The sequence below is a fragment of the Dermochelys coriacea genome, chromosome 5 (genome assembly GCF_009764565.3).
Source record: "Dermochelys coriacea isolate rDerCor1 chromosome 5, rDerCor1.pri.v4, whole genome shotgun sequence".
Taxonomy (NCBI): domain Eukaryota; kingdom Metazoa; phylum Chordata; order Testudines; family Dermochelyidae; genus Dermochelys; species Dermochelys coriacea.
The window spans coordinates 1,554,574-1,658,253 of NC_050072.1; the positions used below are offsets into that span (position 1 = coordinate 1,554,574).

Here is a 103,680-nt window from a genome sequence, read left to right on the forward strand (position 1 = left end):
GGGAGGGAGGGGAGGGGCAGAGTGGGAGGAGCAGAGCGGGTGGGGAGGGGGGCAGGAGTGGGAGGAGCAGAGCGGTGGGGGGGAGGGGATGGGCAGGAGTGGGAGGAGCAGAGCGGGTGGGGAGGGGGAGGGGCAGGAGTGGGAGGAGCAGAGCGGGTGGGGAGGGGGAGGGGCAGGAGTGGGAGGAGCAGAGCGGTTGGGGAGGGGAGGGGGGCAGGAGTGGGAGGAGCAGAGCGGGTGGGGGGAGGGGAGGGGCAGGAGTGGGAGGAGCAGAGCGGGTGGGGAGGGGAGGGGCAGGAGTGGGAGGAGCAGAGCGGGTGGGGCGGGGAGGGCAGGAGTGGGAGGAGCAGAGCGGGTGGGGAGGGGAGGGGCAGGAGTGGGAGGAGCAGAGCGGGTGGGGAGGGGAGGGGCAGGAGTGGGAGGAGCAGAGCGGGTGGGGAGGGGAGGGGCAGGAGTGGGAGGAGCAGAGCGGGTGGGGAGGGGGAGGGGCAGGAGTGGGAGGAGCAGAGCGGGTGGGGAGGGGGAGGGGCAGGAGTGGGAGGAGCAGAGCGGGTGGGGAGGGGGAGGGCAGGAGTGGGAGGAGCAGCGCGGGTGGGGAGGGGAGGGGCGGAGTGGGAGGAGCAGAGCGGGGGGGGAGGGGGAGGGGCAGGAGTGGGAGGAGCAGAGCGGGTGGGGAGGGGAGGGGAGGGGCAGGAGGGGAGGAGCAGAGCGGGTGGGGAGGGGAGGGGAGGAGTGGGAGGAGCAGAGCGGGTGGGGAGGGGAGGGGCAGGAGTGGGAGGAGCAGAGCGGTGGGGAGGGGGAGGGGCAGGAGTGGGAGGAGCAGAGCGGGTGGGGAGGGGGAGGCGCAGGAGTGGGAGGAGCAGAGCGGGTGGGGAGGGGAGGGGAGGGGCAGAAGGGGAGGGCAGGGGGAGCAGAGTGGGTGGGGTGGGGGAGTGGAGCAGAGTGGGGGTGCAGGGGGGGTTGCAGCTTTCCCCCCACGGCTCCTGCCTCCCTCCCAGGAAAGGATCGCTGTCCCAGGCAATCTCTCCCCACGCAGCTGGGCCCCTGGCACACAGACCCCCTGGCACGGAGGCACTGGGCAGGCTGCGCCCAGCCGTACCCAAACTGCCAGGGTCGCTGGCACCTTGAGATGGGGGAGATCCCAACACCCTGTCTGCCCTCAGGGCCGGGCCCAGCCCCATGGCAGAGGGCAGGAGAGAGCCCCCCCATGCCAGCTGTGCCCAGCACTTAGATCCAGCTCCTTTTGCTCTGTCTCCTGGGCATCCCCATCCCCGGGCGCTCGGCCCTGACCTGTCGCAGCGGCCTCCTGCAGAGCCGTAGGTGCCCCAAGCCCGCCGTGGGCCGGGGTGACGGCTGCTGGGACCCGTCTTAGGGAGGGCGGCGCTTGCAGGCCCCGCTCCCGGTGCTGCCCCTAGTGACAGGGCAGCCGCCCCAGGGCGAGTCCGGGCTCGGCTGCCCTGGGGATTTGTTCAGCGGCTCCGGGATGTTGGGGTCGGCGGTTCGCTCTGCGCCCTGCCTCAGCCCTGCTGGCTGTGCCGTTTGCAGCGACGCCGGTTACTGCCCTCAGAACAAGTTCAGCCTGGGGAAGAGCTACGGGCAGCTGAACTCGCAGCTCCTGACCGGCCCCGAGGTGGCTGGCTCCAGCCAGCTGGTGCTGCAGCCCACCCCTGGGCCCTGCGATGGTGCCCAGCCCGTGGAGCAGGCAGAGGAGCTGCTGGGGACGAGGCCGGCCTGCTGGGGGGCAGGAGCTCAGCCGCTGGGATGCTGCGTGATCCCAGGCTACACAGGTGGGAGACGGGGCAGCTGCTCCCCACGGCTCGCTGGCCTCCGTGGCCATCTGTACGGGGGTGGGGGCTCAGGAGCTATGCTGGCCACTCCTCCTGCCTCTCCTAGGGACTCCATCCATGCCACGAGCTGCCCCCCGCCCCAGGAGACCATGCAGGGCACCGGGGATCCTCCCTCAATTGCAACCGGGCCTCCTCTCGGGGACTCAATGTGGCGCATGACCCAGCGGGCTCTGGCCAAGGGCCTCTGCTCACACCTGGTGCCGCTGCACCTCCCATCCAGGGCCAAGGGAGGGATCGTGCGGGATTAGCCCAGGTCGGCCTGCTAGCCCGAGTGGGGGTCAGGGGCACGCCGTTGGCATGGGGGAGCCGCAAGCAGCCCCCTCTGGTGCGTCTCTCCCTGTGCACCGGGCTGGGCTCAGCCAACAGGAGGCGCCGCTCAGCAAAGAGGGGCCAGTCCTCTGTACCACGTTGCCTGCAGGATGCTCCCACATGCCACGCTGCCATAATGGCGCCACTAGCGAGGCAAAGAAAATGCCCAGTGCCAGACGATGCCACCTCTCCAGAGCCACCCCCTGGCAGTGCCCCACTGGCAGCGTTAGCCAGGCACACAGGCGTTTCCCTGGTTATTGTGAAAAGAAAGGGGGGACCTGCCATTTCCCCCGAAGGCCCAGATTGCACTCAGAGAATTGCATCGTAGCCACCGACACCCCAAAAAATCCGGTACCCTGGGGATCCCCCTCCAAAGCGCCCGCTTAGTGGCTTCCAGCTCTCTTTGTACCTTTCCCTCGGGTTGTTCTCAGTGCCCAGCATGGCACACCTGGGCTCTGCGAGGCTGGGCCAGGGAACGCCCCTCCAGCTGGCTCACCCCTTCCCCCCTGCCTCAGCCCTCAGGACTCCCCCACCCCCAAGCCCAGCTCTCCCCTGCCCTATTTCCCCTGCCCTCCCGAACGCAGCAGGGCTCTGAGGCTACTAACCTGCCTCTCATCTCGCCTGCTTCTCCGGGCACGGGGGCCGCATCGCTCCCAGGATTCATTCCCAGGACCCAGAACCTCTTCGCCAAGACCTACCCCGAGATCTGCAAGGAGGCCAGGAGTGACTTTGCCAGGCAGCAGCTGAGAGCCACAGGCAAGGAGCAGGAGCTGCAGAGGGCAGGGCGGCTGCCCCAGGGCACCAAGGGCAAAGTGAGTCATCAGAGCGACTTGGCATCTTGCTGCTGCCCCCCCGGAGCCTGCCCCTGCTGCCTGCCCCCAGGGGCCACAGCCCGTCACCCGCCACACCAGGAACTGCCCCCCCCCCCCGGGCACCCACAGCCCGTCACCCGCCACACCGGGAACTGCCCCCGCCCCCAGGGCACCCACAGCCGTCACCCGCCACATCGGGAACTGCCCCTGCCCCCAGGGCACCCACAGCCCGTCACCCGCCACACCAGGAACTGCCCCCTGACCCCAGGGCACCCACAGCCCGTCACCCGCCACACCAGGAACTGCCCCCTGACCCCAGGGCACCCACAGCCCGTCACCCGCCACACCAGGAACTGCCCCCGCCCCCAGGGCACCCACAGCCTGTCACCCGGCACACCAGGAATTGCCCCCAGGGCACCCACACCCCATCACCTGCCACACCAGGAACTGCCCCTGCCCCCAGGGCACCCACAGCCCATCATCTGCCACACCGGGAACTGCCCCCGCCCCCAGGGCACCCACAGCCCATCATCTGCCACACCGGGAACTGCCCCCGCCCCCAGGGCACCCACAGCCCGTCACCCGCCACATCGGGAACTGCCCCTGCCCCCAGGGCACCCACAGCCCGTCACCCGCCACACCAGGAACTGCCCCTGACCCCAGGGCACCCACAGCCCATTACCGCCACACCAGGAACTGCCCCTGACCCCAGGGCACCCACAGCCCGTCACCCGCCACACCAGGAACTGCCCCGCCCCAGGGCACCCACAGCCTGTCACCCGGCACACCAGGAATTGCCCCCAGGGCACCACACCCATCACCTGCCACACCAGGAACTGCCCTGCCCCCAGGGCACCCACACCCCATCACCCGCCACACCAGGAACTGCCCCTGACCCCGGGCACCCACAGCCCATCACCTGCCACACCAGGAACTGACCCCTGGGCACCCACAGCCCGTCACCCACCACACCAGGAACTGCCCCCGCCCCCAGGGCACCCACAGCCCGTCACCCGCCACACCAGGAACTGCCCCCTGCCCCAGGGCACCCACAGCCCGTCACCCGCCACACCAGGAACTTCCCCCCCCAGGGGCCACAGCGCTTCTCCCCCCATGCCGGCAGCATGCTGGGGGATGTGTGCCCTGCTGCTCCAGTGTCCCCAGGGTCTGAGAATGCTGGTGTGTGGGGCACTGAGCAAGGAGCAGCTGGCCGCCGGGGCGTGGGATGGGCAGGGAGCTTGGCCAGCATCAATCCTGCGGCCCAGCTGGGTGCCTCGCAAGGCCGCACGGGCTAGTGGAGATGGCTCACGGGGCAGCTTGGGGGATGTTTCTGATCGGCTCTGTCCCCTTCCCCCCAGCAACAGAGACACCCTTCCCCACTGACAGTCACTTGGGCTGCTCTGCTGGGAGCGAGTGCCGTCACGCACAGCCCCGGACAGGTCCACCCGCTGCACCCCCTGCACCTACCCCATGGACCCTCTGCACCTACCCCACGCACAGCCCAGGACAGGCCCCCCCCTGACCTACCCCATGGACCTCTGCACCTACTCCATGCACAGCCCCGGTCAGGCCCACGCCCCTGCACCCCTCTGCACCTACCCCATGGACCCTCTGCAGCTACCCCACACACAGCCCTGACAGGCCCACCCCATGGCAACACCCCTTTGCACAGACCCCACACATCCTCTGCATCCCCCATGCACAGTCGGACGGGCAATAGGGCCAGCCCTGACTGCCAGGGGAGAGCGCCCGCTACTGACCCCCCATGCTGCTCCTGCAGCACCTGGGGTTTCTCTGGACGTCTGCTGCCAAGAATGGCCCTGCTTAGCTCGTGGGCTCTGCTGCGCCCAGCCGATGGGTTCGGCTTATTTAGCTGCTCCTGTTCTTACACCAGTGTCGACTCCAGCCTGGGGTGGCACAAGGAGCGCTCTGGCCGGTTCCTCTAACAGCGAGAGCATTGCCACGTGGCGCGTGCCTGGCCCACCCTGCTTGGGCAGCGCCCTGACCCGTCCCCCACGGGGACCCTGTGTGATGACCCCATTCTGCATCCCCAGCTCCTCACTGCCAAGTACAGGACTCTGGGCCCGGCAGCAGCCCCCTACATATCGCCCTTTGCCTTCCAACCGCAGGGCTCCCCCTACTCCATGGAGAACAACAACCCCCACAAATGCTTCATCTCGGGTGAGCCTGCAGGGCTGGGGCCGGGCATGTGGGCTGGGATTCGGGGAGCAGAAGGGAGGGAGTGTGTTGGGGGGGGGTCCTGGGAGTCCTGAGGAGCCCTCCTCTTCATCCTTAATTCAGAGTCCTGCAAGGACCAACCATCTACCAGCCAAGGACCTGCCTCTGCAGCGTCAGTCACACCAGGGTCTGGCAGAGAGCTCTGGGGCCCCACAGTGCTGGGGGGTGACATGGTGCCCAAGTTGGGGATGCTGGTTTGGTGGGAACATACTGTCCTTGCAGGGGCCCTGGCACGACCACACGGTCTGTCCCCCAGCTGCTTCGTTGTCTGCTGGGTCTGGAAGAGCCAGTCTGCTGGGGGAGGCTGTGGTGGGGCTGGGTTCGTTTCCAGGCATCAGGCTCAGATTATCCTCCTGTGATCTGGGCAGGCTTCACCGGCTTTGTGCCCCGCGCCCGCTTCCTGATCGGGGCAGGCTACCCGCTGACCACCCACCGCGCCCTGGTGGAGTTTGGCCAGAACAGTGGGAGCGGGCCTGAGGCCGGGAAAGGCAGCACGGTCCTTCCTCCACTGCTGAAGTCGTACCCCACGGACATGGGGCTGCTGCCCCACTACGCAGGCTACGTCCCAGGTGAGCGGTGAGGCCCCAGGGAAAGACCCGGGGCAGCCGGCTAGGAAGGGACAAAGTAGCCAGCACCGCGGGCTTCCCTGCAGAAAAGTGGGCACCCACCCATGGCTGGCTTCTGCAATGCCAATGGAAGGAAAGACCAAGAAGGACTCACAGCAGATCCCCCAAACCCCCTTAATTTGGACCCCCCAAACCCTCCACGGCTCCAGCCTGGTCCAAGCCCCATCCCATCTCACTGTACTGCCAGACAAGCCCAGCATCAGCCCCTGAACCACAGTGTGCGGGAAAGACCATCACTGGTGGAGGGTTGCCTCAGACCAACCCCCCACGCACCCCACTCAGCACCAGCTCATGGGGTCTATGGGGTAGGTGATTGATACAGCACTTGGTCATAGCCTTCAGCTAGGATGCAGCGAGCCCTAGACACCACCAGGTGGGGACAGCGGGCCGGGATACTGGTCAGAGTTAAGGGGCTTTGGGGACCTGATTGAATTTCCAGACGTTGACATTTGTGGTTAATGCCCATGGCTCTGCCTCTGCAGGGCTGACCGTTTGCCTTGCCAGGGCCATGGTGGGCTCCTAACACAGCATCCCGGCACTCGGGGAGAGCTGCCATCAGCCTGAGCTGGAGCTTACGGTGCTTTGCCTGGAACGAGCGAGCAGTTAAACCCAGGGGCAGCTCCCAGCTGGTGGTCCTGCACCCCTCCCGCAGGGCTTCTCGGCCCTGCTGAGTCCAAGAGAGCAGCGGGTGCAGGCAGTGGCTCATACAGCCCGTGGGGGATAGTGCCAGGCTGGGGCAGGGGCTTTATGCAGACTAAAGGCCCAAGTGACGGGGTGCCCAGTCCTGCCCATGGGCGGCAGCTCCCCCGCCGGGTAGGTGTTTTGTGCTGTCCAGCCCACGTGGGGCCTGCCATCGCTGCAGCCCCAGGGACCGGGCTGCCTCCGCCCCAGGTGGGTCCTCTCACTGGCTCCTTCTCATTGCCCGCAGGCTACAAGTTCCAGTTTGGCCACACCTACGGCCAACTTACCCACAACGCCTGGGGCTGAGCACCCTGGAGAAGCAGATGGCGACTAGCAGCCGCAGCTGGGCCGGTTCCATCCCGGCGCTGTTTGGAGCCTGCCCCGCCATGTACAGGAGCAATAAAGAGAAGGAGCCACAAACTCTGTTGCCCTCCCATGTTGCCCGGCTGTGCTGCAAACCGTCGGCGGGGACATGCCGGGGGGCGGGGGGGTGTTTAAATCAGTGCTCTGCCCCGCAGCCCTGGCTGAATCCCACCAACACAGGCAGCCTCCCCGCCAGGGAGTGCCACCAGCCCTGGGGTGTGATGCCGCACTGCACATGGGCTGGTGCCAAGGCGGGGGCACTGCCAGCACAGCGCGAGGGCTAGCATTGCCCTGAGCCGAGGCAGCTCTGCCCCTCCGCGCTGCAGGGCCAAGCCCTACTGGGCCAAAGCCAGCCCACTGGACCGGGGCCCAGGCTGGGCGGAGCAGTGCTCTGGGGCACGGGGCGACGTGAGGAGGGGGTGCTGCGGAGAGCTGGGTCAGCACCTTTTTATTAATATGCCTCATAAATAAAGAAATAAATAAAGACGGCCCCGCCCTCCGGGAATGGCCACGGTCACATAGGGCGCAGCGGGCCGTGAGCGATGTACAAGCAGGTGGGAACCTGGCGAGACGTGGGCCCTGGCCCTGGGGGAGCCAGCCCGGGCATCACGCTGCGCAGACACCAGCACCATCCTGGCAACAAATACTGGCACGGCCTCGCACTAATACTGCCTGCTGCCTGGCACTGCCACGTGCCCGCCCTGGGAATGGGGTGAGCATGGCAAGACAAGGGTTAACTGACAGTGGTGGTCCTACTGGGGGCCCAGCCCTGCTCTCCCTCCCCAAGGCACGGCTGAGAGGCAGGGCCCTGCCTGAATCATACAGCCTGCTGCTTCCGGAGGCTAGAGCCCTTAGCCAGGCCCTGGCCATGCTGGGAGTGCCCCCAACCGCCCTGCTGGGGGCACTGCTCCTCCCCCCACTGCCTGCTGGGAATGGCCCCCTCCCCATACTGCTGGGCACACTGCCCCCCCACCTCCTGCTGGGAATGGCCTTGTGCCACTGCCCCTCCCCAAGCAGTGCCCCACGGCTGGAGCAGCAGAGGGGGGGAGGGCGCATGCACCCCGCAGCGCGTGTGTGCACGGGGCTGGAACTAAGCCCTGGGGGCTCATCCCCCTAACACTGAATGGCGTTGGCCAAGACGCAGGAGGCCCCGTGGTCCGGCAGTGCCAGGCTGCTGGCTGGGATCCGGGCTGGCGCTGCCTGGTGACGGGCTGGGTACAACACATGCTGCGGTACTCGCACAGCGCGCGCCCGGGGCTGCCCTCGAGCCAGGCTCCGCAGCCGAGCTGCCGTGTGTGTCCCCTGGGCCCCGCCACACAGTACAGCCCCCCTGTATGGCCCTGAGGATGTCACATGGGCCGCAGCCGTGCGCTGATCGGGCCCGGGCCGAGAGCCCTGCTCCAGAGCAAAGGGGGCCGAGCTCGGTGACGCCACACGGGGCGGCTGCAGAGCAGGGGCCCTGCCAGCGTGCGGTGGGCCAGCTGGCTGTGACGGAGCCGGAGCAGTGCATGCTGGGGGCTGTAGTCTCCTGCAGCCAGCCCTTGCCCAGCCCAGGAGCCAGGAGCCCGAGCGCCCCAGCCATCAGGGTCCTTGCCTGGGCAGCCCCTGCTGCAGTGCGACGCCGCTGGCGTCCTGCTGCATAGGCGGCCAGGGCATGCAGTGCCGGAAAGGAGGAGGGGTGACGGGAGAGTCCCGGGGCGGGGGGGGGGGGCTGCATGCACGGTGGTGCCTGGCGCAGGGTCCCCGGGGCGCAGCAGCCGTGGCCGGTGCCTGGGGCGGGTGAGGCGCCCCAGGGTTACGGGATGTCTGGCAGGGCGGGCACGGAACGGACTAGGGAGAAGCTGCGTCTGTCCGCCCTGCGGTCTGTGCCTGGCGTCCCGGCCCGTCAATAGTCCTCGTCCGCCAGGTGGGTGACGTACATGATGGGCACCAGCCCGCTCTGCGAGCCCAGGCCGCACTGCAGCCAGTCGCTGTCCACCTTGGCCAGCACGCGCAGGACGGCCCCTTTGGTGAAGCTCAGCTGGCCCGCCTCAGTGGCAATGTGATGGCAAAGCGCTTCACCTCGCTGCGGGGAGAGCGGAGGGGAGGCGTGTCCGCATGGCAGGGCTGGCGCCGCTCGCAGGACAGGCGCCCTCTGCTCTGCCCTTGGGGAGCAGGCGCCGTGCCAGCCGGGGGGGGAGCAAAAGAGACACCCTCCCAGGCCGGGGCACCTGCACCCAGAACCCTTCCCGTGCCAGCCTCCCCATCACAGTCCCCCCCATCACCTCCACTGCAATGATTCCCAGCCGGCAGCCCGGAGCAGTGCTGGGGCAGGGTTTGGGCCGGGTGTGTGTCTCTCAGCTGCAGGGTAGGGAGCACTGGGGTGCGGTTTGGGGGGCGGGGCAGGGTGTGTCTCTCAGTTGCAGGGCAGGGGGATGCTTGGGGTGGGGATTTGGGGCCGGCTGTGTATCTCTCAGCTGTGGAGCAGGGGGCTGCCAGGGTGCTGGGGTGGGGATTTAGGGCAGGCTGTGTATCTCTCAGCTGTGGAGCAGGGGGCTGCCAGGGTGCTGGGGTGGGGATTTAGGGCTGGCTGTGTATCTCTCAGCTGTGGGGCAAAGGGTGCGGTTTGGGGGGCGGGGCAGGGTGTGTCTCTCAGTTGCAGGACAGGGGGCTGCCAGGGTGCGGATTTGGGGCCGGCTGTGTATCTCTCAGCTGTGGGCAGGGGGCACGGTTTGGGAGGTATGACGGGGTGTGTCTCTCAGCCAGGGGCAGGGGGTGCTGAGGTGGGGTTTGGGGATGTCTCTCACTGAGTGGAGAGCATACCAAGTGCAGCCCAGCCCCCCAGGGGAGTTTGGGGTGAAGCGAGGCCTGTGGCTCATCTCATGGGGCATGGACAGCTGCCAGCTCCATGGTCACGCAGTGGGGAGAGGGTCCTGCCCAGTGGGCACTGGACTAAGCTCCCATCCTCTGGAGTGGGGGTGAGGAAGGGGCACCCCCCTCCACAGGAAGGTGCTGCTCGGCCCCATTGCATGGAAGGGGCCCAACCAATCCCTTGTCAGCTTGAGCTCCGCCCTCGCCCCGGGGTTCTGCCACCCCACATGCCAGCACTGCTCACCAGGGGATTTGGGGCGGCAGCCCCCCAGCTAGCTGCTGTTCAGGGGGCTCGTTGGGCAGCTCCGCCTGCAGTCGCTCGGGCTCAGGGGTCGCCTCTCTCCACATTCCTGCCCCCACCGTCTGGGCCATGAGCTGGAACACGGACCTGTCCAGGGTCAGCCAGCCGGAGGGTAACCTGAAAGGAAGGGCGCGGAGTCAGGTGGGGACATGTCCCGGGGCTCCGGGGCTAGGAGAAGCTGGACCTGCCGGGCGGCTCGGCCCTGCTGGGGAGGGGACAGGTTCTATTCCTAGCCTGAAAGACCCCAACGGGCCCTGCTCCCACAGAGGGATCACGTCTCCCCAAAATGCAGCCACCTCTGGGGAAGGCAGATGCCCGGGGCACGTCCCAGCTCAGACAGCCCTCGCCTGAGCCATTCCGCCCCAGACTGCACTAGCTCAGCTCCTCTGCTACCTCAGAGGGTGAAGGGCTGGGGTGAACCGTCTCCTGTGGGGCGGCCCCTGGCCTGTGCCCGAGGCTCTGGGGGGAGCGCGGCCCAGCACTGCCCCTGCCTGTTCGCTGCAGCCCAGGGTCAGTCCCTACCTGTTGGGCTGCCTGGCCTCCTTCTGCACTTTCCTAGCCCGAACAGGTGTCCCCACTTGATGGGCTGGCTGCCGTCGGGGGGCCCAGGGCTGCTCCCGCCACGAGGGGCAGACCACCCTGTGTGGGGAGCCCCATTTTCCTTCTCCTTGCTGCACTTTAGCTCTGCTAGCACCGAGTCCGGGGGGCTCCCCATCCAGGAGGGCCAGCTCCGCTCGTTGGGCCTGCGCCTGGCTTCTCCCCAGGCTCTGCCGCAGCTTTGGGCTTCTCCTCCACCGCCCCTTCGGAGACAGGGCAGGCCTCCGCCCCCTCCACCACGCCCTCGCGGGGAGGGGGCGCTTCCTGCCTTCGGCCAGCCTGGGCGCAGCTCCTGGCGCCTTCTGCTTCTTCTTCTCGGGGCGGATGAACTTGGAGCCCTTGGCCGAGCCCTCGATGTAAACCTGGGAGCTCTGCATGAGCTGGTACCACCAGCCGGCCTGCTTGTCCTTTTTCCCTCCCAGGCGCTCTCCTTCGCCTTCCTCTGCTCCTCCTCCTGGCGCTGTCTCCGCAGGAGGTGCCCGCCCCCTTGACCCGTTCCCACGCGCTCCCTCCTGGCCCGGGCCTGCAGGCAGCCCCTCTTCCCCGGTGCTCCCGGGCCCTGCTCCGGGGTGGCGCTCCAGCCGTCCGGCTCCTCGGTGCTGCCCCGGGTGCGCATCAGCTGCAGGGTGGAGTGCGCGGAGAGCAGCAGGTCCTGCTTGACCCGCAGCAGCTGTTTCTGCTGCTGCTGCTCCTTGCCCATCTGCAGCAGGTGGTGCTCGAAGAGCAGGTCCAGGCTGAAGGGCAGCAGGGACAGCGGCTGGAGCAGGAGCAGCAGCTCCTCAAACAGGGCCTGGCACACGCCATGTGACAGCCACAGGAAGCCCACCGGCTGGTAGTGCACCAGGGTGATGTCTGCAGGGCAGAGGGAAAGCGATGAGAGCCGAGCGCACCCGCCACGACGCCCAGTTACCCCGTCCCCAGGGACGCCCTTCCCAGGGGACAGGGCCTGGAGGTGCCACGGGGCAGGGGGCCAGGTGCAGGGAGCTGTGTACAGCCCAGCAGCACTGGGCAAACCTCCTATTTGGTCCCAACCAGCAGCCAAGTACCATTGTACCGGCCGTGCTGTGCCTCCGGTTCTGCCCACGGAGAGCACAGATCAGCACCCCCAGGAGTCTCTTGCCAGACCCCCGGTGAGCGAGCACCAGCACCAGGAGGGGCCCATCACACTGGGCCCGGGCCTGTCTCCGGCGCAGCCCCGAGTCTGGCATGAAAATTGCCGTGGAAAGCGGCGCTGCTGTGGCGCTGACCTGTTAGCTGCGGGCTGGAGCGCTAGAGCGGTGGGCGACAGCCCTCCTCACCCAGCACTGCATGTGCCCCTCGCCGCCCACGCCAGGCCCCTCCCCAGTGAGGGGCTCAGTGCTCTGCAAACAGGAATGAATCAGCCCTACGGGGCCATCACCCTCCCAACTCACAAGGGGCACAGAGGCTTGGCACTTGGCCATGGGGATGCAACCTCTGCCTTGCTGCAGACCCAGCCCTTCCCGGGCACTGGCAGAGCTGGGACATGGCTCCCTTCTCCACTCAGCACCGACTGACATCCGAGGGACTGCACGGGCCATGCTTGCCGCAAGGGGCCCCACCCGCCCCTCCATGCTCAGGGTGCCATGGTTCCCCATTGCCGCGTGCCCTCCAGAGGTGAGCCCTGCCTACCTGCTGGGCGCTGGAAATGCAGGGCCTGCCCACGGGGCCCCTCCACCCAGCGCGGGGCGCGAGAATCTAGGGCTGCAGCACAGCTGAGGTAGGCCCGGCAAGGGGGCACCTGGGATGCTCTGCTCCAGGTGGCTAGGCGACACAGGGGCCAGCACAAAGAGGCCTCTCATTGTGGGATCTCCAATTCCCAGGGTGCTGCTGAAATCCCCCCAAGCGAGCGGCAGCCCACGGCCCAGAGGAACATTAACGGCCTCCCCCAGGCACTTACCTTCATGGTTATACAGGTGATTGAACCAGAACTCCAGAGACCGGACACTGCAGGAAAGGAACACAAAGCAATGAAGGTGAGAACTCGTGCCGCCCGTTTAGCCCAGTTCCTTCAGATGTTCTGTAGGAAGAAGCACAGCTGGAGGGGGGCATCTCTCACAGTTCAGCCTGGTGGGGAGCAGTTCAGGGGTGCAGAATGCAATGCAGGGCCAGGGGCTAATTCCCCCGCCAGCAAGCTCTGCCTGCAGAAACGTTCTGTGAGGGGGCCCCAGCATTAAAGAGGCCGCTTGGTTTAGGACAAGCACGTCTCTTACAAGCCCAGCAGGTGTTCCTGGCCCAGCTGCTTTGCTGAGAAGGGGCCAAGCCCCTACATTGCTGAGGGTCTTGTCTCAGGGGTCCTGGGCATTCTGGGTGCAGAGCAGCACCAGAGCCAGGATGTGCCAGGATGGAGAGCCCTATTTGCCTGTGATCTGCCAGCTCTTGAGGAGCTGCAGGAGCACAGCGGGCAACTGATTGAGCTGTCTGGGCCATGGCTTCCCCTGAGCCTGGCAGAGGGTCTGGGGAGACCATGCCAACACGTTTTTCTCCTAACTCCGGGCTTTCCCATCCCTGAAACCCCGCTCCAGGGCAAGGAGAGAGCTCCAGGACGTCTGCTCTCAGTGGACACCAGGGCATCTGGGGTAACTCTGCCAGAGCCATTTGACCTCAGGGTAATAACCCAGAGGTGAATTTGGCCCCGCTATGCTTTGAAGCCGGCTGTGGCAGTCCACTGGGAGAGCGTTCGAATCTCATTCACTGGCCCCCACAGCTGCTACCTGCGGCCCTGTGCTCAGCCAGCCTGGCTCACTTTCCCGTCTTGGTCTGTCTCTCTGAACAAGAACAGCGGCCGCTACCAACGACAGGTCACAGGCCCTGTGTCTGCACCCCCAGCCAGCACTGTCTGCACCCCCAACCCAGCCACCCCAGCCCAGCACTGCGGGGAGATCTGGGACTGCTCCTCCTCCCATTTCCGGCGCTTGCCCAATTCCCCTTTGGCGAGTCCCTGGCGTGTGGGGCAGCCGTTCCACAGGTGCTCCGGGTAGCCGGCGGCAGCGCACAGTGACAGGCGGGCAGGGAGGCTCTCTGTGGCAGCACAGAGGCGTGTCATTACTGGGGCCGCTTACTTGAGAAGGGCCGAAGATGAATGCGTTGAACCTCATGCTGTGGCTAGTCAGCTCGGCGAACTGGCTGATCCTGCTGTGGAGGCCGTGCAGCACCTTGGTGGAGGGGCCTGTGGACACGGAGACAGGCTGGGGGTTAGTCCCAGAGCAGGGTCAGGCTCAGACCAGGTGAGCAGGTCCCCTCGCACCCCTGGGCATGCACAGACCCAAAAGGCCTCACTCAATCCCCTTCACAAAGGGCCAGGGTGTGCCCCAAAGCGCCTGGGCCATGTGAAATTCACCATCTGACCAGCTGTGACATTATTGACGGGAACTGGGACCGTATAGATCATTGTTGCAACCAAGGTCCTGTAGTGGCACCAAATCTTTTATAGAGGGGGTCAAATAAGGTATCTAAGACACGGTTATGGTCTGCTGGTTATGATTATGCTGTCTGTACGCATGTATCCTTTTTGTATTTAAAGATATAAGAATTGGCTCTATACTGTCTGTATTTCAAACTCTTGCTGTGCTTCTGGGTGACACCCCAGACAAGTTGGTGTCAGCTCTGCCTAGCCTGCTGGATGGCAATTAAGGACCATCAGCTACACACCTGACCCACTGAGAGAAGGCAGACATGCCTTGGGGACTCAGCCAGGTCTACAGGGACCTGCCTATGGACAGAACTCTCAGGTTTTTCCAGGCCAGGTGATGGACAGCTGTCTTTGGGACATGGCAGGGAATATAAAAGCTGCTGCAGCTCCTCCATCTGGTCTTCAATCCTACTTCTTACCTCTGTTAGGGACTTTGCTACAAACAGAAGCTCTGAACCAAGGACGAATGACCCATCCGGCTGGGGATGTTCTCCAGAGACTTGATTGTGCCTAAAGCTTATTCCATCCCTGCTACAAGCCTGAACAAGAACTTTGCCATTACTGTCTGTCATTGATTCCATTGAACCAATTCTAGCTCTCATCTATATCTTTTTCCTTTTATGAATAAACCTTTAGATTTTAGATTCTAAAGGATTGGCAACAGCGTGATTTGTGGGTAAGATCTGATTTGTATATTGACCTGAGTCTGGGGCTTGGTCCTTGGGATTGAGAAACCTTTTTTCCTTTTAATAAGGCATTGGTTTCATAACCATTTGTCCCACTAGTGGCGCTGGTGGAGATACTGGGAAACTGGAGTGTCTAAGGGAATTGCTGTGTGACTTGTGGTTAGCTAGTGGGGTAAAACCAAAGTCCTCTCTGGCTGGTTTGGTTTGCCTTGGTGTGCACAGAAACCCCAATCTGGGGCTGTAACTGCCCTGCTCTAAGCAATTTGTCCTGAACTGATATTCTCAGAAGTGTCCCACCAAAGCCAGCATTGTTACGCCAGGCCAGCAGCCTGCCCCAGGGGGTGGCTGCCATCAGCCCAGGCCCCTGCCTGGCGGGGTGCCACAGCTGGGGGATTCTTGGCCCAAGAGTGAGTGACTGCCGCATCGGAGCAAACCTCAGCCCGGGCTGAGCCGAATGGTACCTAGCTGGGTGGACGCCTCCACCACGCTCCAAGGGGTGTTTCTTCCGCTGGCCGATGATCACATCCAGGACGTAGGCCTTGAGCCCATCGCTCAGGATGTCCTGGATGGCTGGGCCAGGTATTTCAGGATGAGGTGCCCCACGTTGGGCTCACGAGCTGTTCCGAGCTTGGCCTGGCAGCAAGCATGTGGGAGGGAGAGGTTAGTCACTGAGTGGCTGAGTGCTCTGCCTCCTGCTGCGGGGAGTTCCAGGGGTGAGGAATGGAGGCGTACAGGCCCGCTGGCCTGCCTGGGTCACTGCAGGGAGCTGAGTGAAGCAAACAGCTCTGAGATGTGCAGTGCTCAGCCCCAGCAGCTCCCCACAGCGAGTGGGCCAGGCCCAGTCAGGCTGCCTCCCTCGCAGCCCCTCGGGCCAAGGAAGGGCTGTTCCTCAGGCAAAGGCCAGTGCTATCTCTACTACACCCTGCTGGGTACGGATGACCCCTCTCTGGCATCAGGCCTCCAACTGCTCCAACTGTGTAGGCCTCACAGGTGTATTCCCAAGGCCCCAAACACCTCCCTGCCTCCTCCCTGCCTCGCTGTTCCTGGGGCACTGGAAAACCAGCCCAGCCCCTGGTCCTGGGAGAAACACCCGCTGCCAATGCTGCTGCACCCAGGGGCCCAACGGCCGGGGTGGGGCCCACGTCAGCCAGGGCTGGGGCGTTGGTGGAGCCACTTCCCCTTCCTAGAGCACGGCCGGCGCACGCTCCTCCCTGGGATTCTAGCGCTGGAAGTGGCCTACTTTTGCGGGCGTCTCTAAGGCACCTGTCCCCCACGGTGCCTAGGTGCCGGTCAGGCAAACCGTGGGTGTGTCTCAGGCCCAGAGCAGGAGCGCTCCCTGCTGCCTACTCGCTGAGGCGTTGCCCTTACTCACTCTCCCAGGCTCCAGAGCTGCCAGCCCTTTCAGGAGAGGCGACCGTCTGGCGGCTGGGAGAGGCTCCAAGTCCACACATCCCGCCTGAGCTCTCCGGGGACCTGTTTGCTGCTAGTTATGCCCCATGCTCCCATGCAGCTGGCACACCCCACGCCAGCCCTGAGCCGAGCTCTCGCCCTCCCGGGCCCTGAGCCCGTGTTTTCTGTCTCATTGCTCAGCCCACGGCCCCTGGGCTGGCGCGAGGGCAGAGGGCATGGGGGATGAACAGAGTCAGAGCAGCCCGTGTCACACCACCAAGCCCCGCTGGCAGCCGGAGCCTCGCACTGTGGTGGCACAGCTTCCCTGCGGGTGCAGCATGGCCATGGGACCTGGCAGACGGGGACCCAAGGGGCCTGGCCGCGAGGGAGTTTATTGTTCCTCTTCTGGGAGCAGGAAACGCCGTATAAATCGCAAACACCGAAACATCAGGTGACTCGGGCGCTCCCAGCTCGCAAGGGCTCAGGGAGGCTGAAGTCAGCCCCGCGGTCCAGCTCAGTCCTGGGGATGGCGCTAAATGAGCAGGACAGGCTGGGGCACTGCACAGAGCCCAGAGCTGGCGTGAGGGGGAGTCAGGGCCCTGCACCCCCACTTCCTGCGATTCACTGTGACTCTCAGCCAGCCAGTAGAACAGAAGGTTTATTGGAGATGACAGGAACACAGTTCAAACCAGAGCTTGCAGGCATAAACAGGATCCCTTAGTCAGGCCCTTCTGGGGGGCAGAGAGATTAGACCCCAGCCTTGGGGCTCCCTCCTCTTCTCCAGCCAACTCCCCAAAACTGGAAACCCTTCCAACCATCTCACCCAACCCCTCCTCCAGCCTTTGTCCAGCTTCCCGGGCAGAAGGTGTCACCTCGCCCCAACCCAGCTCCTGGCTCAGGTTACAGGCTCAGGTATCTTCCCTCAAGAGAAGTCTCCCATCCCCAATGAAACTCCCCTGCAACATCCCCAGGTCAAATCCACCCCACGCCCTGCTGCATCTCTCTCCACTTCAAGACTGAACTGAGCGGGGTCACTCTGACCAGTGATCTGGGGAAGTTCAGGGCTCCCTCTCCAGGGCAATGCATCCGCTATCATATTGGCACTTCCTTTCACATGGACCACGTCCACATCATAATCATGCAGGAGCAGGCTCCACCTCAAGAGCTTGGCGTTGGCTCCTTTCATTTGGTGTAGCCAGGTCGGGGGGAGTGGTTGGTGTACGCGGTGAAGTGTCGCCCGAAGAGATATGGCTCTAGTTTCTTGAGGGCCCACACCATGGCCAGGCACTCCTTCTCGATGGCCACGTAGTTCTGCTCCCAGGGTAGCAACTTCTTGCTCAGGTACATGATGGGGTGTCTCTCCCTTTTTTCATCCTCCTGCATTAACACCGCACCCAGCCCCATATCTGAGGCGTTGGTGAACACCATAAAGGGCTTGTCAAAGTCTGGGTTTGCCAGAACTGGGCCACTGACCAGAGCCTCCATCAGTGCACAGAGAGCCTTCTGGTACTCCTCGGTCCAGACCATCTTGCCTGGCTTCCCCTTCTTGCACAGCTCAGTGATGGGGGTGACTATAGTGCTAAAGTGGCTTCTCATGTGTCCAGTACTTCCAGGCCTTCAATTGATATGCTCACTAGTTCATTCACATGATCAGGCAGAAGGTGACTTCTTTCAAAACACAAAATTCTATTCAATGAGGCAAAAGAGCGCTCAACTGCAGCTGTTGTGACTGGGAGTAGCAAGAGATGAATTCCTACTTCTTTCAGCCCAGGAAACAGAGCACAAAGATCGGGTCGAGCCACTAATGACGATAAAAAAGAAGTTGAAGTCAAATCTTCATTCATTCGTCGTATGATATTCCACTCTGTGTTCAAATTCTCTATTCTCTCCTGAGCACACGGCAGCCCCGTTGCTGCTAGTGCCTCACTCCACTCAACTGTCGGTGTTTTATAGGACAGGGATCTATAAAAGCTACGTAGAGGTTGAGTAGAATCTAGAAGTCGCTGTTGTAGATTTTTAAGAATCAAGTCTGTGTACTTTTTCAGTTGGCTTAACAAACACTTCTTGTCCTTTTCACTTAAGGATTCAATATAAATGCCTTCATTAGTCAACTTCTGGACTGAAGTCTTTCCTTCTTCCAGTACTTTTTCAAAGGATAGCTCTCTGATTGATCCAAATGTAGCTTTTGTTGCTAGACAAAGATCTACTACTGCTGTAGCAGATGCCCGGATGGCATTGTTTAATGACCCAAGTGGTTTCAACAGTAGACTTACGAGAGAGAATTTGGCAATAGTCTTCTCTGAACGTAGTAGCAAAAGTAATCCACCAGCCTCACTACTTAGATCATCCCAACTTGGTAGATACTTTCCAAAGCCAGTAAGACAAGAGCCAAGGATCGCTCATGAGAAAGCCAGAGGGTTTTCCCAGGTTGGACTAATATGAACTTCAGTCCCAGTGTATCTTCTATATTTTCCAAGATATTCAGTCTTTTTGGACTCTTGCTGAAAAAAGAATATAATGAAGACATTAAATTTATAGCTTTTTTAATGTCTTTTAAAGATTCTGCAGCTTGTACTAGTGCTAGTTGGAGTAGATGGCCTCTGCAGTGTGTATAGGAGAGATTAGGGTTACACTTTTCTCTGAGCAAAGCTTGTGCTCCATCATGTCATCCAGAGAAGTTTGCAGCTCCATCAAATGCACAAGCAGCCATCTGTTTGGGGTCCAAGTGACACGCATTTAACTCTTCCAAGATGTGGGTTGTCACAGATGCAGCCAATCTGTCTTCTATAACTTGAACATAGATTCATAGATTCATAGATATTAATGTCAGAAGAGACCATTATGATCATCTAGTCATATCCCCCGCACAACGCAGGCCACAGAATCTCACCCACCCACTCCTGCGATAAACCTCTTACCTATGCCTGAGCTACTGAAGTCCTCAAATCATGGTTTAAAGACTTCAAGGTGCAGATAATCCTCCAGCAAGTGACCCATGTCGCATATTACAGAGGAAGGTGAAAACCCCCCAAGACCTCTTCCAATCTGCCTTGGAGGAAAATTCCTTCCCAACCCCAAATATGGTGATCAGCTGAACCCTGAGCATGTGGGAAAGATTCACCAGCCAGATACCCAGGAAAGAATTCTCTGTAGTAACTCAGATCCCATCCCATCTAACATCCCATCACAGGCCATTGGGCCTATTTACCATGAATAGTTAAAGATCAATTAATTGCCAAAATCATGTTATCCCATCATACCATCTCCTCCATAAACTTATCGAGTTTAATCTTGAAGCCAGATATGTCTTTTGCCCCCACTGCTTCCCTTGGAAGGCTATTCCAGAACTTCACTCCTCTGATGGTTAGAAACCTTCATCTAATTTCAAGTCTAAACTTCCTGATGGCCAGTTTATATCCATTGTTCTTGTGTCCACATTGGTACTAAGCTTAAATAATTCCTCTCCCTCTCCGGTATTTATCCCTCTGATATATTTATAGAGAGCAATCACATCTCCCCTCAACCTTCTTTTGGTTAGGCTAAACAAACCAAGCTGTTTGAGTCTCCCTTCATAAGACAGGTTTTCCATTCCTCGGATCATCCTAGTAGCTCTTCTCTGTACCTGTTCCAGTTTGAATTCATCCTTCTTAAACATGGGAGACCAGAACTGCACACAGTATTCTAGGTGAGGTCTCACCAGTGCCTTGTATAACGGTACTAAAACCTCCTTATCCCTACTGGAAATACCTCTCCTGATGCATCCTAAGACCGTATTAGCTTTTTTCACGGCCATATCACGTTGGCGGCTCATAATCATCCTGGGTCAACCAATACTCCAAGGTCCTTCTCCTCCTCTGTTACTTCTAATTGGTATGTCCCCAGCTTATAACTAAAATTCTTGTTATTAATCCCTAAATGCATGACCTTACACTTCTCACTATTAAATTTCATCCTATTACTATTACTCCAGTTTACAAGAGTTATACAGATCCTCCTGTATAATATTCCAGTCTCTCTCTAAATTGGCAATACCTCCCAGCTTTGTATCATCCGCAAACTTTATTAGCATACTCCCACTTTTTGTGCCGAGGTCAGTAATAAAAAGATTAAATAAGATTGGTCCCAAAACCCATCCCTGAGGAACTCCACTGGTAACCTCCCTCCAGCCTGACAGTTCACCTTTCAGTATAACCTGCTGTAGTCTCCCTTTTAACCAATTCCTTATCCACCTTTCAATTTTCATACTGATCCCCATCTTTTCCAAGTTAACTAATAATTCCCCATGTGGCATGGTATCAAACGCCTTACTGAAATCGAGGTAAATTAGATCCACTGCGTTTCCTTTGACTAAAAAATCTGTCACTTTCTCAAAGAAGGAGATCAGGTTGGTTTGGCACGATCTACCTTTTGTAAAGCCATGTTGTATTTTGTCCCATTTAACCATTGACCTCAATGTCTTTAACTACTTTCTCCTTCAAAATTTTTTCCAAGACCTTGCATACTACAGATGTCAAACTAACAGGCCTGTAGTTACCCGGATCACTTTTTTTCCTTTTCTTAAAAATAGGAACTATGTTAGCAATTCTCCAGTCATACGGTACAACCCCTGAGTTTACAGATTCATTAAAAATTCTTGCTAATGGACTTGCAATTTCATGTGTCAGTTCCTTTAATATTCTTGGATGAAGATTATCGGGACCCCCCCAATTTAGTCCCATTAAACTGTTCAAGTTTGGCTTCTACCTCAGATATGGTAACATCTACCTCCATATCCTCATTCCCATTTGTCATGCTAGCATTATCCCTAAGAGCCTCTTTAGCCTTATTAAAGACTGAGGCAGAGTATTTGTTTAGATATTGGGCCATGCCCAGATTATCCTTAACCTCCACTCCATCCTCAGTGTTTAGCGGCCCCACTTCTTCTTTCTTAGTTTTCTTACTATTCATATGGTTATAGAACCTTTTACTGTTGGTTTTAATTCCCTTTGCAAGGTCCAACCCTACTTGACTTTTGGCCTTTCTCACTTTATCCCTACATGTTCTGACCTCAATAAGGTAGCTTTCCTTGCTGATCCCTCCCATCTTCCACTCCCTGTAGGCTTTCTGCTTTTTCTTAATCACCTCTCTGAGATGCTTGCTCGTCCAGCTTGGTCTACAACTCCTACCTATGAATTTAGAAATGCATCTACTGGCCTACCACTGACATCAAGATAACGTACACAATAACTTAATACTTGATGCCCATTTGCATCGGTGCATTCATCAGCCATGTATGCAAATTTTTTGAATGTGGTGAGAGAGTTCTTCACTTTTTCAACTGTTGAGTCTTTCACTTTGCTGCACCACATGCTTCTAGCCAGTCAACTGGGTTTCCTGCAAAAAGACAGTGAGCATTTGCTGGTCTTCTTTGGAACCAGTGTTCAACTCCAGGATGAACAAGTGACAATGCACTTAACATTGGCATCCAGTTTGTAGTGTGTGGTATCTCTTGCTTAAATAGAAAGTATGATGCCACAGCCATGTTTGTTCGCATGAACTTTGTTGTGTCTCCAGCATTCTTAACAGCCTCATTAAGTACTTCTAAAATTGGCTTTGAAAGTGGGCTTATAAGGCTTTCTGCATGTTCGGATGCATTCCAGAGGCCTGGTGTTTTGCTGCCTTTTCACGTAGTTTGTCAGCATTGGCTTTGCTGATCGGTCTCAGTGATTTCACCTGAGCTCTTAAGGGGGAAACCTCACTGCTAGTGCAGGCTGGCCCGTCTCTTCCACAGAAACACTGCCCCATAGCAGGTCTAAGCACTTAAACCTGATTTCAGCTGTAGTGGTCACTTAACAGATCAAAAGACGATCTATGGAGCCTAATCAGCTCTGTCTTTAAACAGTGGATAGGGGCAGGTCAAATTTGTAACCCGCACCCTGCAGTGTGGGGCAGTCCACACACCAGCTGCACTTGTGACTCAGGCAGACCATCAAGCAAAACACCTGTCCCCACCCTCTCTCTTGATGCCCTCAATCAGCAGAGGCTACAGTTCTACTGCCCTTTACTCATACAATAAGAATAACAACATTTCATTTGCCCCCTTCCCCCCGCATTCAAGAGATTTGTAACCCACCCCCAGCCAAAATCTATCACTTGGACGAAACAGCTCTGTTTGCTGGATACCTAGGTAGATTAGGTGTGAATGTAAATACAATCTGGTCCTGAAGCCTTTCCCCCCAGCTCATCACTAGCTGTCCGGGAGAGCTCATTTAGACTTTGCTTACAAATCATCATTTGAAATGATTAGGTTGGCCAACATCACTGAAATGAATGCACTGACATGGTCATAAAAACAACAGCTGTACAAGGAAGCTAGTCTATGTTCATACTTTTCAAATCTATGATACTTTTTCAGATACATGTATTTTATCATACACCGTATATGCTTTTAAAGTGTGTATTAATGTTTCAATTTCAATTCAAATTTCCAAACAGTCACTAAATTGACAACACTGCATGTAACTAGTTCACAAAATTGGGGGGATTGGGGAAATTCAGGGGGGGTGTTGGGAAATCACTGGGGCAAACCCACGGCCGGACGGTGCCATTATCTCCCCAAAGGACACGACAAAGCCAGGACAGCCGCAGCCCAAGCAGGGAACGGTCTGGCAATGCAGCTAGGGCCCCAAACAGCCTTGACTCTGCCCCCCATTGACACCTGCACTCCCTGTGATTGATCGCCACCAGGCCCAAGAGCATCGGGGGACCTAGATTACAGTCAAACCATTTCTAAAGCCGTTGGCTTTTTCTCTTCCCACTGCTGGTGTCACCACAGGGCAGACAAGGCTGCCGGGGACATCATTCTGCATGCCCAGCCTCGGCTCTGCTTCTGACTGCAGCCTGGCCTCTGACCCCACTGGGCTTGCAGGGCCTGGGGAGGCACCTTGGCTTTGCACGGCTCCAGCTGGAAGGCACCGGGCACGCGCAGAACAGCTCTGTCCTGTCACGGAAGGGAACACAGGGAGCTGCGGCCTGCAAAGACTGGGCAAGACTCGGAAAGGCCAATAGCAGGGGCAGCCCGCGGGGTCATGGTGGGGACCAGGAAAGCAGCTGTGACCAGCACAGTCACTCCATTCCCTGCTCCACCGCCTCCGCCAGCACATTCGTACCCGGGGCAGGGCAGTGGCAGCGGGCGAGGTTACTGCAGGGCAGGAGGGGCCAGCAGCAGACCCGGGGCTGGCAGAGAACACAGCAGGTTACAGAGCCAGCACAGGTGCAGTTCCAAGCTCTGGCAGCCGGCACAGGGAGGCCACTCACGGCCTCGAAAGCTGCAATGTCACAAGACGGAGCCGAGGGCTCTGGTTTCACCGCTCATGCTGCAGCTCCCCAGGGGTGGGAAGGGGCTGGGGGAGGGGCGCCAAGGAAGGTTTAACAAATTGCTCATTTTGTACCACTGTGGAAATATTACAATCCGCAAGGGTGTGAGCCCCGGGACCAACAGCAGCACTGCCCCACCCCCACCTATACCTGGGACCCCGACCGCCCAGCCCGAGGGCATGGCCTGACAGCACTGCTGGGAGGAGGTGGGGAGGGCCAGGAAAGGCAGTCCCGTGCACGTCAGTGGGGCAGGGCGGGCACTGCTTTACCTTCACCCCTGGATCCCGGCTTGTTCCGAAGTGAGCCACAATCAGATCCACGGCCGTGTTGATGGCCTTCACCAGCCCTAAAGGACAGAGACAGCGTCAGAGAGGGGCTGGTGGGGGAGCCAGGCGCTGTTTCAGGTGAAAGCGCATCCCCAAGGACTCCAGCTGATGTCCCATGTCTAGCAAGGAGCAGAATCAGCGCCCCTCAGCCCCGTGCCCTGCGGCTGGCTGGCGAATGGGGCATTACACAGGTGGTGAAGGTTCACCCGGCGCAGTTGCAGGGCATCAGCGCTAGCTGTTGGCTCCTGGCGTGATGTGCTGTCCCTCGGGGCCATGCTGGGCACTGGGAGGACACCGTGCCGGGCTCTGTTCCTGCGGCAGGGCTCTATTTAGAACGCTGTGATGTTACTACGAGGCGCAGGAACTACCCCGTGGTTGTGGATCCGTTAGCGCTGGCGAGCAGGGAAAAAGTCATGGGCTGGCCCCATTGGGAACCTAGCTAGGGTGACCTTTGCATAGATAGTGGGGAAGAGGTAGGGGGCTGGGCTCAGGGCCTGGAGGCAGGTTCAAAGCACTGACTCTCTGCTCAGGGTTGGCTGTGCCATGAGGCTGCACTGCCCCTCCCTGCGCTGCGCTTTCCATCCCCTGCTGGGGCGGCAGGACCCTACCTTTCTTCTGCAGCAGGTCGATGGAGATGGACTCCGTGTTGCCGTCCGGGGAGAGGCAGAACTCAGCTGGCGGCTTCTCCGCCAGCGAGAAGTACTCCGGGAAGAAGTCAGCGTAGCCCAGCTGGAGCTGTTTCGCAGGCTGATCTGCAGGGCCCGGAGACAGGAAGCACAATCAGACAGACAGCTGCATGCGAAGGCAGCCCCAGGCCTGGCTGGGAATGTGCCGACTGGCTCCAAAGGTAACTGGCAGTTGCAGGAGCCTGCCAGCCAGCCAGGCCTGGCCCAGAGACAGTGCGGCATGCTATTGGCTTGGCACTCGCCCCGTCGGGCCCCCAGTCAAACAGTGACTTGATGGGCCTCCTGTCCTGTGTCCGTCACTCCCTCGGCTCACACAGCACACAAACACACTGCAGCAACCACAGCCCCGGGGGATGCTGAACCTGGCTCCTCTGCTCACAGACTGGGGGGTGTCAAGGGCCCCAGGCCAGACTTCCAGGGCCACCCTGCAACCTAGCCCCTGGCCTGGAGGACGTGTGAGCTCGCTGCCCGACAGAGCCACATGCAGAATGTGCCCCCACCAGGCCATGCAGCTGCTTCGTACCGTGGCTCGAGTCTCCAAGGGGAAAATGATGCCAGGGCTCGTTAGTGTATTTCCCCTCTGCCCTTTCCTGATGGTGGTGCGGGTATGTTTGTCAAGCAGGTCAGGGGATGGTCCCTAGAGCCTGGAGCCCCGAGGAAGCTCTGCCCCCAGCCCAGACACTCCTGGGCACAGGGCAGTCTGCCTCTCCCTTCCCCCTGGAAGGGTGTCTGTGGGGTGCTGTTGGCACGGAGCAGCGGTGACTGACGCACACCCTGCAGTGTGGGGCAGTCCACACACCAGCTGCACTTTCCCAGTGGTGCCCCGGGAAGCTAGAGCTCCCTGCAGACAGTGCACCCCCGGGATCTGAGCAGACGGACAGAGGGACGCAAGGCCATCGGCTTCAAGGGCTATGGGAAAATGGAGGTGGCTGCCACAGGCTCCTTTTTGGCCCAGGGGCTCCTGGCCGGTTCTGATGGGGTACAGAGGGCGCCTGCCCTAGGACCATCTCTGCCTGCCCAGAGCTGGGGGACGTGTGCTCAGAGCCGCTCCCTGCCGGCTGTGCAGAGTGGGGTGGCCGGCTGGGCCTGTCGGGGGGATAAGCTCACACCTCCCCTTCCCCGTACAATCACGGGTGTGTTCCTCATGCCCCTGGGACAGGCAGCATGTCCAGGGCCAGCAGCCCCGCGGGGGCGGGGGCCCATCTAACCTGGCCTGGCCCTGTGGGGCAGAAGCCGTGGGAGCGTCACCCATGTTGCCCCCCACCAGCGAGGTAGAGGGCGCACCATTCAGCCTGCCGTGAACGTGGCCGGTGTTGAGGGAACCAGGGAACTCAAAGATGTGGTTCCTCCGGGCGAGCTGGGGCTCCTGCTGCCTCCTGTCCAGGCTGCCTGCTAACCCAGCCACCCCCGAGCCGCGGTCCAGGCCCAGGGGGTTCCTCCGCCTGTACTCCCGCCACTTCAGCGCTTGAGGGGAGAGGTGGTTTGCTAGCGGTGGAGAGTGGCGGGGACCAGTGTGGGGTGGGGGGGGAGAGAGACAGGGACAGGGACAGAGACAGAGACACAGCACATTAGTTACAGTCCAGCAGCGCTTCAGAGACGTTAGCGGGTTTGCGTGCCGAGGGAACAGGAGCCAGAGCTGAGCAGCAAGGACAGGACAGGCCGTCACTGAGGGGGGCAGCGGGCGCACACAGACTGCAGAGAGTGGGGCAAGAGAGCAGCGCTGCTGGGCTGCCCCGGCGCTGGGGGGCTCAGAGCCGGAGGGGGCCTGGGGGTCGCTCAGGGCCGGGCCGTAGCAATGGGGTGGCTCTGGCACAGCCTGGGTGCTCAGCGAAAGGCACCTGGGGGGCGTGCTGTCCGGGGCTGACCCACACGCAGTGCCCACTAGCAGGGACGTACCATTGAGGGGCCGCGTGCCCACACTACTCAGCGATCCCGAACTTCCGGCCTCACTGGTGCCTGTCCAGTGGAGCTCCGCAAGGACTCCCGCTCGGCTCGCACTCGCCCCCTCGGATGCCAGAGGCGGGAGGGAGCCGCCATGGAGTCGGTACTCAGAGACCTGTGTGCTCTGCTCCAACAGTGCCTCCTTCCTGGCGGCTGGCCGGGGGCTCTCCTGGCGGTGCAGGGCATCAGCCTGGGTGGGCAGCGCGGAGCCTGCCAAGGGGGAGGCCCTGGTGGGAAGCAGGTTGGCAGAGAGCGGGCAGGACCTGCTACGGGGAGGGTGGCTCTCGCCGGCTCTCTCCGGGGTGGGCGAGCAGGAGGAGTCCAGGCTCTGGAAGAAAGGGGCCATGCTGCACACCGGAGAGTAGCTCCCCAGGGGGGACGGCCGGGTGCTCTCCGAGGCCGGCTTCTTGGCGTAGCCGTCGCTGAGGGAGGCGGCTCCGTCCGCCGAGCGCTGGGCCAGGAGCGCGCCATGCGCTGGGCCCCCCGCGGCCCCAGGCTGCTCCGCCGACGTGGCCGAGGTGGAGGACTGGGATTTGGAGGAGGGCTGCTGGCTGGCGGACCGGCTGCTGGAGGCGCTGTAGAGCTGCGCCAGGCTGGCAGCGAAGTGGCTGTGCAGGGCCCGGGCCTTGGGCTGCTTGCTGAAGTGGTGCTGGAAGACGAAGGGCTGGATGGGCAGGGTGGTGGGGCGCTGCTCCTTGCTGTAGCGCACCACGGCCTTGCCGTCCGCGCCGCCACCTGCGGGAGAGACAGGGCGCGTGAGGGGAGCCCAGCCCAGCCGGCACCGGCGAGGGAGCAGGGGAAGGGCGGGAGCTGCGGGCTGGAGCCGCAGGCGGGCGGGTGGGGCTCCTGGCACTAGGCTGGCCAGGGCAGCCGCCTCGCTGACATTTGTTGCTGTGTAGGGCCCCCGGGCTGCGGGGAGACAGCCGTCAATGGGGGGGGCGGGGAACCTATTCCCTCAGCAGCGGCTGCACCATTCTCAGCCCTGCTCTGCACCTCCACCACCCCACGGGCCTCCCGCTCGCTTGCCTCCTCCCCTGCAAGCCCCCAACCACCCGACTTCCACCCCGCCTGGGGACCAGAATAGCCTCACCACAAGCTCCTGCAACACCACCAGCGGGACACCACAACCCCCTTCTCTGCGCCACGCAGCGCTCAGGATCTAGCAGTCACCCCCACCCCCCCACGAGCCTGATCCTGTCCTGCCCATCCCCTCTGCCAACATCGGTGCCCTCAGCCTGGGAGCCCTCAGGGCAGGGCCCGCTGCCCAGCATGCCATAGTGGGGGGAGATGCTGGCGGGGGCCGGAGAGCTCCGGGGAGGCAGGGGAAGCCCCTGGCAGAGGCAGAGACAGGTGCAATTGCTAAGACACAAACCAGGCTCAAGGAAAACAGGAAAAATGCAGGGCAGGGGCCTGACTGTGGAAGGCCAGGACTTTGCCAGTGAAGGGTAGGGAGGTTCCAGAACACGGGTATCTCCCCGCCTCCCCGCATGGTGCCTGGCCCGCAGCTCCGGGGTGGAAGAAGTAAGGTTGCCTCCTCTTGGGGGCACCTTTAGGGATCCACCTAATGGAGAGAGGGAAGAGCATCTTCACAGGCAGGCTGGCTAACCTAGCACGGAGGGCTTAAAACTAGGTTCGCCAGGGGACGGTGATCTAAGCCCGGAGGTAAGTGGGGAAGTGGGATACCGGGAGGAAACACAAGGAGGAGGGTGCAACAGGGGAAGCCTCCTGATTCATACTGAGAAAGTAGGGCAATCGGCTAGTTATCAGGTCAAGAAGCCTGGGAAACAACAGGGAGAACTGGAAGTCCTGGCACAGTCAAGGAACTATGATGTGATTGCAATAACAGAGACTTGGTGGGATAACTTGCGTGACTGGAGCACCGTAATGGATGGGTATAAACTGTTTAGGAAGGACAGGCGGGGGAGAAAAGGTGGGGGAGTTGCACTGTATGTAAGGAAGCAGTATGACTGCTCAGAGCTCCAGTATGAAACTGGAGAAAAGCCTGTTGAGTCTTTGGGTTAAGTTTAGAAGCGAGAGAAACAAGGGTGATGTCGTGTTGGGCGTCTGCTATAGACCATCAGACCAGGGGGATGAGGTAGACGAGGCTTTCTTCAGACAACTAACAGAAGTTTCCAGATCACAGGTCCTGTTTCTCATGGGGGACTTCAATCACCCTGATATCTGCTGGGAGAGCAATACAGTAGTGCACAGACAATCCAGGAAGTTTTTGGAGCATGTTGGGGACAACTTCCTGGTACAAGTGCTGGAGGACTCATGCTCCTCTTGACCTGCTGCTTACAAAAAGGGAGGAATTGGTAGTGGAAATATAAGTGGGTGGCAACCTGGGAGGCTGTGACCATGACATGGTCGAGTTCAGGATCCTGACACAAGGAAGAAAGGAGAGCAGCAGAATATGGACCCTGGACTTCAGAAAAGCAGACTTTGACTCTCTTAGGTAACTGATAGGCAGGATCCCCTGGGCGGGTAATATGAGGGGGAAAGGAGTCCAGGAAAGTTGGCTGTATTTTTAAGAAGCCTTACTGAGAGTGCAGGAACAAACCATCCCGATGTGCACAAAGAATAGCAAATATGGCAGGTGACCAGCTTGGCTTAACAGTGACATCGTCGGTGATCTTAAACACAAAAAAGAAGCTTACAAGAAGTGGAAACATGGACAGATGACTAGAGGGGAGTATAAAAATATTGCTATAGCATGCAGGGGTGTAATCAGGAAGGCCAAGGCACAATTGGAGTTGCAGCTAGCAAGGGATCTGAAGGGGAACAAGAAGGGTTTCTACAGGTATGTTAGCAACAAGAAAAAGGTCAGGGAAAGTGTGGGCCCCTTTCTAAGTGGGGGAGGCAACCTAGTGACAGAGGATGTGGAAAAAGCTGAAGTACTCCATGCTTTTTTTGCCTCGGTCTTCACAGACAAGGTCAGCTCCCAGACTGCTGCACTGGGCAACACAGTATGGGGAGGCGGTGAGCAGCCCTCAGTGGTGAAAGAACAGGTTTAGGACTATTTAGAAAAGCTAAGCTGGACATGCACAAGTCCATGGGTCCAGATCTAATGTATCTGAGGGTGCTGAGAGAAATGGCTGATGTGATTGCAGGGCCATTGGCCATTATCTTTGAAAACATGGGAGGTCCCGAACAATTGGAAAAAGGCAAATATAATACCCATATTTTAAAAAGGGAAGAAGAAGAACCCGGGGAAGTACATTCTGGTCAGCCTCACCTCAGTCCCTGGAAAAATCATGGCACAGGTCCCCAAGGAATCCATTTTGAAGCACTTGGAGGAGAGGAAGGTGATCAGGATCAGTCAACATGGATTCACCAAGGGCAAGTCATGCCTGACTAACCTGATTGCCTTCTATGATGAGATAACTGGCTCTGTGGATATGGGGAAAGTGGTGGACATGATATTGCTTGACTTTAGCAAAGCTTTTGATACGGTCTCCCACAATATTCCTGCCAGCAAGTTAAAAAAGTATGGATTGGATGAATGGACTATAAGGTGGATAGAAAGCTGGCTAGATCATCGGACTCAATGGGTAATGGTCAACAGCTTGATGTCTAGTTGGCATCTGGTATCAAGCGGAGTGCCCCAGGTGTTAGTCCTGGGGCCGGGTTTTGTTCAACATCTTTATTAATGATCTGGACTATGGCATAGATTGTATCCTCAGTAAGTTTGTGGATGACACTAAACTGGGGGGAGAGGTAGATATGCTGGAGGGTGAGAATAGGGTCCAGAATGACCTAGGCAAACTGGAGGATTGAGCCAAAAGAAATCTGATGAGGTTCAACAAGGACAAGTGCAGAGTCCTGGACTTAGGACGGAAGAATCCCATGCCCCGCTACAGGCTGGGGACTGACTGGCTAAGCAGCAGTTCTGCAGAAAAGGACCTGGGGATTACAATGGACGAGAAGCTGGATATGAGTCAGCAGGGTGCCCTTGTTGCCAAGAAGACCAACGGCATATTGGGCTGTATTAGGAGGAGCATTGCCAGCAGATCATGGGAAGTGATTATTCCCCTCTATTCGGCACTGGTGAGGCTTCATCTGGAGTACTGTGTCCAATTTTGCCCCCCCCCCCCCACTACAGAAAGGATGTGGACAAATTGGAGAGAGTCCAGTGGAGAGCAACAAAAATTATTAGGGGACTGGGGCACATGACTTACGAGGAGAGGCTGAGGGAACTGGGGTTATTTAGTCTGCAGAAGAGAAGAGTGAGGGGGGATTTGATAGCTGCCTTCAACTACCTGAAGGGGTGGGGGGGGCTCCAAAGAGGATGGAGCTCGGCTGTTCGCAGCGGTGGCAGATGACAGAACAAGGAGCAATGGTTTCAACTTGCAGTGGGGGAGGTCTAGGCTGGATATTAGGAAACACTATTTCACTAGGAAGGTGGTGAAGCACGGGAATGGGTTACCTAGGGAGGTGGTGGAATCTCCTTCCTTGGAGGTTTTTAAGGTCAGGCTTGACAAAGCCCTGGTTGGGATGATTTAGTTGGGGTTGGTCCTGTCATGAGCAGGGGGTTGGACTCGATGACCTCCTAAGGTCTCTTCCAACCCTAATCTATGATTCTGAGTGCGAATGGGCCCACCAGGCCAGGGCTCTGTACAGCCTCCCCTGCCCTCTGGCTGCTGCTACTTGTAGGGTTGCCAACTCATACAAACAATTCTGGGAGATTTTCTTCCCCAACAGGACATAATGTCATTGTCTTAAAATATCCTATTAAAATCTCTGGATTACTTTCCATAGTCACCGGGAGACTGATGCCGATTCCGGGAGACTCCAGGCTAATCCTGAAGGGTTGACAACCCTAGGTACTGGACCAGGCCTTTAGGGCAGGGCCCTCCTGCCAGAGCTGCATATGACCTGGCACTTCACAAGCACTACATGGGTGCAATGGGATGGTGGGATTGCATGGCCCAGAGTGGCCCAGGTCCAAAGGCACAGGAAGAGCCCCCTCCATGCTGGGCCCCTGGTGCCTGTGGAAGGCCTCAGGCCTTCACCTCCAGGGTGATTTGAACAGGGCTTTCAGTCCCATTGTGAGGCCCGGGTGTGGCGTTCAGCCGGCAGGCGCCGCAGCTCTCCCCAGGCAGCAGCTTTCCACAGAATGAACAAACCCAGCTCCCACCGCGCGTCCCGCTGGGCCAGGCCCCAGTGCAGGGGAAGGGACCAGCCAGTGGCAACACTCACCCACGTCCCTTCCCTAGTAGGAACCTCCCTCCCCCCAGCTCAGCGGGGCCACTCGTTACCCCTCCGCTCCCACTGTCCAGGACCCTGTGTAAGCGGGGGCTGAATCAATGCTTCCCTGACAGCTAGCTGGGAAGGGGGAGACTTGGCTGTGTTTATGTAAATGTAAATGCATCCGATGAAGTGAGCTGTAGCTCACGAAAGCTTATGCTCTAATAAATTTGTTAGTCTCTAAGGTGCCACAAGTACTGCTTTTCTTTTTGCGAATACAGACTAACACGGCTGCTACTCTGAAACATGTAAATACAGTTTGCTTCTGCTCTGCTTACATATGCAGCAAAAAGTGATCAACTTTGGCTGATGTTGGGTACAAATCATCTTAGTACTGAATGCCAGGGTACTGAAATATGGTTACCAAAGTTGTAATTATTGTAGGAATACAGGAAAGCAGGAGTATGCTTAACCTGTCCCAAATGACTCTGCTTAACCTGTCACCCTCAGTTGAAACCTCCCCACCCCCAGGTTTTTTCTAGACTGGCTTAACTTGTTCTTTCCCACTGTTCAAAGACTTAGAGCTAAATAAGCTTCATTAGAAGCTTCCATTATTATTTTAATTGCTCAATCCAGAGCTGGAACCAGTTGTGGTAGGACAGTTGTGGTAGTTCCTTACCCAGGAAAGAATTTTCTGTAGTATCTGGCTGGTGAATCTTGCCCATATACTCAGGGTTTAGCTGATCGCCATATTTGGGGTCGGGAAGGAATTTTCCTCCAGGGCAGATTGGAGAGGCCCTGGAGGTTTTTTGCCTTCCTCTGTAGCATGGGGCATGGGTGACTTGAGGGAGGCTTCTCTGCTCCTTGAAGTCTTTAAACCATGATTTAAGGACTTCTATGAAAAACCTCACCCATGTCTGAGCTATTGGAGTGGGTGGGTGAGATTCTGTGGCCTGCGCTGTGCAGGAGGTCGGACTAGATGATCAGAATGGTCCCTTCTGACCTTAGTATCTATGAATCTATGACTGGGTTTTTGCCCTGCCTGCAAAAGAACCGAAAATCACTGAGAGACAGATGTGCAGAGGTCACAGCCGAGAGGCAGAAGGTGACTGAGTCAGCTGGCGAATGAGCAGCCAGCAGGGAGGCGCTGGAGAGGCGCAATGAGCAGGTGGCCGGTGAGCGGCCAGCGGCGTGAGTAAGGTGCCCCTTTACCCCACGCAGGGGAGAGGCGAACTCTGGGTCTGCACTGACCAAGGACAGCAACTGTGAGGGGGGTGCAGAGAAGGGTCGGGCCTGGCATGTGAAAGGGACTTTTGGGTTGCTGGAGTTAAGACCCTGAAGGGAAAAGGGCACTGCCCGACCTACTTGGGGTGGGTCTTTACTCATGGTTTAGGTTTCTGAACCCTGTGTGTGGTGTTTTCCCAAATTCACTCCGAGTTACTTCCCTCTTTTTATTAAAAGTTTCTTTTCAACCTTCAGACTCAGTGCTTGTGAGGGGGTAAGTATTGCCTCTCAGAGGTGCCCAGGGGTGGGGTGTAATTGTCCCAGGTCATGGGGGGGGTCGAGCCGGTTCTGTGTTGGATGGATGGAAAGGAACCCCCAGATATTGAACCCGGCCCTGGATGCTGCTGGCTCCACCCGTCAGAAGGGTTACACCTGAAAGGCCCCCATGTTCCCCACCCTCCAGGGCCTTTGCCTGCCTTTCAGGCTGTTCCACCCCATGCACACTTCCAGGACTCCACATGGCACACACCAGAGCAATAACTGATGCTCTCTCGGCCAAAATGCCCCCCAGACTTGCAGCGTTGCTGCCTTCACACAACATGGGCGGGAAACAGAGCTCAGGGCTGGACATGCAGGCAGAGCCTCCCTGAGAGGAGCTTTCCAAGAGGCCGTGGGTTCACGCCTGCAAATCACCGGCAGGCACAACCCACAGGCATTACACCAGAGATTTGCCACAAGGGAGTGTGCAAAAGCTCAGTGGAGATGTGCACACACACAGAGGCCATCTGTTCACTATCCCACCCTCGGGGGGTTGCACTTTCATGCACATTTAGGCCACAGTGCCTGCCAACAACACCATGGGGACGGGGTGCTAGTTCCAGGACCAGGCTCTGAACAGACAAGCTACAGGGCATTGCTCGCTGCCCACCAGCTAGGGCCAGGCATAAAGCGACCCCCTTCCCACCATGGGACAGCACTGGCTAGGTGCAGGGGTTTAACACTGCCCCTGAGGCACCTGTCACTGGCCCTTTGGAGACAGGCTACGGCCTATCAGGCCCATAGGCCTGTCACCAGCTGGTGAGTTTTATTTCTCTCTATACATAGAATCGTAGGACTGGCAGGGACCTCGAGGGGTCGTCCAGTCCAGTCCCCTGCACTCATGGCAGGGCTAAGTATTATCTAGACCAGGGGTCTCCAACTTTTTTATGCCTAAGATCATTTTTTGAATTTAAGGGCAACCCAGGGTCTACCCCACCCCTTCTCCAAGGCCCTGCCCCTTAATCATAGAATCACAGAATATCAGGGTTGGAAGGGACCTCAGGAGGTATCTAGTCCAACCTCCTGCTCAAAGCAGGACCAACCCCAACTAAATCATCCCAGCCAGGGCTTTGTCAAGCCTGACCTTAAAAACTTCTAAGGAAGGAGATTCCACCTCCTCCCTAGGGAACCCATTCCAGTGCTTCACCACCCTCCTAATGAAAAAGTTTTTCCTAATATCCAACCTAAACCTCCCCCACTGCAACTTGAGACCATTACTCCTAGTTCTGTCATCTGCCACCACTGAGAACAGTCTAGATCCATCCTCTTTGGAACCCCCTTTCAGGTAGTTGAAAGCAGCTGTCAAATCCCCCCTCATTCTTCTCTTCCGCAGACTAAACAATCCCAGTTCCCTCAGCCTCTCTTCATAAGTCATGTGCCCAGCCCCCTAATCATTTTTGTTGCCCTCCGCTGGACTCTCTCCAATTTTTTCACATGCTTCTTGTAGTGTGGGTCCCAAAACTAGACACAGTACTCCAGATAAGGCCTCACCAACGTCAAATAGAGGGGAACGATCATGTCCCTCGATCTGCTGGCAATGCCCCTACTTATACATCCCAAAATGCCATTGGCCTTCTTGGCAACAACTGAACACGGTTGACTCATATCCAGCTTCTCGTCCACTGTAACCCCTAGTTTCTGCAGAACTTTAGTGTCATCTGCAAACTTGTTGAGGGTGCAATCCACGCCATCCTCCAGATCATTTATGAAGACATTGAACAAAATCTCCGAAGCCCCCACCCCCTCACTCACTTTCACCAGGCTGGGGCAGCGGGTTGGGGTTCGGGAGGGGATGTGGGCTCTGGGCTGGGACCAAGGGGTTCGCAGTGAGAGAGGGGGCTGAGCTTGGGGCAGGGGGTTGGGGTGCAGGAGGTGGTGACAGGTGCAATCTCTGTGAGGGAGATGGGTGCAGGAGGAGGCTCAGGGCTCGGGCAGGGGGTTGGGGTGCAGGAGGGGGTACAGGGTGCAGGCTCTGGGAGGGGGTTCAGGGCTGGGGTGTGGCCTCCCGCCGTGGGCACTTACCTCAGGCGGCTCCCAGTTGGTGACGCAGTAGGGCGGAGGCTGGCTCCCTGCCTACCCATGCCCCACGCTGCTCCCAGAAGGGGCCAATGCACCCCTGGGCGGAGGGGCATGTGGCTCCACACGCTACCCCTCTCTGCAGGCACCACCCTCCACAGCTCCCATTGGCCACAGTTCCCCGTTCCCGGCCAATGGGAGCTGCGGGGGTGGTGCTTGTAGGCAGGAGCAGCGCGCTGAGACCCCTGTGCCCACCCCACCGCCCCCATGGGGCCATGCTGGCCACTTCCAGGAGCGGTCTGAGGCCGGGGCAGGCAGGGAGCCTGTCTTAGCGGCACCCCGCTGCACCACTGGAGATAGCGATCAACTGGGAGAGTCCCCAGGATCGACCAGTCAATTGCTATCGACTGGCTGGGGATCACTGATCCAGCCCATCCCTGACAGGTGTTTGTCCAACCTGCTCTTAAACATCTCCAGTGACGGTGATTCCACAAACTCCCTGGGCAATTTGTTCCAGTGCTTAACCACCCTGACAGTTAGGAAGCTTTTCCTGATGTCCAACCTATACCGCCCTTGCTGCAATTTAGGCCCATTGCTTCTTGACCTAGCCTCAGGAGTTAACGAGAACAATTTTTCTCCCTCTTCCTTGTAAACTTTTACATACTTGATGTAAACTCGACTTTACGTACATACTCAACAGGATGCGTGCCCCAGGTCCCCAGCCAGCTCAGCACCCTGGGGCAGTGCTCAGCAAGCCTTGGTTCCCTAACACTGAGTTCTGCAGGAAACCCATGTTAGCTTGCTAGCCCTCCCCAGCACAGCCACAGGCTGCAGAGACACGTCCCTGAGTGCGCATCCTCCCGGGCCCGACAGGGCTCTGCCGAACTCCCTTTGCTCTGACCCCACTACGCCGGGCGAGGTGGAGCCACGGCTCATTACACAAGAGCCAGCCATTTTTAATAATGAACTCCTGTGGCTCCCAGGGGCCCCCACCTGCTCCCCCCGCAGCATTAGTCCACCACAGTCCCCGAGCCGTGGGGTGTGCAGGTGCCATGTCCAATCTGTGCTATGCTACAACCACGCCCTGGGGAAACTCCAAACCCAGCCCCGTCCTGGGGCCTGGCTTCATTTACACACCACCCAGCAGTTCAGCGCCAGCCTCTTCCCCAGGCTGGGCAGCCCTGGATGGCTCAACCCACATGCAACAGAGCCGCCTCCCTCCTTCCGGACGGGGTAAGGAGCCGCCACCTGGCTCAGCGACTCCAGCCCTTCCAGCAGGCGTAGCATGCCTGGCCCGGTGCCGATCCGGACCAGCCCCAAGCTGAGCTCCAGAGAGCCCCAGCCACGGCAGTGCTCCAGCCCGACTGGCAGCTTGCACCATTGCCCGCACTTACTCCTGACCACTAACCTGGGGTTCGGCCACTGCTGCTCACGCCCATCGCTCCCCGGTCCCTGCCGGCCAGCCCCCGCTGGCTTTGCTGAGCAGCGGTGCAGATCGCAGGGCTCATGTAATGAGACCCCCCTTGCGTGTGCTTGGACAACACATTCCTTCTGAAGGGGCAGTGCACCTTCCCTGCTACAAACAAGTCTCCTGTGTCACTGACCTGGCGGGGATCCCTTAGCTCCCCTGCCATGCCAGGGGCTGGGCGAAGGCTGGCTGTGGGCACACCGTGCCCTGTCCGGCTCACTGCTGTTCCTGGCTCCAGCCAGATGAGGCTCTTGCCAGCCAAGGAGACTTCGGCCCAGGCGGCTTGAGCTCCGAGCTGGTCAGGCTGCACTGGAAGGGCTCTGGGTAGGAACCGAGAGGGGCTGGCACATTTGGTATTTTCCACTCTCCTTTCACCAGCCCCAAATGCCAACGAGGTTGGGCTAGAGGCCCTGCGGGGGGCTGGCTGTGTCCCACAGAGCCCTCTCCTCTGCCTCCCCAGGCCAGTTCCGACGCAGAGCGACGGGCTGCCCGAGCAGGCAGCCAGCACCATGGACAAAGGCCTGAGTCAGAGCATGGGTCATGGCGTGATGCTCAGCACCGCGCACTAGCAAGTGGGATCTTGTGCCCCAGGTTCCCCCACCCCCCATCTCCTTCTGGGGACCCTCCAGCAGCAGCACTGCCTGCAGGCAGATCATCCTTAGCACCGCCCAGCAAGCAGCTGCCGCATGCTGGCCAGAGCCCCATACACCAAGGGGCTGGCTCCTGCACCCCCCCTCTCTCCTCCCCCACAAACTGGCCAGGAGCCATCCCAGGACCTGGGCTTCTCTGCAGGGTGGAGGGCTCAGATGGAGGCCAGCCAGTTGGTGAGCCCAGCCTTGGGTGAGCCCCCTGACCTCCTTGAAGCCGCGGAGAGGGACAGATTTGCTCCCCTCTCTGAGCTGGGCGCAGGTACTGGCAGCAGAACTCTCGTCTCTGGAACACAAGGCAGCAAGTCACAGGGCCAACCCTGCCAGCACTGGCCTCAGCTGTTACAGCGGCCATGGGGCCACCCTCTAACAGGGGCCCAAACACAGAGAAGCAGCGGTCAGCGGGGAGCCACGGGGAAAAGGGGGAGCTAGAAAGGTCTTGCAAGGATCCTCCAGCACACGGAGCTGGGCAGTAGCTCTCAGAGGCATCGTTTGGGTATGTGCCTGGACGTGATCCACACTGTGACTGGCGCGCAGGGCCGGGCAGCGATCCCCGTACCCAGGCCGGGCCCACACCCGGACGTGATCTACACTGTGACTGGCGCGCAGGGCCAAGCAGCGATCCCTGTACCCAGGCTGGGCCCACACCCGGACGTGATCTACACTGTGACTGGCGCACAGAGCCAGGCAGTGATCCCCGTACCCAGGCTGGGCCCACACCCGGACGTGATCTACACTGTGACTGGCGCACAGAGCCAGGCAGTGATCCCCGTACCCAGGCTGGGCCCACACCCGGACGTGATCTACACTGTGACTGGCGCGCAGGGCCGGGCAGCGATCCCCGTACCCAGGCCGGGCCCACACCCGGACGTGATCTACACTGTGACTGGCGCGCAGGGCCAGGCAGCGATCCCCGTACCCAGGCCAGGCCCACACCCGGACGTGATCTACACTGTGACTGGCGCGCAGAGCCAGGCAGTGATCCCTGTACCCAGGCCAGGCCCACACCCGGACGTGATCTACACTGTGACTGGCGCGCAGGGCCAAGCAGCGATCCCTGTACCCAGGCCGGGCCCACACCCGGACGTGATCTACACTGTGACTGGCGCACAGAGCCAGGCAGTGATCCCCGTACCCAGGCTGGGCCCACACCCGGACGTGATCTACACTGTGACTGGCGCGCAGGGCCGGGCAGCGATCCCCGTACCCAGGCTGGGCCCACACCCGGACGTGATCTACACTGTGACTGGCGCGCAGGGCCGGGCAGTGATCCCCGTACCCAGGCTGGGCCCACACCCGGACGTGATCTACACTGTGACTGGCGCGCAGGGCCAGGCAGCGATCCCCGTACCCAGGCCGGGCCCACACCCGGACGTGATCTACACTGTGACTGGTGCGCAGAGCCAGGCAGCGATCCCCGTACCCAGGCCAGGCCCACACCCGGACGTGATCTACACTGTGACTGGCGCGCAGAGCCAGGCAGCGATCCCCGTACCCAGGCCAGGCCCACACCCGGACGTGATCTACGCTGTGACTGGCGCGCAGGGCCGGGCAGCGATCCCCGTACCCAGGCTGGGCCCACACCCGGACGTGATCTACACTGTGACTGGCGCGCAGGGCCGGGCAGCGATCCCCGTACCCAGGCCGGGCCCACACCCGGACGTGATCTACACTGTGACTGGCGCGCAGGGCCAGGCAGCGATCCCCGTACCCAGGCCAGGCCCACACCCGGACGTGATCTACACTGTGACTGGCGCGCAGAGCCAGGCAGTGATCCCTGTACCCAGGCCAGGCCCACACCCGGACGTGATCTACACTGTGACTGGCGCACAGAGCCAGGCAGTGATCCCCGTACCCAGGCTGGGCCCACACCCGGACGTGATCTACACTGTGACTGGCGCGCAGGGCCGGGCAGCGATCCCCGTACCCAGGCTGGGCCCACACCCGGACGTGATCTACACTGTGACTGGCGCGCAGGGCCGGGCAGTGATCCCCGTACCCAGGCTGGGCCCACACCCGGACGTGATCTACACTGTGACTGGCGCGCAGAGCCAGGCAGTGATCCCCGTACCCAGGCCAGGCCCACACCCGGACGTGATCTACGCTGTGACTGGCGCGCAGGGCCGGGCAGCGATCCCCGTACCCAGGCTGGGCCCACACCCGGACGTGATCTACACTGTGACTGGCGCACAGAGTCAGGCAGCGATCCCCGTACCCAGGCCGGGCCCACACCCGGACGTGATCTACACTGTGACTGGCGCGCAGGGCCAAGCAGCGATCCCCGTACCCAGGCTGGGCCCACACCCGGACGTGATCTACGCTGTGACTGGCGCGCAGGGCCGGGCAGCGATCCCCGTACCCAGGCTGGGCCCACACCCGGACGTGATCTACGCTGTGACTGGCGCGCAGGGCCGGGCAGTGATCCCCGTACCCAGGCTGGGCCCACACCCGGACGTGATCTACACTGTGACTGGCGCGCAGGGCCGGGCAGTGATCCCCGTACCCAGGCTGGGCCCACACCCGGACGTGATCTACACTGTGACTGGCGCGCAGGGCCAGGCAGCGATCCCCGTACCCAGGCCGGGCCCACACCCGGACGTGATCTACACTGTGACTGGCGCGCAGAGCCAGGCAGCGATCCCCGTACCCAGGCCAGGCCCACACCCGGACGTGATCTACACTGTGACTGGCGCGCAGAGCCAGGCAGCGATCCCCGTACCCAGGCCAGGCCCACACCCGGACGTGATCTACGCTGTGACTGGCGCGCAGGGCCGGGCAGCGATCCCCGTACCCAGGCCGGGCCCACACCCGGACGTGATCTACACTGTGACTGGCGCGCAGGGCCGGGCAGCGATCCCCGTACCCAGGCCGGGCCCACACCCGGACGTGATCTACACTGTGACTGGCGCGCAGGGCCAGGCAGCGATCCCCGTACCCAGGCCAGGCCCACACCCGGACGTGATCTACACTGTGACTGGCGCGCAGAGCCAGGCAGTGATCCCTGTACCCAGGCCAGGCCCACACCCGGACGTGATCTACACTGTGACTGGCGCACAGAGCCAGGCAGTGATCCCCGTACCCAGGCTGGGCCCACACCCGGACGTGATCTACACTGTGACTGGCGCGCAGGGCCGGGCAGCGATCCCCGTACCCAGGCTGGGCCCACACCCGGACGTGATCTACACTGTGACTGGCGCGCAGGGCCGGGCAGTGATCCCCGTACCCAGGCTGGGCCCACACCCGGACGTGATCTACACTGTGACTGGCGCGCAGAGCCAGGCAGTGATCCCCGTACCCAGGCCAGGCCCACACCCGGACGTGATCTACGCTGTGACTGGCGCGCAGGGCCGGGCAGCGATCCCCGTACCCAGGCTGGGCCCACACCCGGACGTGATCTACACTGTGACTGGCGCACAGAGTCAGGCAGCGATCCCCGTACCCAGGCCGGGCCCACACCCGGACGTGATCTACACTGTGACTGGCGCGCAGGGCCAAGCAGCGATCCCTGTACCCAGGCTGGGCCCACACCCGGACGTGATCTACACTGTGACTGGCGCACAGAGCCAGGCAGTGATCCCCGTACCCAGGCTGGGCCCACACCCGGACGTGATCTACACTGTGACTGGCGCACAGAGCCAGGCAGTGATCCCCGTACCCAGGCTGGGCCCACACCCGGACGTGATCTACACTGTGACTGGCGCGCAGGGCCGGGCAGCGATCCCCGTACCCAGGCCGGGCCCACACCCGGACGTGATCTACACTGTGACTGGCGCGCAGGGCCAGGCAGCGATCCCCGTACCCAGGCCAGGCCCACACCCGGACGTGATCTACACTGTGACTGGCGCGCAGAGCCAGGCAGTGATCCCTGTACCCAGGCCAGGCCCACACCCGGACGTGATCTACACTGTGACTGGCGCGCAGGGCCAAGCAGCGATCCCTGTACCCAGGCCGGGCCCACACCCGGACGTGATCTACACTGTGACTGGCGCACAGAGCCAGGCAGTGATCCCCGTACCCAGGCTGGGCCCACACCCCGGACGTGATCTACACTGTGACTGGCGCGCAGGGCCGGGCAGCGATCCCCGTACCCAGGCTGGGCCCACACCCGGACGTGATCTACACTGTGACTGGCGCGCAGGGCCGGGCAGTGATCCCCGTACCCAGGCTGGGCCCACACCCGGACGTGATCTACACTGTGACTGGCGCGCAGGGCCAGGCAGCGATCCCCGTACCCAGGCCGGGCCCACACCCGGACGTGATCTACACTGTGACTGGCGCGCAGAGCCAGGCAGCGATCCCCGTACCCAGGCCAGGCCCACACCCGGACGTGATCTACACTGTGACTGGCGCGCAGAGCCAGGCAGCGATCCCCGTACCCAGGCCAGGCCCACACCCGGACGTGATCTACGCTGTGACTGGCGCGCAGGGCCGGGCAGCGATCCCCGTACCCAGGCTGGGCCCACACCCGGACGTGATCTACACTGTGACTGGCGCGCAGGGCCGGGCAGCGATCCCCGTACCCAGGCCGGGCCCACACCCGGACGTGATCTACACTGTGACTGGCGCGCAGGGCCAGGCAGCGATCCCCGTACCCAGGCCAGGCCCACACCCGGACGTGATCTACACTGTGACTGGCGCGCAGAGCCAGGCAGTGATCCCTGTACCCAGGCCAGGCCCACACCCGGACGTGATCTACACTGTGACTGGCGCACAGAGCCAGGCAGTGATCCCCGTACCCAGGCTGGGCCCACACCCGGACGTGATCTACACTGTGACTGGCGCGCAGGGCCGGGCAGCGATCCCCGTACCCAGGCTGGGCCCACACCCGGACGTGATCTACACTGTGACTGGCGCGCAGAGCCAGGCAGTGATCCCTGTACCCAGGCCAGGCCCACACCCGGACGTGATCTACACTGTGACTGGCGCGCAGAGCCAGGCAGTGATCCCCGTACCCAGGCCAGGCCCACACCCGGACGTGATCTACGCTGTGACTGGCGCGCAGGGCCGGGCAGCGATCCCCGTACCCAGGCTGGGCCCACACCCGGACGTGATCTACACTGTGACTGGCGTGCAGAGCCAGGCAGTGATCCCTGTACCCAGGCCAGGCCCACACCCGGACGTGATCTACACTGTGACTGGCGTGCAGAGCCAGGCAGTGATCCCCGTACCCAGGCCAGGCCCACACCCGGACGTGATCTACGCTGTGACTGGCGCGCAGGGCCGGGCAGCGATCCCCGTACCCAGGCTGGGCCCACACCCGGACGTGATCTACACTGTGACTGGCGTGCAGAGCCAGGCAGTGATCCCTGTACCCAGGCCAGGCCCACACCCGGACGTGATCTACACTGTGACTGGCGTGCAGAGCCAGGCAGTGATCCCCGTACCCAGGCCAGGCCCACACCCGGACGTGATCTACGCTGTGACTGGCGTGCAGGGCCGGGCAGCGATCCCTGTACCCATGCCAATGGGCTGAAGTGCGCACCCCCAGAACCCTGCTCCTGGCCATCCCGGGGGTCCTATTGCCCCACAGGGCACAGGGCCATATTGGTAGCACTCCATTCCAGACAGCCTCGGCCTGGTTTTCAAAGCTGCCCGTGTGTAACAGGGCACCTACCTGCAGGGTATATGAGCAGTTACCTGACTAACCTGTGACAGAAACTTTGTACAACTGCAACAGCCGATGGATTTTACACAATGGGCCATAGCCAGGGCCACATCGCCCCGACCACAGACAAGCCCTCTGTCTACATCAGAAGTGCCAGAGATCCCACTGCCAGAGCAGCAGGAAGGGAGTGGGCACAGACGGGGACCCGGGGAACAGAGCTGCATTTTGGAGGGGGACACACAACAAGCCGTAGAACTTAGAGATGAGCGTGACCCATCAGGCCCCTCTAGCCAATGCCCGGTTGATCCTTCTCGTGCTGGCCCAAGCTCACAGTAGCCACCAAGCAGGCTGGCACGCGATGCCAACATAAAGGGGAAGTTAATAGGCATTAAAGGCTCAGGACCCACCCTCGCTTCCCTGCTGCCCCAAGAGCTATTTACTGTCAAAATGCTGGGGCTGGGGTTTGCTCACTCAACCCTCCCTCTCTCTATCATAACGAATTAAAGCTTATGAGAAGGGGGACATGGCGGCAGGAGCCAGGCAGGACCGTGCGAGTGCCCCAGGCCAATGCCCACGCCGGGCTGCCTCCCGAGGAGACATTGCCAGTCATGCCACGTAGGGAGATGGTTTTGTAGTGTGATCGCCCCACTCCTTCTCACTGCGATTGGGTAGGACTCGAATGTGGGGCCCTGGAGGCGAACGGCTAAGAAGCCACTGAATTGTTCTTGGTAACCAAGGCTCTGGCTCTGCACAGAGCTGAGCGTCCCCAGCTCGCAATCTGGGGAGCAGAAGGTCCTGGGACCCTCTTGGGATTAAGCCAATGGTGTGATGAGGGCACCCATCAGAGGGACAGGGGGCAAACCAACCCCTGGGCAACAAGAGACGTTAACATCAGTCTGCAAACACCATGGCAGGCTGCACAAATCCCATCACATAGGGGGTTTGAAACAAGACCCAGCAAGGGCCAGAAATACCCAGCAGGCAGGGAGCCGCTATGGCCTGGGGGTGGGGGCGTTACATGTCCTCACCCAGGAGCTCTTTTCCTCCACGGATTTGAATGATGGCACAGCCCTAAATCACCCCCCACAGAGCCTCTCTCTGCTGCTCCTTCTGGGGCCAAAGGGGGGCATTTGCTGGTCTATTTTAAGCTCATATTTGGTTCCTTACCATCCGCTCTGGGTCTAACATCGCGTTGTCCGTGCCCACTGGCAGGGCTGCCTGAGAAGCTGGCACCAGCCTCCATCAGCAGAGAGAGAGAGGCCTGCTCAGCTGCCTCATGCCCGTTGGCGCCCGAGTCTTTGCTGGAACACGCCCTCGGGCCGTCCCCGAGTCTCTGCTCCACACGGGAGCCCTCGCAGCTCCGGTTCAGGCAATGACCAAAGGGCATGGGCGGGAGACTCTGGCAGCGTCGAGCTCTGTCCTCGAGAAGCCCTGGGTAGTCCCGCTGGAACTCGGGGATGGGCGAGAACTCCAAGGAAGAGTCACCGCTGGTTCTGAGCGGTGGGGAGGAGCCGTTCTTTTTCCTGCCTTTCGCCAGCTCAGCAAAGGAAGTCACCCGCTTCGGGGGCAAGCTCTGGATCGCTAGCGCTGGGCTCTCGCTCAGCTTGACCGGACAACTCATCATGCGCTCCAGGGAGCCCAGCCTGCTCATGGGGCTCCGGTCCAGGTTCCGATCGTAGCTCCTGGAGCGTGGCCGGCCAGCGTTTAGGTTAGGCGGGGATATGTTGACATACACTTGCCCCTCAATCATGTTTTTCACAGCTTCGCCCTTGGTCTCCGCCATGAAGCATTCCCCATCGCTCTCCTCCGGCTTAGCATCAGGCCTTCTAAACAAGTAGTACTCTGAGGGCTGGACAGGACTTCCTTTGGTGTGATCTTCAGAGCAACTGGTTATGGAAGAGCCCGCAGGGCTAGGCGACGACTGGGAAGACAGGTCACATGTGACTAATTTATAGTAGTTCTGGGTGGCCACCACGAGCCGGGCTTGGCTCTGGAAGCAAGCAGTGAGGTCTGAGCTCTCCGAAGTGCACGGCTCGCAGTGCAGGTGGTAGGAGTTGCAGTTGGCATCTAAGACGGGCGAAGACGGGTGGTGGCACCCACACACTTTTCCCGAGCTCTCTGGGTTGCGTGATTCACAAGACATCTTGGATTCTGTGGGTGACGAATGCAGATCCAGGTAAAAGGCCCCAGTGTCCGAGTGGCTGCAGAAGGAAGAGTCACAGGACAAGTTGGCAGAGTTCAAGTTGGAGCGAGAATGGCCATTCATTTTGTTGTAGAGGGCACTGAAGTTCACCAGAACCCCGTCCGAGCTGTTGCAAGAAGAGTCGCTGATGTATCCCATCTGCTGGTCCCCGGTCTCAGACTGGCTGGACACGCTGTAGCACCGGCAGTGCAGCAGCTCCGTGCTGGAACAGCTGCAGGTCCGGCTGTGCGGGGCATCCGGGTTCCTCCCTGACTCGTCAGAGCTATTGTTCCAGTCCTGGTCGCCGCCCTCAAAGGAGAAGCTCCCACGCTGGCAGCTGCATTCGTCCAGCTCCATGCGCTCCGAGGCCAGCAGGCAGTAGTCAACGTTGTTCCTCTTCTGGACATCGGCACTTGTGCGTTTGTCCTCTTGCCCGTCCACCACGCCGGACCTGCTGGCCATGCTCCAGGGCTTCACCACGTGGCCGGCATTGTGGAGGTGGAAGGGCGGCAGCTCATGCAGCTGGAAGGCCGGCTTGCCGGTCACCATGGAGCTATGCAGGCGGAAGGACTTGTGGCCCGTGCTGTCGCTGAGGAGACCATGCCCCTCGCTGTCGCCCAGGAGGAAGGGATTGTGCCGTGTCGTGATGCCGGGGATTACCGAGTCTCGCGCTTTGCTCTCTTTGTCTTCCGCAGCCTCTGCCGGCGCGTCCGAGGCCTGCAGCAAGCTGCTGTACGTCAGGGAGTCTGTCTGCAAGAGGTCCCGCTCCGGCAGAGAGGCGGTCCGCGTGATGCCCAGGTCTGGCTGGCAGAAGGGATTAGTCCTCTTGCTTCCACTGCAGCACTGTCGGTCGGGGACCTGGCAATGAACCAGGGGAATGTGATGGACAATCAGCGTTTCTCCTGCCAGCTTGGGTGGACTATCCATTCTTGAGAGTGCTCTTCAGGAACTCAGCCAGGCTGGCGCTACCCATGGAAGGTTGGTGGGCTGCGGGCAGGGCTGGGAGAACACATCGCAGGAGGGGAGTCAGAGACCTGAAGGGAGGCAGAATACAGAGGGAGTCAGGAGCAATCGGTTAGTTATCTGTGCTGGTAGCTGCCCCCTCCCGATACACACGTGGCTCAGGTACCGTGCAGCCCTGGGGCCAAACACAGCCCACGCGGTCCCGTGAGGCTGCCCGTCTTCAATTCTGAGCGCACCCGTCCCACAATGCAATTCTCCATTTACTCGCCTTTCTGGGAGCCCTTCCCCCTGCTTCTCGGCACCGGGGATGTCACCCCAACCCTGACAAAGCTGCCAGGCCTCCGCGTGGAGCAGGCAGACGGCCAGCCAGGTAGCCCTCAGAACAAGACCTCCCCTCCCCTGGACCAAAGCTCGGGTGAAAGGAAGCAAGCCCTGATCCCAGCCAATTCCAGCTCTGGTGCTGGGCAGAGCTCAACAGCCGAGGGCTCCTCACGGATCCAGGGGGCTCCAGCTCAGGCCCCGTCAGGGAGTGCAGCTGGGGCAGTGTGGCATGCGGAGGGGAAGGTCTCAGCCCGCGTACCCTGAGCCGGTCCCACAGCTGAGGGCTTTACAGGGCAAAGCCAGCACCTTATACTCAGGTAATTTACTCTCCGTTTTCTGCACATCAGCAGCCCAAACTCCCGGATTTTGATCATGTCTCTGCATGTCCCATCAGCGCTGCCGTTCTATCCGCCACCCAGCAGGCAGCCTGCCCCTCGCCGGAACCCCATGGTGGCACACTGGCTTCTCCTTCCTGCCACCCCCACGTGCCGAGCAGCCACCGCAGTATCTATGCCTCCCTCTGGCTCCCAACTGCCCGGCTCCTCCTCCCCTGGCTCACTGCAGCCTCAGAAAGGGTACGTAGGACAGCAGGGGTGCAGGGGGGCAGATGAGACCCAGGGCCAAGCAAAACTCCCCTCTGGAGCAAGACTGAAAGCCTGGGGATTGCTACCGTAGATAAGGGTCAGGTAAGGGAGCACATGTAAACATCTATAATCTAATAAGTGGTCAGAGAAGGGAGACGGGGTTCTTCTGTTCTTCCTGTCTCACATAATGTATGATTAGCCTGTGGAACTCACTGCCACAAGATACTACTGAGGCCAAGAGTTTAGCAAGCTTGTGAAGCGATTGGATGTTTATGGGGACAGCAAGGATATCTGACGCTATAGCAGTAAATGATAAACATTCTGGGAGGGTTATTAAACCTTCTCCTTCAAGGCTTAAACTGCCCTCCATTCACAACCAGGATGAGACCTAATGAAGTGGGGGGCAGATTATATCACATCTGCTAGTGCAGGGTTTCTGCACCTTCCTCTGAGGCATCCGCCACTGGCCACCATCGCAGACAGGAGACTGGCCTAGACGGACCCCGGGGTTGATCCAGTCTTGCAATTCCTTTGTTACTAACCTCCTCTCATCTCTGGCCTCTCTGACACCCACATCCCCCACTGCAATGATCCTCTGGCTCACACACTGAGCATATCCCCCCCACTAGTGACTGCAATGCTCCCCCAGCTCACAGACTGAGCACATCCCCCCACTGCACCCACTGCAACGCTCCCCCAGCTCACAGACTGAGCACATCCCCCCATTGCAGTCACTGCAACGCCCCCCCAGCTCACAGACCGAGCACTTCCCCCCATTGCAGTCACTGCAACAATCCTCCGACTCACAGACTGAGCACACTGTGACGAAGTGGGTATTTTCCCTGGTTATGTTGTATGTGAGTCTTACTGTTGAGCCTATGTGAGTTTTACTATTTTGCATTAATAATGTGTGCCTCAGTTTCCCTGTGTGCTGCACCAATCGCTCAGTGGTGGGAATAGAGGTGTGAGATTTCTGTTTTACTGTCACGTCTGACTGCGAAGCTGGGGAGCAGGACCCTCTGGCTTCCCTAGGACCCCGCCTGGGCGGACTCACTGTGGGAAGCGCACGGAGGGGCAGAGGATGCTGGATGCTCCAAGGTCAGACCCAGGAAGGTGGAAGCCGTGTGAGCTTTTTGCCCTGAAGACAGGCTGCTCCCAGAGAGGAGGCTTCCCCAGAGTCCTGGCTGGCTTTGTAGGGAGCGATTCGAGAGCATCGCCCAGGGACTCTGTGACACCCCCATCCCCACTGCAATGCTCCCCCGGCTCCCACACCAAGCATATCCCCCCGCTGCAGTTACTGCAACGATCCCCCAGGTCAGACACCAAGCACATCCCCCCAGTATAGTCACTGCAATGAGCCCCCGGCTCACATACTGAGCCCATTCCCCCACTGCACCAATCCCCTGAGCAGTCACTGCAATGACCCCCCCAAGTACATCCCCCCACTGCAATGATCACCCCACTATAGTCACTGCAATGAGCCCCCCGGCTCACAGACTGAGCATATCCCACCACTGCAGTCACTACAACGATTCTCTGGCTCATAGGCACAGAAAAATTAGCAGGTCCTCCGCACCCACCGGCAACCAAGCTCCCACCCTCATCTCCTTCTCCCCACCACAGCATGCCAGGTCCCCGCCCCTCATCCAGGCCATAGGCAGGGTGAGGGGCTTCATCCCTGGGACCCTCACCCAGCTCACACAGCCCCTCAGCATCTGAGGCTGCACCACCCAGGGCCTGACAACAGCTCTCTCCGTCCCAGGATCTCGCCACCCCAGGACTATCTCCCCACTGACCATCACCTTCCGCTCCCACTGGAGGTCCGAGGGGCCTGACCCCAGGAAACTCCACACAGACATATAGGTTGGGACCAGGAGTGGGAGCCTGTCCACCTCCCCACCCATCTGGCTGACGGAGTCTATGGCCTTGGGACCCAGCAAGGGAGCTAGACACCAGGGCTTTTCTGCAGCGTCCCCCTGGTTCAAATCACCAGCCTGCTCAAAGGCAGTGAGGTGGCCTCCACATCCCCCCCATCCTTAACCAGGGGCAGCAATTTAGTATGGAGGTTCCCTGTGGAACTGGCACCCCGGGGTCTATCCCCGCTCACCCCTGGGAGGTCCCCTCTGCCTCTCCGCTCCACCATCGCCAGTTCATTTCACTACCTGAAAGGGGGTTTCAAAGAGGATGGCTCTAGACTGTTCTCAATGGTAGCAGATGACAGAACGAGGAGTAATGGTCTCAAGTTGCAATGGGGGAGGTTTAGATTGGATATTAGGAAAAACTTTTTCACTAAGAGGGTGGTGAAACACTGGAATGCGTTACCTAGGGAGGTGGTAGAATCTCCTTCCTTAGAGGTTTTTAAGGTTTAAACCTTTAAACTAGGTTCACCGGGGGAAGGAGACCAAAGCCCTGAGGTAAGTGGGAAAGCGGGATACCGGGAGGAAGCACAGGCAGGAATGTCTGTGAGGGGAGGGCTCCTGCCTCATACTGGGAATGAGGGGCGATCAACAGGTTATCTCAAGTGCTTATATACAAATGCACAAAGCCTTGGAAACAAGCAGGGAGAACTGGAGGTCCTGGTGATGTCAAGGAATTATGACGTGATTGGAATAACAGAGACTTGGTGGGATAACTCACATGACTGGAGTACAGTCATGGATGGTTATAAACTGTTCAGGAAGGACAGGCAGGGCAGAAAAGGTGGGGGAGTAGCACTGTATGTAAGGGAGCAGTATGACTGCTCAGAGCTCCGGTACGAAACTGTGGAAAAACCTGAGTGTCTCTGGATTAAGTTTAGAAGTGTGTGCAACAAGAGTGATGTCATGGTGGGAGTCTGCTATAGACCACCGGACCAGGGGGATGAGGTGGATGAGGCTTTCTTCCGGCAACTCACGGAAGCTACTAGATCGCATGCCCTGATTCTCATGGGTGACTTTAATTTTCCTGATATCTGCTGGGAGAGCAATACAGCGGTGCATAGACAATCCAGGAAATTTTTGGAAAGCGTAGGGGACAATTTCCTGGTGCAAGTGCTAGGGGAGCCAACTAGGGGGAGCGCTTTTCTTGACCTGCTGCTCACAAACCGGGTAGAATTAGTGGGGGAAGCAAAAGTGGATGGGAATCTGGGAGGCAGTGACCATGAGTTGGTTGAGTTCAGGATCCTGACGCAGGGAAGAAAGGTAAGCAGCAGGATACGGACCCTGGACTTCAGGAAAGCAGACTTTGACTCCCTCAGGGAACAGATGGCCAGGATCCCCTGGGGGACTAACATGAAAGGGAAGGGAGTCCAGGAGAGCTGGCTGTATTTCAAGGAATCCCTGTTGAGGTTACAGGGACAAACCATCCCGATGAGTCGAAAGAATAGTAAATATGGCAGGCGACCAGCTTGGCTTAATGGTGAAATCCTAGCGGATCTTAAACATAAAAAAGAAGCTTACAAGAAGTGGAAGGTTGGACATATGACCAGGGAAGAGTATAAAAATATTGCTCGGGCATGTAGGAAAGATATCAGGAGGGCCAAATCGCACCTGGAGCTGCAGCTAGCAAGAGATGTCAAGAGTAACAAGAAGGGTTTCTTCAGGTATGCTGGCAACAAGAAGAAAGCCAAGGAAAGTGTGGGCCCCTTACTGAATGAGGGAGGCAAGCTAGTGACAGAGGATGTGGAAAAAGCTGATGTACTCAATGCTTTTTTTGCCTCTGTTTTCACTAACAAGGTCAGCTCCCAGACTGCTGTGCTGGGCATCACAAAACGGGGAAGAGATGGCCAGCCCTCTGTAGAGATAGAGGTGGTTAGGGACTATTTAGAAAAGCTGGACGTGCACAAGTCCATGGGGCCGGACGAATTGCATCCGAGAGTGCTGAGGGAATTGGCGGCTGTGATTGCAGAGCCCTTGGCCATTATCTTTGAAAACTCGTGGCGAACGGGGGAAGTCCCGGATGACTGGAAAAAGGCTAATGTAGTGCCCATCTTTAAAAAAGGGAAGAAGGAGGATCCTGGGAACTACAGGCCGGTCAGCCTCACCTCAGTCCCTGGAAAAATCATGGAGCAGGTCCTCAAAGAATCAATCCTGAAGCACTTAGAGGAGAGGAAAGTGATCAGGAACAGTCAGCATGGATTCACCAAGGGAAGGTCATGCCTGACTAATCTAATCGCCTTTTATGATGAGATTACTGGTTCTGTGGATGAAGGGAAAGCAGTGGATGTATTGTTTCTTGACTTTAGCAAAGCTTTTGACACGGTCTCCCACAGCATTCTTGTCAGCAAGTTAAGGAAGTATGGGCTGGATGAATGCACTATAAGGTGGGTAGAAAGCTGGCTAGATTGTCGGGCTCAACGGGTAGTGATCAATGGCTCCATGTCTAGTTGGCAGCCGGTGTCAAGTGGAGTGCCCCAGGGGTCGGTCCTGGGGCCCGTTTTGTTCAATATCTTCATAAATGACCTGGAGGATGGTGTGGATTGCACTCTCAGCAAATTTGCGGATGATACTAAACTGGGAGGAGTGGTAGATACGCTGGAGGGGAGGGATAGGATACAGAAGGACCTAGACAAATTGGAGGATTGGGCCAAAAGAAATCTAATGAGGTTCAATAAGGATAAATGCAGGGTCCTGCACTTAGGATGGAAGAATCCAATGCACCGCTACAGACTAGGGACCGAATGGCTCGGCAGCAGTTCTGCGGAAAAGGACCTAGGGGTGACAGTGGACGAGAAGCTGGATATGAGTCAGCAGTGTGCCCTTGTTGCCAAGAAGGCCAATGGCATTTTGGGATGTATAAGTAGGGGCATAGCGAGCAGATCGAGGGACGTGATCGTTCCCCTCTATTCGACACTGGTGAGGCCTCATCTGGAGTACTGTGTCCAGTTTTGTGCCCCACACTACAAGAAGGATGTGGATAAATTGGAAAGAGTACAGCGAAGGGCAACAAAAATGATTAGGGGTCTAGAGCACATGACTTATGAGGAGAGGCTGAGGGAGCTGGGATTGTTTAGTCTGCAGAAGAGAAGAATGAGGGGGGATTTGATAGCTGCTTTCAACTACCTGAAAGGGGGTTTCAAAGAGGATGGCTCTAGACTGTTCTCAATGGTAGCAGATGACAGAACGAGGAGTAATGGTCTCAAGTTGCAATGGGGGAGGTTTAGATTGGATATTAGGAAAAACTTTTTCACTAAGAGGGTGGTGAAACACTGGAATGCGTTACCTAGGGAGGTGGTAGAATCTCCTTCCTTAGAGGTTTTTAAGGTCAGGCTTGACAAAGCCCTGGCTGGGATGATTTAACTGGGACTTGGTCCTGCTTTGAGCAGGGGGTTGGACTAGATGACCTTCTGGGGTCCCTTCCAACCCTGATATTCTATGATTCTATGATTCATGCTGCTGCTGCTTTTGCAGCTCTTTCTCGGGCTCTCGCTGTCTCTCACAGTCCTTCTTAAGGAGATGGTGACAGGCCCTCACTCTGCTGTTCCCAAGTTGTTGTGGACTCACAGGCCTGTGGGCTCTCAGCTCCCCAGTTTCCAGGGAGAACCCCGAGTGTGCCAGCCCTTCTCGAGGTCACCACCTCTTTGCCAGGGTCGAGCTGCAGACTCCTCCGCCCCTGGGACTGCTCACCGCAGTCCCCAGGGGGACCCCATTACTGCACAGTTCTTCTTGCTGGTCACACACTCCCAGGGGTTAACCGCCCCCCCGAAACTGCTCCTCTCTGAGCCTTCAGCACGCCTGGTCCTCATCAATCCCCCTTCGTTTTACTGCTCCCCAGTCACTTACTGCAGGAAGCGCCATCCATAGGGAGCAGTACATCCCACTGCTGCCACCAGTTGTTACGGAGTCCCCGGGCGATGCTCTGGAGCTGCTCCCTATGAAGCCAGGCAGGACTCTGGGGGAGTCTCCTCTCTGGGAGCAGCCTGTCTGCAGGACACGCAGCTCACCCGGCTTCCCCCTTCCTGGGTCTGACCTCGGAGCATTCAGCATCCTCTGCCCCTCCGTGCGCTTCCCACAGCGAGTCCGCCCAGGCGGGGTCCTGGGGAAGCCAGAGGATCCTGCCCCCCAACTCCGCAGTCAGACGGGACTCTCAGCCAGCCAGTAAAACAGAAGGTTTATTAGATGACAGGAACATGGTCCAACACAGAGCTTGTAGGTGCAGAGAACAGGACCCCTCAAGCTGGGTCCGTTTTGGGGGGGGCAGTGAGCCAGACAACCCTGTCTGCACTTCACTCCATGTCCTCCACCAGCCCCAAACTGAAACTCTCTCCAGCCCCCTCCTCCTCTGGGCTTTGTCCCTTTCCCAGGCCAGGAGGGCACCTGATTCCTTTGTTCTCCAACCCTTTAGCTCTCACCTTGCAGGGGGGAAGGGCCAGGCCATCAGTTGCCAGGAAACAGGGTGTCGGCCATTCTCTGTGTCCAGACCCCTGCACACACCTGCCCTCTAGGGCTCTGCAACGATCATACACCCTTATCCCACCACCTAGATACTTAAGAACTGCCTAGGGGAAACTGAGGAAACCCCCACACTATTCAGAGGAAACATTAAGAACAGTCCCCCTTCATCACATCCCTCCAGCCCATCCTGGTGAGTCTCCGTCTTCCCTCAGGCACGTCCCTATCGCTCGGCTGGTCCTCAAGGCCGCTAGCCTCGGCCCGTTTCAATCCCTCCTTCAGCCCCTTTTCTTCTGGGATGCCCAGCAGAACGGAATCCATTTAAGACGCATTTGTCAGGAGATACTTTATATTGAATCCCCCCCCACAACTCCCTTGGGCCCCCCAAGCCCTCTGCCACTCACCCCTGGGCTTGGTCCTGGGGGCTTGGCATATAGAGCCCTCTGCCCCCCCATTTGCCCAGTGTGGGGTTGATACACCCTGTCACAGGATCACCCCATTTGTGTGCCGTCACCTTCTCCTTTCCCTTCCCCTGCTTTGTCTTTCACTGTAAGGCAGAACCCCCCTCTCTCAGCCATCCTTCCCCCCCCCCCAGCCCCCAGGGCCCAGCACATGGCAGGTGCCACAGCAGCAGTGACCATATCAGTTTGGGAACAGGGAACATGACCAGGGCATCCCCACGGCCTCCTGGCGCCAAGCGTCCCCATAGTCTCCTTCGAAGAGGTTGCTCTGAAGATGCTCCCAGCCCCAGTAGAACGTTGCTAGCAAACCTGGCTGAGCTGCTGGGGCTTCTCCTTTGCACGGCTGCGAGGCGTAGTTTGCTCGTCTGCCAGAGAAACACAGGAGACAGACTACTTGCAGCCATCTCCTAGCGGTCTCCCTGCAGGACACGGCTCTGCCCTGGTCCCAAGTGTCAGCAATGGCTCCCTTGTGATTCGGGTTCACTGACCCGCCCAGACACTGACCGAGGGGCTCCTGGGGGCAGCTGCCCTCCGCTGCGTCCCTCCTGCCAGCGCAGGGATCTGCCAGCGAGTCACCCGCAGGCCTGGACAGCTGGACAGCTCCTGCTGGAAGCCAACCCGCCAGCTTCCCCAGAGACATGCAGGAGCGCCTGGGTGCCCCTGCCCAGCCCGCAGTGGCGACATAGGACACGGGTTCTTCCTGCTGCAGCTGGCGTGGCAGTCGGCCCGCAGCGTCGCCAGCCCTACAGCATTCCCCTCCCCATGAGAGGATGTCCCCAGACACTCAGTACTGTGCCACCCAGCCCTGTCCCCGCGCGGGGCGCTCCCCCTCACTCTCCTGCAGCTGGCGAGAAACATGGCCGCTGATTGTGGTGGGCTGTGTGTTTGGAAGGGCTGCTGGCCCCGTGGGGAGGAGGGAAGTATAGCTACCCAGGCAGGCATTGCCCTGTATGGCCACTCGGAGCAAGGCCGGGAAACAATAAGCCAAGCTGCAACTTGCAGGAATCTTGTCCATATGTCCAAGCTGGAGCTGGGAAAACAGAGTGGGCAGTAAGCAACGTGTGATCGCTTGCAGCTGCGGCTTGCTATGTACTGCAGCACGAGAACCGCTCATGCGCTAGACAGGGACAAAACCAAGTAGACGAATCAGACACACACAGCACATGATGTGCTGCAGGAACCAGCAGCGTCCCGTTCACTGGGCGAGCACTGACTCCGGAGTCTGTTCAGAGGATGGGCACTGTTCCCTGTATCCGGCTCAGCCCGCATTTGGTTCCACTGCATGCCAGTAAAGGAAGCTCAGTGATGCCTTTGGAGTCAAGCTGAGTTCTTAGGAACCGAGTGGAGAAGGCCTCACAGGCCACCCCGAGGGACACTGACACTTTCCACTGAGTCAATGGTTCGTTTCACCGGCATGAGTCAAACTCCCCTTTCCTCCCCCACAGAGGCTAGGGGACACTGCCGGGAACACGCAGCTCCCTTTATTGTGTGGCAAGCGAAGGGGTAATGAAGCCGGGCTGCAGGAGGTCACGTTACTAGCTGTGTATGCACCGCTCTGGCAGGGCAACTGGTGCCAGGGCTCCCCTTGCCCATGCCTCAGACACGTGGCAGCTCCCGGCTGCTCTGCCACCCCGCACTCAGCAAACCCTTCCCATGGACTCCAGCAGAGGAATGAATCGCTTTAATCCAGGTGGGAAGAGCCCCGTCTGGCATGGTGGAGGGGCCAGAACCTGTTCCCTGGGCATCTGCCTGCCAGGACCCTCCCCACACAGTGGCCACCTGTCCTGCCACGCAGGCAACAGAGACCGGGCATTACAGCAAAGAGCCACGTACCCTTCCACATGGCCCTGTGGATGTTCCGAGGGCCTGCGCCCCCCTGGGCTTCAATAGCAGAGGGCTGCCTGGCACCCAGGAGGCTGGTCCAAGGACTGGTCCATGCCCTTCCCCCCACCACCCCAAGCACTGGCCCATGCCCCTCCCCACCTCGAAAGCACTAGCTTGCACTGCCCCCCCCCCCAAGGGCTGGTCCATACCCCTCTCCACCACAAAGGCAGAAGACAGGGCACAAACTGAGGGGCAGCCACCTGCAGCCCCGCGAGCTCTGAAGTGCAGAGCCCTTGTGCCCTCCACCGGCCCACCCCGCCCCCCAGACACGGTCCCAAAGCTTCTGCAAACCTGCATGCAGGGGAATGAGACAGGCTGTCTAATGGCTAATGCCTCATTGAGCTGATAGCTGACATCGGAGGCTAGCACCGAGCCCCACTTTCTGTCACCAGTACACGCATAGCCCAGCGGGCAGAGCGACATTTCCGCAGGAGCTCAGAGCGCTCCCAAATGGGCATCACCTCCCGGAGCCCTGGATCCAGCTGTTTGATGACACACAATCACACTAATGAACTGATTAGGGGAGGGAGCCCTGAAGGATCCAACCTGCAAATGACAGTGCTCAGCAGCGTATATACCCAGATGCACGCCTCTGCCAGGGAAGCTTGAAAACCCTCAAAATGGGAAAGACCTCAGCAGAAAGCTGCCACCTCCATCAGGCCACTGCCCCAACGCCGCACTGTGCACTGACTCGGAGGGAAGCGTGTTGCCAGTATCTCGTCCACAGCACTTCTGCTAGCACCTGGAGTTCCCAGCACCTACCTGCCTTGACCCTGCTACGTGTGTGAGCTCTGCCTAGGATTGTACAGTTGCAGCCATGGCTCAGCAAATGCACTCAGCCAGCGAGTACTGGCAGGCCAGCTTGAGCCTGCTTTCCTTGTGAAGACTTGCCCATGACTGCCCCAACGGACCCAGGCCAAAGCCTGAGCCAGGCGAGGGGCTCTCTCCTGGGCCCTGAGACGTGAATTCCAGAACTGAGGGATTCTCACGGACCTTTCAATCCAGGAGCTGGTTCATAGAATCATAGAAGATCAGGGTTGGAAGGGACCTCAGGAGGTCATCGAGTCCAACCCCCTGCTCAAAGCAGGACCAACCCCAACTAAATCATCCCAGCCAGGGCTTTGTCAAGCCTGACCTTAAAAACCTCAAAGGAAGGAGATTCCACCACCTCCCTAGGGAACCCATTCCAGTGTTTCACCACCCTCCTAGTGAAAAAGTTTTTCCTAATATCCAACCTAGACATCCCCCACTGCAACTTGAGACCATTACTCCTCGCTCTGTCATCTGCAACCACTGAGAAGAGCAGAGTTCCATCCTCTTCGGAGCCCCCTTCAGGTAGTTGAAAGCAGCTCTCAAATCCCCCCTCATTCTTCTCTTCCGCAGACTAAACAATCCCAGGTCCCTCAGCCTCTCTTCCTAAGTCATGTGCCCCAGCCCCCTAATCATTTTTGTTGCCCTCCACTGGACTTTTTCCAATTTTTCCACATTCTTCTTGTAGTGTGGGGCCCAAAACTGGGACACAGTACTCCAGATGAGGCCTCACCAATGCCAAATAGAGGGGAACGATCACGTCCCTCGATCTGCTGGCAATGCCCCTACTTATACATCCCAAAATGCCATTGGCCTTCTTGGAAACAAGGACACACTGTTGACTCATATCCAGCTTCTTGTCCACTGTAACCCCTAGGTGCTTTTCTGCAGAACTGCTGCCAAGCCATTCGGTCACTAGTCTGCAGCAGTGCATGGGATTCTTCCGTCCTAAGTGCAGGACTCTGCACTTGTCCTTCTTGACCCTCATCAGATTTCTTTTGGCCCAATCCTCCAATTTATCTAGATCCCTCTGTATTCTATCCCTACCCTTCAGCATATCTACCTCTCCTCCCAGTTTAGTGTCATCTGCAAACTTGCTAAGGGTGCAATCCACGCCATCCTCCAGATCATTAATGAAGATATTGAACAAAACCAGTCCCAGGACTGACCCTTGGGGCACGCTGCTTGATACCGGCTGCCAACTAGACATGGAGCCATTGATCATTACCCGTTGAGCCCGATGATCTAGCCAGCTTTCTATCCACCAAATAATCCATTCATCCAGCTCATATTTCTTTAACTTGCTGACAAGAATACTTTGGGAGACCGTATCAAAAGCTTTGTTAAAGTCAAGGAATAACACGTCCACTGCTTTCCTCATGTCCACAGAGCCAGCTATCTCGTCATAGAAGGCAGTCAGGTTGGTCAAACATGACTTGCCCTTGGTGAATCCATGTTGACTGTTCCTGATCACTTTCCTCTCCTCTAAGTGCTTCAGAATTGATTCCTTGAGGACCTGCTCCATGATTTTTCCAGGGACTGAGGTGAGGCTGACTGGCCTGTAGTTCCCCAGATCCTTCTTCTTCCTTTTTTTAAAAGATAGGCACCATATTAGCCTTTTTCCAGTCATCCGGGACCTTGCCTGGTTGCTCTAAAGCTCCTTGGTATGATCACCATGGCATCTGAGTGCCTCCCATGCTCCAGTGTATTTCTCCTCCCACAGCCCCGTGTGGCAGGGCAGGGCAGGGCTGTCATCCCCCTGGTATGGATGGGAGCTGGTGCCCCAAAGGCATGGAGGTGCCGAACATGCAGTGAAATCAAGGGACATTAGGACCCTACATAGCTTTGAGGACCTGGGCCGGGGACACTAAGGGTGGGATCCACGAGGGGACGTAGGCATTGCAACGCTGAGTGTCACAGCATGTAACTTTTGTGCGCCTAGAAAATCACAAGAACACCCTGCAAAAGCAACTCGCTGGCTGCAACATAGCCCCCGCCCCATGCTCTTCACAGGGTGAAGCCCCCAGGGGCCAGCTGGGGGTGGTTGTGGGGAGAGCCCCAGGGGTCTAACATGGATGGAAAAGGCCAGTGATGCTGCCCAGACTCCAGAAGCAGCGAGGGTCCCCGCACCACAACGCTGCAAGCCTTAGACAAAGCGTGGGCAAACCCCTCAGCTCTGGGGTCAGGAATCAGCCCTGCGACACCCTCCCGTTTCTTCCCCCACCAGCTCAGTCTTCCCAGTTATGTTTCAGGCCACCTACCCTGGTCCCCACCTCGACTCCAGCCAGGTCGAAGGGAAGACACAGAGCGGTGTCATCTGCAGAAGGGAATAGAGGGCTCAGTCTCAGGTATCGCTTGGGTTCCTATCACCTTGATACCCACGAACTGGTGACAAAGCTGGGAAGGAGGGTCAAGCTAAACCTTGAGAGGGCCAAAGCCTTCCTCTAGGATGTAGTGCCAGGAGCCAAGGCAGCCAGCTGGATCAGGAACGCTGAGAAGAGGAGTGTTCAATCGTCATTCAAACATTCCTCTGGTATCGTTCACCCCACAGCCCTTTGCAAGCTACACACACACACAAGAATCACCCACCGAAAGGCAGCTGCATCTGGGGTGGGAGACAGTAGCCGCTTGACAGCACACAGCAACACTCTGCATGCCCGGGACAGGAAGCGAAGATAAATATTGTACCCATCTGAGAACAGAGAAGGACTTTACAGAGGCTGAAGACCTTGAAACAGGAGAAATACCCGCCCACTTCCACCCCATCCCAGCGGATTGCCCAGGCTGGAGAGTGGCTGGGACACTGGGATTGATGCCTACAGTAAGGCCAGGTTGATCTTTTAATGCCAGAGCGGTAATTTTCAGCCCTCCTGCTGTGCCTGCCTGGCTGTTTGCTGCCTGGGGCGAGGCGGCTGTGCCCCCTGGGAGGAGAGAGAAGAGCTGGCAGGAGCAATGCACCGCGGCAGCTCGGCCAGGGAGCCATTAAGTGCGAGTCTGCTGAGTTTTCTTTGTTAAGGATGATGCAATTCTGCATGAAGCTTACTGAACCAAGCTTACGCAACCAGAGCGAGAGCCCGGAGCCCCAGCCCCGATGGAAAACATCCCAGCAGCCAGCTCTCTTCATTAGATGTTCCCCTTTAAATTGCCTCACTAACGGGCCTTTCCAACAGCAGCCACATCCACAGGATTCCTGCCAAAGCTGCAAAACACGTTAACCATGTGAGGAGCAGGCAGCCTCTGAGAGGGCCCGTGGCCAGCTGCATACACGGGAGAGACTTTCTATGTCTACACAGCAGGTCTCTGCAGCAAACCCTGCAGCCATCTGTGCCCATGTCCAGGAGACCCCCAGCCAGGGAAGGAAAGGCCCGCAGAAAGCAGGAGCCCCAGCAACGGCCACTGACGACTGCCTCTGCGTCATGCCCTGTACAGGCAATACAGGGGCCTGACACAATTCTTCTCTGATGCCCTTTTGTTCTCGGTCCCGGAGGCTCTGGCCTGTGATGGCTGCTGGGGTTTTGTTCCCCTGGCTGTGATGAGGCCTGGACACTTCTTTTCAGGCCACTGGTACGCAGTCTGGATGGAGGGGTTCGCTGTCCTCTGAGCACACGGCGTGGGGCCAGGCCCTTTGCTGGGCGCACGCCCGAGAAGGCAAGGGCCGCACAGGGCGATTTCTGGACTGATGTAACAGGAAGCTCCGCCATGGGAAGGAAGTCCAGGACGGGCTGAGAACGGCTTTAGCCTCGCGGTTCCTTCCAGGAGATGGCCACTGTCTCTAAACCTTCTCCAAGCAAAGCCGTTTTAAAAGAGAGAGGAAATCTAGGGTGATAGTTGCCATTGGCTCAGAAGTGGGGGAAGGAGCAGGACACATTTAGCCTCCATGGAGCAACCACAGGGCAAAACTTTGGTTTCAGGCACAAGACCTGCCAGATTGGATCAGAACCATGGTCCAGCTAGTCCACTGTTCTGTACCCAGCATGGCCAGTGCCATGTGCTGTGCGGGAAGGTACAAGACTCCTCCCAGTAGGCAGATGGGGGATAATCTGCTCCCCCACTGGAGCCTCCTTTTAGCCCCAGGCTTTAGAAATTGCCTTAAGCTTCGAAGCAGATAGTTCAGATCTCTTCTAAAATTTGTGAGCATTCGCTATTATAACTGGCTAGTGTTGTTGTCCATATACATGCCCAATCCCTTGTTGAATCTTGCCAGGTTTTTGGCCTCAACATCATCTTGTGGCAGTGAGTTCCACTGGCTAATCACACATTGTGTGACGATATCTCCTTTTATGAGTTTTGACTGTGTCACTTGTTAATGTCACTGATTGTCCCTTTGTTCTGGCGTTATGGGACAGGGAGCACATAACCCTGGTGCTCTGGTTCCTCTCCTCCAATCTCATCAATCTCTCCTCTTAACCGAGTTCTTCCAAGCCCTTGATCGCTCCCACTGCCAGTCTCTGATCCCCCTTGAATGCTGCTCTCCCCTTTCGGGGGGGCGAGAGGGGGATGTGACCCAAACTGCAGGCTGCATCCAGATGAGGCCACAGCAATGATATCCATAATAGCATTAGAATGCATCACAGCCCAAATACAAGGACAGATAGAGCCTTCAGAAACTGCTTGTTATGGGGACGGGCCTGCACTAACAAACCCATCTGCTTTCCCTCCGATTGCCCCGAGAGCAGAAATTCTTCCCAAGACAGAGCTCGCTGACAGGCCAAAATCCTGCCCTGTGTGAGGGAACTCTCCTGCAGAAGGGCTCCGACTGAGCTTTTTCTGTCCGGATGCATCCCAGAAGATGGCTCCTCACACCCAACTATGGCTCGGAGCGACAGACGTCTACTGGCTAGTGGGGTCCTGATTACTCAGTTGCCAACCCCCCACCGACCAGGGGCTGCCGCTTAGGAAGGCTTTTCTGGTTGGGGAGGAAGGCTAGGCCCTGAGGGCGAGCGGCGTGGGAATCAGAAGGATGATCTGAGTAGCAGGTTAGAGCACCAAGACCTTGAGGTCACACTGAGCAGATGAGAATCATGCCAGCTCCAGTTTTAATCTTTCTACGGACTCTTGGGAGGAAGCATGGTCCATACCCAGGCTCTCAGCCCAGCCTATGGAGAGGGCATCCGTGCTGTGAGCTCCTGACTCCCTGAAGCTGCTGCATAGGAACTGCCAGGTGGGCTCAGCCCCACAGACCATCTAGGCCCTGTATCTTGTCTCCAACAGAGGCCAGCACCTGATGCTTCAGAGGAAGACGCAAGAACATAAAAATGGCCCTACTGGGTCTGACCAAGGGTCCATCTAGCCCAGTATCCTGTCTTCTGACAGTGGCCAGTGCCAGGTGCCCCGGAAAGAATAAGCAGAACAGGTGATCATCAAGTGATCCATCCCCTGTCATTCATTCCCAGCCCATCCTGGCTAATAGCCATTGATGGACCTGTCCTCCATGAAGACAGTGATCGGATAATGTGACCCCATGGGTGCCTCTGAGCCCCTAGCAGATGGAGCTTGGTGTAAACCCGGAGGCAGGAGGTTTTAGAATCCTTCTACAAGCACTAACAGCTCTTGTTTTCCACATAAATGTCAAATCCTCCTTTGAATCTTGCTACATTCTTGGCCTCACTGACGTCCTGTGGCAATGAGTTCCACATATTAAATACACGATGTGTAAAACAGTATTTCAGCACTTCTAAATTTGCCACCTTTAATTTAATTGAATGTCCTCTTGTTCTTATGCTATGAGATCTCCTTTCTATAGCCAAGTCTATGCATGGTACATTTGTCTCACGTCCTCTTGTCTCTGATCTAAAGTAAACAATCTTTTCAATCTTTCTTCCAATGAGAGTTTTCCACAGGCCCCTGATCACTCTCATAGCTCATGTCTGACCTTCCTATAATTCCACAATTCCCTTCCTATGATGTGCCCTGAGGGGTGACCAGTCCTGCACACAGAACCCAGGAGAATGCTTTAATTACCATAATGGCATTGGAAGAGTTTCAATATTATTCTCCATCCCAGGCCTTATGCAGCCTAACATCTGGTTTGCTTTTCTGACTGCAGCTGCGCATTGAACCAGGTCTCCATTGTGCTGTCTATGAATTGATACACTTAATTTAGAACCCCAAAATGTGCTGTTTTGAATTTCTTCTACCGTCACGTTGCCCACACTTAGCTTGGGTAGGTTCCTCCGACATTCTCACTGCCAAAATAACTGTGTCATCTGTCCCCTCCCTTTTCCAGGTCATTAATAAATGTATTAAACAGCACTGCTCCTCGCAGGGACCTATGCAGTGCCTGCTGTTAGTTCTCGCACACCAATCAGTGGGCCAAGAGAACGAGTGCTGGTGATTTAAAACGTGTAATCCAGGAGGCGTTGAGCTCCCAGGTTGCTGCAGAGGGCCTGGGGCACAGAAGAGAAGCCTGAGAAATGGAGGAAGCGCATAGCCCTTTAAAAGCAATTCATACTGGGTTTTTTAATAAATCCCAAGGCCAAAAGGGACCATAGTGATCATCAGGTTCGAGCTCCTGCATAGCACAGGCCAGAGAACTTCCCAAAATAACTCCTGGAGCAGAGCTTTTAGAAACAGCCAGTCTTGATTTAAACATTGCCAGCGATGGAGAATCCACCACAACCCTGGGTAAATTGTTCCAGTGGTTAATGACCCACACTGTTAACAATGTATATCTTATCTCCAGTCTGAGTGCGTCTTGCTTCAACTTCCAGCCACTGGGATCATATTCAACGTTCTTCAGCTAGAATGAAGAACCCAGTATTAAATATTTTTTCCCCATGTAGGCTCTTACAGATTGTGATCAAGTCACCCCTTAACCTTCTCCTTGTTAAGATAATAGACTCATGAAGCTCAATCTACCATTACAAGGCAAGGTTTCCAACTGTTTAATCGTTCTCATGGCTCTTCTCTGAACCCTCTGCAATTTATCAACACTCTCCTTGAATTGGACATAGGATTCCAGCAGCAATCACACCAGTGCCACATATAGAGGCAAAATCACCTCCCTACTGCTACTCAAGATTCCCGTTTATGCATCCCAGGATCACATCGTGTTGCACTGGGAGCTCATATTCAGCTGGTTATTCACCAAAACCCCCACATCTTTTTCAGAGTCACTGCTTCCCAGAATAAAGTCCTACATTCTTAGTTCCTATATGTATATATTTACATTTAGCCATATTAGAATGCATATTGTTTGCTTGCACCCAGTTTACCAAATTATCCATCTTGCTCTGTATTAGAAACCTGTCCTCTTCGTTATTTCCCACTCCTCCAATTACGGTGTCATCTGCAAACTTTATCAGTGACGATTTTATGTTTTCTTCCAGGACATTCATAAAAATGTTAGTTTAGGGCCAAGAACTGATTGTTGCAGGACCCCTACTAGAAACACAACCACAACAAATGCTCAAATAAATTTGTTAGTCTCTAAGGTGCCAAAAGTACTCCTTTTCTTTTTACAACCATTCAGTGATGATTCCCCATTTACAGTTACATTTTGAGACCTAACATTTAGTCAGTTTTTCATCCAATTAATGTGTGCCATGTTAATTTTGTATTGTTCTAGGTTTTTAATCAAAATGCCCTGCAGTACCAAGTCAAAGATCTTTACAGAAGTCTAAGTATCTTACACCAATATTATCATCTTTATCAACTAAACTTGTAATCTCATCCAAAAAGATATCAAGTTTGTTTGACAGGATCTATGTTCTATAAACCCATGTTGATTGGCATTAATTATAGTACCCTCCTTTAATTCTTTATCAATCAAGTCCCATATCAACCATTCCCTTATCTTATGAGGGATTGATGTCAGCCAAGCAGTCCTATAATTACCTAAATATCCCATTTCCCTTTTTAAAATACTGACACAATATTAGCTTTCTTCCAGTCTTCTGGATCTTCCCCAGTGTTCCAAGACATAATAAAAATCAACATTAATGGTCCAGTGAGTTCCTCAGTCAGCTCTTTTAAAACTCTTGGATGCAAGTTATTTGGACCGGCTGATTAATTTTAGTAGCTGCTGTTTAACATCCTCCAGAGATACCAGTGGAATGGAAAGTGCTATCATCATATGACATGACATCATCATTTGACGGCATAAAAATACTGAACAGACAGTAAGATCTTTTGAGTTCACTTTAGGACCTTTATAAGACAGGCAGACACCACCATTATGGGTATCGAACAGAAACCCAAGGAGATCAATGATTACTAGTGTAAGCTAACCACTGAGATGGAACATGCCTACTCTGAATACCCACACAGTCACAGCGCAGTGGCCTTTGTATTCCCCAATGAACACATAATGACATGCCACAGCTGGCTGCAGGACAGCTGGACTGTCAGGAAAAGCACAAGACATGAGGGAGATGATTTGGGTCAGGGTGATAAGCAGCAAGCCCCTTGTGGGTGCTGAAGAAATAAATTATAATTAGCAAGCATCTTATGAAAGGAAAATAGAAGGTTGTGAAACCAAGGAGACAGCTGGAAAGGGAAGAGGTCGACTCTCAGTGGTCATTGAAAATTCTCAAACAGCGGAAGATCTGGCACATGTGCAGTGTGTTCCAAACCTTCTAGCTCCGCGCCTGGCAGCAGACAAAGTTCCATGATGGCTTGGCTAAGAAGGCACTGAACAGAGTGAGAGGAAACGTTTTGCTGAAGAGACAAAGAGCCACATAAAGCTTTACCCCTGCTGAGCAGCACTTACTCAGGCAAGTAACCCTACAGGGGTCAGTGGGATGATCCCAGGAGCACATTCATTTCAACATGCATGAGAATTGCAAGCTGGCGATGGCAGAGCAGAAGCCAACCAGAACAATACTGCCAAAGGAAGAGGTGGATGTTCCTCCACTTGGGTCATTAAAATGGACTAGTCCAAGCCTGGTGAACATCCTGCAGAGAAGAACCCTGCCCTGGCCCTGTGAAGGCCAGAACTAACTACTGAACTCAGTAGGGCTTTTCCATCTCCAGGTCTGTGACTCCACCCCAGAGACAAGGGTTGAGAATCTGAGGCCACCCTCTTTGCCAATAGGGTCCAGGCAGCAGGCCACACCGATGTTTCCTTGGGTACAATTTAGGTCTGTCGATTAATCACAGTTAACTCACATGATTAATTCAAAAAATGAATCATGATTAATCACTGTTTTAATTGCACTGTTAAACAACAGAATACCAACTGAACTTTAGTAAATATTTTGGATGTTTTTCTACATTTTCATATATATATTGTATTCTGTGTTGTAATTGAAATCAAAGTGTATATTATTTTTGATGACAAATATTTGCACTGTACAAATGATAAACAAAGAAATAGTATTTTTCAATTCACCTCATGTAAGTACTGTAGGGCAGTCTCTTTGCTGTGAAAGTGCAACTTACAAATGTATTTTTTTTGTTACATAACTGCACTCAAAACCAAAACAATGTAAAACTTTAGAGCCTGCAAGTCCACTCAGTCCTACTTCTTGTTCAGCCAATCGCTCAGACAAACAAGTTTGTTTACATTTACAGGAAATAATGCTGCCCTCTTCTTATTTACAATGTCACCTGAAAGTGAGAACAGGTGTTCGCATGGCACTTTTGTAGCCAGCATTGCAAGGTATTTACGTGCCAGATCTGCTAAACATTCGTATGCCTTCCATGCTTCGGTCACTGTTCAAGAGGAGAGGTTTCCATGCTGATGACGCTCGTTAAAAAAATAATGCGTTAATTAAATTTGTGACCAAACTCCTTGTGAAAGACTTATGTCCACTGCTCTGTTTTACCCGCATTCTGCCACATATTTCATGTAATAGCAGTCTGGGATGATGACCCAGCACATTGTTCATTTTAAGAACACTTTCACTGCAGACTTGACAAAACGCAAAGATGGTACCGATGTGAGATTTCTAAATATAGCTACAGCACTCGCCCAAGGTTTAAGAATCTGAAGTGCCTTCCAAAATCTGAGAGGGATGAGGTGTGGAGCATGCTTTCAGAAGTCTTAAAGAGCAACACTCCGATGCAGAAACCACAGAACCTGAACCACCAAAAAAGAAAATCAACCTTCTGCTGGTGGCATCTGACTCAGATGATGAAAATGAACGCGTCAGTCCACATTGCTTTGGATCGTTATCAACATGGACATGTCCTCTGGAAGGGTGGTTGAAGTATGAAGGGACATATGAATCTTTAGCACATCTGTGATGTAAATATCTTGTAACGCCAGCTACAACAGTGCCATGAGAATGCCTGTTCTCGCTCTCAGGTGACACTGTAAACAAGAAACAGGCAGCATTATCTCCTGCAAATGTAAACAAACTTGTTTGTCTGAGCAATTGGTGGAACAAGAAGTAGGACTGAATGGACTTGCAGGCTCTAAAATTTTACATTGTTTTATTTTTGAATGCAGTTTTTTGTACATAATTCTACATTTGTAAGTTCAACTTTCATGATAAAGAGATTGCACTGCAGTACTTGTACGAGGTGAAGTGACATTTACTATTTCTTTAGGTGTTTTACAATGCAAATACTTGTATTAAAAAATAACTATAAAGTGAGCACTGTACACTTTGTATTCTATGTTGTAATTGAAATCAATATATTTGAAAAAGTAGAGAACATCCAACACATTTAAATAAATGGTATTCTGTTATTGTTTAACAGCCCGATTAATTGTGCGATTAGTCACGATTAATTTTTTTAATTGCTTGACAGCCCTAGTACAATTCAGACAGGACTAGGTATGTGAGATAGGCCAAGACTAGGAAAGGGGCAGTCACTTCTGGACCAAGGCAGGCTGAGCAGAGCTGAGAAAGGACTGTCTACCAAATGGGTTTAGGTGAGAAGTGATTGCAGCTGATGCCATTTGACAACAGCATTTGATGTGGCTCTAGTAAAGAGAGAGCACCCAGTTGAGCCACACGCACCGACTGAGCGGACAGCAGGGGTCACTGGGCCCCGCTCCAGCCTGACACCTGAAGTATCCAGCACCTTGGAGAGGAGCACTAGACAGGGGAGTGGAGCTGCTAGGGTGTGAATGGATTCGACATTCGCCAGTACTGAGGGTCAGAGCATTCCAACCAGACTGCACCTGCTCATTGATTCAGCCACTGCAGCGTGGTTGGAATCTCCATCCAAACAGTGTCACCCGGCACCGCTGGGCAGGAGAGCAAACAGGAGCTGTGTGCGCAGTATAGGCCCCCTGCACACTAGTAAAGGGGGCGGGGGGCGATCTCAGAATCCCGTGTCAGAGCACTCTAACCACGTGCAGGGCCCCCAGGGCTCAGGCTGGGACTTACGTAGCACCTATTCTAGTCTAATGCACAACTGACACCAAGTCCAACATCAGAATCAAGCCCAGGACATGTTCTATGGGGACTGTGGTCTTGCCAGGCCCCTGTGGCTGGCCCCTGTGATCTTTGCTGTCTCTAACACCTATGACCTAGGATCTCTCTTGTAAGCAGGAACCTCCGGTTGCTCCCCTCTGCCCGAGTGCCCTGTAACGCCAGCCTCCAGGTGCAGCACTGCAGCGGCAGTCGCCCAGGGAGCCCCGATAACTTCCTGCAATGGAGCAGGACAGGAGGGGATGGTCCAGCTGCAGTGCAGGCATTTCACTGCATGCCAACAGCAAGGACCAAGGAACACAGTTAACTCATGCACGTGGTTCTGGGTGTGGTTGGGAGGGTCAGGCCCAGCTCCTAAGTGAGTGTAAATCACCTACGCATCACCCACTTCAGTTCTAACGGGCTCTGCAGTACAGGACACACGCTGGACCAGGTCCTATCTGGTGCTGGACCAAGAGCCGCTGTGAAAGAGACAAGCTTTGGCCCTTACATAGAGCTTTTCTTTGGGCCTCTGTAGTACAGGAGCGTTCAGAGCCTGAGTCAGGATCGGTGGTCCCTGGGCACTGTCCAGACACAACCACCACCCAGGGGCTTATGGACTAAGATAAGTAATACACAGAGCTGTAAACTGTAAATGTCTCTCCCTATATATACATGGGGAGAGAGAGAGATTTACAGTTTATTGTTAATTTATTTACACCACATGTGGCCTGTCCCCACCTGCCATCAGGAATTGGCCGCCTGCATCAGTTACTGTTCTATCCACTATGTAGCTCTGGCCAAGCTCCATTCCCAGCTAGTCACTATCTGGCTGAAAGCTACAATTGACTACAGCTGGTTAGCACAGTCACTGTCCATCCCAATCATCCCTGTCCCCCCAGAGGTTCCCACCCTGGCCTGGCATCTGCTCCCATTGCTCTGGCTCTAAGAAAGGTGAGCTCTTTGGGGCAGGTCTCGGTCTCTGCTGTGCAAAGCAATCTGCACACTGATAGTGTATGTTAGCACACCCACGCTCCAGAGGAAGGCTGACCCTGTGGGGAAGGCCCAGCTCTGGGACGCCGGAGAGCGGCCGGCCCTGTGGGGAAGGCACGGCTCTGGGAGGCCAGAGAGCGGCTAGTTGCCAGTTCTCACCAGTTTGGGTGTTTCTTAAATCCCCAGCTCCTGGAGTCATGTGAGTATGTAGGAAGCTTGGCTTCCAATAACAAAAGTTTCTACCCTCCTTCTTGTGGAGAAAAGCTTGAAAACATGAGCCGAGTGTCCCTTAAAGACGCAGAATCCACGAGGCAAAGGAAAAAGGCCCAATCCTTATCTTGTAAAGTCTCATGGTTTTCTGGGGCCTGAGTCATGATGTTTTGAATGCCTGAGGCTGGCCATACTGGGTTAATGCTGGTTGGTGCGGGGGTGAGGCTAGAGGCTCCAGCCCAACCCATCACTTTGCAAGCTGTGTGTAGAGCAAAGACTGCATTAGCACCATCCAAAACCAGATGAGCCAGGGGAAGTTAGCTGGGAGATCAGGAGGGGACAAAGCCACCACCCAGCCCTGTGACACCTGCAGTTCCAGAGAGAGGAGCCAGACACATCCCTGCTGCACAGATTTGCCCTGGGGTATGTTTGGCAAGCACAGCTACCCCCACTTTTCCTCTCATTTTTGGCCTCTTAGCTGCCCAGAATTTGCCTTTTGTGGGAACTGATTAAACCCGTTTTTACGTCCCAAAGGTTTTATTTTAGTTGGAATGCACAGACCCCAGCAGCCCTCGGAAAGGTGGCTTAACATTTGCTCTCTAGAAAGTGGAGTGCATGCGAAGTGGGGGCTGGGGAGAAGAGCCCCCCCACGACAATCTGAACACTTCTTATCTGACTTTTCCCACCGCTCCAGCCTGAGCTAAGGGGCAGCAGGGGAAGAGTCGGGGTGGCCGGATTCTCTTGGGAGAAGTTGGGAAGAGGGTTAAAGAAAAACCCCAGAATGAGATTCTGGCTTTAGCCCTAACCCAGCAGCCAGCGCTGCCCCGTTCCAAGCTGATCATCCATGCGGCAGAAAAGCTGAATTCTCCCAAGGAGCAATATCCCCCTCCCACTAGTTACTGTTTCTACCCCCCATCCTGCGCCTGGCCCTATCCCCACCCAGACACGGTCCTTTCTGTTGAACCTGGCTCTAAGCAAGATTGTAAGAGCCATGGGCAGGGACCTGGCCACCGAAGTACACGCATGAAGGGCAGTGATACCGGCACAGGGAGACATGTTCTCATGGGCATCTGCATCTCCTGCCATGCAATCACTGACAGGCCTCGCCCAGAGACCTTGCTGCACAGACTCAAAGGCCAGAAGGGGCCATCACGATCCCCTAGTGTGACCTCCTGCACATCGCAGGCCACAGAACCTCGCCCACCCCCTCCGGTAACAGACCCCCAACCTCTGGCTGAGTTACTGACGTCCTCAAACCAAGGGTTACAGACTGCAAGTGACAGAGACTCCACCATGGACACCAGTTTAAACCTGCCAGTGACCCGCGCCCCATTCTCTCTAATGTCCTATCTCAAGGCACTAACGAGGCTGTCTGTATCCTACACCAGGGCCTATGCGGTATTTGCAGGATTTCTTTAAAGCTAATGATTCCTAAAGTCTCTCCAGTCCCCACCTGATCCTGCCTCTCCTTTAGACTTCAGGCATCTCAGGCAGGGACTGTGGCTTGGTGCCTTCAGTGCTTAACAACTAGTGCAGTCCAAGCAACACAAACAAGGCCCAGCCAGCCTGCTTGTCAGGGCGCAAGTGCTCCCCAGGGCTGTGATCACTGCAGGTATCTGCCTCAGTCTCCTCAGCATCTTCATGCAGAGAATTGCATACATCTGATGCAAACTGTCCTCAAAAAGAAAAGGAGTACTTGTGGCACATTAGAGACTAACAAATTTATTAGAGCATAAGCTTTCGTGAGCTACAGCTCACTTCATCGGATGCATTTGATGAAGTGAGCTGTAGCTCACGAAAGCTTATGCTCTAATAAATTTGTTAGTCTCTAAGGTGCCACAAGTACTCCTTTTCTTTTTGCGAATACAGACTAACACGGCTGCTACTCTGAAAACTGTCCTCAGCTTCCGGAGACGTGCTGGTGCTCTGAAGTAGGTATGCCATCTCCTCAAGGCAGACGCAACTGCTGTGTGTCCTGCTGCCTGTTTTCTCCTCTGGCTCCTTGATGCAGACACAGGCAGATGCATGTGCCCTACTGCATGTTCTCTCTAGCTCCCTCCTGCAGGTGCATATCCAGCAGCATCGTCCCTCAGGATTGTGAAGGAGGATGGGGGACACACAGAGTTTTGAGTTCCTGGCATGAGGTTCAGGTTTGCGATGGGAGGATGTTCACAGTCCGGGAGGTTAAATGCCCTGATGCCATTTTAATTTATGGGCCTAAAGCTTTGGTGAGAACTAATTCTCTCCCACATACTATTGCATGAATCCCTGTTCTTTCCCTCTGCTGTCCTGAACAGGTGCTCTGGCTTTGTCTTGATCCCCGGGTTTAAAAGACAGGACCACATGGGACGAGAGAGAGACAGACAGACAGACAGACCAAGGACTTGCAGAAATAAAATGGTCCTTCCAGAAAACTGCTACACAAAAGGGTGTGCCGAGGACAATTCCAGCCTCAACCAAACTGTGTTCCCGCTAGGGAGAGTCCTGACACGCTTGATGAACACGGTGAGACAAGCTGGAGAGAGTCACGCTAAGGATTTAATATTTAAATTCCCGTGTTCTTCCAGTCCCGAATTCCCTCCACCCCCCCCACCTCTGCCACTGCTCCTCAAGCCCCCACTCTGACACAGCAGCCCCCCTAATCTTCCAACCCTGAGCCCCACATGCACTTGGAAGGCACCTCGCTCCTGACCTGCAGCCCTTTCTGAAGCTGCTTTCACTCTCAGCTCCTCCACAGCACTGACAAACTGAGCCTGCCCCATCCCTGTTCTTCCAAGCCTGGGCTCTCCTGCAGATCTCATGGTGTTGTATCTAAACCACTCTTTGGCGATCCCTGAAACGAGCTGCCCTAGAGCTCGGCCGAGCTGGCTAACTGGGGAGTGGCTTTGTGAGTGTGGTATGGCTGCTCAACTCAGGTCACCTGTACTTTAGCACATCTCATACCTGGTGTCGAGGGGCAAAAAGCTACTGACTTGCGCATCCCCTATAACTTCATGCCCTATAGACACAGCACTACACTGGAGCCCCTGCCACTGCACCCCCCTATAGACACAACACTCCAGTGGAGTCCCCGCCACTGCACCCCCCTATAGAAACAACACTCCTGTGGAGTCCCCGCCACTGCACCCCCCTATAGACACAGCACTCCAGTGGAGTCCCCGCCACTGCACCCCCTATAGACACAGCACTCCAGTGGAGCCCATGCCACTGCACCCCCTATAGACACAGCACTCCAGTGGAGCCCCCGCCACTGCACCCCCCATAGACACAGCACTCCAGTGGAGCCCCCGCCACTGCACCCCCCATAGACACAGCACTCCAGTGGAGCCCCTGCCACTGCACCCCCCTATAGACACAGCACTCCAGTGGAGCCCCCGCCACTGCACCCCCCATAGACACAACACTCCACTGGGGCCCCCGCCACTGCACCCCCCATAGACACAGCACTCCAGTGGAGCCCCCGCCACTGCACCCCCTATAGACACAGCACTCCAGTGGAGCCCCCTCCACTGCACCCCCTATAGACACAGCACTCCAGTGGAGCCCCCGCCACTGCACCCCCCATAGACACAACACTCCAGTGGAGCCCCCGCCACTGCACCCCCCTATAGACACAGCACTCCAGTGGTGCCCCCGCCACTGCACCCCCTATAGACACAACACTCCACTGGAGCCCCCGCCACTGCACCCCCCATAGACACAGCACTCCAGTGGAGCCCCCGCCACTGCACCCCCCATAGACACAGCACTCCACTGGAGCCCCCGCCACTGCACCCCCCTATAGACACAGCACTCCAGTGGAGCCCCCTCCACTGCACCCCCTATAGACACAGCACTCCAGTGGAGCCCCCGCCACTGCACCCCCTATAGACACAGCACTCCAGTGGAGCCCCCGCCACTGCACCCCCCTATAGACACAGCACTCCAGTGGAGCCCCCGCCACTGCACCCCCCATAGACACAACACTCCACTGGAGCCCCCGCCACTGCACCCCCCTATAGACACAGCACTCCAGTGGTGCCCCCGCCACTGCACCCCCCTATAGACACAGCACTCCAGTGGTGCCCCCGCCACTGCACCCCCCATAGACACAGCACTCCAGTGGAGCCCCCGCCACTGCACCCCCCATAGACACAGCACTCCAGTGGAGCCCCCGCCACTGCACCCCCCATAGACACAGCACTCCAGTGGAGCCCCCGCCACTGCACCCCCCATAGACACAGCACTCCAGTGGAGCCCCCGCCACTGCACCCCCCATAGACACAGCACTCCAGTGGAGCCCCCGCCACTGCACCCCCTATAGACACAGCACTCCAGTGGAGCCCCCTCCACTGCACCCCCTATAGACACAGCACTCCAGTGGAGCCCCCGCCACTGCACCCCCCTATAGACACAGCACTCCAGTGGAGCCCCCGCCACTGCACCCCCCATAGACACAGCACTCCAGTGGAGCCCCCGCCACTGCACCCCCCATAAACACAGCACTCCAGTGGAGCCCCCGCCACTGCACCCCCCATAGACACAACACTCCAGTGGAGCCCCCGCCACTGCACCCCCCTATAGACACAGCACTCCAGTGGTGCCCCCGCCACTGCACCCCCCTATAGACACAACACTCCACTGGAGCCCCCGCCACTGCACCCCCCATAGACACAGCACTCCAGTGGAGCCCCCGCCACTGCACCCCCCATAGACACAACACTCCACTGGAGCCCCCGCCACTGCACCCCCCATAGACACAACACTCCAGTGGAGCCCCCGCCACTGCACCCCCCATAGACACAGCACTCCAGTGGTGCCCCCGCCACTGCACCCCCCTATAGACACAACACTCCACTGGAGCCCCCGCCACTGCACCCCCCATAGACACAGCACTCCAGTGGAGCCCCCGCCACTGCACCCCCCATAGACACAGCACTCCACTGGAGCCCCCGCCACTGCACCCCCCTATAGACACAGCACTCCACTGGAGCCCCCGCCACTGCACCCCCCTATAGACACAGCACTCCAGTGGTGCCCCCGCCACTGCACCCCCCATAGACACAGCACTCCAGTGGTGCCCCCGCCACTGCACCCCCCATAGACACAGCACTCCACTGGAGCCCCCGCCACTGCACCCCTATAGTTACGTCCTCCTCCCTTTCACACCCTACAGCACTGCCTCACCCCCTGCTCTTCTGGCTGACCTCAGATCTCAACCTCCCTCCGCCCGGTCCATCCCCTTTTACCACATACACATTAGGGGAGCCGCCCTCTTCTCTGGAGCACCCGCCTCCCCCGGCCGGCAGTGGCCGGGGGCCCCCGGCTCGGTGAAGCGGCTGTAGGGAGAGGAGGACCGGGCGCGACACCTGCTCGCAGGTCAGCTGCAGTCATGGGTCCCGGCCCTGCACGGCCCATCCCGGAGAGGAAAGCGATGCCCGGGTGGCCCCTTTCCCAGCCCAGAGGAGAGCGCAGCTCCCGACGGCCACCAAGGGGCCACCCAGGCGTCACACCCCCCCCGGGCAGCGCGAAGGGTCCCGGCCCGCGGAGCTGGGTGGATTCCTCCAGCCGGGAACAGGGCTTTCGCCTGCCCACCGCGCTCCAGCTCCGCGCTTGCGGGCCAGCCAGGCACCAGCCTGCAAAGCGAGCCCAGGCCGGCCGGCCGGCCAGCAGCCCCCTCCCGCCCCAGCCTGGCTCCTTTGTCTCGGGCGGCCGCAGCATCCCCAGCACGGCAACACGCCTGGGCAGGGCTGCCCTGGCAGACAATGGGGAGCCGGGGCCCTGCACCCAGGCCGGGGCGTCCAGACACGGCAGCCCGCGGCGTCGCGGCTCCCCGGCCCCCGCACCCGGGCAGGCCCCCGGGCGCCTCTGGGCAAAAGCCACAGCTCGGCAGGGAAAGGTCCGACCTAAACACCATCCGCGAGCAAGAGAAGCGGCCCCCGCCATCCCCCTCGCTCACCGGCCCGAGGCGCCGTCGCGCCCCTCCGCCCCCAGGGGCAGCTGCGGGTGCAGACGCCAGCCGGCTCCGGGCTCGCCTCTCTCCGCGCTCCCGGGGGACGCAGCGTCACGCCACCCTCCTGCCGCAGCTGCATCCCGGGCAATGCGGAGGGTCTGCGCAATCACATCTCCAGCCTGCCGGCGGCTGCCGTGACGCTGGGCGGCGCGAAGGACCGGGCATGCCCACAGCCCGCCACCCCGGCTGGCACTCAGCCCCTGCGGGACTTCAGCCGGGTGCGGGGGGCGCAGAGAGCACGGCCAGCTGGAGGCCGGAGGACTGGTTCTGCTCAGCCCTGGCAACTCGGGGAGGAGCAGCTCGGGGCCACCTGCAGCCTCCCACACCCCGCTGAAGCCTCTGCGGTGAAATATGCGGCAGCTCCCCTCCTGGGCTGGCTGCTCGGTCTCGCCCCTCCTGCTCTCTCCTCTTGGCACCAGCCGGGGGCAGCTGGAATTGCTGCCTGCCTGCAGCACGGCCCTTGGGCAGCCGCAGCCCCTGGAGAGAAGGCGCTGGCTGGCCCAGGGTGCGGAACAGAGGAAGTGCCCCGGGCCGCGGAGGGGCTGAAAGGAAAGATTTGTGGTTCTCCATGGTGCCCCTTATCCCACAGGCCTCCACAAGCGACATCCAAACAGCACCCTTGACATGCAGCCACCTCGGGGGTGGAGAGCAGCAGCCAGGCACTCAGCCAGGGCAGGCATCACCCGGCCAGGGGTTCAAGCTCAGATACGCTGCGAATTTTAATCCACAACTGAATCGGCAGCTATCTAAAGCGGGGGTTCCTGTGCTGCCCTATAGGCCCCGCCAACCCCCGTCTGGTCTGCGAAGCAGCCCAGGGCCACCCCCTCGCTAACAGAAACGGTGGCCCATGGAGCCCCCGGCCCGCAGAGGCAAGGTTCCCTCTCCATCCATGCGCTAGGACAGGCCGCCTCCCTGTCAGCACAGGCTGGCTGCACCTGCGTGGCCTGCAGGCTCCTGGCAAGCTGCCAAGGGGGTGCCCGTGCTCTGCGGGGCGAGTGGCTCTCCGGAAGGATTTCTAGCGCCCGTCGCTGTATTGTCTGAGTCCTCCCCCACCCCTCCAGTGGGACTCCTCTCCTGGGGAGACGCCCCGTGCAGCTGGCCCCCAGGTGAAGGCCCAAAGCGCAGCCGGAGGCTGGTCAGGGGCAGTTTCAGTGGGACCCTGGAGGTGGAGGGCAAAGTTGATAGCACTGGCAGCTCCCCGGGGGCAGTAGCGTAGAGCAGCCAGCCCTGGCAGTGCCAGCAGCTCGGCGTGCCCTGCTCAAAGGCCAGTCCGCAGTCACGTCCCCACTCCCCGGGCACCAGCTGAGCTGCACCAGCACTGGGGCAACGGGCCTGTTTCAGAAAACACTCTGTGCTGGCAAGGCCAAGGAGTCTGGTCTGGACCCCAGCCCAGCAGTGCTTCACGGAGGCAGTGACGAGACCTCAAGGAGACACTGCACTGCATGGCATTTAACACTGCACGACAGGGCCTGGGCACGGCTCCCAGGGTCGACGTACCAGTGCAGCTAGAACCACTGCGCTGGGCACATGACCCCCCCCAGCTGCTTTCCTAGCAGGACAGGGTCAGGGAGATGATTTCTAAAGGCCCGGGGCTGGGGGAGCTCCCCCGTATGAGGTGCATGGCCTGGGCTCTCACTGCTCACACTGTGTCTCCCCTCTGGAATGACAGGAGACAGCCACTCAGGCAGTGCCCATTCCGGGAGCAGGGCCCACCCTCCTCCTGCACTGAGAGTCGCACGTCACTCCGAGGCCGCCGTGGGGTCTGAGCTCTCCCGGCTGGTGCCCAGCCCCGTAGCGAGTGTCCCTGCTAGCAGAGCAGTGACTGGGCCTCTGTGCCTGGCAGTTGAGGGGAGCAGAGAGCTCGCCCTGAAGAACTCTGTTCCCCCGAGCAGCAGTAAGCGAGACTATTAACAGAATCTCAGCTACCCCTTCCCATTAGACCACCACCCGGCCTGCCCCATTGTGCTGTCCGCAGTGATTAAGGCAGACTTGGGTGGACGTGCTGAGGATCGTTCGGCCGGGACAGCAGGATCTCCTCTGTAGCAAAGCAAGGCGTTACCCCGGAGACTCGTTCCCGCAGCGAGGAGCAGAATGGAAAATATTCTACTGCCCTCCCTGCTCTCCTGGGAGCCCTGCCAGCCTGACGCTACAAGGTACCAGTGCAAACGGGCCAAGCCGCTGTCCCTGCCCACAGACACTGACATTAACCAGCTCCCTGTCAGGAACTGCAGCCTCACATGGGGGACGCCCCGCCAAGCCAAGCTAATAAACTAACCTAACCCGGCCAGGATCCCACCCGGCCTGGCCCCCAGAGGGCTGTAACTGACAGCTCCACTCCTCACGGGGGTGGGGGGGGGAAAGGAACACGACACCGCACTGACCTGATGAACTAGCCTAACCCGGCCAGGATCCCACCTGGCCTGGCCTGGCCAGGCTCGGCCCCGCAGGGGGCTGTGATTAACAGGCTGTAGATACCGTCTGCCTGGAGGGCCACTCCCTTCTGATAGCAACCAGGGTTCAGAGAAACAGCTGAGAAAAAGGACTTGCTACCACAGCAGTGAAGATCCTGCTCATCCAACTGCACCATCCACCTGAACCGGAGCACAGGTGGCGGGGGGTGCCCTGCAGTTCCCAGCCGCCATGGGCTGAAGTCACGGAGGTCTCTGGAAGGCACGGATTCCATGACTTCCGTGACCTCCATGACAAAATTGTAGCCTTAGTCATGATTGATAAAGTTTGCAGAGGACACAAAAATTGCAGGAGAGGAAAATAATGAAGAGAACAGGTCACCGATACAGAGTGATCTGGATCGCTGGATAAACTGGGTGCAAGCAAACAGCATGTATTTTAATATGGCTAAATGTAAATGTATATATCTAGGAATAAAAGAGCGTAGGCCATTCTTACAGGAGTGGGGGCTCTATCCTGGGAAGCAGGGACTCTGAAAAAGAGTTGGGAAAAATCAGCTGAGTGCAAGCCCCCAGTGTGGTGCTGTGGCCAAAAAGGCTGATGCGACCCTGGGATGCATAAACAGGAGAATTTTGCAAATGAGCAGGGAGGTTATTTTCCCTTTGTACCTCGCACTGGTGCAACTGCTACTGGAATCTGTGTCCAGTTCTGGCATCCACAATCCAAGGAGGATGTTGATAAATTGGAGGGGGTCAGAGAAGACCCATGAGAATGGTTAAAGGATGGGAAAACCTGCCTCACAGTGATGGCCTCAAAGAGCTCAATCTATTTACCTCACCAAAGAAAAGGTTACAGGGAGACTTGATCACAATCTACAGGTACCTACATGGGAAACAAAATATTTAATACTGGCTCTGCAATCTAGCAGCAAAAGGTCTAAACACGATCCAATGGCTGGACGTCGAAGCTAGACAAATTCAGACTGAAAATAAGGTGTAAATTTTTAGCAGTGGGCATAATTAACCATTGGAACAGTTTACCAAGGGACGTGGTGGATTCTCCAGCTCTGACAACTTTGAAATCAGGATTGGCTGTGTTTCTAACAGATCAGCTCTAGGGATTATTTCAGAGCAGGTCTCTGGCCTGTGATATGCAGGAGGTCAGACCAGATGATCACAATGGTCCCTTCTGGCTCTGGAACCTATGACTCTGTGCATCTATTCTAATACACAAATCCGCCAGCTGGCTTTGGATGAATCAGCAGGGAGGACATGTGACCAGAGGCCACTGGCGTAGACCCACCACCACCCTCCTTCCCAGCACTGTCTTGGGGAAGGAGAGCTGAGTGACTGGCCCCAGACTATGGAAGGAACATTTGTACACAGGCTCCAGAGCAGATCACTGCCTTCTCAGTCACCCCGCAGCTGCCCATGGCAGAAACAGGAACCCCCCAGGATACGTCAGTGCCCAACTGCCCCCCAGGCTAGTCTGCCCATCAGGGGTTGCCTGGGAGGTGCACTACAGCAAACAGCCCCATTTCTCAGCCGGTGGGTTGCAGGCATTGAACTTTCGATTCCAGTCTAAAGCACAGAAAGTCTTGTTCCCTCCATCCCCGGGCCCTTCAAGGCTAGATGTTCTCTGCTACCTCCCGATGTGCACACACAACTAACCAGCCAGGCTTAGCATTGCTAGGACTGGTCCCGTTTTATTCTGACTTTTATAAGAAGTTTGAGGGGGAGCAAAAATGTCTCTCTACAGATAAGGAGTCACCAACCTGCAAAACCTTGAGAAACTTGGCAACTGAATGAGCGATGCTGCTGGGATTTCCTGGGCCGTCTCCCAGCCAGGCACTCATCAGTTCCCATCCCTGGGGCTAGGAGTGCTAACAAGGGCACAGCTGCAGAGGGGCCAGGCAAAGTGCAGGTCGCTCACACACATGCAGTAACGTGACCTGCCCAGAGTTTACCAGGCTTCCCATGGTGACACCTAGCTCCAGGAGGCCGTGCTTCCGCTACAGAGTGGCAATTCGGTGTCAGCACAACCCCAGGAACTCAAAACCCAGGAGTCAGGCCCCCCAAAACATCATGAGATGGTCTTGAAAACCACGGTGGTGAAGGCTAGGAGGGTCCTAATCCAGTGGAAACTGGGCCAAATCACAAAGGATGGATATAAACAAATAGCACAAGTACATAGGGACAAAATTCGAGAGGCCACAGCACAAAATGAAATTAAACTAGCTAGAGACAAGAAAACATTCTACAAATACATTAGAAGAATGAGGAAGCCCAAGGACAGGGAGGCAGGCGGCGGGGGGGGGGGGGGGGGAGGAGAGGGGGGAAGGGGGGGAGGAGAGGGGGGAAGAAACAATAACGGAAAATGTGAAAATGGCAGATGAGCTAAATGACATTTTTGTTTCAGTTTTCACCAAAAAGGTTAGTAGCAGTTGGACATCTAACAGTGAATTCCAGTGAAAATGAGGTAGCATCAGAGGCTAAAATAGGGAAAGAACAAGTTAAAAGTTATGTAGGCAACTTAGATGTCTTCAAGTTACCAGGGCCTGATGAAATGCATCCTAGAATACTCAAGGAGCTGACTGAGGAGATATCTGAGCCATTGGCAATTAAAATCTTTGACAAGTCATGGAAGACGGGAGAGATTCCAGAGGACTGGAAAAGGGCAAATATAGTGCCCATCTATAAAAAGGGAAATAAGGACAAACTGAGGAATTACAGACCAGGCAACTTAACTTCAGTACCTAGAAAGATAATAGAGCAAATAATTAAGCAATCAATTTGCAAACATTTAGAAGATAATAAGGTGATAAGTCAGCATGGATTTGTCAAGAACAAATCGTGTCAAACCAACCTGAGAGCTTTCTTTGACAGGGTAACAAGCCTTGTGGATATGGGGGAAGCGGTAGATGTGGTATATCCTGACTTTAGTAAAGCTTTTGATACTGTCTCACAAGACCTTTTCATAAACAAACTAGGGAAATGCAACCTAGGTGGAGCTATTATAAGGTGGCTGCAGAACTGGTTGGAAAACCGTTCCCAGAGAGTAGTTACCAGTGGTTCACAGTCGTGCTGGAAGGGCGTATCGAATAGGGTCCCGCAGGGATCAGTTCTGTGTCCGGTTCTGTTCAATATCTTCAGCAATGATTTAGATAATGGCTTAGAGAGTATACTTATAAAGTTTGCAGACGACACCAAGCTGGGAGGGGTTGTAAGTGCTTTGGAGGAAAGGATTAAAATTCAAAATGATCTGGACAAACTAGAGCAATGGTCTGAAGTAAACAGGAGCCTAATAGAGCTCCTCTAGCTTTAACTACACCACACCACCTCCCTTTCAGGGGACCTCCAACCAGAGAGATTCCCAGGGTCCACAGGCTCAAGTCTGCTAACAGTGACAGTGCTCCTGACAGAGTGAGAACATTGCCTTACGTGATGCCCAGAGCTGAGAATGGCAGAGAAAGGAGAGCCCTTCTGAGGGACGGAGAGACCCTGTGCTGGAGGTCAGCAGCAGGTAGGCCAGCAGATGCAGGGCTTAAAGGCTGCGACAGGTTATCCTGCCTCCCAGCCACTCCCCAGCAGAATCAGACACAAAGATATTTTACATTTCCATGATGGACTTTCATCTCAGTTACTTTACAAACCTTAGCAAAGCTTCACAGCCGGCTGGAGAAGCAGGTGAGGGACATGTAAGGAACAGAAATCCCAACCCCAACCTGAAACGCAGCCACCTTTAGGGTGGAGCAGTGCAGATGTTTCACAACGCACAGCAACAAGTCCACTCAGTTCAGGTCAGGAAGTTACTGCTGTGGCCAGCTGAAACCACAGAGGAAATGTATGGAATTGCCCATGTTGGAATATATCCAGGACACTGGGGTTCACACCCCAACTGGGGCAAAACCTGCCCTGGGATCTTTAATCACAGTGGCAGGAAAGCAGAACGCCAACCAAATGCACAACAGGGGGGCTGACGGCGAAGGAGGGCCAAGCAGGGTGACTAAGGATGGGAGGGGAAGCCAGACACATGGGTGGGTCTGTTGCTCTATCTCAGAACAAGGCTGGGCAGAACGCTTTGCCAGGATATTTCATTTGGCCCTGGCTGAGGGACGTTTAGAGTTATAAACATTGATGCATTTAGGACTGCAGCTCCCTAGGGCGCGTCAATCGGTGCCCCTGTGGCACACATGGGGAAATGGCACCAGTGAGTCCAGAGGCTTTTAGACCAATTTCTAGCCCTGTTAGCGTCACTCTTCCATTTCACAGCGACTTCCAATAACAAGCGTCCTTCTGAATCTGCCATGTTCCGAGACCACAGCGAGGCCTGACCCCCTCTGCAGCAAAGCTGCCAGCTGACCCCAGCACGGCAGGAGTGTCCCACACACAAGCTGCACCGCGTGTGAACTGCTGTTGTCTGGGGGGGTCACAATGGAAGTGCTGACGTGCCTCTGGCTGCACAGTCACATGCAAACACAGGGGCCCAAACTCTGTCCTGCCTGTGCTGACAAGCAGGCCGGGCCTCACTCGTGCCGGACAATTAGGGAAGTGCGGCCAGCAGAGACTACACCTCCAGCATACAATGCTCCCCTTGAGCCCAGGAGCCTCTGCACCTCGGCAGGGGAAAGTCAGTCAGAGTGAGGGACCCTGACCCCTGGCAGGGTTTCAGGGTTAACCCTTTGCTCTCAGGACTGTGTCTGTCTATGGCTAGCAAGAATATCCAGAGCTATAAAGCTACTGCAAAGAAAGAGTCGTGGTAGGGACATTAATCTTCATACTTCAGGGTCTAAACCTGTCTCTAACTATTTGGGATCAGGAGAGACCTAACGTGGGGGACAGATTCTCTCAAGTCCACTGCTGCAGGGTTCTTGCACCCTTCTCAGAAAAATCGGGTGCTGCGCGGTAGAGACAGGACAGTGCTGGGTGGAGCCCGGGTCTGATCCTTCCTAGAAACTCCTGTCTCTCACATCAGAGCTCGGAAATAAAACCCAGCTTGTTCTGGGCGAGGTCCTTTGCTTTTTGGCAAATGCTCCCAGTCCTATGGGCCAGTGGTGGGCCTGGCGAGCCACTGCCATCGATAGCCCCCTTGGGGAAACTGAGCAGTCAGAGCAGAAAAGCCCGTGGGGGTCCTGCCTGGTCCTCCATGCCCAGGGACCAGGTCTGCTGTCTATAGAACGGTCGCCCGGCTTTGCTCAGTCTGAAGCAACTCCAGCATTCAGACAGGGCTTGGAGTGTTATTTTTAACACTTGTTCACATAACTCTTGGGAGGCATCCTGGGAAGGGCTAGAACTGAAATAGTATCCTGCGGGCACTATTTATACAGCTTCTGCCTGCAGAGAGGGGGCTGCTGGGGGGCCAGAGACCCTTCTCCCAACGCTGGGGGGTGGTGGGGATTGAGCAGCCACTGCACAATGGTTTGGGGTTTGGAGCTGGCCCTCCAAACAAGTCCCACGCTGCAGCAGCCTCAGGCTCCTTGGCCTGCCATCTAGAGCGGGGAGCCCGGCAGAGGCGCCTGGGGGCAGGATGGCCATCAGCACAAGAGCAGCCTGAGTGGGTGTGGTGGTGGGAAGGCAGGCAAGCATGACCCCATCCGCAGGGGAGCGGGACACCTGCCCCTTGCTTTGCACCCCCCTGGGTGCTGTGCCATCAGCATGACTGGAGCTGGGGGGGGCAGGTTGCTAAATATGAATACTCATTGTGTGAACACTGTTGTGTTTAAAACACGCCTTGAGCTGTGGGGGAAGATGCCAGCCCGCCAGCCCTAGAGCCTCTATCCAGGACCAGCAGCCACCTCAGAAACTCCCCGATGGGAACGGCCTAGAGGAGCAAGGAAAATGGGAACCTTTCAAATCCCCTGCTAACCGGAGATTGGCCCCAGTCCCATTCAGTAGGGTTTTGAGTCATTTCTCTAGGGTCAGTTTCAGTGATTACAGAACCCAGCTCTGTAACTTCTCCATAAAACCGCCCTCTCCCCACCTGAAATGGGCCATATCCCATTCTCGCCCACACTGCTGAATCGGACAGTTAGTGCTGCGGCTGGGGAGGGCTGCGAGGAGGACATCCCCTCCACCCACCAGGAGATGCGCCAACATCAACAACTTGGGGCACTGCTCAATAATGGGAAATGAGACCGACGCTGGATCCCTACAGACCTGAGCCGGGTTGGAACAGGGATCGCGAGAGGAAAGCTCTGTGCCCCATTGCAACACAGACACGTATGATCCTCCCATAGGACACCCTGTTCTGGTAGGAATACGTACACAGTGCTGTATAGAACACGTACACAAGCCACACATTAAAAGACACCTGTCACTCCCTGGGTGGGGAGACGGGGGTTACACTGCCAATACTGAGACCTCAAGCAGTGCAAACAGATGGTTGCAGCTCCTACCTGGCTGGGTGCAGTCCCTGTACTGGCTTCCCAGGCCCGGGTCACGGCTCGCTGCAGCTGAGTGCCCAGCACGTAAGCGATTAGATTCTCACAATGCCTGGCACATTAGAGTGGCTGGAGAATACACGATGCAGGGCCAGTGATAATCCAAAGGAAAACCAGCTTGTCCCAGCATCGGCTCAGTGATCAGCTGGCTCTGAGCTGTAATCGGGTGTCAGGAAGAGGCTACCAGCAGCTGCTGGAGAGCAAGCGGCATGACAGGGCACTTCTCAGGCAGGGATCTGGGCTTAGCCTGGCTCCCCTCTCCCCGTCCTATTGCTGGCTGTGCACAGCAGAGCGCATGTGTTCTCACAGAGCCTGCGAGCAGGGGAGATGCGGGCTGCTGGCTGGCAAAGCCAGGCCCAGCCTGCTAATGAAAAGCCCAGTGTACATCCAGAGGCCCTCTCAAAGGGCATGGCAGAAATGCAGCTCGGGTTACAGAGAGCCATTTCCAGAGCACAGAGCATGAAGCTGGCTGACTGCAAACACGCGCACCACTCCCCAGATATCGGGGGAGGAGACCCCATGGGGTACAGGGACTGGACTCCCATTATCACCTAGGAAGGGAGATTTCAGAGTAGCAGCTGTGTTAGTCTGTATTCACAAAAAGAAAAGGAGTACTTGTGGCACCTTAGAGACTAACAAATTTATTTGAGCATAAGCTTTCGTGAGCTACAGCTACATTTCCGGATGCATCCGATGAAGTGAGCTGTTGCTCACGAAAGCTTATGCTCAAATAAATTTGTTAGTCTCTAAGGTGCCACAAGTACTCCTTTTCTTTTAGGAAGGGAGAGAGGCCCCTGGATACCGCCTCTCCCAGGTGCTTCTACACCCCATCCTCAGCAACTGGGGAATATTAAATAACTCAAGAGACTCACAGAACTCTCCCGATGGGACCCACTAAAGATCAAGTTAGACACCCGCCCCCCAGCCTGCCTGGCCCAATCCACATCATCCCTGGAGCAGAGCTGCACCAAACAGTCCTACCTGGGAGACCAAACAGCCCCTCACTTGAACCCAATGGGCGAGGCTGCTCAGTTCCCTTTCTGCCCCCTCGCCTGCTGCCTGTTCCCTCTTCCTGAGCATAGGGCTTCACAGTCATGGTCATCGAATCCCCCAGGCCACCTGCAGCCCCCACGGCTCCCATCCGTCCAGTTCACTGCACCGGCTGGCCTGGCCTGCTGCATGTCTGAGCCCACTCACATCTCAGCACCACCCACACTTCTGACCCTGGCTGAATTTACCCCAGGCAAGCAACTGACAAAGGAAGACACGAAGGTGCCGCCCTGGGGGCGCAGCCTGGGGACAGGGATTTGGAGAGGTTGGGTTTTCGACTTCACTTTTAGCAGGTCAAAACAAAGTCTCCAGAACGCCCAGGGTAACAATCAGCTCTGGGCAACAAAGCTCACTCTGGGCAACAATCAGCAGGGACCAGCCTCACTCCCGAGGTCTGGCAGAGGCGTCACCAGTGCAGCCAGCTCTGGGGCCCAGGTGGGAGGACTTGCCCTGCAATACCTTCGAACAAGAGAAAGGGGCCACGAATCACGCTGGCCTTGCGCTGTTCGGGGGCACCCAGGAGCAGCCAGTTCCCCGAGGACCCAGTGTGGGGCCAGGGCAGGACTCCTACGCTGCCAAAGGGCCCATGCTGGGTGCTGCTGTTATACTGAGGCACCCAGAGCAAGGGCCAGCGACCCTGCTGATTACAGGGACATAGGGATGCCCAGGGAGACTACAGGGCCCAGCATGCAACATTCCTTCTCAGTGAGAGCAGCCCTGCCGCACAGCATGCTGGGGCTTGTAGTCTTCGCAGGCTGCATCTCCCATTAAACGCACCCCTCCAGTTCCCAGCAAACTGCTAGTCTGGCCCTGGCCTAAATCCCCAAGTTCCTGGGTTGGGCTGGTGGGAGGGACAACCGTTAGCTCCACCTGCTCGTTCTGGGGGGCGGGGGGCAGCTGAGGAAGGACTCCTCCACATTCCCACTTTCCCCCTTTTGCAACCCCACCGAGGTGCTCTGGCTTAGGAGCCCAACACCGCCCTCCTGGCCTCCTGGGAGGGACGCAGCTATCAGAGCAATAGGGGGGCTCCCTATGCCAGGGCCACCTCCCTAGGCTGCCAGTCCCTGAGCAAGGGAAGCCAGCAGCGCTTCTCCTCTGGCTCCTCCACTCCTCCTCCAGCCGCCCCCTAGGCTGGGACAGTCCGTTCCTTTTGCAGCAGTATCCGCATGGCAAAAGCGGAAAGCTTCCCACTGAGATGGGGCTGAATCCAGGGCCAGGCCTGGCTCCCCACTCTGCCAGGGCAGCTCGCTGCCAGCACCCCAGCAGTGGTGATGGGTTCTGTGCATGTACACTAAGCTCAGCCCTGCACATGGGAGAGTCCAGGCAGGCTCCCCTTAGTGTGAAGCTATTCAACGCCGACAGGTCCTGGCACAGCTGAGCAAGACAATGCTGAGCCTGCATCTACATCGGGGTTCCGTGTACAGTTCCAGCTACGCTGGGCTCAGACAGGAGCAACCGGCCATGCAGGCAGAAACCAAGGGCTTTAAACGTGTTCTCAAAACAGCCCAGGCTCCAGCCTCCTCTTCGGGCATTTGGCTCTGGAGTCATGCCTGTCTCTAGCAGAAAGCGAGGTCAAGCAAGGCTAGAAGCCCGGCGTAGGGAGGGGTCCTTGCTCAGTTCCCACGCGGGCCTGCGGCTGCAATGGAGACAGCTCAGATGCAACCAGTGCTGTGCAGGGTCCATAACGGCAGCTAATAACAGCTAACTTCTTATACAGTGTTTTTCATCCAGAGAGCTCAAAGCACTTTGCAAAGCAGGGCAGTGCCATTAAAGCAGGTGGGGACACTGAGACACACGGAGGGGAAGTGACTTGCAAGATCACCCAGCAGGCCAGTGGCAGAGCTGGAAACAGACCCCAGGTCTCCTGAATCCCTGTCCAGAGCTCTAGCCACTAGGCCACACCGCCTCCCTTCCCCTTAAGCCCTTCTCACAGACACTGGAGTGCACAAGAACCCGCAGACCCCCCCACCCCAAGTGTTACAGCCCATAATACAACGTGACAGGGAACGGACTTTCACAAGTGTGCTGGCGTGAGGCGCCCCAGCAGAGGAGCACACGGCACCAGCCCAAGCACTGCTAACATCGTCGTTCTCATACCAAACCGGGGCACTTTGTTTGGGTTCAAGCTGACCCAACACAGGTGATCCCAGCCCAGGGTGAGGCATAGCCTGCACAGACCAGGTATAAAGTGCCCCCTGCCAAGGCTCCTCACCCCAGGCTACAGCACACTGACCTTCCGGGGCAGATCGCTCCCCCCGACGGCTTGGGAACACAATGGTGCCAGCGCTCTGTCCATTCCTCCATCTCAGCCCATGTCCCACTCCCTGGGTCTTGCCCTAAGCTCTGCCTGCTTCTCTCCCTGCCCCTGTGCCCCTAAAATGCCTCCCCAAAACCCTTCCCCCACTAACCTCATCGCAGCACCATCCGCTCCCAGGTTTCGCTGGGGTGGCCCATGGAGTCAGCATGGCCTGGAACTGCCCTCATTAAGGATGCATGCAGTGCTCCATCTCCGTCCGAGCCACAAACTGGGGTGCATCGTCCACAGGTTGTACTTGCCCATTACAGGGAGGGACGGGTGCACTCTGAATCTTTTCAAGTTAGTTTCCATTGCAAGCTCTGCCAGGTGCCTGTGTGAGCCTAAACAAGTCCCAGCTGGTCCGTGCCTCAGTTTTCCCATCTGTGAAATGGGGATAATGACCCTGACCTACCTCCTGGGGGCATGAGGGTAAATGCTTTAATGGTTAATATCTGTGCACCTTGTGCTGAGTATCTCAGAAGCAGATTATCCATGAATACCTTCACTCCCTGCCCAGAGCCCACCTTGCGATCTACCCCACCGGGGAAGTGCTCACCCTGGGCTCTGTCACTGCAGCTGTGCTGTTGGTGAAGACAGCATTTCCCACAGCTCTCCGGCTCCCGAAGCAGCTCCCTCCAGGGCGCATGCTGGCAGGACTGCGGCATTCAGTAAGACAGGACCACGCAGGGCCGGGGCCGCGGTGCCCCGGCACGCCAGCAATGCACAACTCCCCACGCCGGAGCAGGCTGGGTCACCGGGAATAGCACCACCAAGGAGCTCACGTTCTCCCAGCCGAGGCGTGCCCGGCAGCCGGCTGGATTTAGCAGCACAGCAGAGCGTGCTAAAAAGGGCCGTCAGGCTCCAGCGCAGAGCAAACACTGGCCCTGTTTATAAAGAGCATGAAGCTTCCAGAGGATGGGGGATGGAGCACTCGGCAGCACCACAGGGGCGTTAAACTCGGTTTCTGGCCAGATGAGAGATTTGAATCACAGCGTTCGGGGGTGTCTGGATTCTGGTTCGGCCCATTACAGAGGCAGGAGCCTATGGCAAAATTCTGGTCGGGATCAGAGTTCACATGAACTGCCCCAACTTTGGGGATCACCTCAGCCAAGGGCTCCCGTTGCAGATTAATCTCCCTTCTCCCCTCTCCGCCACGCCAGCTGTTCCCCATCTCCCCTGCTGCACTAGGAAGGGCAGAGCCAAACCCTGTGAGAAACAGGCTCCACTTGCTTCAGCCATCCTCCGCCCAGATGCTATGTTTGCAACTTTCCCAGGGAACAGCCCCAAATGAGTCACAAGGGATCTAGCTGCTGCTCTTCAAAGAGCAGCCAGGGGAGCGCAGCATCCAGCAGTGGGCAGGCTGACTGAGCAGCTCAAGCCTAGTTAGTTCAGAGGGGAGAAAGGGGCACAGAGGAATCGCTGGTAGATGGGGCACTGCTCTGGGTGGGTAACAAGAACATCCAGTTACCTTAGTGAACAGTTATTAAGGTCTGAGCCCTGCTTTGTCAGCATAAGCCAGCAGCCACAAGGGATGGAGCCAAGTAATGGAACAAGACGGTCAGCTCTGCTGGGATGATTTCACCAGGCTGGGATACTCAGAGACCCTGGGCCGCGTCCAGCATGGCCAGCTAGTTCTGTCTGCTCCGTCTGTACTGGCCTCTTCCTTCTGCAAATGGGCCCAGGTTGGCTAATCAAGTAAGACTTTGGGTGTGAGGTCAAGGACATGACCCTGGGCCAGGAGGTGCCCCTCTCAAGGACCAAGAGCAAGCAAGGTCACCTGTGCCCCATTGCTGCCTCCCGGCATTCCAATTCTGGGTGTGCATCCTCAGTAACAAGGCTTTGGGGTGTCACCCAGACACGGCACGTGGAGTGAGCGCTGGCTGCTGATTTTCAAAGTGAGCTGGCTGCAGTGAGCATGACAATCCCACCTGATGACAGCTGCAATCCGACGGTGCTAACATGCTGGTGACTCAGGGCTTTAATGAACACCAACATGAGCCCTTGCATCTCTTAATTTTTATTTTAAACGCCCAGGAGTGGGGAGAGATCTAAGCAGAAGCAGGAAGCTTGGATCCTGGAGAGGGAAGGTGGTCGGGCAGGCAGCAGAAATGGAACGAGAACTGAGCACGGAGGAAGAGGAACTGCAGCTACCAGGGCTGACTGGCTAGTGGAGGAGGAGCAAGACAAGCAGGCAGATTTGGGGCAGGAGTTAGGCAGAGCCAGGGCCACCTGAGAGCAGCAGGCCAGCCAGGAAGAGCCAAAGCTGTAGCTTGCAGGAAGGGATGCTCACACCCTGGGCGGAGGGGAGCTGAAGCAGAGGGTCAAAGGGTTATGGTGCACAGTGACCGTGTCCCATTACTTCTACAGACCCTAACACGCATCGTCTGGGTTTAAGCATCCATTCGGGGGCACAGAAGTGCCTGTCCATAATTGGGACTGGCTGAGATTTGCAAGTGACCTCAGAGGACCCGCTCCAGGCACCTGAGCACAGGGCAGTTCAGCGGCCCACTGGGGGAGCTGGGTTGGGAGTGCCCTGTCTGCACTGGTGTCCATGTCTCAGGCTCCCCGGTGTCCCCTGCCATCACCCCCTTTCTCTCAAAGGGAAACAGATTTCCCTGGCTCCCCTTCAGGCAGGAAGTTCTGCTCCTGCATTCCCACCACCGGCCCCTCGCCAGCCTGGTGCGACAGCAGCGACAGGGAAGGGCGTGCACAGCCGCTCCCTTCCTCTGAAGAGCTGAGACTCCGCAGGGGAAGTCTGGGCGCGGGGCAGCCTGGCTCGCTCTGCTGTCCCGGGCCGAACAGAGGCTCTGTCTGGAGCACTGCACGCTGCTATCTGCTGCTCTCCCCCACAGGGCTGCCTGGATTTTACTGTATCTTCGTTCCCCGCCCTCCTGGCGAAACGGAGGCATAAACTGCCCTAGTTCTTTAGGCAATGCCCCCCGCCGGCCCCAGGAGATGGCTCTCTGCAGTCCAAGCAGGACAGCATGTGACTGCCCAATGCAAGAGACCCAGGGGGCCAGGGTGAAGCAGCACTAACAACCGGTGTCAGTCATTTGTTCAGGGTGGCTCAGGACGTCCCAACTCTGAGCTGGAGCTGGCACAGAGGTGGGACAGGCCAACCGCAGAGTTACTGAACACAAAACAGCCAGTACGGTGGGGTTGTTTCACTGCCTACGGCCTTCCCCTCCAAGGCTCAGCCGGTGTGCAGAGCTCACTCGGACCACAGGCAGCAGAGACTGATCCCCCCAGCGCCCCAATGCCAGGCACGCCTGCCAATCATCACCACAGGACTTTGCCAGGACAGAAAGGGGTGATCAGGGTTGACCTTAGGGAAAACGGCGCCCTGGGTGAACTTGTATTTTGGCCTCCCTGGGCACGGTGCCCCACGCCCGCCATTGCCCCTGGCTAGGAGCCGTGGTAGGGAGCAGCCCTTGGATCTCGTTGTTCACATGCACACACTACAGGGCTGGCACTACATGGGCACCTGGATTAGATTCACAGCATAGCAGGAGAGCAGGCGGCTTGCGCCCCCGAGCAGGCTCTCTCCCTCTGGGGGACCTGGGCTATGCTGGCAGAGGCTGAAGAGATCACTAGGGAGCCAGCTGTTGGGAGAATGACAGTCCCCACGTGTGGGATGGGAGCTCCCCATGGGCACCGCACAAGAGGCCACATTCACCCTCCCCTCCGCAGAAACCACAGTGAGCCACAGTCAATACACAGGCTGGGAGCCAGTGGCACTGGGAGCAGGGGCCTGGCACAGGGGAACAGCCCCGGCCATCTGTGCAGGAACAAGCACCAGCAGGTCACCAGGAGCAGCAGGGGTGATAAGGATGCAGAGCAGCCCTAACCCGTGCTTCACTGCAGCTCATGCTGCAGGGCACGGCTCAGGAGCGGGAGCAATGCCCTCGAATTCTCAGCTGTGACTCCCCAATACAGGCCTGGAGATCCCCGGATAACTCCATCCAGGTGAGGGGAGCAAAGCAGAGGAAACGGGAATGGGGGGAGATTCTCTGGGTTTCAAGGAAGCAACTTCCATGAGCGAACCCCCAGGCGGACCGTGTGTGCCAAAGTCGGGGGGAGGGGAGAAGAAACATGCACACGCATACTCACGACTACACCAGGCCAGACGTCACTGGGGTGGGAATGAGAGCGGAGCCTCAGGCTCAAACAGCTGCCCACACTTAAGAAGTGGGTGTTCAGCAGGAAGCAGGTTGCACAAAGTGAAGCCAGTTTGGAATCCAGCCTTGCTGCACACTTGCAGGAGGGGGACGGTATAGGCAGGAAACCCTCGTCCAAACCAAGCTTATAGTGGGACATCCCATGAGTTCTGCTGGCAAATGTACAAGAGTTGGTGCTTCAAATGTCCCAGCCAGCTCCAGATGAGCTAATCCTGGGTGGAGCTGCAGGAAGCTATGAGCCCACAGAACTTCTTCCAGAGGCCCACAAGTCACCCATCCTCAGAGGCCATTTGCTAGCAGCCTGAAGGATGTACTTCTCTCACTTCCAAAGGAGCTGCTGTCCTCATCCTTAGCATGGGCCATGCAGCCTGCAGAGACTACAGTGCCAGCATAGTAGAGACAGCCAAGCCACGGGGACAGAGAACAAACCTGCCTGCCAGAGAAGAAGACAGCCAGCAGAAGTGCTGCTGCAGAACTTAAGGAGTTACCCCCAATGCTGGCTGCAACAGAGATTCCTGTCTGTGCCCACAAGACCTAAACCCACACAATGAAATGACACTAGGAGAGGGTCTGACCTCCTGGTATCTGTGAAGTGGATGAACTAGGAGAGATTTACGAGAATATTTTCAAGTCCAATTGTTTAAAATTATTATTCTTTCTCCCCCATATCCCATCAACTGGGACCAGATCTGTCAGGGCAACTGTCCCTGTGTTCTCTCCTCGGGGTCCACCAAGGACACCCACTCTAGGCTCCCAGCTTCTCAGCTGTCACCCTCTTTTTCACACCCTCTTCTCACCTCCTCCATGTCTCTCTCCCTCCTGAGTAGGGTTTAAAGGCTGCACCACTCCCTGCCTACACTGTGATAATGGCCTGCACTCACAGGTCACCACACCACTCTTTCTAAGCAAGCACATTTATTCTGGAAGTGAAAGCACCACAGGGAACACATATGACAAAGAATAAAAGAACCTACCCGCATGCTAGAAAGCTAGCCAGAGGTCATCCCAACTCCAGCCTTGGGCTCCTTGAAAATCCACTGCTGGGTTTCCCCATGATTACAAGTTAATGATGGTCTTCAGATTCAGAACCAGAGCCCAAAGTTCAGCCTGTTCCCTCATACAGCTCACACCCTTTTGATCCCCAACTTCTCCCTTGGGATTCCCCAGGAAATCACTTCACACTTAGTGTCTCAAAGCTCTTCTTGTCTGGCACCTTTTCAACAGAGTCCTTTGAATTCCCAGGCTCACATCACACTTCCCCCCAGAGAGGACACAGGCAATGCTGGCCCACAATAATACAAACACTTAAAATTTCATTCAATAAGATCTTCCAAAGATAGGCAGGCAATTGCCGTATCCATCATAGGGTCATCAGGTTGTTACCCGCTCAAAATTCTCTGTCACTTGCACACTCTAGGGCACCCACCTCTACCTAGTTCCTAGGGCTCAAGGTGTAACCCTTTTGATTTAGGCACCCTCATCCTTTCCCAGTTCCTAGGGCTCTAGGCGAAAGGCACCTAACTTTACCCTTCCATGGGCTCCAGGCTCTACTCCTCCGAGCAAACATCCATTCCCTGTGGACTCAGGGCTTAATCTTTTGTGGGTTTCCGGGGTCTTTTACCAGTGAAAGAGCCTTACACAGTAATATCCTACTTAACCTGGATTTATTAACAATCACCAAAGCAGAATGCACATGCTAAATATACAACGCTCCCCACTCTCAAAAAGGCAGATGAACTTTTCCTGCTGGCCAGTCAGGATCAGATCATCTGGGGGATTCCAGTTTCTGCCCGGTGTCATTGGCAGGGTGTTGAGTTCTGGCAGCTCTGATCTTTGGGGCTGTGTCCTGGAGTTGGGTTCCCAAGAACTCCCTTTTGGATCCCAGTTTATATAGTGAAACTTGAGTTCTGTTTAGCTAGACCTTAACCAATCATCATACTAAAATTTACTAACCAATCCTAACGTAGTGGAACAAAATTCTCTAACCAATCCTACCCCACCACCTTAATTGATTTACACCTAGCAAAATGAATTATATAACAGACAGAAACAATCAAAGAACCAGACAGAGGCCATACAGATAAACAATAGAGAAGTGTGGACCATAAAGATAAAACAATAAAGAAATGAAGAGTTCACAACCACAACTATTGATAAGTGATTTCTTGCCAGACAGATGCTATCAAACTAAGTTTTCTTTAATCATCTGAAGATCTGTTTCTTTATCTGGTGATGGTGGGTGCCATTAGGACAGGACCATCATCGTAACAGCTGGATATTACATTGTTTTAATATAATGTAGGTGGAATGTGAGGATGTGACTTCTTGCTTCTCAGCTAATGGCTGCTGCTCTCCTAATGTGGCTGCAGACAAAGGCCTTAGGCCTTACAAGGTCAACATCTGCCATCTTCACCTGTCTGAGGAGGCACTAAGATCCCCCCCACTTTTCTTCTTCTTTGACCCAATCCATCCATTGCTTCCTCAGCTTTCCTTTTGGGTCTCTTTCCTATTACACCCTCCTGCCATGCTGTCTTCACCAGGTCTCCTTCATTCCTCCAACACATAGGTGTGAACCAGTGAAGTCATGCTTCCTGAATTTTGTCAGCCACATCATAGCCTTTGATTTCATTTGAATGCTTTCATTTCAGATCTCTCGTCTCTGTGTAACTCCTCTTATGACACAAAGACACCGCATCTCAAACACCTGTAGGCGCTGAACCTGCTTCTGCACCATATAACACACCAGGGCACACCATTGTCTTATACCGGGTTTTTTTCATTTGTGGGCCCTAAAACATTTCAAATGGAGGTATGGACCCCTTTGGAAATCTTAGACAGTCTGTGGACCCCAGGACCACAGGTTGAAACCCCCTGTTGTATGGTAATAACAATCTTTCGTGTGCCCCTTAAACATAGTCTGGAGACCCCCAGGAGTCTGCAGAGCACATGTTGAAAACCACGGTTCTATTCAGTTGGGTGTAGTCTCATTGGCATACGATTGTCATACACAACCCATGAGATATCATTCCATGCTCCTCCACCATTCCCCAGCCTGGACTGCATCTCGGAGTAAAGCTTGCTGTCTCTGTAGCCTAGCCACCAAGGTACCTGAACTGGTTAGGCTGGTTTCGTCTCAATCCATTAACCAATAAGGCCAATTGCCCAGTGGCACATCTACTGACCCATAGGCTCTGTTTTAATCACGCCCATTTGCTCCATGCCATCTTAGCTGCTCATACCGCTATTTCCTCTAGTTCTTTTGAGGATGCCCTTATTGCTTGTCATCTGCATATAGCAGCTTCTCACCTTTCCCAGTTGGGCTCTTTCTGCTGACATAGCCCATTGATATGATAAACAGCAGTGGATTGAGGGCTGACCCTGGTGTGTCCAACTTTCACTCGAAAGGGCCTTGTCATTCCAAAACATTGGGCTCTATACAGGCCATTTATCAGTTATTGGATCCTGAGACATTCCATATTTCCTCAGCATCTTCTGTCTACTTTAGCGGTCACCTTTTCTAGGTCTATGAAAGCCCAGAAGCTATCCTGCCGGTGCTGTAGGTGCTTCTCTATCCCTTGCCGAACTACAAAACTGGCATATGCTGTTCTTTGCCCTTTCCTGAACCTGAACTGTTCATGTTCAAAGTGGTGTTCTGCCTCCCAATCCTAGCATCCCAGATGTGTTCCAGTATCTTAATCCCATGCACCAATAGCTTTATCCCTTGACAGTTTGCACATTCACGGAGGCTCCCCTTCTTGTTTATTGGGACCCGGAAAGACTTCACCAGTCTTCAGGAATTCTTGTCTCACCACACAGTTGTAAACACTCTGCTCAGCTATTTTACGCCTCTCTCACCCAAGACTTTCAGCATGTCCGCCTTCACTTCAGGTCCTGCTGCCTTACCACTCCTCATTCCCTGGACATCACTTCTCACCTCCCACTCTGTTATGTCAGGCTCAGGCAGTGCTTAGGGATTGCATGTGGGCAGCTCCACCCAGAAGGGATTTGCCTCATGTAAGAGCCTCTCAAAGTATTGTAAAAAGAAAAGGAGTACTTGTGGCACCTTAGAGACTAACAAATTTAAGTACTCCTTTTCTTTTTGCGAATACAGACTAACACGGCTGCTACTCTGAAACCTGTCAAAGTATTGTGTCTCCCTCTCCATCACTTGTTCTGGAGTTACTAGCAGGCTTCCCAGTCATCACTTACAAACGGTAATCACACACAACCATCCGTCTTTCCTTTCCAGCTCATGGCTGCAAAGTTCTAGAGCTCTTTGACAGCCAGCTGTGGATCATTCACACCATACAATTCATCTGGGGTGATCCCTTTGGCCTTCCTCACTGCCTGCCTCATAGGGTACTTTACTTCTTTATATTCCTTTTCATCTACACTCAACGGAGTCACTCATTTTTCTTTATGAGCCATTTTCTTGTTTCAGAGAGCCACCTGCACTTTGTCGGTCCACCACCTCTCTCTCCCCCTCTCCCAAGTGCCTAAAATCCAGCTCTGTCACAGAGACCCCAGGCGATGCTCTGGAACTGCTCCCTACGAAGCCAGTCAGGACTATGGGGAAGTCTCCTCTCTGTGAGCAGACTGTTTTCAGGGGGAAAAGCTCATACGGCTTCCACCGTCCTGGGTCTGACCTCAAAGCATTCAGCATCCTCTGCCCCTCCGTGCACTTCCCACAGTGAGTCCACCCAGGCCGGGTCCTGGGGAAGCCAGAGGGTCCTGCCCCCCAACTTCGCAGTCAGACGTGACTCTCAGCCAGCCAGTAAAACAGAAGGTTTATTAGACGACAGGAACATGGTCTAAACCAGATTGTAGGTGCAGAGAACAGGACCCCTTAGCTGGGTCCATTTTGGGGGGCAGTGAGCCAGACAACCCCATCTGCACTTCACTCCTCGTCCCCAGCCAGCCCCAAACTGACTCTCTCCAGCCCCCCCCTGCTCTGGACTTTGTCCCTTTCCTGGGCCAGGAGGGCACCTGATCCCTTTGTTCTCCAACACTTTAGCTCTCACCTTGCAGGGGGAAGGGCCCAGGCCACCAGTTGCCAGGAAACAGAGTGTCGGCCATTCTCTGTGTCCAGACCCCTGCCCACACCTGCCCTCTAGGGCTCTGCACCAATCATACACCCTTATCCCACCCCCTAGAGACTTAAGAACTGCCTAGGGGAAACTGAGGCATCCCCACAATATTCAGAAGAAACATTAAGAACAGTCCCGCTTCGTCACATCTCTCCCCCCTTCGAGCCCGAACTGAGCAGGGTCACTTTAGTTGGTGACCTGGGAAAGTTCAAAGCCACCAGCATTCCCATGGATGCCCCAGCATCTCTCCCGTTCCTTGGTGGGAGTTACACCAGGCCCTTCCGATTTTATGCCCTTCCAGTTTCATGCCCTCCCTTAGGTCGGGGGTGGTCGATAGCACTCACAATGCCGCATGTGAGAAGGTTTATGTGGCCCGTGCCCTTTTGCCACCCCAAAACCCCCGGGGGTCAAACTGAGATCAGGTCTTCTCCCAGTGCTTCAGTTTGGAGGGCTGCAATTTGGGCTCTCTTGGTTAAGAGCCCCCATGTTGACCTGGGCCACATACTGTTCACTTACAGAATTAGCACGGAGACATCCTTTTCTCAACAACCTTGTCTCCCCAACAAGCTGGCCAAACACAACCACTTGGTTATAGGACTGTTCAACTTTCTTAACAGCTTTCACTCCATCTGATTTCAGAGTAGCAGCTGTGTTAGTCTGTATTTGCAAAAAAGAAAAGGAGTACTTGTGGCACCTTAGAGACTAACAAATTTATTTGAGCATAAGCTTCATGCATCCAAGGAAGTGAGCTGTAGCTCACGAAAGCTTATGCTCAAATAAATTTGTTAGTCTCTAAGGTGCCACAAGTACCTTTCAACAGGAAAGTCAGTGGCTTCATTCACAACAGAAAATTTCTGGCTGTTAGGAACTGAAACTTTCTTGATTAAATCACTTTCCCACCCTTCAGTGGCAGTAAACTGCTTGCAAAGACTCCATGAGGATTCCTTTCCCTCGGAGCTTTTCTATGCAACAATTCACCCTTCACAGAAATTCTGCCCTTACCCTCTTCACCTAGGGCTTGCTCTAGAGGAACACTTTCCTGAGCAACAACAGACTCTTTCTGGGTCTCACTTACATCCAGAATCACCTCTGGCCCATCAGGCGGATTCCTACACAATCCCCTTTCAGGCAAACTGTCAGACTTCCTAGATAAATGTTAGAAGCCTTCTCCTTCCCTTTGCCACACACAAGTTCAGGAATCTTTTCCTTCTTGCTACAGGTTTCCACACCCTCAGGAGGTAACACAATCAAATCACCTTTCTGCTCTCCTTGTGCCCTGGCTAGGATCTCACCCTGATTAGACAGAGTTGCTACAGCCTTTCCCCAGCAACACACTAGCAACAGGCAAAATACAAGCACCAGAATTGTCTGGTCTCTGGGATTTTACATAGACGCTAACTGGATGCGACCTAGTTACAGGGCCATTCTCCCGAGCAGACACAAACTTAGGACCATTCCCTTCCTGGGCTTCTGCTGAATCCAGAACCAACTAGGAGACAACTGCACTATTCTCACCATCACAGGCTGAAAGGCCCCTTCTGTCTGCTCCACAGGCAAAGAAGAGCCGGAGACACTTTCTCCTTTCCCAGACACCCAGCTCAGGATCATTCCCCTGGTCCCAGCACACAGGGCTGTTCACAGACAACTGCTTGGAGACCGGGGTAGCTCCCTCCACAGGCAAGTCAATACCCCTGACAGACACAGGCACGTTTCCTTCCCTGTCCCAATTCTCCACCCAGCTAACAGGTAAGGTGCAGGGACACTCGTCTTCCACTCTCCTGGCCTTCCCACCCTGCTGACTAGACAAAGCCATCAGCTCACAAGGCTGCCTAGGCTCATCCAGACTTTCCTTACCAAGCATCTTGCCACTCCCGACAGATCCCCTGCCCTGCCTGTGTCTCCCCCCACTCAGCTGGGGTCTCAGCTCCCCCTGTGCTCAGCGCTGCCCTTGCTGTCCCCGTGGGGGTAGGCAGCGAGCTCGCTGCTTTCCTCACTGCATCAGAGCCAGCGTGAGCCCCCTCTCCGGTGTGCAAGGGGGCGGGGAGCATCTCTCTGTCCCACCCAGCCCCAGGGCTCTGGTTACAGGCAGGCAGGTACCCTGAGCCTAGCAGCTCCTCCCCGCTGCCAGCCAGGTCATCTGCATTTTCACTGACCATTTCCCTCTCCGCCAGTTGGTTCCCTGGATTCAAATTCAAACCCTTGGCCGTTACAGGAGCAGGGCTTGGATCTTGTCCCAAAGAGACACAGTCACCCCCCAACAGGGTCTCACAGCTGATATCCTGGAGCACCCCAACGACCAGCCAGCCCCACCCCTCCTGGGTCTGCACAGGGATCTGGGCCATAGGCAGGGCGAGGGGCTTCATCCCTGGGACCCTCACCCAGCTCACACAGCCCCTCAGCATCTGAGGCTGCACCACCCAGGGCCTGACACCAGTTCTCTCTGTCCCAGGATTTCGCCACCCCAGGACTATCTCCCCATTGACCATCACCTTCCGCTCCCACTGGAGGTCCAAGGGGCCTGACCCCAGGAAACTCCACACATACGTATAGGTTGGGACCAGGAGTGGGAGCCTGTCCACCTCCCCACGCATCTGGCTGACGGAGTCTATGGCCTTGGGACCCAGGAAGGGAGCTAGACACTGGGGCTTTTCCACAAGGTCCCCCTGGTACAAATCGCCAGCCTGCTCAAAGGCAGTGAGGTGGGCATCCACATCCCGCCCCCAGTCCTTAACCAATGGCAGCAATTTAGTATTGAGGTTCCCTGTGGAACTGGCACCCCGGGGTTGTGACGAAGCAGGACTGTTCTTAATGTTTCCTCTGAATAATGTGGGGGTGCCTCAGTTTCCCCTATGCAGTTCTTAAGTATCTAGGTGGTGGGATAAGGGTGTGTGATCCTTGCAGAGCCCTACAGGGCAGGTATGTGCAGGGGTCTGGACACAGAGAATGGCCGACACCTTGTTTCCTGGCAACGGATGGCCTGGGCCTTCCCCCTTGCAAGGTGAGAGCTAAAGAGTTGGAGAACAAAGGAATCAGGTGCCCTCCTGGCCCAGGAAAGGGACAAGGCCCAGAGGAGGAGGGGCTGGAGAGAGTTTCAGTTTGGGGCTGGCTGGGGAGATGGAGTGAAGTGCAGACGGGATTGTCTGGCTCACTGCCCCCCAAAATGGACCCAGCTGAGGGGTCCTGTTCTCTGCACCTACAAGTTCTGGTTTAGACCATGTTCCTGTCGTCTAATAAACCTTCTGTTTTCCTGGCTGGCTGAGAGTCCCGTCTGACTGCGGAGTTGGGGGGCAGGACCCTCTGGCTTCTCCAGGACCCCCCCTGGGCGGACTCGCTGTGGGAAGCGCACGGAGGGGCAGAGGATGCTGAATGCTCTGAGGTCAGACCCAGGAAGGGGGAAGCCGGGTGAGCTTCTTGCCCTGCAGACAGGCTGCTCCCAGAGAGGAGACTCCCCCAGAGTCCTGCCTGGCTTCGTAGGGAGCAGCTCCAGAGCATCGCCCGGGGACTCCGTGACAACTGGTGGTAGCCATGGGATGTACTGCACCCCGTGGATGGCGCTTCCTGCAGTAAGTGACTGGGGAGCAGTAAAACGAAGGGGGATTGACGAGGACCAGGCATGCTGAAGGATAAGAGAGGAGTGGTTTTGGGGAGGCGGTTAACCCCTGGGAGTGTGTGACCAGCGAGAAGGACTGTGAAGTAATGGGGTCCCCCTGGGGACTGCGGTGAGCAGACTCAGGGGCGGAGGAGTCTGCAGCTCAACCCTGGCAAAGAGGTGCTGACCTCAAGAAGGGCTGGCACACTAGGGGTTCTCCCTGGAAACTGTGGGGAGCTGAGAGCACACAGGCCTGTGAGTCCACAACAACTTGGGAACAGCGGAGTGATCCTGTCACCATCTCCTTAAGAAGGACATTGTAACCCTGTGCAAAAAGAGAGGGCTGAGCATTGGAAAGTTCCCCAAAGCACAGTTCATCGTGTAGCTAGAGGAGGATGACCGCTCTAAGGAGCAGATTCCTGACCCAAATGGGGCTATAGCAGGATCTGGGAGCAGCTGGAGTTGTAGCCAGGCATCCCCAAGACTCCTGTCCCCGACCAGATGGGGGTCTTCACGATCGGGTTCCCCATCCGGGGATCGGAGACTGACAGGATTGGAGCTGAGTCCGAGAGAGCAAGAGGACTGGGAGAGACAGCGAGAGCCCGAGAAAGAGCTGCAGAAGCAGCAGCAGCATGAACTGGCGATGGTGGAGCGGAGAGGCAGAGGGGACCTCCCAGGGGTGAGTGGGGATAGACCCCTGTCACAGAGTCCCCAGGTGATGCTCTGGAACTGCTCCCTATAAAGCCAGGCAGGACTCTGGGGGAGTCTCCTCTCTGGGAGCAGCCTGTCTGCAGGACACACAGCTCACCCGGCTCCCCTGGGTCTGACCTCGGAGCATCCAGCATCCTCTGCCCCTCCGTGCGCTTCCCACAGCGAGTCCACCCAGGCGGGGTCCTGGGGAAGCCAGAGGGTCCTGCCCCCCAACTCCGCAGTCAGACGTGACTCTCAGCCAGCCAGTAAAACAGAAGGTTTATTAGATGACAGGAACATGGTCTAACACAGAGCTTGTAGGTGCAGAGAACAGGACCCCTCACTGGGTCCATTTTGGGGGGCAGTGAGCCAGACAACCCCATCTGCACTTCACTTCATGTCCCCAGCCAGCCCCAACTGACTCCCTCTCCACCCCTCCTCCTCTGGGCACCACCAAGGGCAGAGGATGAACTGGGAGGCTTTGCTGAGCTGGTTTTCATTAGAGAGAATCTGGTGCCCAGTTGCACAACGCCCAGGAGGTGCCCAGTTCCTGCCCGATCACACTAAGAGTGTCTGTTACAGCCTGGCTGCTTCACTGCTGGAGAAAGGGAGGCAAAGTCAGGGGTTGGTAACTATAGAAAACAAGTATCAGGGGGTAGCTGTGTTAGTCTGTATTCACAAAAACAACAAGGAGATCGGTGGCACCTTAAAGACTAACAGATTTATTTGAGCATAAGCTTTCGTGGGTAAAAACCCATAGAGAACAAGACCCTCGTGCCAGGATTCAGAGTGGTAGCCCTGTTAGTCTGTATTAGCAAAAACAGCAAGGAGTCCTTGGGGCACCTTAGAGACTAAGAAATTGATTTGGGCATAAACTTTTGTGGACTAAAACCCACTTCATCAGGTGGATGGAGTGGAACATACCGTAGGCAGGTATAAACAGCTCCCATCTTTTCATGTGCTGTTTGTTTAGACCTGCTACTGTATTTTCCACTCTATGCATCTGGAGAAGTGGGTTCTAGCCCACAAAAGCTTATGCCCAAATCATTGTGTTTGTCTCTAAGGCCTGGTGTACGCTACGGGGTTACATCGAATTTAGCCGCGTTAGGTCGATTTAAAAATGACTGCATCCACACAACCAACCCCATTCCATCAACCTAAAGGGCTCTTAAAATCGATTTCTGTACTTCTCCCCGACGACGGGTGTAGCGCTAAAATCGACCTTGCTGGGTCGAATTTGGGGTAGTGCGGATGCAAATCAATGGCATTGGCCTCAGGGAGCTATCCAGCTATCCCATTATGACCGCTCTGAACAGCACTTTGAACTCCGATGCACTAGCCAGGTATACAGGAAAAGCCCCAGGAACTTTTGAATTTCATTTCCTGTTTCATCAGCATGGCAAACTCAGCAGCACAGGTGACCATGCAGTCATAGAATCATAGAATATCAGGTTTGGAAGGGACCTCAGGAGGTATCTAGTCCAACCCCCTGCTCAAAGCAGGACCAGTCCCCAACTAAATCATCCCAGACTTTGTCAAGCCTGACCTTAAAAACTTCTAAGGAAGGAGATTCCACCACCTCCCTAGGTAACGCATTCCAGTGCTTCACCACCCTCCTAGTGAAATAGTGTTTCCTAATATCCAACCTAGACACCCCCACTGCAACTTGAGACCATTGCTCCTCATTCTGTCATCTGCCACTACTGAGAACAGTCTAGGTCCATCCTCTTTGGAGCCCCCTTTCAGGTAGTTGAAAGCAGCTATCAAATCCCATCTCATTCTTCTCTTCCACAGACTAAACAATCCCAGTTCCCTCAGCCTCTCCTCATAAGTCATGTGTTCCAGCCCTTTAATCATTTTTGTTGCCCTCCGCTGGACGCTTTCCAGTTTATCCACATCCTTCTTGTAGTGTGGGGCCCAAAACTGGACACAGTACTCCAGATGAGGCCTCACCAATGTCGAATAGAGGGGAATGATCATGTCCCTCGATCTGCTGGCAATGCCCCTACTTATACATCCCAAAATGCCATTGGCCTTCTTTGCAACAAGGGCACACTGTTGACTCATATCCAGCTTCTAGTCCACTGTATCCCTAGGTCCTTTTCTGCAGAACTGCTGCCGAGCCATTCGGTCCCTAGTCTGTAGCGGTGAATGGTATTCTTCTGTCCCAAGTGCAGGACTCTGCACTTGTCTTTGTTGATCCTCATCGGATTTCTTTTGGCCCAATCCTCTAATTTGTCTAGGTCCCTCTGGATCCTATCCCTACCCTTCAGCGTATCCACCTCTCCTCCCAATTTAGTGTCATCTGCAAACTGGCTGAGGGTGCAATTCATGCCATCCTCCAGATCATTTATGAAGATACAGAACAAAACCTGCCCCAGGACCGACCCTTGAGGCACTGCGCTTGATACCCGCTGCCAACTAGACATGGAGCCATTGATCACTACCCGTTGAGTCCAATGACCTAGCCATCTTTCTATCCCCTCAGTCCCCCCAGAATCATACAATGTTTCTACACTCCCTCTATCATCTTTGTCCTTGAGGTTATTGCAGATTAGAAGGCGAAAAAAACGGACTCACGATGACATGTTTTTCGAGCTCATGCAGTCCTCCCGCAGTGAGGGCACAGCTTAATGTATGGAGACATTCAGTGGCAGAGGCCAGGAAAGAATTAAGTGAGCGCGAAGGGCAGAGGCAGGACGCGATGCTGAGGCTAATGGGGAAGCAAACGGACACAATGAAGCATCTGTTGGGGGAGGAAATCGACCTGATGAAGCATCTGTTGGAGCTGCAGGAAAGCCAACAAGAGCACAGACCCCCCACTGCATCCACTGTATAACCACCTACCCTTCTCCCCATGTTCCATAGCCTTCTCACCCAGATGTCCAAGAACACGGGGGGTGGGGGGAGGCTCCAGTCACCCAGCCATTCCATTCCAGAGGATGGCCCAAGCAACAGAAGGCTG

General features: G+C 56.7%; 2 protein-coding genes across 2 annotated transcripts; one reads left to right on the plus strand and one right to left on the minus strand.

Annotated features, from left to right (window-relative positions):
- Positions 1–997: 997 nt before the first annotated feature.
- FAM166B (family with sequence similarity 166 member B) lies at positions 998–6,928 on the plus strand. Its single transcript, XM_038402879.2, has 5 exons — positions 998–1,787; positions 2,814–2,968; positions 5,023–5,149; positions 5,575–5,775; positions 6,761–6,928. Exons 1-5 carry the CDS (start codon positions 1,484–1,486, stop codon positions 6,817–6,819), a joined length of 846 nt encoding a protein of 281 aa, XP_038258807.1. The 5' UTR covers positions 998–1,483; the 3' UTR covers positions 6,820–6,928.
- Positions 6,929–7,308: 380 nt separating this feature from the next.
- Positions 7,309–75,290, minus strand: RUSC2 (RUN and SH3 domain containing 2). Its single transcript, XM_043515213.1, is given in 23 exon segments — positions 7,309–7,795; positions 7,850–8,941; positions 9,971–10,144; positions 10,550–10,586; positions 10,589–10,769; positions 10,772–10,884; positions 10,887–11,033; positions 11,036–11,080; positions 11,083–11,130; positions 11,133–11,177; positions 11,180–11,476; positions 12,543–12,589; positions 13,705–13,712; positions 13,714–13,811; positions 15,202–15,241; positions 15,243–15,316; positions 15,319–15,373; positions 23,755–23,831; positions 24,420–24,563; positions 25,782–25,982; positions 26,394–27,173; positions 44,071–46,119; positions 74,924–75,290. Coding segments are annotated over 21 exon segments (4,602 nt in total). The 5' UTR covers positions 46,013–46,119; positions 74,924–75,290; the 3' UTR covers positions 7,309–7,795; positions 7,850–8,892.
- Positions 75,291–103,680: the final 28,390 nt, after the last annotated feature.

What these genes read in the sequence shown, in the direction of transcription:
- FAM166B (XM_038402879.2), top strand. Translation starts at nt 1,484, where the DNA reads ATGTTGGGGTCGGCGGTTCGCTCTGCGCCCTGCCTCAGCCCTGCTGGC. An exon ending in CCACAAATGCTTCATCTCGG is followed by an intron (nt 5,150 to 5,574) that starts GTGAGCCTGCAG and finishes TGATCTGGGCAG; the next exon opens with GCTTCACCGGCTTTGTGCCC. An exon ending in CTACGCAGGCTACGTCCCAG is followed by an intron (nt 5,776 to 6,760) that starts GTGAGCGGTGAG and finishes CATTGCCCGCAG; the next exon opens with GCTACAAGTTCCAGTTTGGC.